The sequence below is a fragment of the Podarcis vaucheri genome, assembly GCF_965113315.1.
Source record: "Podarcis vaucheri genome assembly, chromosome: 16".
In the NCBI taxonomy this organism is placed as follows: Eukaryota; Metazoa; Chordata; class Lepidosauria; order Squamata; family Lacertidae; genus Podarcis; species Podarcis vaucheri.
This window is the reverse complement of record NC_138754.1, coordinates 3551712-3691411: the sequence shown is the minus strand read 5'-3', so window position 1 is coordinate 3691411 and position 139700 is coordinate 3551712. Positions and strand designations below refer to the sequence as shown.

The following is a 139700-nucleotide window of genomic DNA, read 5'->3' as shown; positions in this document are numbered from 1 at the left end:
GGGTATTTTAGTTTGGGGTGGGGGAGATGTTTCGGCACGCTAATTCAGACAGGTCAATGATGCCAGAAGGCTGAAAACTCAGTGATGGTCTTTATTTTCCTTTTCTTAAAAAAAGCTTTCTCTAAACTGCACCACCTTACTCCTGTAGAGAATTTAATTCAATGCACACTACTTCACTTTATTCCCCTGCATTCCTTCTCTTAGGAATGTAATACTTTCCTTTTGCCCCCAACTCCACAATCCTTTTCTCATCCTATTAAAAAAAACAACACCCAGAGAGGTACACCCACTTTTATGTAGTCTACTTGCCTTTTACCACTCCCAGAGGGGGAGGTGCTGATTTTTGTTTTAATTTATTAGATAGGGTTTTTTCAAGCACCAAAATGAGAAAAATCTTTTGGCTTCAGCTGGAATAAAAACTCCAGAGAAAGACAGTTTTGAAGAATATCTGCTCTACCTGTAGGATCAAATTGCAATTATTCTTTCCCTAGCCTTAGGGTATTTTTGGGGGTGGGGTGGGGGTAGGGGGAGGTTTACAAAAAAGGACCATTAATCTATCTTCAGACCAAAATGTGTGTTCTTTTTTTTTTTAAAGAAAAAAAAGTTAAAATATATTAAAACCTAAATAAGACTAATAAATTTCTGTTAAAAAAAAATTATGGTGATTGGATTACCTTTGGGAAAGTTCACACAACTAAGGGTGCTTTTTAAATGGCACAACGGTGTTTTGCAAACACTTCCAGCATAAGTTAGTGGGGAAATTCTTAACGCCAACCCTGCAGGGGGGCATGTGGCCGTTTGTTTTGGGATTGCTCTGGGAAACAGTTGGGGTCCTGTCGGAGTGAACCACATTCAGTTGGATACATCCAACTTTTGTCCACCCACCCCAGTCCCATCAAACGTAAAGGTAAAGGGACTCCTGACCGTTCGGTCCAGTCGTGACCAACTCTGGGGTTGCGGCGCTCATCTCATTTTATTGGCCGAGGGAGCCGGCGTACAGCTTCCGGGTCATGTGGCCAGCAGGACTGAGCCGCTTCTGGCGAACCAGAGCTGCGAACGGAAACGCCGTTTACCTACCCGCCGGAGTGGTACCTATTTATCTACTTGCACTTTGAGGTGCTTTTGAACTGCTAGGTTGGCAGGAGAAGGGACTGAGCAACCGGAGCTCACCCCCTTGCGGAGATTCAAACCGTCGACCTTCTGATCGGCAAGTCCTAGGCTCTGTGGTTTAACCCACAGTGCCACCCGCGTCCCATTAAGCGCCCTTAATAACTTAGAAATCAAGATAGACTTCCTCTGGACCAGGAGGCTCCGTAAGAACACCAGACAAGCCCTGCAACTGGATCAGGCCGAAAGGGACCAATCGAGTCCAACACCCCGCAGCCAGCCAGATGCCCTGATGGGAAGCTCATGATCTGGACCCAAACACAGCGGCAAAACGACCCCTACATGCGATTCCCTGGAACTCGTATTGCTGCTGTTTGCATTTGTCTGTCTTCAACAGACAATGGAGTATGCCTCTGGGGTGAAGTCAAACTGCCACACTAGCAGTACCAGAGCCACCTCTCTGGGATGCAAACCTGGGCAGTGCGCTTCGGGGTCCTGGGCCGCCCAGACGACAAGGACCCCCCCCCCAATCAGCCTCGGTGATGTCCAAAAGAAAGCAGCGCAAGACATTTGACACCAGCTTGGTTGCTGGAATTGCGGGAAGGAGGCACACAAGGCGACTGTAGAGACTCCACATTTGTGTTGGGTTTAGTCCGGGGGTCAGCAAACATTTTCAGCAGGGGGCCGGTCCCCTTGTCCCTCGGACCTTGTGGGGGGCTGGACTATAAGCCGCACACCCCCGACTCTCCCCTTCTCCACAGCACCGGACAAGCCCATAGCTGTCAAACTTTTCCCTTTTCTTACAAGGAATCCGATTTGGAATAAGGGAATTTCCCTTAAAAAAAGGAAAACGTCGACAGCTATGGACAAGCCCTGGTGGCTGCTTGCCTGTGTCCTGTGAGGGGCAGGGGCTGGCAGCGGGACGATGACCGGCGTGCAAAAGGGCTCCAGAGAGGGGCTGCTTAAAATGGCGGTTGCTTGAGCGCTGCTACTGCTGGCACCAACAAAGCCCAGCCCTCTTCCTTCTCTAGGCAGGGCAGGGAGAAGCCAGGAGGAGGGAGGGAGGAGGTGCCGCTGCCAAGGGGGGGGGAGGGAAGGAACACACACGCTGCCAATCCATGCGGCGATTCATAGACCATCCGTGGGCCGGATCCAGAAGGCAACTGGGCCTGATCCGGCCTATGGGCCTTCGTTTGCCGACCCATGGTTTGGTCCTTCGCCTTTTCTTCTCCTGAACTGGGAGTATTCCGAGGCATTTTTACTGCCTCCCAGCAGTAGGGGAGGAGACCGTATCGTCCATGAATTTGTCTTAATGGTTGAAAGCCATCCACGTTCAGGGAGCCATCGCTGCATCGACCCCTGGCATCTCCAGGTGATCGCAGAATGGGAAAGGATCCAGAGGATCGACTACTCCAACCCCATGCAACGCAGGAATCCGGCCCGCAGCTGCCCCTGAGGGCGCACGGACCACTAGCCTCGAACCACACTCACCGATGCGCCAAAGAGATCATGGGTTGCAGATGCATGAAACACCACCTTTCTGTGGTTTAAACTGCGCTCTGGGAAAAGCCAGTTTTTCTTTTGAGAAACACACACAGAGAGCTCTTTCCCCTCCTTCCAGGAGTCAGATGGAAAGACCCACAGGATCCCTGGATCAGCGCCCAAGATCGTTCCCCATAAAAACCTCCATGGCTGTGCCCCACGTTATAGTTTCTTTTTTTAAAAAAATAAAAGGTTCAGAAGCAGACTGTCTTTTGAAATCGAGAGTAAACATGGTTTTATTGCTTTACGACGACGAAAGGGGGGGGGCGGCCCTCTGCAAAACTCCATACACAGAACCATGCCCTCGACAGCGCGGCGCCGAAAATGGATGAGGCCGCAAACAGAGAACGAGACGTGTGAGAAGTGGGTAAAGGGGGGGGGTCCACTGACCCAAAAGGGCTTTAAAAAATAAAACACTTTAAAAAAATTCATGAAATACGCCCCCCCCCCGCCTAAAAAAAAGGAGGGTGGGCAGCGGGAGAAAGAAACCTTACAACAAACGTCCACGGCATTCAATTGCACCGCAGCAGCACAGAAGTTCCTTGCCCTCCACGCTGCCAACTTCGTAGTTATAGTCCCAGGTAAGTTCGGTGCCGGCTCTGATCCTCCTGCGAGAAGGAGAAAAGAGTTTTGCAGTTTTGAAACAACAGCTTAGAATGGGAGACACTCTCTGGGTGAACAGCAGTGAGCCTCAGCTTCTGCTCCCCCCCCCCACCTGTAAAATGGGCATAACGGGACTCGTGAGACCATGTCGTGATCTAGAGTGCAGCTGCACTTGGCTGCTCAGAGTGGCTGGGGAAACCCACCCAGATGGGCGGGGTATAAATATTATTATTAATATGATTATTACTACTACTACTACTGTCCGCACCTCAAAAAAAGAGGAGATTCTGTAGAGGAGCAAAAAGGTTCAGAAAAGCGCTACCAAAATGATGGAAGGGAAAGAAGCAATTGCCCCATTAAAGAAATAATACATTTGGGGCTTTTTTTGGTATCAGGGGTCAGCAGACTTTTCAAGCAGGGGGCCGGTCCACTGTCCCTCAGAACTTGTGGGGGATGGACTATTTTTTTTGGGGGGGGAAGGGATGAACGAATACCTATGCCCCCCTCAAATAACCCAGAGATGCATTTTAAATACAGTGGTACCTCGGGTTAAGAACTTAATTCGTTCTGGAGGTCCGTTCTTAACTTGAAACTGTTCTTAACCTGACTTTAACCTAACTTTAGCTAATGGGGCCTCCAGCTGCCGCTGCGCTGCCGGAGGATGATTTCTGTTCTCATCATGAAGCAAAGTTCTTAACCCGAGGTACTATTTCTGGGTTAGCGGAGTCTGTAACCTAAAGCGTATGTAGCCCCTTTACAGGTACCACTGTAAAAGCACACATTCCACTCATGTAAAAACACCAGGCAGGCCACACAAATAACCCAGCGATGCATTTTAAATAAGAGAGCACATTTGACTCATGTAAAAACATGCTGATTCCCAGACCGTCCGCGGGCCGGATTGAGAAGGCGATTGGGCCGAATCCAGCCCCCGGGCCTTAGGTTGCCCACCCCTGGTATAGAGGGGGGAAAGAGGTGTCATGCTAGAATGTCAAAGTACACATGGCATGGACAGAGTGTGCACATTAAAGTTTCCATCCCCCATGACACTAGAAGCTAAAGATTGGAAGAGTAAAGGCAGACAAAAGAAAGCACCTCTTTAGTTGAACTGTGGAACTCCCTGCCACAGGAGACAGGGACGGCCCACTTTAAAAGAGGGATATCGATGGCTGCTAGCTATGCTCCGCCCTTGCAGCCAGAGGCAGGAACGCTCCTCGCTACCAACCACTGGCAAGTGGAATCCTGGGAACTGTAGTTTGTTGTGGGTGCCAAGTTGTCAAGAGGCGCACACACACACCCAGTCCTCTCCCAGAGCAGTTTAACATCTGACCCCTTGTCCAGGGAACTCTGGGAATCGTAGTTCTGGGGGAGGGATCTCCTAATCACACTCAGCACCCTGTATGAACTACGGTTCCCAGGATTCGGAGGGTGGGAGCCGTTGGGTGTTCAAAGTGGTGGAAGGGGGCTTTAAATGCCTGGTGCGGATGCGGCCCAAGGGAAGCTGGACAGAAGAGAGAGAAGCTGGTCTTTTTGGGAGAGTGCTTACTTGCTGGCGAAGAAGGCCACCCATGGGAAACGGAGGTCGTGGGTGTCCACAAAGACGTTCTGGACAAAGAGGTTAGGACTGCAGCTATGCTGGAAACAGAAACGAGCATTAGCCGAAATCAGAAAGGCAAAAGCTCTGTGCCGACTGACGTCAAGGTATTTTAGAGCTGCTTGTTATCTAGCCAAAATGATATTTAAAAGTGTGAAAGTATCATCAACAGAAGTTAACTCAGAAATGGACGCAAAATGCTGAATTTCCTTAGCAGACCACAATATGCCCCCCCCTTTTAAAAAAAGGAGTATCCTCTTCTTTTAACAAATGTTAAAACACAAAACTGGATGAAGTACCACAAATACGCCCATTTCTCAGAAGGAAAAAAAACTGACAACGCACACCCCCCCCAAAAAAACCACACCAAGTAAAACACAGATAAAATTAAGCAAGCAACAACAAGCCCCCCCAAAAAAACCCCAACATCAGTTTTTAAAAATAAAGGGGGGGACATTTGATAAGCACAGAGGGGAGGGGTCAGAATTATGCATTTAGGAACCTGAGGTGTAGGCAAATTATTTCTGACAAGATGCTGACCATTAACATTGGGAAAAAATGAGAAAACAGAAGGGGGGCTTCTTTGATCTGACCTCCCCCCCCAAAAAAATATTATTCCTAAACCTCACCAACTCTTCGTCTGTCCACAAATATCCTTTAAACATTCACCCAGTCTTTCCCTAATCTCTGATATTTCTGCCCCCCCCGTCTTCTTGAGGACATTCCGTGACATCACAGCCGCTGAGCCAATGAAAGGAAGCTCCAAAGTGACCAAGCCAAAAATCCAACCACCAGTTGCAAATCTGTCTATAATATTTATCTCCCACATCTCAAGCTTTAGGTTTTCAAGGTGTCTTACGACACATGCAGGAAATCTGTTGTTATTTAGCGTTGGGCGCTGGGAACAAATCGAGGGAGTTTATTTTAGCACAGCTATCTTTAACAATCCGTTGTTTGAGAACAGAAATGCTTATATGAAGCAGTGTTTTATGGGGGGGGAAAGACAACCTAAAAGTTGTTGCTGGCGTGCCTGCTTTAGCCATTCGCTGAGCTGCAGTGACATCACAGAAGGTCAGTGGAAATGAACTGCAGAGCGAGAAGTGCCTGTCATGGAATATCCACCAACAGTAAGACTCTACAGGGGTAGCGAGAGGTCGGCTTGGACGGAGGAAAAACACAAGAGTTGTGCGAGAAGGGGGAAAATTAATTTGGCTATTAGGTACAGAAGGGAGAATCTCACATTGAGGTAGCGGCCCAAGTTGCCTTCGAGTTTGGCGTCGATGATGTAACAGGACTCCTCTCCGTCATAGAACTGCCGCGTGTTCCTCCGGATGGGCATGTTCTCCCCGGACGCCAGGTTGGTTGACTTGATGGCAATGCCGTGGGTTGACTTCAGGGCGAAGCCGCGGGTGGATTTGACGGCCACCTGCCTTTTCACTGGTCCTGGGAAACACCCAAGGGAGTCGACAGCGTTAAAGGGAGATCAAAGAAGCCGATTTCAGACAATTAGGCGCACTGGAACAGCCTGGGCAGTTTCCTAGCCTGAGCAGGCTGGCTTTTCCTTCACCCACAATGCCCGTGTCCTTTAGAAAAGTTTCTCCCTCCTATAGCAGATAAATGGCAGGGCCTTATTTGTGCTGGCACCCCCTTAGCATTATTCACTCCCTTCTCAGATGTGGCGGAGGAAGCCAATGGTGGTGGAGCGGTTAATGCAGAAGTTTAGGATCAGAGTTTTTCTTCTCCTAGATGGGCTCCCTTCCCAGGTGGACGAGCCCCACCTGCCCCTCACGGAGGGCTTGAGACCTATCGGCTCCCCTCACCCGGTTTGGCAGCCCAGTGGAAGCCGTTTCCTGGGTTGTGGCTGCTGTCCCATGCTGGCAGCTTCTGGGAGCCACAGGTGAGCGCTGAGCACAGGGTGGGGGCCAAAGTTGGACAAACTACCCCAGAAGGAGCATGGCGTGCCCCCCAACAGTGGCCCTCCCCCTCCCCTAATGCCCCATACACACCAAACAAAAAACAACAACATGATAGAACATCACAATCACAGCATGAATCATGCAGAATACCATATGACTTGACATTTTCATCCCCAAAAAAGTTTTTGATTTGAGGTTCCACTGAAATGAGGCTGCACTTTAATGTTTCTATGTTGTATTTTAATCTTGTTTTCCAAACTGTATTTCAATCAGCTGTTTTTATATTTGGTGTTAGCTGCCCTGAGCCTGGTCTTGGCTTGGGAGGGGGGGTTATAAATATTTATTATTATTATTTTTATTATTGTTATTAGCCTGAATATAAGCCCCACTCCCCCAATTCATGGCAAAGCAGTGCCTGCCCTGTGCATAGTCAGGAAGGGAGAGAACAAGGAAGGGGAAAGGCCACCGCCAACGCAGCGTAGCTCCCCCTCCCACCCAGGAGCAGCGAGGAGTGGAGCGGATTATATTTGGGTATTTTATCTTCTTTTTCTCCCCCCCCTCCAGTTTTAAAGGTGCAGCTTATATTCGGGCCGATACGGTAATTAACAAATCATCAGCAAAACCATTACGATGTATAAAACACTGTTAACGCAGCAACAGCTAAAAAAAAAAAGCAAGCCGTATTTTGCATTCCATAAGACACACTTTTTTCCTACCAAAAAGTAAGGGGAAACGTGTGTGCGTCTTATGGAGCGAGCGCAGGCTGCGCAGCTATCGCTGAAGCCAGAACAGCAAGAGCCGCTGTGCAGCTATCGCTCTTGCTCAGCACAGCTATCTTTAACAATCCGTCGTTTGAGAACAGAAATGCTTATATGAAGAAGTGTTATTGGGGGAAAAAGACAACCTAAAAGTTGTTGCTGGCGTGCCTCCCTTAGCCATTGGCTGAGCTGTGGTGACATCACAGAAGGTCAATGGAAATGAACTGCTTCAGCGATAGCTGCGCAGCTTGCTCTGGCTTTTTCGGGAGGTGGGAGAAGGGACGGAGGGCAGCCCCTCTGTCCCTTCTCCCACCTCCCGGAAAAGCCAGCATGAGCCGCTCTCTCTTTAAAGAGCTGCGCCGAGTGAGTGAGCGTGTCTGCGGCTCTTCCTGGCTTTTCTCGTTTTCCTCCTCTAGAAACTAGGTGCGTCTTATGGAGCGACAAATACAGTGAGTTGGCTGCCTCAACAGCTGGAAGCAGCGACGCTTCTGAATCTCAGTTGCCTCAGAAGGCTCCCTTTTCTGTCCTTTTTAAAAAAAACCTTTTATTGATAAATGCAATACTCACAAACACAAACCAGAACACAAAACAAACTTATTATAGATACATACACCTCTCAACTTAAGATTACCAAAAAAGAAAACAAACATAAACTAAACATACAGACATAAATTGTGACTTCCCTCCACCTATATGCGGCTTCGATTCTTTTCTTCTTTTCGCTGTTATCAATATTATTTTTGACTATCTCATCTTGTACCCATTTCTTCTTAATTTTTTACTCTCTAAGTTTCATCTATTGCATATTGATATATTAATACCAGAACAATGTTTTTTGACGTATTCGTTCACGCTAGTCCAGTGTTTTTCAACCACTGTTCCGCGGCACACTAGTGTGCCGCGAGATGTTGCCTGGTGTGCCGTGGGAAAAATTGAAAAATTCTAAAGTTTTGTTTTTTTTTATAAAAAAGTCAAATTTTCGCCCACTAGGCGGGCGCTGGACTATGTCCACCCTATTTTCCATCCGTCCTGGGTGGGGATCAGATCGGATGGGATCGGATGAGAGCGGACAGGGGGTCCGCTCTCATCCGATTCCCCATAGAGAGCAGCGGGGCTCTGACATTTCCCTCTCCGCACACAGTGGTGGTGTGCCTCGTGATTTTTTTCATGAAACAAGTGCGCCTTTGCCCAAAAAAGTTTGAAAAACACTGCGCTAGTCCACTCATCTATCAGTTTTTGGTATGATTGGCCTCTTACCACTGCTGTTAAGTCTTGCTGATTCTATATATTCACAAAATCTTATTTGCCATTCTCTTATTGAGGGAGTTCTTTCGCCCTTCCAATATTTTGCTATAATCATTCTGGGCACAGTGGTTGCATATAAGAAACCCTTTTTTCCTAGCGGTAGGAATGTCAGTCGATGTAATTCCCAAGAGGTACGCTTCTGGGTTTTTTTTTACATGATATTTTAAGCTTTTTTTTTAAGCTCCTCTTGAATGTCACTCCAAAATTGTTGAATATACAGTGGATGCTGCAGGTTGTGAACATGATCTGAGCAAGATACACGGCCGCAACCCGCAGTGGCGCATCTGCGCACGCGCGGGTTGTGATTTGGTGCAGATGTGCAAAGCTTGATTTAGTGCTTCTGCGCATGCGCGACCGCCAAAACCCGGAAGTAACCCGTTCCGGTACTTCCGGGTTTCAGCGGTCCGCAACCTGAAAATACGCAACCTGAAGCTTCTGTAACCCGAGGTATGACTGCACACACAATCGCCTCCCCTCTCCCGAAACGCGGCTGCGCTCACCCAGCCCCGAAGAGCTCTTCTTGCCGTCTGGCCCCGGCTCCTCTTCCGACCCGGAGGAGATGGTCTGGATGTCGTCACTGTCGTTGCCCTGCGCCTGCCTCGAGGTGCCGCGCCCGTTGTCGCCATCGCTGTCCGTGCTGCTGGAGAGCATCAGCACATCCTGGCGGTGGAAGAGAGAGAGAGAGAGAGAAGTGGGAGGGAGGGAGGGAACGTCTGCAGCCGCCCCTCTCCTTGGCCAGCAAGGAATTCCGTTCCTTCCGGGCAGCTCAGTTTAAAGTGGGTATCGACAAGCTGGAACACAAACCTCTTTTGTTCTTCATATGCCCCCCACTTGCAGGGGGCTGGACTACATGACCCTTGGGATCTCTCCCCACTCGACAATTCTGAGTCTATGATTCTAACACAAAGCTTTGTGGAAGGATAACAGCCTGCCCACAGTCCTAAAAGTTCTTAAGATAATTACATCTACGGGTACCTGATGGGACTCTGTGTGCCTCCGGCTCTGAAGCAAAGCCGTCTTGCTGATTGGCCTCCGGATTCCTTCGGGGACCGGCGGGTTTGGATTGTAACCGTACAACCTGCCTGCACCGGGCACCCTGGGGGAGGACAGAGGAAGGAGTTAGCTGCTCACACAATGCTTCGCCGCAAGATGCCAGCAAGCCGCAACCGCCACGTAAATAGACAGCTGATATATGGCTGTGGTTCCAGCACTGATTTCCGCCCCCCCCCAATTTTATTTTATTTACTGTAATGCAAAAGTAATACTCAGTGTAAATAGAAATCAGTCCTCCCTCCTTTCCCTGAACCGCAGTTTAGGATTCACGTAGCATTTCTTGAACGCACAACATAGGTTATGTATAAGATACAGAATCTTCTGTTTAACACAATATTCAGTGTACTATAATGCATTATACTAGTTTTTTTCCCCTCCGCAGCATTCATTGATTCATTTTTATATAATTTAGAACAAAAACAATTGACTCCATTAATTGTTTCTTTTTCTCAAGTGTAAGAAATTAAGGCGTCCCCTTAAAACATTTTCCTTTTGCTTGGGCATTCGGTCGTTTAAACCGCACGCGGTTGTGGAGAGGAGAAAACTCTTGGCTGTTGCCGTTTTAAAATTGGGATTAACATTCTGTAAGTTTAATAGTTTGTTTTATGATAGCCATGTCGTGTTTGTACAGTTCAGAGGACTTTTAGCCAGCCTGGGCTCTGGGTCAGGAGGGGGGTAGAGTTGAAGCAATAAATGATAAAGAAAAGACCCAGTGTGGTGTAGTGGTTAAGAGTGCAGGACTAGGACCAGGGAGAGACCAGGGTTCGAATCCCCCCCCCCCGCTCAGCAATGATGCTTCCAGAGTGCGACCTTCTCAGCTTATCCTACCTCACAGGTGAAACTGGCTGAAGTGACTGGATCATGTCTGAATGTTTGTCAGATGAGAATGAAAAACAACCCTCCCCGCACCTAGAAGGCTAGCATGTCAGGGGAAAGAGGTTCCCAAAGTGCAGCCCGTGGACCACCCAGTGGTGGCCCCAAAAGCTTAGCTCAGCTGACATGCTGCATTAAGCATTCATATTGATTTCTAACTGTGTTTGCACTGCCTGCCTGAATTCTTAAGACTATATTTTACTGTATCGCAATTAGAATTCTGCAGAATGAAAATGGTAACGCAGTACAGAAAATGAACGCAACATTAGAAATACAATGAAACACAACATCTAGCACTTGCTGCAATGGGCAGAAAAGTCCCTCAGTGATATTCCATTGATATGTGGTGAACAAGGGTTTGGGGAAACCTCTGAGCTGTATCCTTTTGCCCCTGCCCTTGACATGCTAGCTTTCTGCTTGCGGGGAGTTCTTCAGCTGGTAGAAAGTTCAGAAACACTCCCGACTCTTTTCGCAAGAGAGACAGAAATCCAGGAGCCGCCAGAGCTGCTCTAAGTTACCCAAAGGAAGAGGAGAGCAGAAGAAAAGAAAAAAGAGAACTTACAACAGAGGTTTGCTGTGGTCTTCGGGTTCCTGTGGGAAAGAAGGGCGAGAAAGAGGAAACTGTAGCAAACATTTAAAGGTAAAGGGACTGTGGGGTTGCGGCGCTCATCTCGCTTTACTGGCCGAGGTCATGTGGCCAGCATGACTAAGCCGCTTCTGGCGAACCAGAGCAGCACACGAAAGCGCTGTTTACCTTCCCGCCAGAGTGGTACCTATTTATCTACTTGCACTTTGTGCTTTCGAACTGCTAGGTTGGCAGGAGGAGGGACTGAGCAACGGGAGCTCACCCCGTCGCGGGGATTCGAACCGCCGACCTTCTGATTGGCAAGTCCTAAGGCTCAGTGGTAACCCACAGTGCCACCCGCGTCCCTAGCAAACATTTAGGCAGAAATATTTAATAAGAGTTGGCCTGCATTGCAAAATATAGTCCGCTGCCCCCACCAAGCTCTGAGGGACTGTGAACCGGCCCCCTGCTGAAAAAGTTTGCTGACCCCTGAGCAAAATCCCCTGCGATGCAGAAATCATGGGTGTAGTCCACGTGTTTCCAAACCCGACAGAGAGGGCCGCCAAAAATCTATCCACAGAACACTGCAGGGGAGAGGAACCGTACCTCTTTCTTCTTCACCTCCAGCCCGAAATCGTCCCGGCCTCCCGGTGCCGCCTTCTCGCCGTCCGGGGGCTCGGCCTTTGCGGCCTTGGCCTCGCCCGCCTCGTGCGTGCGAAACGAGGAGCGGCTGTCGTTGTCCTGGAAGCCGTCCGCCATGGTGTTGGAGCTGAGCCAGGAAGCTACCTTGTTTTTGGAGGTCTCCTCGGAGAGGGGGGGCTTGCAGTGGGCGGCCTCCTCGTGGCTGGCCTGCCGGGCCAGGCCCGAGTCCTTGGAAGCCGTCTCGGAGACGCCGTTCTCCCGCTGGCCCCGCGTCTGCCGCCGGGTGGCGTAGCTTCGCCAGACTGAGCTGGTGCTGAAGTCCTCGTCTTTGCAGAAGTTGTCGTCCGAGCTCTCCTCGTTGGACTCCTCCTGCTCCTCCGAGCCCGAGTTCTCATCCTCGTCGTCTTTCAGGTTGACGCCGCTGCTGTCCGAAGAGCACTTGGCCTCGCTTTCGTAGCCCTCCTTCGAGTTCTCCACGCTCTCAATGTGGTCCAGGTTGGCAAAGTATTCGTCGCCCATCTCTAGGCCCTCCTTGTCGGCAAAGTCGTCCGTCAGGATTTTACCTGTGGGGCAGCAAGGAGAGAAACAGCAGTCGGGAGGAGAAAGAGAGAGACCCTTATTGCTCGGCTTGGAAACATAAACCTTTGCAAACTCAAGACACTCCCGTTAATTGAAATTGAAATACTATTGAAATTGAAATACTATTGAAATTGAAATACAGTGGTGCCTCGCAAGACGAAATTAATTCGTTCCGCAAGTTTTTTCTTCTTGCGAGTTTTTCGTCTTGCGAAGCACGGTTTCCCATAGGAATGCATTGAAAATCAATCAATGCGTTCCTAGGGAAACCGCCTTCAGACCAGGTCCGGGGACAGTCTGTCCCCCGACCTCTTCTGAAGGCTGGGGGGGGGCAAGGGCTTTTCTTCCCACCGCCAGCCTTCAGAAGGCTGTTCTGAAGGCTGACGGTGGGAAGAAAAGCTCTTCTCCCCACCTCCCGCCCCGCAAGCTCCGGGAACAGGAGGGCTTTGCTGCCGACCGCCAGCATTTTAAAAGCCCCCGTTGTCCCGGGGCGATTTTAAAATGCTGGCGGGCAGCAGCGAAGGATTCGCTGCCGCCCCCCAGCATTTTAAGATCGCCCGGGACAGCGGAGAAGTCTCCGCTGCCCCGGGGGCTTTTAAAATGCTGGGGGTCGGCAGCTGTCCCAGGAAGGCAGGCGGGGGGGAGCAAAGACTTTTGCCCCCCGCCGGCCTTCAGAAGAGGTCCAGGACCTCTTCTGAAGGCCGGCGGTGGGCGAAAGTCTTTGCTCCCGACCGCCAGCATTTTAAAAGAGGCCCCCGGAGATTTCCCTATGGGCTTTCTTCTTGTGAAGCAAGCCCATAGGGAAATTCGTCTTGCGGAACGACTCAAAAACGGAAAACTCTTTCGTCTTGCGAGTTTTTCGTTTTGCGAGGCATTCGTCTTGCGAGGCACCACTGTACTTTATTGTCAATTGTACAACTTGCATAAGGTCCGTATAGTTCAAGCTCTGGTTTTCCCAGTCGTGATGTATGGAAGTGAGAGCTGGACCATTAAGAAGGCTGATCGCTGAAGAATGGATGCTTTTGAATTCTGGTGCTGGAGGAGACTCTTGAGAGTCCCATGGACTTCAAGAAGATCAAACCTCTCCATTCTGAAGGAAATCAGTCCCGAGTGCTCCCTGGAAGGACAGATCCTGAAGCTGAGGCTCCAATACTTTGGCCATCTCACGAGAAGAGAAGACTCCCTAGAGAAGACCCTGATGTTGGGAAAGATGGAGGGCAGAAGGAGAAGGGGACGACAGAGAATGAGATGGTTGGATGGTGTTCTTGAAGCTACCAGCATGAGTTTGACCAAACTGCGGGAGGCAGTGGAAGACAGGAGTGCCTGGCGTGCTCTGGTCCAGGGGGTCACAAAGAGGCGGACACGACTAAACAACTAAACAACAAAACAACTTGTATACAGTGAGATTACACGAGCACACCCCACTCCGCACTCTTAGTCTTAATTCCCCTTGTTTACTGACGCACACCCACCAAACCCGAAAGTCAGTTGCCCTGTTGTTATCTTTTCCTTCAGCAGCCTAACAGCCCATGGATAGAAGCTGTTCTTTACCCTGTTGTGGCGACTAATCCTGCCTCTGTATCTTCTGCCCGAGGGCAGGAGATCAAGAAAGTGCCGGCCAGGGTGTGAATCATCCCTGAGAATTTTCCTCACTCTCCTGAGGCAACGTTCTTCCGCTATTTCATCCAGCGGATTCACAAGACAGCCCATAATATCTTGTGCTGTATTTACCACCCTCTGTAGGCACTTCCTATCAGATGATGTCAAACCAGCGTACCACACCGTGATGCAGTAGGAAAGGACACTTTCTATAGTGGACCGGTAGAAGGAGATCATCAAATGTTGATTGACATCGTTCTTTCGCAATATTCTGAGGAGATGGAGTCTCTGTTGGGCTTTCTTAACCACCTGGCTTGTATTTATTTTCCAAGTAAGGTCTTCACGGAGATAAACTCCTGGGAATTTAAAGGAAGAGACTCTCTCTACAAAGCCCTCCCCGATGTACAGCGGGCTAGCTAATTGTGAGCTTGTGAGTTCAAGATACGAAGTTTATAAAGCTGGAAATAGGAAGTTTATAAAAGTATGCACAGAATGGGGAAAGCTTTTTCCTTCCTCGCTTATGACACCAGATCACCAAACCGTCTGTCTCGCCTGATCCAAAAATTGGTTTACTTTCCAAGAGCTCCAGATCTGTCTAATAAATATCTTATTGTTCAGCTGTTAGCTGCTCCTGAACTTGTTATAGCCAGACACTGGAGAACTCTTTAATACGGGCCTTTTGGAAGCACTATTGTCACAGACACGGGGCATCATTCTTATGGATAAACTAACAGAATCTCCGTACTGGAAGAAGACACGCAGCTTCCTATACAAGGTGGTTTCATTTTATTGACTATGCTGAATTTATTTCACATGCCTGCTTCTGATGGGACACTGGAATGAGACATCTGTTTGATTTCTTCTCCTGTACGGCATCAACCTACGTCTGCATTCCAGTGTACTATTCTTTAACACTATCTCTGTACTCCAGGGAGGGGGTTGGCATTACGTTTATTGTTTCTTCAGGCCTGCTATATCTGAAAATCAGTAAAATATGAAGGGTGAGGAACACTAAAACTTCTGGACGTCCAATGAAGCTGAGTGTTGGAAGATTGGGGACAAATAAAAGAAAGGACTTCTTTTCATGCAGTACAAAGTTAAAGTATGGAACTCCCTCCCACAGGAGGCAGCAATGGCCGCCAACAATGTGGTTTGCACATTTATAAACCATGGTTTGCTTAGCCCAGGTGAGGTTTATTCGAACCATGGTTTGTTCAGCCAAAGTGTGGCTTATTTGAACCATGGTTTGTTTAGCCTAATTGAGACTCATTTGAACCATGGTTTGTTTAGCCGAAGTGTGGCTCATTTGAACCATGGTTTGTTTAGCCTAATTGTGACTCATTTGAACCATGGTTTGTTTAGCCTAATTGTGACTCATTTGAACCATGGTTTGTTTAGCCGAAGTGTGGCTCATTTGAACCATGGTTTGTTTAGCCTAATTGAGACTCATTTGAACCATGGTTTGTTTAGCCTAATTGTGACTCATTTGAACCATGCTTTGTTTAGCTGAAGTGTGGCTCATTTGAACCATGGTTTGTTTAGCCTAATTGTGACTCATTTGAACCATGGTTTGTTTAGCCGAAGTGTGGCTCATTTGAACCATGGTTTGTTTAGCCTAATTGTGACTCATTTGAACCATGGTTTGTTTAGCCGAAGTGTGGCTCATTTGAACCATGGTTTGTTTAGCCTAATTGTGACTCATTTGAACCATGGTTTGTTTAGCCGAAGTGTGGCTCATTTGAACCATGGTTTGTTTAGCCTAATTGTGACTCATTTGAACCATGCTTTGTTTAGCTGAAGTGTGGCTCATTTGAACCATGGTTTGTTTAGCCTAATTGTGACTCATTTGAACCATGGTTTGTTTAGCCGAAGTGTGGCTCATTTGAACCATGGTTTATTTAGCCTAATTGTGACTCATTCGAACCATGGTTTGTTTTCTGCCAGGGAACCACAATGTGAAGCCATAGCGTGCTGTTAGCTTGTGAGCCACAGCTTGTTTCAACCATGGTTTGGCGCTATGTCTACGTGCAGCGGCCTTGCTTAATCCCAGTTCCTTTGGCACATGAACGCTGCTCTTTAGGGCAGCTGCCCCACAGATGGAGAGGCAGAGGCCCCAGGCCCTGCGCCCCGTACCTGCGTAGATGCAGACGAAGGAGCCCCTGGCGATGTCATCCAGGCAGCGGATGCCCCAGCCCTTGTTCTGCGTCTTGAAGAGCTGCAGCCGGACTTGCAGGCCGTGTTGCACCAGGCGGTTCGTGCACATGTTCCGATTGCACTTGCAGCGCTTGTTGCACTCGTAGACGCTGGCAGAGCCCCAGGAAGAAGAGGGGAGAAGATGCAGGGAGGGTCAAGCAATGGAAAGGGTTGCTCACTGGGCCCAGAGAGTGCGCCTGCCTCAGCCATCTTACAACAAGAGAAGGCAACGTTCCCAGAGCCAGGAAGCTCCCTTGATCTCGAGCCAAGCCACTGAGGCCCCTCTAGTGCAGGGGTCAGTAACCTTTTTCAGCAGGAGGCCGGTCCACTGTCCCTCAGACATTGTGGGGGGCCGGACTATATTTTGAAGAAAAAATGAATGAATTCCTATGCCCCACAAATAACCCAGAGATGCATTTTAAATAAAAGCACCATTCTACTCGTGTAAAAACACGCTGATTCCTGGTCCGCCTGCGGGCCGGATTTAGAAGGCGATTGGGTCGGATCCGGCCCCCGGGCCTTAGGTTGCCCACCCCTGCTCTAGTGTTGACCCAACTCTGCAGGGATTCAGGCAGGGGACATTCCTGGCCCCACCTATAAGCCCTAGGGATGGGGTCTGGGACCTTCTGGTTCTCTGCAACTGAGCTACAGCCCTTCCTCTAAAAAGAAAGAAAGATTCTAGTCCTCATGCTGCTGAGTGAAAGCTGGTTTGGTGTCCAGCACTGAACGGACTTCCTCGTCAGGCCCAGAGAGTGTGCCTGCTTCACCTTTCTTGGTAACAAGGGCTGGCAATGTTCCCAGAGTCAGGAAGCTGCCTCGTACTCAAGTCAGGCCACTCGGTCCATGTAGGTCAGTACTCCTGATCTAGTCCTCTTTCGCTGGAGGTATTTAAGCAGACATCGAGCTACCGTCGGTCAGGGATGCTGGAACCACGTCCTGCGCTCATCAGCCAAGGGGGGGGGGAATAAGGAACCATCATGGGAGTACACAAGCAAGCATATAATGTCTGGCCAAAATTTGCTCCCCAGGAATTCCTTCCCCTTGTGGTTCCTGGTGCCTCCTTCTGGAACAACAAAAGACAAGTCCCCTCCATCTTTTCAGCAGACTTTCAAATCTCTGGGGATGGCTTCCCACCCTCTCCTCTTACGCTACTCCTCTCCAGGTTATAACAGACTCCTTCGCCTGCTTCTCATGCAACTAAGGTAAAGGTAAAGGTAAAGGTACCCCTGCCCGAACGGGCCAGTCTTGACAGACTGTGGGGTTTGTGCGCCCATCTCACATTTATTGGCCGGGGGCCAGCGCTGTCCGGGGACACTTCCGGGTCACGTGGCCAGCGTGACATCGCTGCTCTGGCGAGCCAGAGCCGCACACGGAACGCCGTTTACCTTCCCGCTGGTAAGCGGTACCTATTTATCTACTTGCACCCGGGGGTGCTTTCGAACTGCTAGGTGGGCAGGCGCTGGGACCGAACAGCGGGAGCGCACCCCGCCGCGGGGATTCGAACCGCCGACCTTTCGATCGGCAAGCCCTAGGCGTTGAGGCTTTAGCCCACAGCGCCACCCGCGTCCCTCATGCAACTAGGGCTTCCCAAAACCACTTGCAATCTTGGCTGCCCTCCTCTGGTCAGGCTGCAGAGCAGGGCATCAAAGGTCCGTATAGTTGAAGCTCTGGTTTTCCCAGTAGTGATGTACGGAAGTGAGAGCTGGACCATCAAGAAGGCTGATTGCCAAAGAATTGATGCTTTTGAATTCTGGTGCTGGAGGAGACTCTTGAGAGTCCCATGGACTGCAAGATCAAACCTATTCATTCTGAAGGAAATCAGCCCTGAGTGCTCCCTGGAAGGACAGATAGTGAAGCTGAGGCTCCAAGACTTTGGCCACCTGATGAGAAGAGAAGACTCCCTGGAAAAGACCCTGATGTTGGGGAAGATGGAGGGCACAAGGAGAAGGGGACAACAGAGGACGAGATGGTTGGACAGTGTTCTTGAAGCTATGAAGATGAGTTTGACCAAACTGCGGGAGGCAGTGGAAGACAGGAGGGCCTGGCGTGCTCTGGTCCAGGGGGTCACAAAGAGGCAGACACGACTAAACAACTAAACAACAAAGCAACTTGTATACAGTGAGATTACACGAGCACCCCCACTCAGCTCTCTTAGTCTTAATCCCCCTCGTTTACTGACACCCACCAAACCCAAAAGTCAGATGCCCTGTTGCTATCTATTCATTCAGCAGCCTAACAGCCCATGGATAGAAGCTGTTCTTTACCCTGTTGGTGTGACTAATCCTGCCTCTGTATCTTCTGCCCGAGGGCAGGAGATCAAGAAAGTGACGGCCAGGGTGTGAATCATCCCTGAGAATTTTCCTCACTCTCCTGAGGCAACCAGCATGAGTTTGACCAAACTGAGGGAGGCAGTGGAAGACAGGAGGGCCTGGCGTGCTCTGGTCCAGGGGGTCACAAAGAGGCGGATACGAGTAAGCAACAACAACAACAACAACACAAGCTTACCCTGTGGGGAGGCATTCTTCTAGTCTCTTGTACAGGAACCCGGCATTTGGGTTGGTCTGGCCCCCTGGGGTGCAGGCGGTCGCTTGGATCGTGAGCTGGTGGCAAGCGCATTTGGACCTGTCGAGGAGGAGGGGGGAAGTGTGGGGCTCAAGTCAGGAAACCAAACCCCCAGCTGTAAGGCCAGGGAGCGCCCCAGGGGTCTCTGCACAGCAGCCCCAGAGTGGTTTGCAATCCCACCTCCCGTCCAGCTGGAGAACACGGCCAGAACAGCTCTTTTAAGAATTGGCGCCCAAGTTCAATTCTGTTTCCCCCCCATGCTTCCATCCCTTTTCCGTTGTGTGTCGGGTCTTTAATTTAGACTGTAAGCCTGCGGGCAGAGATTGCCATCTTTTTAACAGATGGCACTTAAGTCTCCCTGGGAGCCTTTGCAGCTGAAGAGCAGGGCAGAAACTCTCCAAATTAACTGAAATAAATAAAGAAATATAGTGTAGTCACATTTGTGGATTTAAAAGGTGCTGTGAGTCACTTGAGAGACCTTCTGAGTTGCAAGCAAGAAACGAGTCCCATCATAATTATACCCCCACTGCCACCAGGTGCTACATAACAGCCGCTCTGCATTTGTTAGAAACCGATCTCCCCGACTCTTGATATCAGGCAGGCAGCTGTGCTGTAACCTTTACTGCGACAGCTAAAATTTCTGTTTAGACAGAGCCCATTCAGCCACGCAGAACAGGACTCTCCTCATCTGTGATTCTCAGCAGCTGGCAGCACCTACAGCAGCCATTCACTTGCCTTCCGTTCTTAGAATCGTAGAATTGTAGAGTTGGAAGGGACCCCAAGGGTCATCCAGCCCAACCCCCTGAAATGCAGGAATCTAGGTGGGGCTCAAACACACAACGCTGAGATTGACCTGACTGAGCTATGATGTACGTTTTGATTTTTTCTTGGTTTACTGTTGATTTTTATCTTTTGAATATTTCTAAGACTTGTTTTTAACCAACAATTTCATTATTCTATTCTCTTTCTAAACTGCTCGGGGTCTTAAAAACACACACACCGTTGAGCAGCATATAAATAAACAAATACAGCCGTACCTTGAAGCCAAATGCCTTGGCTCCTAAACAAAATTGGCTCCCGGACGATCGAAACCCAGAAGTGAGTACAGTGGTGCCCCGCAAGACGAATGCCTTGCAAGACGGAAAACTCGCTAGACAAAAGAGTTTTCCGTTTTGGAGGTGCTTCGCAAAACGAATCTCCTATGGGCTTGCTTCGCAAGACAAAAATGTCTTGCGAGTTCCTGCGGGGTTTTTTTCCTCCCCCCCTTTTTCTAAGCCGCTAAGCCGCTTATCAGCTGATCCGATAAGCCGCTAAAAGCTGCTTATAGCGCTAATCCGCTAATCCGTCAATGGGCTTGCTTCGCAAGATGAAAAAACCGCTAGACGAAGAGAATCACAGAACGGATTCTTTTCTTCTTGCGAGGCACCACTGTATTCCAGTTTCCAAACGATTTTCGGAAGCCAAACACCCGGTGCAGCTTCTGATTGGCTGTAGGATGCTCCTGCAGCCAATCAGAAGCCATGCTTTGGTTTCCAAATGGTTCTGGGAGTCGAATGGGAGTCAAGGTACCACTGTACAGGCAACAACTAGGTGCATCCAACTGGCGTGGCGCATACAGCGCCGTTCCCGGAAGTGGCCGGAAGAGGGGGGTGGATGGGATTACACATATGGGGGTCAGGAACACAACCCCCACGCAAAACAAGTCATTGCTGCAAATACCTGCAGGGCCCTCCAGCTGAAACAGGGTCCTTCCCACCCACCAGCCGGTTTTGGGGAGAAGAGGAAGCCACTCACTTATCCCGGCACCCGTCCTCGCAGTCACAGCCCACCAGGAAATCGGCGCCGGTGTTGATGTAGACCCCCTTCCCAGGGATGCGCTCCTTGCTGTACGCCACCTGGGGCGGGGCGGTGTTGTCGATCTCGTTGACGCAGGAGAGGGGGACGTCCTCCTTGCCCATGGTGATGTCGGGGATGTAGTAGAAGGGCTTGTAGGGCTGGAACTTGCGGTCCACCAGGACGTAGGGGTCCAGGCAGAACATCTCCAGGAAGAGGAAGTCGCAGTTCGTCTCGAAGAGGTAGCGCTCCACCTCCGCCATGCTGCGCAGGCACAGCCCGCACGGCGTCTTGTAGATGACGTGGAAGCCCGTCTTGCGGTTGATCCGCCGGCGGGCCGTCATGCGGCGGAAGTCGTACAGCAGCGGGACAAGGAGGGGGTTCCGGCTGCGGTGCTGGTCGGTCTGGAAGGGGCGCGTCCGGGAGAGGCAGGTGTAGTTGCAGACGTGGGGCAGGTAGAAGAGCTTCTCCACAGGGGCCCGGTAGTTGGGGTCGTTGGGCACCCGGTCCATCATGCCGTAGAACTGCGGGGTGGGGCTGGCGGAGGGCTGGGCGCCCGAGAACCTTCCGGGGAGAGAATTGGGGTGGGGTTGGGGAAAGAGGGGGGCTGGCAGTAAGCACAATGGGTGCAGCTGGTTCAGGATCCACCCACCCGCCCCCGCTTTTCAGCCGCCGTTGGCCTGCACAAAGCAGAGTTACTCATTTTGAGGCACTTCTATTCTGCTGTTTGCATTTGGATTTGATATCCAGCTTTATCACTACCCTAAGGAGTCTCAGAGTGACGCGGGTGGCGCTGTGGGTTAAACCACAGAGCCTAGGACTTGCCGATCAGAAGGTCGGCGGTTCGAATCCCCACAACAGGGTGAGCTCCCATTGCTCGGTCCCTGCTCCTGCCAAGCTAGCAGCTCGAAAGCACATCAAAGTGCAAGTAGATAAATAGGTACCACTCCAGCGGGAAGTAAACGGCATTTCCGTGCACTGCTCTGATTCGCCAGAAGCGGCTTAGTCATACTGGCCACATGACCTGGAAGCTGTACGCCGGCTCCCTCGGCCAGTAAAGAAAGATGAGTACCGCAACCCCAGAGTTGGCCATGACTGGACGTAATGGTCAGGGGTCCCATTACCTTTAAGGAGTCTCAAAGTGGCTAACAATCTCCTTTCCCTTCCTCCCCCACAACAACCACTCTGGTGAGGTGAGTGAGGCTAAGACTTCAGAGAAGTGTGACTAGCCCAAGGTCACCCAGCAGCTGCATGTAGAGGAGCGGGGATGCGAACCTGGTTCACCAGATTACGAGTCTACAGCTCTTAACTACTACACCACACTGGAGAAATTGGTGTGTTGGAGTGTCAGACTATAGTCTGGAAGACGAGGGTTCGAATCCTCACTCAACCACTACACCATACTGGCTGATGATGATGCTAAGTCAAAGTCCACATTTATGGCTTGTTTTCTCTTTGCCAGGCTCAGTCTGGCTCCTAAATGGAGTATGGAACAGGAGTAACTTACACCAACTTAACTTAAACTGGTTTCCTATACTCAGGATTGTTCTGTAAGTCTCTGTCTACCTCTGAGGATGGAGACAAGAGGGGGGTGGATTTGAGAAGATGAAAGGATGCTAACGGTATGTATGCCCATCCCACTTTTGCCTCTGGTAAGTGGATTTTGCTGGGCTTGTTTGTACAAAAAGTGTAGTTAAGTCCAGTGAAAGGCGACTATGTGGTTGTGGCCCTCATTTCGCTTTCAGGACGAGGGAGCTGACGTTTGTCCACAGACAGTTTTCTGGGTCATGTGCCCAGCAGGACTAAACTGCTACTGGTGTAACAGAACACCGTGACGGAAACCAGAGTGCACGGAAACACCGTTTACCTTCCCGCCAGAGCGGTACCTATTTATCTACTTGCGCCAGTGTGCTTTCAAACTGCTAGGTTGGCAGGAGCGGGGACAGAGCGGTGGGAGCTCACCCCGTCGTGGGGATTAATAAGGAGTAGGCTCCCAGCTTTAGACCTTCCTGTTCCCCTCGCCCTGCCCGCCCAATGCACAGAGGCTGCCAGAGTTGCCATGGAGTAGGCAGGGCCAGCAAGGGATGGCGATATGGCTATTTACGTTCCCTGCTGTGTGTGCTTTCAGAACTCTTGACACTCACCGGAACTGCTGGGTCACGCCCGTCTTGCCCACGGGAGGCGTTTCGCTCAGGATGGGGGAGGTCGGGGAGGGCGGCCCCGATCCCACCGAACCGGGACGCAAGAAGGAAGTGCTCTTCTTCGCCACCTGCTGCTTCTTGGCCTGAGCGAGCTGACTCTCGAGGCTTCTGCGCCAAAAGGAGGAGAGCCAGAGATTCAGTACAAAATTCCCAAGGTTAAGGAAGGAGGGAGAAATGGCTGGAGTACGCCGGGCAATTGCTTCTGTCCTAGGAGTCCAACTCCCATCATTCCCAGCAAGTGCGAGCAGTTGTTGTGGATGATGGGATTTGGAGTCCAGGGTTGCAGGGAAAGAGACCAGCGCTATTCGTTCCAAGGAGTGGTGGCTACGCAGGGTCTCAAGTGGAAAGACTTCTCTCATCATTTTTTACTTTAGCCTATTAGCTCATAGCTGTCAACTTACAGATTTGAAAATAAGGGGCCAGCAGCCTCGAAAAAAAGGGAGGGAGCCAAAATAAGGGATTTTCCGGGCACAAGTATGTTCGACTTCTGAGCCCCACCGAGCCAAAGGCAGAAAGCCCAGCCAGCAGCCAAACGAAGCCTCAAGCGGCGGTTCCCACTGCGCAGCAACCCGGCAAAGGGGATGCGGCAAGGAAAACCACCGTCACCTCTCCGCTGGGAAGCGCTGAGCAAAGGCGAGTCCCCAGGCAACGCGGCCGATTTGATTGGCACAAGGCACGCAAGCTCCACCCCCCAGTCGTTCTCAGACTCCTTATTGGGTGAGCAACGCAGCCAAGCAACACAGTTGGAGCCCCCCTCCTTGCTGGCCGGCAGGGAGGGAGGGAGAGGAGCTGCTTCCTTTGAAACCCAGGAAATTTAAGGGACATCATCAATAAGGGACAGCAGCAGGGCACGGCGCTGAGATAAGGGAGTTTCCCGCCAAATAAGGGACGGTTGACAGCTATGCTTTTAGCTGAACACACCAAACCCAAGACTGCCAGCCTGCAGACCTTGGAGCGATGCCACTTTGCCCGCCAGCGAATGGAGCAAGCGATAACCCTCCCAGGCTCCCCATCGGGGAGCAATCCTCAGCAACTTACTCCACGTCAATGAACTGGGGCGAAACCGGCTGGGACATCACGACAGGCATTGGTGGAGGAGGCTCCACGGGCTTGAACTGTGAGCTGGACCCCGTTAAGTCGTGCGTGTACTGGACGACCGGCCCTTTGCTCCGGACGGCCCCTGGCAGGAGAGAGAGAGAGAAGACAGAGACAGAGGCGGGCAAGTCGATTTCACACAGCTGTGTCCCAAAATGTGGGTCCCTGTTGTTATACAGTGGTGCCCCGCAAGACGAATGCCTTGCAAGACAGAAAACCCGCTAGACGAAAGAGTTTTCCGTTTTGGAGGTGCTTCGCAAAACGAATTTCCTATGGGCTTGCTTCGCAAGATGAAAATGTCTTGCGAGTTCCTGCGGGTTTTTTTCCTTCCCCCCTTTTTCTAAGCCGCTTATCAGACGATCCGATCAGCAGATAAGCCGCTAAAAGCCTCTAAAAGCCGCTAATAGCGCTAATCCGCTAATCCTTCAATGGGCTTGCTTCGCAAGACGAAAAAACCGCTAGACGAAGAGAATCACAGAACGGATTCTTTTCATCTTGCGAGGAACCACTGTATTCTTTTTTCTGGTTTGGTTGCAAATTGCTTCAGGGAAGGGATGCATGAATTTCACAAACTTAAAGGACAGCCTTGCGTTATCTCCCCCTCCTCATTCCCGACAATGAGGGTCACGGGCAATTCTCAGAATGGCGCTCAGAAAGACAGGAGGCGGCTGGCTTTACCGACGTTGGGGCGAGTCCTCATTTGCCCTCCTTGCTTTTTCTCCAGGGTGGAAGCGGTGGAGGTCTTCATGCTGAACATCGGTTCCAGGCGGGTGGATCCCCGGTAGATCCATTCACAGCGCTTGTCGTCCTGGCAGTGCGGGGAGAGCACAAAGGCACCGTGGCTCAGTTCCGTCAGGGAGGGTCAAAGGATTAATGCACACATACAAGTTTAGCACTCTTGGTCACGCTGGGCTTCTGGTGCCATACACCCTCCTGTCCTGCAGGGGGAGTGTGTCAACACACACATACACCAGAAGTCCAGTGGTACAGCAGTAATCTTTTGGTCACACTCGACTTCCTGTGCAATGTACCCTCCGGACCTATAGGGGGAAGTATGTACACAAACACCCACCCCAGTACCCATCTCTTGGTCACGCTAGGCTTTTGGTGCGCTACATTCTACTGTCCTGCAGGGGGAGTGTGTCAACACAACCCCCCCCCCAAGAAGTCCAGTGGTACAGCACTAATCTGTTGGTCACACTGGACTTCCTGTGCTATGTAGGGGGAAGTATGTACGCAAACACCCACCCCAGCACCCATCTCTTGGTCACACTGGGCTTCTGGTGCGCTACATCCTACTGTCCTGTAGGGGGAGCTTGTAAAAACACACCAAAGGCCCGGCAGTTCAGCACTTGTCTCTTGCATTCTTCTGCTGTTCACCCCCCTGTCCTGTAGGGGAGCAACGAATCTCGCGTCCTGGGAAAGACGCGGACAGGGCAGTGGACCCCAGTGGTATTCTGACACAGAGATAATCCAAAGCAGGCAAGGAAGGGTGAGCGATACCTTAGCAGATCCTACCAGGAAGAGGATTTTGACCAGGCTCCCGTCCACTTCCTCCACGCGGGACTTCCACCAGGTCCCCTCCCACTCGGTTTTGATCAGCTGGCCGCTCTTGAGCAAGACCATCGGCCGGTTCGGGTACGCCGTGACGTACTCCTCGATGAAATCCCGGCACGAGATGTCTTCTATGTCCTCCCACGACTTCTTGACTGGTGGAAGGAAAACACACGGATTGCTTTTTATTTTTTATTTTTTAAGGAAGGAATTTAAAAAATGATTTTTTTCCCGCACGGAACTCTTTTCAAAATACTTCTCTTGCCTTTCCAGCTTCATCATCCACACAAAGCAACTTATAAAGGGAGGCTCTTGCCTGGCACCATCACTGCATGTCTTTAGGTGCCAGGCAAAAAAACCTCCTTTTTCATCAGGCCTTTGGCTTTTAATTATCTATATAGCAAGGTATCCCAAACTTGGTTCCCCAGATCTTTTTGGATTCCCTTATCCCTGACCAGTGGTCCTGCAGGGAATGATGGGAGTTGTACTTCAAAAAGAGCCAGATACCCTGATCTGTGGCCTTGTTGGGTAGTTTGGATGATTTAATACCACACACACACACACACACACGGTGGTACTTCGGTTTCCGAGCATCTCAGAAGCCAAATGTTTCGGTTTTCGAATGCCGAAAACCCAGAAATAAATGCTTCTGCTACATGTCTTCCAATTTTCTCAATTGAAATTGTCGCCTGCCCTTTGTGCCTTGGTTGTCGAATGTTTCAGGAGCCAACCGTCTTCCAGAACAGATTATGTTCGACAACCGAGGTATCACTTTGTGTGTGTGTGTGTGTGTGTGTCCTATTCATATTGAAATGCTGCCCTTCAATGAGGCCAAACTAAGGTTCACAAAATGTTTAGGGGTATGCGTCCCCCCAGAAATAAAGCACTGAATGGGGTGTGGGTTTATATATATGTATGTATGTATATATGTATATGTATACTGTATGTATATGTGTGTGTGTATACAGTGGCACCTCGGGTTAAGTACTTAATTCGTTCCGGAGGTCCGTTCTTCACCTGAAACTGTTCTTAACCTGAAGCACCACTTTAGCTAATGGGGCCTCCTGCTGCTGCCACGCCACCGGAGCACGATTTCTGTTCTTATCCTGAAGCAAATTTCTTAACCTGAAGCACTATTTCTAGGTTATTGGAGTCTGTAACCTGAAGCGTATGTAACCTGAAGCGTATGTAACCCGAGGTACCACTGTGTGTGTGTGTGTGTGTGTGTGTGTGTGTATAAAATAATGCTGGTTTTAGCGTACTGTATGTGCTTGCTTTTTTGCTGAAACAGTTGGAAGGCGCTTCGAGTTGCCTAGCAAACCTTAGGGATGCAAAGCTGCTACCACCTTTCCCTTAGTGTAAATGCTGCTGTTTCAGTTGATTGCCATCTCCCTCTACACACACAGTTTTTGTAAAAAGAGAAAAGAGAAAAGCCTCACACCCTCAGAAGGCAGAAGAGACACCCGTTTAGATAAATGAACAATTGGACTGAAACAAACAAACTCACGAGGCCTGCAGATCAGGTAGAGCTCTGGCTGGACGACGTAGGAGGCGTAACCATCATCGAAGAAGATGAGGAACCTAGGGAGGAGGGAGGCAGCGCACAGTTAAGCGGCAGGACTCAATCCCAAGGATTCTAGCAAAATCTCTTTCCTTTAATGCTTTAAAAAGTTGTCTTTCTCCATTTTTCTCTTACTGGCCATTTCATTGTTTTATTCCTTTTTGCAAACCACTTCCAGGGATTTTGCTGTTGCTGCTGTTGTTTTCTTGGTTTACAGTCAAGTGATATATGCAGTTTTGGAAAGAAATAAGTGTTAGGGGAACAGGGTGCTCGCAAATCCTTCTATACCGAAAAACCACACCCCCTTACTGCTATGCAAGTTAAGACAAACCCCCTGGGAGATCTACCCCTGGCAATCCCGAGTGAACTTCTGCCCACTTCACAAGGTTAGGGTGAGTGACAGGGGTCCCTATTTGCACATTAACGCCTAGCCCGACCCTAGCTTAGCTTCTCTCTCTGTTCCTTGCGGAATCTCCCTAGGCCCCATTCTTCTATTCAAGCAATTCTGCCTGCCTGGAAATGTGTCCTTGAACTCTGTGTTACTCGCTTCTCTGGATGCAGGCTAGAAGGTGTGTGAGTGTACAGTCACACCTTGGTTTTCGAACGCCTTGTGACTCAAACGTTTTGGCTCCCGAACGCCGCAAACCTGGGAGTGTGTGTTCCGGTTTGTGAACGTTCCTTGGAACCCGAATGTCCAACACAGCTTCCGATTGGCTGCAGGAAGCTTCCTGCAGCCAATCGGAAGCCGTGCCTTGGTTTTCGAACATTTTCGGAAGTCGAGCGGATTCCGTTCAAGAACCAAGGCACAACTGTATTATAGGTATCATTTATTTCATAAATTTTTTTAGACTGCTTGACTTTAAAAATCTCAAAGTGGTTTACAAAAGAGATAAAGCAATAAAAATTTTCAGTAAGGAAAATTAACAGCAATCGTTTAAGACTGAAAACGGGTTAAAACTCGCATCAAACTTTCTAAACATCAGGCCAGGCTTGTCTGAACAAACATGTTTTTAGCAGGCGCAGAAAAGGAGCACAAGGAAAGCGCCTGCCTGCTGTCAATAGGGGGGGGAGTTCCGAAGTGTAGGAACTAGTCTACTGTGCAAAAAAGGTAAAATCGGACATACATTGCTCCGCCCACTAATGAAAATCTACATTCCACCTGACTGTAATGAAACCTGAGAGCTGTTTTTTTACGCAAAAATAAGGCAAAATAGGGGATTAAAAATCAAAGATAAAAATTCAGTTAAAAGCAGGTCGCTGAAACATTCAACAGCAAACCTTTTTAAAAAAACATAACCCAGAACTTGTACGTGTCTGGAGAGGCTGGTCTGAACGAAGATGTTTTCTGTAGTTGCCTCTGGCCCCCACAAAACTGCCCAGAAAGGAAATGTAAGCCTTGGGCTTCAAGGAAAAAGTTCTCCGCTGTTGCTAGCCTGCCTCCCGCTTTGGTCCGGCTTCTCTAAATGAATATATCGGAGGCAACGATGCGCATTCATGTGTTAACTGGCCGGGAAAGAACTGCAATGGTTTCTTGACAATGAAAAGGAAAAGGTCACCCCTCTGACCCGCCCAGACCTCATCTTGTTCTTGACGTTGGGCGTCTCGGCCACGATCCCGGCGTAGAGCCACATCTGGTTGCCGTCCTTGTACTTAGCCACCACCCGGCTCCCGACATGGAGCTTGTCGGCCGAAGGATGGTAGTCGTAGGCGATGTGGTTCCCCGAGAGAAGGCTCTTCCCTTTGTTGTCGAACTTCACCTTGTATTTCTTCCCAGGGCCTGGGAGAGGGCGAAAGGGGAGGGGCGGTGGCTGAAAAATGGGGCGACCCTGGCTCACAACTTTACGATACTATATCTTTATTGTCATTGTCCCATACAGAACAATGAAATTGAAAAAACAACATAAGACATTCAAAAACCCCTAAAAACTCTGAAACCCCCATTTTAAAATACAATATACTCCGATAGAGACTCCTTATACTGCGTTTAAAACCAAAATCGCATTTGAATAGAAACTATTTCTCAGGTGGCTAGTCCTAGTCTTTATAACCCTGTACCTTCTTTCCAGAAGGCAGAAGCTGAAAGAGATCATTTCCAGGGTGCGTACTATCCTGCGCTATCTCTGCAGCTTTCTTATGGCACCTGGAATAGTAGATTTGATCCAAGGTGGGAAGAGTGCACCCAGTTATTCTCTCCGCAGTCTTTACAACCCTGGACTGCATTGTTTTCCCCCTGACCGTGCAGCTCCCAACTTTTTTCCATTCCATCTGGTTATTACAAATAGGGGTCCATTTTTAACCTAAGCTTTTTTTTGGGGGGGGAAGAGTATTAGAAGTGATGTGGCAGTTATCAGGGGGCGCAGGATCCTTTGCTATTCAAGTAGGTAGACCCCCAGATGGCTCTCTTCCCCCCCCAAACCCCTCGCTTCTTTCCTTATTTCAAAAAAAATACACACAGCGCTCGGTTGTTTAAAAATGCAACGTCAAAGCTGTTTACAAAAACAGATGGTATGGGATTAGCAGTAAGAAAAGTTAATAGCGATAATTTAAGACTTCCAAAAAGACTAAAAACAGATTAAAACGTGCACATCAGATTTCTAAACTTCTGGGTAGGCTTGTCTAAACAAGGATGCTTGCTGAAGAGAGTAGATAAAAAGGTAAAGGTAAAGGGACCCCTGACCGTTAGGTCCAGTCGTGGCCGACTCTGGGGTTGCGGCACTCATCTCGCTTTATTGGCCAAGGGAGCTGGCATACAGCTTCCGAGTCATGTGGCCAGCAGGACTAAGCCGCTTCTGGCGAACCAGAGCAGCGCACGGAAACGCCGTTTACCTTCCCGCCGGAGTGGTACCTATTTATCTACTTGCACTTTGACATGCTTTCAAACTGCTAGGTTGGCAGGAGCAGGGACTGAGCAACGGGAGCTCACCCCGTGGCGGGGATTCGAACCGCCGACCTTCTGATCGGCAAGTCCTAGGCTCTGTGGTTTAGACCACAGTGCCACCCGAGTCCCTTAAGAGAGTAGATAGAAAGCATCAAAAGGCTGGGAGTTCCGAAGCATAGTTGCTGCCGTCCTAAAAAGATCGAGATGTTACAATTGCAGAACGGGCATCTGTGGTATCCGTAGCAGCACCTGTTCTGCCAATCCTGACAGCCAATCCTGGCAGCTGGGCAGAGCCACCCACCTGTCAATCATCTGGCTTTTTTTTTTTTTGGCCACCTCAATGGTTTTCAGAACACCCTCTCCAAATGCTGTTTCGCCCTGTGTTTTGAAGAGAGAGAAGCTTCTGCAGATCCGACAGTCAGCTGATCAGCAGCGCCCCCAAACACCGTCTCAGGCAAGCCTCACCACCACCTGCCCGCCTCACCTGTGGTTACCATATTCTTCGCTCTGTAGGACGCACCCGACCATAGGAGGCACCTTGTTTTAGAGGGGGGGGGGGACAAGAGAAAAAAAGTCTCCCCCTCTCTGCTCAGCGCCCCTTCAGCGAAGCGGCAGGAGAAACGGAGCCCCTTCCATTTCTCCTCCCGCTTGGCTGAAAGGGCGCTGCGCAGCTCTCCCTCTCTGCTAAAGCCGGGAGAGTCTTGCTCTCCCGGCTTCAACCAAAGGAACCCGAGCACTCCAGGTGGCTATCGCTGAAGCCAAGGAGCCTGCATTCGCTCCATAGGACGCACAAACATTTCCCCTTAATTTTTGGAGGGGGAAAAGTGCATCCTATAGAGCGAAAAATACGGTATATATTCCAGCTGAGATCAGGCAGGCCCACTCTCCCTGTTGAACGTTCGGTGCCTACTGAAGACCTTCCTAATATATCCCAGGAAACATTTTAACTGAATTCTGGTGTTACCAATTTCTGTTTCTGCAGCGCATCCTCGCACATCGCTTAGTGGCGAGTGCACATGAGAGGCAAGCTCTAAGTAAATAAAACAGTGCGATCCTTTGGGCAGCAGGCTGCCACACTCACCCACAGTCTGGATGGCGATCAGGGTCCCCTTGTGCCAGGTCTTTGTCCTCTTCTTCCCCAGGACGCGGTCTCCGACGGACAGGTCTCCATCGTGGGTTAGCTCGCAGCCAGGACTCACCTGCTGGGATCCTGCAACAGGCAGAGGGGGGAGGATACTTGAGAACCGTTTCCTTTAGACCCTCGTGCTCCAGATCCGTCCCTGCTGTCATCGTGGGATGCTCTGCCACGCGACCTGGAGGTCTGCTCTGCGACGGTGTGGATCAGGGTCAAAAAGCCTCTGGATTTAGTGGTACCTTGGAAGTCGAGCGGAATCTGTTCTAGAAGTCGCTTCGCCTTCCAAAACATTCAGAAACCAAAGAGCGGCTTCCAATTGGCTGCAGGAAGCTCCTGCAGCCAATCGGAAGCTGCGCCGGACGTTCGGGTTCCAAAGAACGTTCGCAAACTGGAACATTCACTTCTGGGTTTGCAGTGTTCGGGAGCCAAAACGTTCGACTCGCAAGGCGTTCGAAAACCAAGGTACGACTGTATTTGCAATTTTGCAGGTCCTCACCCAGAAGCATCTCACTCATGCTCCCAGAACTGCCGACAGAAGACTAGGGAAGTTTAAGTGATTGCTTCTTCATTCACCCCAAAATTATTATGTCTACCCTTGTCTCTGCAGCTATCCCTCTGAAATATCTCAGGCTTCAGTGCTCTCTGGAGGGGTGACCTTGCTGGCCAAAGATAAGAAAGTTGAAGGCAGATTGCAAGAGAGAGAGAGAGAGAAGTTACTGCCAGGAACTTGACAATAAACTGCTTGAGCATTTCTGGTTGTACCCCATTACTGTTTACTAAAAAAAATGCTGCTGTTTTATACCCAGATTGGCAGTTCTTCTATGCAACATTCCTCGTGAATTTGGATTCATGTCACCAATCACCAGAACCGCCCCGAGACTCCCTGGGTATAGGGCGGTATATAAATTCAATAAATATTAATAACAATAACCCTGCAGCCTACGAAGTGCCCCAGAATGAGGAGGCCTCCCCGCCCCCCAAAAAGCCAAATGATGATCTGAATCAAATCTTCTGGCCAGTACCGCATTTTTTGCCCTATAGGGCGCATCGGCCCATAGGGTGCACCTAGTTTTTTTGGCGTGGGGGAATAAAGAAAAATTGTCGTCCCCCCCCCCCCCGGTGCAGGGCTGGGGCGGGGGAAGCCCGAGCTTCCCCCGACCCCAGCCCCCAGAAGAGGCTGCTATCCTCAAGCCTTGGGAGCCCGGCGGGAAGTCCAGACGGTCTCCCCAGGCTTGCGGATATCTGCCCGAAGCCTGGGGAGCGAGAGGAGTCGGTGCACACTGACCCCTCTCGCTCTCCAGGCTTCAGCGAAAGCCTGCACTCGCCCCATAGGACGCACACACATTTCCCCTTCATTTTTGGAGGGGGAAAAGTGCGTCCTATAGGGTGAAAAATACGGTATATGCCATGGATGCAAACCAATCACAAGGTTCCCTTTAGCCACACACACACACTGGCAAGTGGACTCCAGAGGACTGACCAGGTTAACCACCCCAGTGTACACAGATAAAAATGTAGCCCTGAAAAATGTTAGCAGGGGAGCTGCAAGGCTGAAGCCAGCTCACATATTGGACCACAGATATTTTTCGCGCACAACTACCCTGAAGTACCAGGTGTGCAGCCTGGGAGTCATTCTGGACTCACAGCTCTCCATGGAGGCACAGGTTAAATCCGTGTCCAGGGCAGCTGTCTACCAGCTCCATCTGGTACGCAGGCTGAGACCCTACCTGCCCGCAGACTGCCTCGCCAGAGTGGTGCATGCTCTGGTTATCTCATGCTTGGACTACAGCCATGCGCTCTACGTGGGGCTACCTTTGAAGGTGACCCGGAAACTACAACTAATCCAGAATGCAGCAGCCAGACTGGTGACTGGGAGCGGCCGCCGAGACCATATAACACCAGTCTTGAAAGATCTACATTGGCTCCCAGTAAGTTTCCGAGCAGAATTCAAAAGTGTTGGTGCTGACCTTTAAAGCCCTAAACAGCCTCGGTCCAGTATAACTGAAGGAGCGTCTCCACCTCCATCGTTCTACCCGGACACTGAGGTCCAGCTCTGGGCCTTCTGGCGGTTCCCTCCCTGCGAGAAGCCTAGTTACAGGGAACCAGGCAGAGGGCCTTCTCGGTAGTGGCGCCCTCCCTGTGGAACGCCCTCCCACCAGATGTCAAAGAGAACAACTACCAGACTTTTAGAAGACATCTGAAGGCAGCCCTGTTTAGGGAAGCTTTTAATGTTTGATGTATCACAGTATTTTAATATTCTTTTGGAAGCCGCCCAGAGTGGCTGGGGAAACCCACCCAGATGGGCGGGGTATAAATAATAAATTATTATTATTATTATTATTATTATTATTATTATTATTACCCCTGTAGGAGTCCAGGCCGTCCTTTTTGTTCACGGCATCCATGAATTTCTGAACATCCTGCGCAGACTTCCTCATGGCAGCCATGGCTTCCCGAAGCTGCAGACAGAAGGGACAGGCATCTCTTAAGTACCTCCTTTTTAAATTTTTCCCGGGAGAACAAAACGAGCACAGGACTCGAACCCGGAACACCGAGAGGTGAGCTTCTCTCAGCCCACCATGCCATCTGGATGGTTGGCCATAGAGGGAGAACAGGAGGGCCCTTTTTGGACTAGCAGAGCTGAGGTGGATGGTGCTCTTAGGAGTCATAGAAACATGGGATTGTGGAGCTGGAAGGGGAGCCTGAGATTCATCTAGTCCAGAGCTTTCCAAACTGTGTGTCGCGACACGTTAAGTGTGTCGGCTGCAGTGTGTATGTGTGTTGCACGAACGCTCCCTGTACTTCTCCTGGGGCTGGAAAGGCTTGGTTTAACCTCCAGTTTGCTAGTAAAACTGAATTACTGTGTCGCGAAAGGATGCAAAACTGAATTACTGTGTCACAAAATGCCAACCTAAATTACTGTGTGGCGAAAGGATGCCAACCTGAATTACTGTGCCGTGAAAGGATGCCAACCTGAATTACTGTGTATTGAAAGGATGCCAACCTGAATTACTGTGTCGTGAAAGGGTGCAAAACTGAATTACTGTGTCACAAAATGCCAACCTGAATTACTGTGTCACGAAAGGGTGCAAACCTGAATTAATGTGTGGCGAAAGGGTGCAAACCTGAATTACTGTGTGGCGAAAGGGTGCAAACCTGAATTACTGTGTGGCGAAAGGGTGCACACCTGAATTACTGTGTGGCGAAAGGGTGCACACCTGAATTACTGTGTTGTGAAACGATGCCAACCTGAATTACTGTGTCACGGAATGACGCATGTCCAAAAAGTGTGCCACCAACTTGAAAAGTCTGGAAAGCTCTGATCTCGTCCAACCCCCTTGCAATGCCGGAATACACAACTGTCTCCTACACGGACCAAACTTTGCAACCTTGGCATTATCAGCATCCTGCTCTAATCAACTGAGCCAGCAATGCCCTTGAAATGTGGCATAGTTACAGACATAGCTTGCTGCTCATGTTCAAGGTGACCCCCTTCCCCAGGCAATTTCCCTACCCATCCAGCTAATTTCCCCTGCTCCCAGGCAGCCAATGGGAAAGCACCCAGTGGCAAGGAGTGAAAGCTGGTGGAAGTCAGCACAGTAAGGTCCAACCAGTCATCAGACCCAGACACCTCCCCTTTGCACATGCCTCCCCCTTGAACATAGGGGTGCTGAAACCTTCAGTTCCCAGGATTGGGGCCCCAGGCCCTGAGGGCACCTGCTGAAGCTAGGCAGGGTGCAGGAAAACATTTATCTAAAAGATCTTGATACTCAAGTGATTTCCCAACATCCAAAAAACTCACCAACTTCTGCTCCTTCGCCATTTTGTTACTTCCATCTGCTGTAATTAAAAAAAAAGTTTAATGTAAAAAAACCCCTTACTTCTAGGAAGTATCTATAAGCCTGCCACCCGTTTCAGATGAGTTATAATTAATTACAGGGTTAAGAACTTAATTCGTTCCGGAGGTCCGTTCTTAACCTGAAACTGTTCTTAACCTGAAGCACCACTTTAGCTAATGGGGCCTCCCGCTGCCACTGCTCGGTTTCTGTTCTCATCCTGAAGCAAAGTTCTTAACCCAAGGTACCATTTCTGGGTTAGCGGAGTCTGTAACCTGAAGTGTCTGTAACATTAAGTGTCTGTAACCCAAGGTACCACTGTATTGTGTGTGAGGGGGAATACGCACCCGATTTTTCTGTATGCATCCTCCACCCTCCCCATTCCATTTTCCTTTAGTGCTGTGTTATTTACATTGTAAGCCTTGGGGCAGAGGATGTCTTTTTACCAATTGCTGCAAGCTGCTCTGGGAGCCTTTTCCAGCTGAGTAGTGCACTAAAAATGCTTTGTTTATCATGCATACAGTGGTACCCCGCAAGACGAACGCCTCGCGAGACGAAAAACTCGCAAAACGAAAGGTTTTTTCGTTTTCGAGTTGCCTCGCAAGACGAATTTCCCTATGGGCTTGCTTCGCAAAACGAAGCTTGCCCCGGGGACAGCAGGTCTTCTCTTTTGAAGCAAGGGGCGGCGGGGAGAAGCGATCTTCTCCCCGCAGCCCCAGGTCCGGGGACAGCGGGAAGCGCTTCCCGCTGCCTCCCGGACCTCTTTTGAAGCAAGGCGCTGCGGGGAGATCGCTTCTCCCGGTGCTCCGAAGCCGGGCGGGGGGCAGGGGACACCTTCTGAAGGCTGGCGGGGGGCAAAAGTCTTTGTCCCCCCTGCCTGCCTTCCCAGGGGCTTTTAAATCGCCCCGGACAGCGGAGAAGTCCTCCGCTGTCCCGGTCCATTTTAAAATGCCGCCCGCCAGCATTTTAAGATCGCCCGGACAGTGGAGAAGTCCTCCGCTGTCCCGGGGTTTTTTAAAATGCTGGGGGTGGGAAGAAAAGCCCTTGTCCCCCCCCCCAGCCTTCAGAAGAGGTCTGGGGACAGACTGTCCCCGGACCTGGTCTGAAGGCGGTTTCCCTAGGAACGCATTAATTGATTTTCAATGCATTCCTATGGGAAACCGTGCATCGCAAGACGAAAAAACCGCAAGACGAAGAGACTTGCGGAACGAATTAATTTTGTCTTGCGAGGCACCACTGTATAGTGTTGGCTTCCATCGGTCTCAAGAGACAGTGGCGTGTACCTCTGCGGGAGAAGTCAAACCACTGCATTGGCAGCACCGAAGCCCCGGGGCGCAAGCCTGGGCAATGTCTCTGGAGGTCCTGGGCTGCTCAGACGACAAGCCCCCCACTCCTCAGCCTCACTGATGTGGTCCAAAGGAAAGGAAAGCAATACATTTGGCACCAGCTTGGCTGCGGGAGTTACCAGGAGGAGGTGCACAAAGCACCATCCGACTGTCTCTGGACTTGTGTAGGGTTTACACCTTAGTCTTTTCTTCTCCCAAAGATATCCCGCAAGACAGCGGAGGTTTAGGATCAGAGTTTTCCATCTCCTAGATGGGCTACCTTCCCAGGTCGGCGAGCCCCACCCAGTGGCGTAGCGTGGGGGGTGCAGGGGGGGCTGGCCGCACCAGGCGCAACATCTGGGGGTTAGGGTTAGGGGGCGCAAATTACTTGCCTTGCCCCGGGTGCTGACAACCCACGCTACGCCACTGGCCCCACCTGCCCCTCACTTCCCTATATGCATATAAGGCAATCAGAGGACATCTCAGAGCTGCATGAACCTTGGGTCCTCCAGATGCTGCCAAACTACAACTCCCATCATCCTTAGCCTTCCAAGCATAGCTAGGGCTAATGAGAGTCAGTAGTTCAGCAACAGCTGGAGGAGCAAAGATCCTCCACACCTGGTCTTTCTTGCTTGACTCCACCAGGCGCCTAACCTGAATCGACGCTCATGACGTCGTCGTCGTCATCCTCATCAGGGATCTCGATCACTTCCATGGGCTTGGATGCAGCATCCTCTTCCTCCGAGTCAGTCTCCAGGTACTCCAGGCCCAGGTTGGCATATATGTCCTTGACTAGAACTTCACATTCACCCACAGCCCTGTTGGGGGAGCAAGCAGAGAGAGAGAGAGAGAGAGAGAGAGAGAGAGAGAGAGAGGAAGAAGAAGAGTTTGGATTTGATGTCCTGCTTTATCACTACCCAAAAGAGTCTCAAAGCGGCTAACATTCTCCTTTCCCTTCCTCCCCCACAACAAACACTCTGTGAGGTGTGTGGGGCTGAGAGACTTCAGAGGAGTGTGACCGGCCCAAGGTCACCCAGCAGCCGCATGTGGAGGAGCGGAGACGCGGACCCGGTTCAGCAGATTACAAGACTACCACTCTTAACCACTACACCACACTGGAGAATTCAGTGTGTTGGAGTGTCAGACTATAGTCTGGAAGACGAGGGTTCGAATCCTCACTCAGCCATGAAGCTCACTGGGTGTGATCGGGGGGGGGGGTCACTGTCTCTCAGCCCAACCTACCTTACAGAATACATGATAAAGCTATTTTTAGCCATCTCACCCCTTGCTTTTTCCTGTAAGACCAATTCTAGCACGTGGTAGAAATGTGAACGCTTGTGGAAGAAATTTAAGAACTATCTTAAGAAACATTGCAAAATTAATGAATGTTAGAATGATGCTGGTTTAGAAATTAAGTGGATTACAGTTGTAAGGATTAAGTTAAAAGAAAAGAAAGGTTAAAAATTAGATAAATTTAAGGGTGAGGATTTGCTGAATTAAAATTTGAAATTGGAATGCAGAAAGGGGAGGTATGAGGAGGTCGGAGAAGTAAGTTATAAGAAAATAAGGGTTTGAAATTACACTTGTTTTTTTTGTCTGTGTTTGTTTGTATTGTTGTGTTTGTCTGTATAATTTGTGAAACTTTAATAAATATTTTATATTTGAAAAAAAAAAGAAATGTGCACGCTTGGCAAATCCACACCGTGATCAGCTCCTGCCCGGAAACCAATGTCCCCACTATGGAAGGACGTGTGGATCCAGAATTGGCCTCCACGGTCACTTACGGACTCATGGTAAAAACCATGTTCATGGAAGACAATCTTACTCGGCTACGAGCGATCGCCAAAGAAGACGACAACCAATTGCAGTCGTTAACAGTCGTCAACAGGTATACCACACCTATCAGCCAATCACCCATTCCCACCACCCTTCTGAGTAATACCCCTCCCCACCCTCTCCCTATATATAAGGGTCTGGTGACTTCTGTTTCAGTGCATCCGAAGAAGCGTGCATACACACGAAAGCTCATACCAATAACAAACTTAGTTGGCGTCTAAGGTGCTACTGGAAGGATTTTTTTAATTTTGTTTCGACTACAGCAGACCAAGACGGCTACCTACCTGTAACTACCTGTACAGGGTTGTTGAGGGGATTCAGTGAGATGGGGAAAAACTATGCACACCACCTCAAGGCGAGATATAAATTCAATAAACAAACAAACAAGCTATTACGGGAGAACCAGCTTTTCAAGGAAACACAGAACCTTCTCTCACAAATGTTGTAAGTTTGCAGAGGTTTTCTGACACCCCACTTTACTCCAAACCAAGATGCTCTCAAGGCGGCGTGCCACACACTTAAAACTAATATTCCAACTATGATCAAAAAGGCACCACAGAATCATAGCAGTGGAAGGGACCTGGGGATCGTCTGATCCAAAACCCTGCAATACAGGAATATGCTGCTCTCCGTTACGGAGATCAGGCCTGCAATCTTGGCGTTATCAGCCCCGTGCTCCAGCCAACTGAGGTCCAACCTGAGAGCCAGCGTGGTGTAGTGGTTAAGAGCGGTGGACTCGTAATCTGGGGAACCGGGTTCGCGTCTCCGCTCCTCCACGTGCAGCTGCTGGGTGACCTTGGGCCAGTCACACTTCTCTGAAGTCTCTCAGCCCCATTCACCCCACAGAGTGTTTGTTGTGGGGGAGGAAGGGAAAGGAGAATGTGAGCCGCTTTGAGACTCCTTCGGGGGGTGATAAAGAGGGATATCAAATCCAAACTCCTCCTCCAACAAAACAACACCCTTGCCTGAAAACTACCGTATTTTTCGCCCTATAGGACGCACTTTTCCCCCTCCAAAAATGAAGGGAAAATGTGTGTGCGTCCTATGGGGCGAATGCAGGCTTTTGCTGAAGCCTGGAGAGTGAGAGGGATTGGTGCGCACCGACTCCTCTCGCTCCCCAGGCTTCAGGAAGCTATCCGCAAGCCTGGGGAGCCCGCGGGAGTTCCCACCAGGCTCCCTAGGCTTGCGGATAGCAGCCTGCATCCCAAAACCCGGGGCGCGCAGCTGAGCCCTCCCACGGCCTGCGGAGAGCTGCCTGCATCCCAAAGCCTGGGGCACGCTGAGCTCAGCGCGCCCGGGCTTCAGACAGATATCCGCAAGCCTGGGAAGAAATCCGCAAGCCTGGGGAGACTTCCCACCGGGCTCCCTAGGGTTGCAGATAGCAGCCTGTTCTGTGGGCTGGGGTCAGGGGAAGCTCGGGCTTCCCCCACCCGAGCCTCGTGCCTGGGGGGGGGGGAATAATTTTTTTTCCTTTATTTCCCCGCAAAAAAAACTAGGTGCGCCCTATGGGGCGAAAAATACGGTAAGTTAAGAAAACATTGGCAACAGAGCAAAATACAATAGGAAACCAAAACTCAAGAAATGATGAGCATAAAATTGCGGGGGAGAAAATGGGACTCCAGCTCCCCTCAGCATGGCCCAAAGTCAGGAATGCTGGGAGCTGCAACTGAGCAACATCTGGAGGGCCAGAGGTTAGCGCCTCCTGCTTCAGAGACTGTCGTGCACAGGAGAGTCAAGTATTCACCAGCAGAAGCTTTACACAGGAAATTTTATAGCAATCGAACCAAACCTAAAATGAGGGAAAGGCTTTCCTGCCTCCGCCCCCCGCCTTGCAACTTACTTCACAGCGTTGTCCAGGAGAATGTCCACACGGGCCACTTCATCCTCCTTCTGCTTCACGCTCTCCGCCACGCCCTCCAGCTGCTTCTTCCGCTGCGCGATGCGCTCCGACTTCTCCAGCTCCTCGTCGATCAGCTGCTTGAGATCCTCCAGGGAGATCCCGAGCTCCTCCAACACCTCTCGCTGCAGCTCCATCTCTGGGGACTCTGCCATCATGGCAGAAACTGAGGTTTCCTTCAAAAGAAGGAAGCGTTCAGACGTGGGCACCCAAAACACTCTTCAGCCCTTCCCCTCCTCTTCCCTACATTGTTCCCAGAAGCATTCAGTTTAAAACACTGCCAACCATCTGAAGAGGAAAGCACGTACGTTTATATTTAATAAACTCATATAGGTTGCTTCTCAGGCAAATGGTGCCTCCTGAAGGCGTTTATGAACTATAAACCAGCCATACACAATGAAAACAAGCCAAATGGAATCCCATCGACTTATTTCAAACAGTATGTAAAGCCATCACAAACCAAATAACTATAACTCAACCTGCTGGCATCAGGCTATGTGCAGCTTCTGTGTGTGTGTGTTGTATCTCCTCTCCTGACCAATCAGGCAGTGAGAATGCCAGAAGAGCCAGGCTGCTGGACCAGGACAAAACCCCATCAAGTCCTGCATCCTATTCGCACAGAGGCCAACTTAATGCCTCTGGAAACCCAGCAAGCAGAGCCTAACGACAAGAACACGCTCCCCACTTGCAGTTCCCAACCGCTGGTATTCAGAAGCATACTGCCTCCGACAATGGAGTGAGAGCGCAGTTGCTGTAGCTAGTAGCTACGGATAACCTTATTCAGCATGAATTTGTCCCATTCACTTCTCAAGCCATCCAAGCTGGCAGTTATCACTACTTGTGTGCTTCTTCACAGCTAGGGAACAAAAAAAGTAAATCGCTTTCCACAGCATTCTCCATTGTCTGTTCAACATAGCTTGAATTTATTTATACCTGAAGGAGCGTCTCCACCCCCATCGTTCTGCCCGGACACTGAGGTCCAGCTCCAAGGGCCTTCTGGCGGTTCCCTCATTGCGAGAAGTAAGGTTACAGGGAACCAGGCAGAGGGCCTTCTCGGTAGTGGCGCCCGCCCTGTGGAACGCCCTCCCACCAGATGGCAAAGAGAACAACAACAACAAGACTTTTAGAAGACATCTGAAGGCAGCCCTGTTTAGGGAAGCTTTTAATGTTTAACAGACCATTGTATTTTAATATTTTGTTGGAAGCGGCCCAGCCAGATGGGCAGGGTATAAATAATGAATTATTATTACAGTGGTGCCTCGGGTTAAGTACTTAATTTGCTCTGGAGGTCTGTTCTTAAACCTGAAACAGTTCTTAACCTGAAGCACCACTTTAGCTCATGGGGCCTCCTGCTGCCACCGCACCGCTGGAGCACGATTTCTGTTCGCATCCTGAAGCAAAGTTCTGAACCCAAGGTACTATTTCTGGGTTAGTGGAGCCCGTAACCTGAAGCGTCTGTAACCTGAAGCGTCTGTAACCCAAGGTACCACATTATTATTATTGTTATTATTATTATTATTATTACCTCTTGTGGAAGCAAATTCCATAGTTTCTCTTTGTGAAAAAGTCCTTTCTTTTCACAGGAGATAATAATCCCCACCAACCTGGATGGATTTAAAAAAAGAGGACTGGGCAAGTTCGTGGAGGAAGAGAGGTCTATCGATGGCTACTAGCCATGACGGCTGTGCTCTACCCCCAGTCAGAGGCAGCAATGGTTCTGAATACAATTTGCGGGAAACCACTGAAAAGGAAACGGGCTTGCTGATTTCCCCCAGGCATCTGGTTGGACACTGCGAGAACAGGACGCTGGGCTAGATGGTCAAAGGCCTTCTTATGTTCTTAAAGAACTGAAGTTTAAAACCAGAAAATATTTAAAACAATTACCTACATAAAACGCTTATCCCGGAAAATATTAACGACATTAATAGACCCATGTGTCCCTCAAACACAGAGGGACGCAGGCGGCACTGTGGGTTAAACCACAGAGCCTAGGACTTGCTGATCAGAAGATCAGCAGTTCTAATCCCCACGATGGGGCGAGCTCCTGTTGCTCAGTCCCTCCTCCTGCCAACCTAGCAGCTCGAAAGCACCTCAAAGTGCAAGTAGATAAATAGGTACCACTCCGGCGGGAAGGTAAACGGTGTTTCCCTGCGCTGCTGTGGTTCGCCAGAAGTGACTTAGTCCTGCTGGCCACATGACCCGGAAGCTGCACGCCGGCTCCCTTGGCCAATAAAGCGAGATGAGCGCTGCAACCCCAGAGTCGGCCACGACTGGACCTAACGGTCAGGGGTCCCTTTACCTTTACCTATCCCTCAAGCACAGCCCCCTGTTCTCTTTAGGGGATCACATCCCTTTGGAACAGCTCACACATTTCCCCCCCACTAAGGGATCCAAGTATTCTCCACATTCAAGCTCCATGTCTCTTCCAGCTATTCACATTCTGATGCAGGAAGCTTTCCTACCTGGGAAGTTCCTCTGCTCTAAGACTAACAAAATTAAAAGACACGAAATTAAAAGACGCCTGCTTCTTGGGAGAAAAGCAATGACAAACCTAGACAGCATCCTAAAAAGCAGAGACATCACCTTGCCGACAAAGGCCTGTATAGTTAAAGCCATGGTTTTCCCAGTAGTGATGTATGGAAGTGAGAGCTGGACCATCAAGAAGGCTGATCGCCGAAAAATGGATGCTTTTGAATTCTGGTGCTGGAGGAGACTCTGGAGAGTCCCATGGACTGCAAGAAGATCAAACCTCTCCATTCTGAAGGAAATCAGCCCTGAGTGCTCCCTGGAAGGACAGATAGTGAAGCTGAGGCTCCAAGACTTTGGCCACCTCATGAGGAGAGAAGACTCCCTGGGAAAGACCCTGATGTTGGGAAAGATGGAGGGCACAAGGAGAAGGGGACGACGGAGGACGAGATGGTGGGACAGTGTTCTCGAAGCTACGAAGATGAGTTTGACCAAACTGCGGGAGGCAGTGGAAGACAGGAGTGCCTGGCGTGCTCTGGTCCAGGGGGTCACAAAGAGGCGGACACGACTAAACAACTAAACAACAAAACAACTTGTATACAGTGAGATTACACGAGTAGCCCCCACTCAGCTCTCTTAGTCTTAATTCCCCTCGTTTACTGACGCACACCCACCAAACTAGAAAGTCAGTTGCCCTGTCGCTATCTATTCATTCAGCAGCCTAACAGCCCATGGATAGAAGCCGTTCTTTACCCTGTTGGTATGACTAATCATGCTTCTATATCTTCTGCCTGAGGGCAGGAGATCAAGAAAGTGACGGCCAGGGTGTGAATCATCCCTGAGAATTTTCCTCACTCTCCTGAGGCAACCAGCATGAGTTTGACCAAACTGAGGGAGGCTGTGGAAGACAGGAGTGCCTGGCGTGCTCTGGTCCAGAGGGTCAGAAAGAGGCGGACACGACTAAACAACAAACAACAAGAGTAATGGTCCCCTGGGCTGGCCCTTTCCTCCCTCACCACCAATTCCACCTACTCTTACCCCCCCCATGCCATTTAGCCCTAAACAGATGCACCCCTATTCAACCCCTCTCTCATTCAGCTGCCCTCTTTCGCACACTAACACCCCAATACCCATGCCTCCGAAAGAGACACCCACTCCCACCCAGACGTCGACCATCCCTTCTCAAATCCGGCCTCTCCCTAACCCCCTTTGGCTTTCGTGAGCATGCCAACGTCTTTCCCCAACAACCTGCACCTCTAACAGAAGCCCCCCCCCCAAGTCAAGCCCTCTCCACAATTTGTAGCCCCCCCAAACCCCCAAGTTTAGTCTGTCCCACTCACTTTTGAAGGCATGCCCCAGTCTCACCATTCAAGACCCCCACCCCCAAATCCACCCCCCAATCTGCAGCACCCACCCAAATCCAGCCCCCTGCCCACCTTTGAAGGCTTGCACCAGTCTCACCATTCAAGACCCCCACCCCCAAATTCACCCCCTCAATCTGCAGCCCCCACCCCAAATCCTGCCCCCTGCCCACCTTTTAAGGCCTGTACCAGTCTCACCATTCAAGACCCCCACCCCCAAATTCACCCCCTCAATCTGCAGCCCCCACCCCAAATCCTGCCCCCTGCCCACCTTTTAAGGCCTGTACCAGTCTCACCATTCAAGACCCCCACCCCCACAATTCACCCCCCAATCTGCAGCACCCACCCAAATCCAGCCCCCTGCCCACCTTTGAAGGCCTGCACCAGTCTCACCATTCAAGACCCCACCCCCACAATTCACCCCCCCCAATCTGCAGCCCCCACCCCAAATCCTGCCCCCTACCAACCTTTTAAGGCTTGCACCAGTCTTCACATTCAGGGCCCCCCAATTCTGCTCCCCCCAATTCATCCCCTTCCTACTCACCCCCCCTAATAAAGTCCCTCCCCTTGCCTGACAGACAGACCCCTCCCCCCTTTCTACCCCCCCTTCCCAAAGCTCCAGCCCCCCCATACCTACCTCTCCCCTTCCCCCCCGGGGGGCCAAAGAAAAGGGGGGAATTATTTTCCTTGGAACCAACTCAGCCTCTAGGAGAGGGCACTTTAGGAAGGACCGGAAGCCCGCTCAACGTGCTTCCGGGGCGGGGCCACATCGCACAGCCCGAGGCTATTTCTTTTAGGCCACACCCACCGAGCGGCCGGCCAGCAGCTGTGCGCATGCGTCGCTGGAAGGCGGTTGCGGGGAGGAGATCGCGAGGAAGCGGCTGGGAAGCTTCTCGCGACTACGCATGCGCCTCAAGAAAGAGGTGCCCCCACCGCGGTTTGGGCTCAGCGCGCATGCGTAGCGCAGCAACAGCACTTGCATAGGGAGGAAGCCTGCTTCGGATGCTCAGTTGGGAAGCAGGAGGCGGAAATGCGCATGCGCCATAGGGGTTGCGTTTCTTTTTTCTTTTAAAGGGCCAGTGGCCTATTTTTCCCACTTCAACTCTTAACTGGGATTTCTGCAACTTTTATTTTAAAAATAAAATCCATCGACCCAATCCCGTTATGATGATGATGATGATTTAAGCGGCCCCACCCTCCTTTTCTCCAGGTATCTCAAGATGCAAAAAATGAACAGGAAAACATAAATCACCCCAGAGTCAAGAAGTGTGACTTTTTAGGTAGGAATTTAATTTTATATTAACATAATCAGGTTTGTTTTCGGTGGGTGGGTGAGGTAGATATGAATATACATGCGAGCAGTTTCACACCAAGAGGGAAGCTGTAAATCTGCAGATGAAGGGCGTTATGCAAATTGAATGAATGACCAGCAGCCAAAATAATAATTTTCTTTCAAGAGAACCAATAAATGTCCACTGAAGCTCTCCATTCATTCTGCTACACTTTTCACAGCATGCAAGTACATTTTGCACAAAAGTGGTGGTTGGAGGATGGATGGCGGCTAACAGATTGAGGTTGAATCCTGACAAGACAGAAGCACTGTTTTTGGGGGACAGGAGGCGGGCAGGTGTGGAGGACTCCCTGGTCCTGAATGGGGCAACTGTGACCGCAAGTTTACTCCAAAGGAAACAACATTTTCCAAGGATTGTGGGAACTGCAATGAGGGGCTGCCTTGGAAAACATCAGGGCACTTTTACAGCACAGTGTCGGAGGCCTTGAACTCTGCGCTCGGCATGGATTTGTATCTCAGCCTTCAACCTGCCGCCCTCGGGGTGTTTTGCAATTTTTTATTTACAACAGTACTTCAAGTCCCATCAGCCCACCCAGATAGCATGGCTGTTTTGAACCACAACTCCCAGGAAACAGGGCTGTGCTGGTGGGTGTCTGGCTTGCTATAAGGCAGCATTCCGTGTTCCCATTAAATCAGCCCTTTATTCAGAATCATGAGGACTGGAATCTTCATTTCTATTTCAGGAAGCGTCGCTCCAGGTAGAGCACTTTCTTGGCAAGCAGAAGGTCCCAAAGAATCTAGGAATCTAGATAGACTGCCTCTGGACCTGGAGGTTCCCCCAAAGGACAGAAGAAGAGCTGAATCTTGTTCTCTTAGTGGCCAACCAGGTGCCTGTGGCAAACTCACAAACAGGACCTGACCATAACAGCACCCTCTCTCCCTATTATTTCTAACTGGGATTTGTGGCTCGTAGCCTTTGATAACCTTACCATTCATGAATTTGCCCAGTCACACCAGGTTGGCAAAGGCTGCCATATGCTCTCACCACCATCCTCAAAAGGACCGAAACCGTTTCCAAACATTTTGACAAGACTTTAAAGTGGAAATCTTTCTCCCAGACCGCATGCGTATCAGAACTATTTTTCAACTGTTTATACATTTAGAATAGTTTTTTAATAGTTTCCCTCGGCCAGTAAAGCGAGATGAGCGCCACAACCCCAGAGTTGGTCACGACTGGACCTAATGGTCAGGGGTCCCTTTACCTTTTTTTACACACACAACGGCTTTTAATTGTTTTCATTTCCATGAAACCAGGAAAGTGGAACTGGTTTACTTCCTGCAGGTTCCTGGAGGACAGTTCTGGAGTGGCTCTTCCTCTCTTGCAAGTAGGTTTTACGATTGTACAGTGGTACCTCGGGTTACAAACGTAATTCATTCCGGAGGTCCATTCTTGACCCGAAACCGTTCTTAACCTGAGGTACCAATTTAGCTAATGGGGCCTCCTGCTGCTGCTGCCGCCGCGCAATTTCTGTTCTCAACCCCAGGTACTACTTCCAGGTTAGCAGAGTCTGTAACCCGAAGTATTTGTAACCTGAACTGTTTGTAACCCGAAGTACCACTGTATACTGTTTTGCAATTGTATACAGTGGCACCTCGGGTTACGTACGCTTCAGGTTACATACACTTCAGGTTACAAACTCTGCTAACCCAGAAATCATGCTTCAGGTTAAGAACTTTGCTTCAGAATGAGAACAGAAACCAGGCTCCGGCGGCGCGGCAGCAGCAGGAGGCCCCATTAGCTAAAGTGGTGCTTCAGGTTAAGAACAGTTTCAGGTTAAGAACGGACCTTTGGGACGAATTAAGTTCTTAACCTGAGGTACCACTGTATTTGATTGCAACCCATGCTGGGAATCTGTCCGTGAAACAAATCAGCCAGAGGGCAGATCCACACTGTACCTGTACATTTAAAGTACATTCAACGCACGTGTTTTAAAAAACTATGAATTCCTCCAAAGGATCCTGGGAACTGTAGTTTGTTCAGGGGGCTGGAAATTGTAGCTCTGAGAGGAGGAAGAATGGCAGTTTCCTAGAATTCTTTGGGAAAGTCGTGCTTTCAATGTCTGGCGTGGATCTGACATCAGACAATGCATTTTGTCCCGAGCTTTCCACTGCTTCATGGAACGGGAGAACTACTATGAGAATCATGGAATCAAAGGATCATAGAGTTGGAAGGAATCCGGATGGTCCAGTCCAGCAGCGGAGGAACCAAGAGTAAGGATTAATACTGTTAAGCATTTGCTTTCCTTCCACCCTCATTTTCCACCTCCACCTTGTCTCTCCCCATCATGGGCGCTGCTGCGTGCTGATGGACGCTGTCAGTCAAGCTGCTCCTCCTCCCAAGTCGAGGTGGGGATGGCAGTGTAGGGGTCCACAATGAGCTTTGCGCAGCGCACCATCATGAGCATCAGGAAGAAGCACATGAGCGAGAGGAAGCCGATGCAGATCCCCTTGTCCACATCCACGAAGGTCTCCGGCGTGGGATTCTCCATGGGGCCGGCGTGGCAGCCTGCTTCTCACCAGCCGGGCAAAAGCATGTCTGCTCACCTGTGGGGAGAGAGAAGCAGGATGGTGTGGGGCCATCTGGGTTCAGACCCCCGGCCGTACATGGGGGGGGGGATAATAGAATTGTAGAATTCCAACCCCTTGCAATGCAGGAATCTTTTGCTAACTGTGGGGCTCAAACCCATGACCCTGAAATTAAGAGTCTCTACCCACTGACGCAGGTGGCGCTGTGGGTTAAACCACAGAGCCTAGGACTTGCCAATCAGAAGGTCAGTGGTTCGAATCCCCGCGACGGGGTGAGTTCCCGTTGCTCGATCCCAGCTCCTGCCAACCTAGCAGTTTGAAAGCATGTCAAAGTGCAAGTAGATAAATAGGTACCACTCCGGCGGGAAGGTAAACAGTGTTTTCATAGAATCCTAGAGTTGGAAGAGACCACAAGGGCCATCGAGTCCAACCCCCTGCCAAGCAGGAAACACCATCAGAGCACTCCTGACATATGGTTGTCAAGCCTCTGCTTAAAGACCTCCAAAGTAGGAGACTCCACCACACTCCTTGGCAGCAAATTCCACTGTCGAACAGCTCTTACTGTCAGGAAGTTCTTCCTAATGTTTAGGTGGAATCTTCTTTCTTGTAGTTTGGATCCATTGCTCCGTGTCCGCTTCTCTGGAGCAGCAGAAAACAACCTTTCTCCCTCCTCTATGTGACATCCTTTTATATATTTGAACATGGCTATCATATCACCCCTTAACCTCCTCTTCTCCAGGCTAAACATGCCCAGCTCCCTTAGCCGTTCCTCATAAGGCATCGTTTCCAGGCCTTTGACCATTTTGGTTGCCCTCCTCTGGACACGTTCCAGTTTGTCAGTGTCCTTCTTGAACTGTGGTGCCCAGAACTGGACACAGTACTCCAGGTGAGGTCTGACCAGAGCAGAATACAGGGGCACTATTACTTCCCTTGATCTAGATGCTATACTCCTATTGACCCGGAAGCTGTACGCCGGCTCCCTCGGCCAATAAAGCGAGATGAGCGCCGCAACTCCAGAGTCGGCCACGACTGGACCTAATGGTCCGGGGTCCCTTTACCTTTGCCCACTAAGCTAGGGACGCGGGTGGCGCTGTGGTCTAAACCACAGAGCCTAGGGCTTGCCGGTTGGAAGGTCAGCGGTTCTGCTGAGCTGGGCTGTCAAGGGGTGTGGCTTGCAGAGGGGTGTGGCCTATGGAGAGTCCCAGGGGCCAAATTGAGGGGCCAGGGGCCGCATGGGCCTGAGGTTCTTGGCCGCTGGACTGAAAGGAAACAAAGCCATCTGGAACCGAAGAGTGGAGCTACCTGCAGGCTGCAGACATGAACTGGTCAGACTGGAGGAAAATTAGAGGGAAGCAAGAAGGAAATTTGTAGAGGTAGGGCACTAAGAAGAGCTTGCTGAAAGTAAGCTCGTTTATCGAACAAAAGACACTGCCGATGCAGGGGAGACAGAGAAGTGGTACCAAGTCAACCAGATTTGGCTCCTACCGTACGTTTGGAATCTGACGACACAGAGACGTCCCTCGTAAGTTGGCAAGAGATCTGCTGGTTATCCTCCGCAGCTGGTCTTAACCACTGGGCAGCTCCAGCTCCCCTCTGCTGTAGCTCAAAGGTATCATGAATACTTCATCAAGTTGGGGTGGCATCACGTTTCAAATGTTCCCGGTAATGAGAACGACATGATCCCTCACCCATTAAATTGTACCCTCAGTCACTCAGCCAGCATATCTTTCCATGTGGGGTTTCTTTTCCCGTACCTTGGTTCTCAAACTTAATCCGTTCCGGAAGTCCGTTCCAAAACCCAAGGCACGCTTTCCCATAGAAAGTAATGCAAAATGGATTAATCCGTTCCAGACTTTTAAAAACAACCCTCAAAACAGCAATTTAACATGAATTTTACCATCTAACGGGACCACTGATCCATAAAAGGAAAGCAATAAACAATGTACTGCAGTAAATCAATCAGTAGCTGAGCTGGGTTCCACATAGTCACAGAAACAAAACAAAAAGAGCCACAAAAACAAAACACAAAATAAATAGCAAAAACAGACAGACCTCAACATAACACACAAAGCGGAAGAGTGGCACTCAAAACGGAGCATGTTTGGCTTCCAAAAAAAGTTTGCAAACCAAGGCGTTTGAGAACCAAGGTACCGCTGTATGGGCGGAGGGGGCAGCTGAGGAACAGACTAGGTTCCTGCCCCACCACCCTGCTTGAGGGTCCTGCATCGCAGGGGGTTGGGCTAAATAATAATAATAATAATAATAATAATAATAATAATAATAATAATTTATTTATACCCCGCCCGGCCACTCTGGGCGGTTCCCAATCAAGTGTTAAAAACAGTACAGCATTAAATATTAAAAACTTCCCTGAACAGGGCTACCTTCAGATGTCTTCTGAATGTCAGGTAGTTGTTTATCGCTTTGACACCTGGTGGGAGGGTGTTCCATAGGGTGGGCGCCACCACCGAAAAGGCCCTCTGCCTGGTTCCCTGTAGCCTCACTTCTCGCAATGAGGGAACCGCCAGAAGGCCCTCGGCACTGGATCTCAGTGTCCAGGCTGAACGATGGGGGTGGAGATGCTCCTTCAGGTATACAGGACCGAGGCCGTTTAATTTATTATTATTTGTACCCCGCCCATCTGGCTGCGTTTCCCCAGCCACCCTGGGCAGCTTCCAACAAAGATTAAAAATACATTAAAATGACCCTTGGATTCCCGTCCAACTCTACAGTTCTATGATTCTGTCAGTATTACGAGGAGCCAGGCACAGCCTTGGAAGGTGAAGGTGTCCTTAAGATCAAGGGTGGGGAATCTTTTTTTGCAGGGCGAGGGCAGCACCCTCCTCTGACCAGCAACTTTCTGGGTGGAGCAAAAGGTGTGTATACAGAAGGCTACCTTAGCGTCACATGAAAGTCACAGGTTTCTCTCCGCTCAGGTGAGGAAGAAGCATTTCCACACTTCAAGCACACATTCTGGACAGGCCAAAAAGTGCTCCAGGAGGGTGCAGAGCAGAGCCAAAAAAGGGTTTGGCCTGCAAAGAGTCTAAGAGCAGAGAAAGCCCAGCCTTGAAGTTCCAGTTCCGTGATTCAAATGGCATAGCCTCTAAACATGTGCAGAGTGCATTCGCAGCAGGACTGAGGACTTGCTGATGCAACCAGGACTCAGAGGGCTGTTATCCTAAGCACGCTGGCTTGAGATAACCACTCCTTTGAGGTTCGCTCAGGTGTCATGCTTGTGTAGCCTTATGAGGCTTTGCCCTCGGGTGGGAAAAAGTATTGCACCGGGGAGAGGGAGATGGGAGTCAACAGACACTCAAGGAATAGTTTCAGAGAAAAAGCTTTTATTTCTACCATCCATGAACTGGTAGAAGGAGCAAGTGTGATAACTCACAAAAAGCATGCACGAGTTCACAGTCATGTGCACAGAGTTTATATTCCCCTTCTAGTTCCCTCCCCCTTTCTCCTCCTTTTCCAGGAGTCCTGCCCATGAGTTCCTCTGAGCATGAACAGAAAGCTCCCCTGTCTTGGGACTCTTTTGGACTCTTGGCACCCTTCCCAGGAAAGGGGGAATGAGAGTGGTTCAGCATGTCCAAAGATGTTGCAACTAGAGTGAGATAAGATTCAGTTCTCAGGCCTGAGTATTCTTGGCATTGACAGAGTGTATTCATTAGCTTTTTGAAGCCTTCTTGTACTGATAAAAAGTACAGTGGTGCCTCGCAAGACGAAATTAATTCGTTCTGCCAGTTTTTTTGTCATGCGAATTTTTCATTTTGCGAAGCACGGTCAAGTCGCAACTGCACCTCTTCAAGCGGTTTTAAGAAAAAGGAAACAAACTTGCAAGACGTTTTCGTCTTGCGAAGCAAGCCCATAGGGAAATTCGTCTTGCGAAGCAACTCAAAAAACGAAAAACTCTTTCGTCTTGCGAGTTTTTCGTCTTCCGAGGCACTCGTCTTGTGAGGTACCACTGTAACGGTTTGCCCTTGCCACAGCATCTTGTGAGAAAAGCAGAGAAGAGCAGAGAAAAGCTGTTTTGGATTTTTAGAAGACAAAAGGAATTTTGGACAGTTTGAGGTCTGGTTGGGGGGGGTGACTTCGGGCCTAGGTGGGGTCACCTGTCCTCACCTCCCTTCACTTGTTCCTGTGTACCAGAACTCACTGCAAAGAAAAGGACTGGCAGTAGGAGCAGGACAGATCAAAGAATGGAACCTCTGTGTGATTTCACCTACATTTTATCCAAGCTAGTGCCAACAGGTTAGACTTGGGACTTGTAGTCCAAGAACACTGGGAGGGCGGCAGCTTCCCCATTGCTGGTTAATGACGAGGCTCCGAAAATAGTTTGCACACACCATGCATTTAAAGCACACACCCCACAATCCTGAGAACCATAGTTTACCCCACAGCGCTACAGTTCCCTGCACCCTTAAGAAACTACTGCTCCCAGGGTTCTTTGGGGAAACTCCTGTGCTTTAAATGTGGATCTTCCAGCAGTTTGGACACTGAGCAGCACTTTTGTCCTCAGCCCAGCTGCAAAACTGGAGAGCTGAAGGGAGCCACACTCTGGTGTCTGCTGCTGACCAGACTACCATTGGGAGTGGTGTGGGGAGGGGGGGAGCTAGCCCCATTCTGTCCACTAGGGAAGGAGCAGCTATTTCACTGCTCACTTTCCTCCTCCTACCACAGTCCATTTTCTTTGTACGCCGGCTCCCTCAGCCAGTAAAGCAAGATGAGCGCCGCAACCCCAGAGTTGGCCGCAACTGGACCTAATGGTCAGGGGTCCCTTAACCTTTTTAAGATTGCAAGTCTCCAGGAAAGAACCCCCCCCATTATGTATAGTAAAAAAGGTAATCTCATCTCGCTTTACTGGCCGAGGGAGCTGGCATACAGCTTCCGGGTCATGTGGCCAGAAGGACTAAGCCACTTCTGGCGAACCAGAGCAGCGCACGGAAATGCCGTTTACCTTCCCGCCGGGGTGGTACCTATTTATCTACTTGCACTTTGTGCTTTCGAACTGCTAGGTTGGCAGGAGCAGCGACCGAGCAACGGGAGCTCACCCCATCATTGCGGGGATTCAAACCACCAACCTTCCGATCGGCAAGTCCTAGGTTTAACCTGCAGCGCCACCCGCGTCCCTTATATGCACAGTAGTTTGAGAGAAAAATAAGCAACTTTCTCTGTGTTAAATACTCCTATTTAATAGTACCAGCTTTAAAATAATACTTATCACATATTGGAATGAATGAATGAAAGAAACACACCCATGACGTCACACCTGGAGCCCCGACCTTTTTACAAAATTATATTAAAAGCCAAGCTGACGGCATCGTCCCCCGCCCTCCTTTTAATTTTTAAACTAAAACCAGCCCTGCCGATGGTGTCACACCAAAAAAAAAACCCTTTCCCGCTGAAGCTACGTCACTCTGTGAGGTCACCCGAGATTCCTTCCCCGCCCCGCCCCTTTAATCTACGTCACTTTGACGTCACCGCATTCCCCTTCCCGACAACGGGAGCCCCTCGGAATCAGCCTTTTATTTTCCCCAAGCCCTGCCCCTATCTATAAGCCCCGCCCTTCTCCGGCCCCGCCCCGTCAGCTGCCTTCGAGGGAGGAGAGAGAGGCGAGGCCACGCCCCTCAGGGAGGCCGCGCGCCAATGGGAGAGCCCTCTCTCCCCGCCTCCTCGGCCACGCCCCCTCGCGGGGCTCGCCCGGAGCTGGAGCGGCCGCCATCTTGGAATTGACGCTTGGCGAGAGGGGAGAACTGAGGCAGGGCCGGAGGGGCGGGGGGGGGGGGAGAGCGGCCTCCCTCTCCTCCTGTCGCCATGGCAACAGCCGCTGCTAACCAGGGTGAGTGGGGGGGAGGCAGAGGCCTGGGCGTCGGGTTGGTGGGGGGGGAAGAGCGGGAGGGGGCTCACGGTTGGGGGTTGGGGGGCTAGCGTGACTTTTGGGGGGAGGGTCTGGGTGGAGGGTGGAGGGGTGAGCTGTGGGGAGGGGGCAGGACGAGGTAGGTGGGGGGAGGGCTTGGAGTGACAGGAGGGGAGGGGGCGGAGGGATGGAAGGGGTTAATGAGGGGCTCAGGGGGAGAGGGGTTTTTTGGGGGGTCTCTTCTTTTGGGGAGGAAGGGGAATGGGGGGAGGGAGTTTTGAGTTAGGGGGCTTAGTGGGAGAGGGTTTGAGGGGGATTTGGGGGAGGGGGATGCTGGGGGTGGGGGTGGAAAGGGGAAGTAAAATAATAATAATAATAATAATAATAATAATAATAATAATAATATATTAATAAGTTATTTATACCCGCCCATCTGGCTGGGCTTCCCCAGACACTCTGGGCGGCTTCCAACAAAAGACTAAAATACAATAACTTATTAAACATTAAAATCTTCCCTAAACAGGTTGCCTTCAGTACAGGGTAAGGGGAACCTGCGGGGCTTAGAGATACAGATTTGGGGGCTTAGACTTGCAGTTTGGGATAATGGGGAGTTTATAGGATGAGGGTATCTGTGAGCAGCTAGGGGGTTATAGATTTGGGACGACTGTAGCTGAATTGTGGGGAGTGGGGGGCTACATGGAATCATGAGAGATGCGGGGAGGCTCAGACGTAGAGGTTTGGGGGAGCTGAAGCAGCCTGAAGCGAATCTGGGGGCCAGCCCTGCAGAGGGGAGTTTCTTTGGGATGGCGGAGAGTGTGGCTTGCCTGGGGGTGTGGCCAAAGGGTTCTTAATAGCAGGGGGGAGCATAGGGTTAGAAGTGGGGCAGGGGCTTGGCGTGATGGGAAAAGCGCAGGTAAGAGTGACTTGAGGATGCTGTGGCAGTTGTGGGGTGAAAGGGGAATGGAGTGGCCCAGGGCTTGGAGTGACGTAAATGAGTTGAATAATAGGGTTCCCTTGAAATAACACATCTGTCGTGAAATCAGCTTTTGGGGATGACAACCCTTTTTTTGCTGCTTTAGACTTTACCTGGGTACCCCTTTGGAAAAGGTTTCGTTGGAGTTAGGATATGGGGGGGGAGTCTTGGCTTGGGGAGGGGGCACTGCCAATGGAAACGACCCTTTTCTTTATTAAAGAATTAGTATCTGGCCTTTCTCTAAAAATGAAAAGAAAAATATTGACTGATTAAATACGCAACATAAGCAAAGGTGATGAAATTTAAGATCACATCAGGATCAAACAAATAGGAAAACACACCGTTGGCTGCATGATTTGGGGATGTGGGCAGATGACAAGGGTGACTGGGCCGCAGTGCGATTTCTGGAATGCAAGAGCGGGAACATTTTGGGAGACACAAGAAGGCGACCTATAGATTTATGCACAGTGGGGGGGGGGTTACTCTGCAAGCCAAGAAATGGCTCGGTTTAACCATTAATAATGGTGCGTTTCCTCCTCTTAGGGATGCAAAGTGGAGTAGGGCAAGTAGAAGTAGTGCGTATAAAACTACAGGTAGATTTTCCTTGAGTGTCTCTACTATATATTTCATTGACTCTGATAGATTTAAATGCATGGGACTTATAAGCAGGGGGAGGCATGAATTAATCTGAAATATTTGGGTTCTAAGAGAAGGCAGAAAACACCCAGCAGTGTTCTGCGGTGTGTTGAATGTATAACAGTGTGGTGTGGAGAAAATTGTCAGTGGCTACTAGCCACGATGGCTTGCCGTGCTGAGCCTCTGCTTTTGAAAACTGATTTCTGAAAGCGGGTTTCCCAAAAGAATAAGAACAGGATGCTGGGCTGCAATAAGAACAGGATGCTGGGCTCAATGGGCCATGGGCAGGATCCAGCAAGCTCTTGGGTGACCTGCCAGCCTCCCCTACCTCACAGCGTTGTTGTGAGGATAAGATGGGGAGTACCCAGTTGGCCACGCCTTTGGTTCAGCGTTGGATTTTTGCAGCAGCAACTTTGAAGGGGATGTCAGGTGTCTGCAGGAACTGGTCCTCAGACCCAGAAAGCTGCTTGTTTGCCACTTGCCCTAGTTGCCTGCTAACCTTTTGTTGAACCAAAGATAGCAAATATTTCCGTAAGGGCATCTGCATAAAGTTCATCAGGCAGTTTATATTACTCCAGGCAGTTTCATTTCGGCTGGCAGGTAGCGCTTGAAGTCAGGGACTGCCCCTGGTGTTGCCTGTTGAAATTGGTAGGACGTAAGGCAGGGTGGCGCTGTGGTCTAAACCACAGAGCCTAGGACTTGCCGATCGGAAGGTCGGCGGATCGATTCCCCGTGACGGGATGAGCTCCTGTTGCTCGGTCCCTGCTCCTGCCAACCTAGCAGTTCGAAAGCACACCAGTGCAAGTAGATAAATAGGTACCGCTCTGGCGGGAAGGTAAACGGCGTTTCCGTGTGCTGCTCTGGTTTCACCAGAAGCGGCCTTAGTCATGCTGGCCACATGACTCAGAAAAACTGTCTGCAGACAAACACCGGCTCCCTCGGCCAGTAAAGCGAGATGAGCTCCGCAACCCCAGAGTCGTTCACAACTGGACTTATCTGTCAGGGGTACTTTACCTTTAAGGCAGGGAGACCAGCCGTAGGTGGCGCTAGAGCGAATTCTAGTTTTGTCTCCTCCCTGTTGAGTTCTGTCTACAAGGGGCAACTCAGACCAAGGAGGAAGCTGGCAAGACAGTGGACTGGCAGCAACCAAGAAGGCAGGCAGCTGGCAGAGGTTGGTGAGGCATTGGCCCAGATGGACCAGCCGCCTCCTCAAGAGCTGGAGACGGTGGTCTCCTTGTCTCGATGGTGTGTCTTCTCTGAGAATAGACGTGTAGGATGAAGGACGTAGGCCTGCTGGACAATGGTGGTCCTCCCGGTGTTACGGAGGATGGAAGATGGGGAGTCACCAGGGCAGAAAGGAAAGGAAAGGACATCGCCTTTCAGATATTTTGGACTCTTAACTCCAATTCCCAGAGTGGTTTAGCACTCAGTCCCTCATCACAGGGAGCTCTGTGAGAGGAATGGTGGGGAGGGATGTTGCCTGACCACTCTTGGCGCTCTTAAGAGTTCCCCTCCTTGAGCGGGCTTTTGGTCTTCTGTTTTTTTCCCTTTCCCTGCCAGGAAACCTTTCATTTTCAGCAGACTCCTTCTCCACTGTCAGCTGCAGGCAGAAAATTGATTTTATTTTATTTTTTTCAATTCGTAAAAGGGTTGTAAGGAGCAGAACTTAGACTGGCGTTGCGTCATTGCTGCTCTTTTCCTGACTGCCTTTCTGTTCTGGACAGTCTCTAAAGGCTTTGTACATGAATATGATCTTATTAACTCTTCGCAAAAAAAAAAAAAAAAAAAAAAACACACCCAGAGAAGCAAGGCAGGGAGATTGAAGCCCCTAAGAGCACTTCAGATGGTTTATGGCTTGTTCTCTGAGTTTTACAGCCTTGTGGTATTAATTAGATCGGGCCTGCCTCAGAGGGAACGGAGTCCTGAGAGAAGCCTGCAGCAGGATTTTAAATTATCTTTGTGGGTATTGTTTCGTTCTTTTCCGTGAGTGCCGCGGCATAAAACATGCCATGCGCGCCATGCGCTTTTATTGCTCCAAGACTTCTTCCATCTGTGGCAGCCCAATTGAGTCAATGGTTTGTTATTTGAGGGGTAAATAAGAATATGAGAAGAGCCAGTGGCCCATCTAGTCCTGGGTCCTGTGCTCACAGTGGCCAAATGCCCCAAAGAAATTAGGAATGGAGGTAGACTGGCTCTGGACATGGAGGTTCCATAGGAACATCAGAAGAGGCCAACCAGATGCCTCGGTGGGAAGCTCAAAGGCGGGACCTGAGTACAAGAACTGCTCCCTGCTGCCTGCGGTTTCTAGCAACTGGATTTCAGTAGCATTGCTGCCACTAACTGTGGAGACAGAGCCTAGCCTTCTCCTTAATGAATTTGTCTCATTCCTCTTTTAAAACCATCCAAGTTGGTGATCACCACTGTCTCCAGTGGGAAAGAATTCCATAGTTTAACGTGGCGCTGCATTAAAAAGTACAGTGGTGCCTCGCAAGACGAAAAGAATCCGTTCTGTGATTCTCTTCGTCTAGCGGTTTTTTCGTCTTGGGAAGCAAGCCCATTGACGGATTAGCGCTATTAGCGGCTTATCTGCTGATCGGATCAGCTGATAAGCAACTTAGTGGCTTAGAAAAAGGGGGGGGGAGGGAAAAAAACCAGCAGGAACTCGCAAGACATTTTCGTCTTGCGACGCAAGCCCATAGGAGATTCGTTTTGCGAAGCACCTCCAAAACGGAAAACTCTTTCATCTAGCGAGTTTTCCATCTTGCGAGGCGTTCGTATTGCAGGGCACCACTGTACTTGCTTTTCTGTTTCCCTTTTCCCTCTGTTGGGCATCTGGGGCCAGGAGACTTTGGGGGCTTCCAGATGGGTGTTTCATATGGGACGAGTGCTCAACATGCATTCAAACTGGAGTTGTTTTGTTGTTTTGCAGGGCCCATACGGTGTCATAAAACCTTCCCCTAGATAAATAAAGTCCCTCCAAGGCAACACTCGTTGTTGTCTTTTTGTGGGAGCAAAATCCATAATTCTGCGCTGTGCGAAGAAGTCCTTCCTTATGTCTGTCCCAGATCTTTCAGTATTCGCACAACCCCAGATTGTGACTAAGTGGGAACGATGAGCGACTTTGATCCTGACATCGCCTTCTTAAAAGCCAGACACATTTCCCCTTCGAGTTGTGCATGTTTTCTCTCTGGCGTCCAGTGTGCTTTCTTCAGAGGGATGTGCCAGAAAGTCTGGTGCTTCCATCCTGCTGTGTGTGTGTGTGTGTGTGTGTGTATGTAGAAGGCTCAGCTCTGGCAATGCGTTGTTTGCCTGGCAAGCCAGCCAGTCGGCGGAGCAACCCAGAGCAGATGTCTGCTGCCCTCTTGGGATGATGATAATGATAATTATTATTATTATTATTTATTATTTGTACCCCGCCCATCTGGCTGGGTTTCCCCAGCCACTTTGGGTGGCTTCCCAAAAAATATTAAAATACTGTAATACATCAAACATCAAGGGCTGCCTTCAGATGTCTTCTAAAAGTCTGGTAGTTGTTGTTCTCTTTGACACCTGGTGGGAGGGCGTTCCACAGGGCGGGTGCCACCACCGAGAAGGCCCTGTAACTTGGCTTCTTGCAATGAGGGAATCGCCAGAAGGCCCTCGGAGCTGGACCTCAGTGTCCGGGCAGAACGATGGAGGTGAAGACGCTCCTTCAGGTCTACTGGGCCGAGGCCGTTTAGGGCTTTAAAGGAATGATGCCTCACTTCCCCTCTCGTCTTTCTCCCTCTTCTTCCAGAAATGGCATCGGATGTCCCTTTGCTGGGCTCTGCTTCAGGGACGCCTGGACCCGACGCGTGTTCTGGAGGGAGCATCGTCCAGAGAGCAAACAAGCGCAGGACGGGGTAAGGGTGGCTCCGGTGGTCACTTGGAATGAGGATGCTCGGTGGGGTGGGGGCTCCCCCCTTCCAACCCAAGGGCCTCATGTAACCTTCTGGGGGCCATGAACCTGTGTTGGGCAGGGCCAGAGGCAAAAGCAAGTGGCGTCATGGATACAACTCTCCCTTTGCTCTATCGGATTCATCCCAGCAGCCAGAAGTTTCTCTTTTTAAGAAAGCTGATTCTTGAATAGCAATTTAACAAAGAAGAAAGAGACAAAAAATGAAGAGGAGCTTTAAAATAGCAAAAACAATCCATCAGCTTACATTAAGAATGCAATAAACATCAGTACATCCATCTTAAATAGAAATATTGCTCCAAGCCAGCCAAAATAAGTATACCCACGAGACTGATGCGTGATACATGTGAAGTGTGTTCACATGTAGCCAGGGCTGGTGAGATTCTCAAGGCCATTTTGTGATAGACAGTGGATGTTCAGCCTTCCAAATTCGAAGTTTTAAGTTTCTTGGCTACCACGAAGGCTCACAAATTCCACTTTTGCTGTCCTGCCCTTTAATCTCCATGCTACAGGAATGTAGTTCAAAAGTACATTAGCATCTGCAAATATGTTCGCTGGTACAGCAAGCCCACAACCTACACACATTTAATTTGTGCGCATTCAATTTTACACACTTGGCAAAAAATAAAAATAAAAAAGTGGACGGGCATCTGAGAAAAAAGACTTGGGCAATCCCACCCACCGTTGAACCCAGTGTGCTTTGACTTTAAGTAATTTTTGGCTTCAGGCACAATCTCTGGAATGTAACCCCTGCACAAGTTGTGGGCTTACCATACAAAAATACGGGCAGCAACTTCAGACATTTCCCGTACATCCACACACGCCTCCCTCCTTCCATGCAAACAGAAGATGACATCAGAGTTCAGCAGACACATCCCAGCCAGGAAGAAACAGTTGAAGGCACGAAGCAGGACTATGAGGGGTGTGGCCTATTGGGAGAGGCGTGGCCTGCAGGAGGGTCTTGGAATCCAGATAGTGACGCCGGGAGGGCTACATTTAGGCTTCCCACCTGTTTTTAGAATTTATTGTTCTTTATTGGGAGCATTTGTACCTTGCTCTTCAGCCGAAAAGGTTCTCAGCGTGGCTTACATACTATCCATTAAAACAAGGCAGTTTCTGCCACAGCCTTACAAAAAAGCATGACACACCAGGGAAAAGGGACAGGGAGGGAAAAGGGGGAAAAATCAAACTCAGGCACCAATTCTTAAATATCTCCTCTTATAATGACCAAGTGCTGGCACAATTCAGGGGTAGGAGCAGGCGCCTGATGGAGCTGGGGCGTCGGCAAAGCTGTTGGGATGAGCCTCTTCCCATCTCTCCTGCTGAGGTAAAACCAGCTTGGTGCCTGCCCCCCCCCCCGATGTTGTTGGACTACAACTCCCATCATCCTTTATTGTTGTCCTTGCTGGCATTGGGGCTGATGGGAGCTGGAGTCCAAGAACAGGTACAGGGCCCCTCTTTTGCTGCCTCTGGGAAGAGCTTTGGGATGAGCTGAGATCAGGCCAGGTGGGAGGAGGTACAGTAAACCTTACACCTAAATTTCAACATCCTTGGAGCCCTCTTGAGTTTTAAGACTCTGCTTGGCTTTCATTTTCTTCACCTGCTATTTGACTTGGGAGTCCGAGGGGGAGGTTTGTTGCAGCTGAGATAACAGTCGTTCTTGCTCTTGCTCTCCAGGCTCGATTTTGATGACGACGGAGAAGGGAACAGCAAATTTCTCAGGTGAGACGGACTTCCAGTGGCAAGGGACTTGGGGACTTGTGCTGAGCCAAAGCGAGAGAGGCATCCGTCTTGTGAAAAGGCTCATCAGAAAATAGAAGGGAGTGGGACTTGGCTGTGCAAGAGCTGAGGTCGAATTCTGTTCTCTCTGGTATCCCTGATTGGCTGGGATGACTCATGTGTCTAGTGCAGGAAGCATCTCCTTCATTTACAGAAGGCTTTGTTTTGTCCTTAGTGATGCCAGTGCATAGCCAAGCTTGATAGGCTACGTAGTGCAGCAATATTGTCGTGTCTAGCGGAAGATCCCTGATGAGCATGGCTGCGTAGAGCTGCAACATTATAATATCTTAAGAATGATATGTTTAGGCTGGAATGTGTGTGGAGTCTGGCGACCAAGATAATCAAGGGTCTGGGAACAAAGCCTTAGGAGGGACGATTGAGGGAGTTGGGTATGTTTAGCCTGCGGAAGAGAAAACTATGGGGTGATAAGATAGCCGTCTTCACATATCTGAAGGTCTGTCAAATGTCAGATGGAGTAAAGTTATTTGCCACTTCTCCAGAGGGTGGGACCTGAAGCTCTGGGTTCAAGTTACAAGAAAGGAGATTCCAGCAAAACATCTGGAAGAACTTTCTGAGGGTAAGAGCTATCTGACAGTAGAACAGACTCCTTCAGAAGGTGTTGGGCTATCATCCATTGCAGGTTTTTAAACAGAAGTTGGATAGCTTCCTTTAGCTGTGATTCCTGCAGTGCAGATGTTTGAATTAGTCGAGCCTTGGGGTCCTGTCTAACCCCACACTTCAGTGATTCCATGATCTAGCCTGGGATCCCTGATGAACTAGGCTACGTAGTCCTGCAACACCATCTCATCCTGTATGGGATTCCTGATGTGCTACGGCTCTGAAACAGTCATTGTTCAAAAGCTTAATCTCTTCAAGCCACAATGTCGTTGTCTGTAGGAGATCCAGGCTACAGACAGACAGGTCTTCTGAGCATGTATTTCTTAGCCAGTTAGTTGGCTTCATAAAATTTATATACCACTGGGCTGTAAAAACCTCAAAGCAGTTTACAAAAAGGTGAATCAAGAAAAATTCACCACCATATTTTCTGTTTCAAAAGAAGGCAACTAAAAGAAAAGGACTGTACAAAGTGCCCACATAGACCTGAGTTGCTATATTTGCAGATAAAATATTTGCGTATAAAACATTTATATTGCAAATAAAGAACAATATTCTTCTTCCAAGAATGGTGATTTGCCAAGACTTTGAATTCTAACGATCAGGATGAAACAGTCTCCCAAGTCTCAGCAGTTGTGGCCCTGGCCGTTGTCCAAAGAGCCACAGGCCGTTCTGTGCTGTTCGAAGCTGCCCTTTTCTCATGTCTTCCTTCTCCCGATTCTTCTCCTAGGTGCGATGATGACCAGCTCCCAAACGACAAGGAGCGGTTTGCTAGGTAAGGCTTCCTCCAGCGCCTCTGCCCTGCAGGAGCCATTGAGGCCCAAGCGCTGTACCATTGGCATGTGCCACTCACCTGAGCTCCAGGTGGCCTTTCATCCATCTCTGCCCCGGCTCAAAGCATCCCATGTTCCCATGTGACCCAGCCCTCCTTCCCTCCCTCCCCCTGCGCCTTCTCCCGCCTCCCAATCCCTCCGAAAACTCTGCCTTTGAAACAGCAAAGCAAATAGCCTCTTTCTCAAAATTTGGGGTGCGGGTAGTGGTGGCTGGAGTAATTTTCAGTTTGTTTTTAAGCACGGCTAATTAGAAGAATGCAACTGCTCTTTTGCGGGGGCGGACGGGCGGACTGCAAAGCCAGGGTTTTAAAAATTATTATTACTTGTTGCTTTTTAAATGGCAAAGCTCTCAGAGCAACTTGCTCCTGGGGGGAAAGAGACAGAAGGCAGGCACTGGGTGGGGAAATGGAGGCAGGAATAAGGGGCTGGGGAGAAAGAGAAGGCAAGCACCAGGTGGTAAACTGAGGCAGGGGTGGGATGGGAAGCTGGCGGAAGCTAGGCGTAAATAACAGAGGGAGGGAGGCGCCTGATGGGAAAGTGAGACATAAATTTTAAAAATTTAAATCCTGTGGTTTGTTTGGACCTGCCACACTGTCTCAACAGGCAGGTCAAGGAGTTTGCTCATATCCGGTTGCCTGAGGTCAGGCTATTCTTTCAGTTGAATTGCCATATACCTGCAGCCATCCAGCGACTTCTTTTTAATCCCTAGGCTGCTTCGGAACGGATTGCGCAAACGTCTTAAATTGGAGGGGGGATTTTTCTTCCTGTTCCTCTTCTTCCTCTTCAAAGATAGGCATCTCTGCCTCGCTGGCGAGAGAAAATGTTGCCCACAGTGGCTTTTAACACTCTCCTGCCTTGCGCAACCCTGGTTCGAAGTGAGGCCATTTTGCTGTTTAAAGGTCAAAAGCCGATCTTCTTTCTTCTTCCTTTTTTTTAAATCTGGGGAGCTGGCCCCCACCATCTGCCTGCCGTTATCTTTGGTGCCTGTCAGATGCAGGAAATCTCTCTTAGGGGGCTGAGCGCTGTGAGTCAGCAGGAGGAGCCAGTCAGCTTGGGCTCTTTGACCAGATCCAAACCTAGCCTCAAAATGATTTCACTGATGATTCTGGCTTGATTCACCAGTTTTCAGCATGGCAAAGAAGTCCTTTGTGGTTTGCCCAGTAAGACCAGGGCATAACCTCCACCTCCTGCATCTGGCCTGGTCCAGGAAGGATGAAAACGGAAGTAGAGAACGGTGGCAATTTGCACAGATTAAACCTGTGCGGTTTCAACCTTGCTTGAAGGCCGGCCGGGTGAAATCACGCAAATTAAAAGCATGCAAGGTTCTTCCTGCATGAAAAGAGCTTTTAAGCTCCCTGACTTGCTTACTGTGCAAGGCCCTCTTGGTGTGCCAGCTGCAGAAGCGCGAGATTTCACCAAAACTCAGGCTAGCCCCACAAGATTTCGCAAGAGCAACCCAGAGCCGGCGTGCCGAGCAGGCCTTGCCTGGTAAGCAAGGCGAGAGACCGCAAAAAGCTCTTTTTGTGCCAGGTTTTCCTGGTGTGGAAAGAGCGTATAAACGCTCTGCCTTGCTTGGCAGGCCAGCCTCTCTCAACACACCAGCTCCAAAAGCCCAGGGGTGCTGGCGCAGGAATGGCTCCAAGGGTCGGAGTACACATGTTACCATGTACGCACAGAACACTTGGAACCGAACCCCCACGTAAGATGCCATTGTACCATATCATCCTTGTTACTTATTAAGGTGTATCTTCCACCCTTCGAGTTAGGCCCGTCCCCCAGTTGCACACACCATCCATCATGTTGGGATCACTCGGAGGGTTATTTACTCCCGTCTTCAAAATGGGTGCCCTCGTGCAAAGTTGCAATTCATGGGGGATTTCAACACCCATGGCAACAAGGACTTAGCTCAGGGATCAGCAAACTTTTTCAGCGAGGGGCTGGTCCACTGTCCCTCAGACCTTGTGTGGGGCCGGACTATATTTTGAAAACATATATATGAACGAATTCCTATGCGCCACAAATAACCCAGAGATGCATTTTAAATAAAAGGACACATTCTACTCATGTAAAAACACGCTGATTCCTGGACCGTCCGCGGGCAGGATTGAGAAGGCGACTGGGTCGGATCCGGCCCCTGGGCCTTAGTTTACCTACCCATGACTTAGCTACCTTACTTAGTACGGAGACAGTCTTTTCCAATGGGAAGGAGGTTCGGATGAATGAACTGAAAGGACTGTAAAAGAAAACTTTTGCTTTTGAAGTGCTTCTTCACACGGCTCAACTATGGCACTTGCTCCTACAGTTGAGGGCCGCCAACTTGGATGCCTTCAAAAGAGGATTAGACAAATTCGAGGAGGAGGAGGAGTGCTATCGATGGCTCCTAGCCACAATGGCTATTCTCTGCCTCCACCCTGGGAGCCAGCCATGCGTCTGGATAACAGTTGCAGGAAACCCCCCCCCGGGGGGGGGAGCTGCTCTGGCGCCCAACTCCTGCTGGCGGCCTTCCCACTTGGGCATCTGGTTGGCCAGGATGCTCGACCAAGTGGATCACTGGGCCTGATCCAGCAGCCAGGCTCTTCTGATCTCCCTATGTTCTTCTTCTTATTCATTTTGGTATTTATTTATTTTTATCCTGCTCCCAGAGTGGCTTACACGTTGCTTTTTAACACCTCTTCATTTTCATCTCTCCTTATCGTTTCTGTTAAATATTTTTGATTTTGTAATGTAAAAAGTATAACTTTTTTTAAAAAAAGATTTAACAATCCTTTTTTTAAAAAAAGACACAAAAATACAGGGTTGGGTTCAGGTTCTTCGTTGCAAGTTGATTACTAGCCGAGATGCAGTGGGAAGCAAAAGAAGTTACTGGCACCCAGTGCAATATCCCTGCCTCCCTTCGTAGCTGTTTGCCTGCTGGGAAAGGCTCCTCACAAGATTTCTGCTTCTCAGTTCTGGAGGATTGCTTAGATTTTGAGAAGGGGTGGAGATTTCTCTGTTTCCTCCTCCTCCTGACTTGCAAAAACCGCTCTGCTGGATTTGCATCAGTCGTTCAGGGGTGGCGGCGGAGGGGCGTTTCTTTTAAAGCTGCAACCCAGGTTTCCTTCCCCCGCCAAATCTGGCTTCAAACCCAGTTTTTTTAAGATTTGAAAGGGGGAAGTGGCGGGGCTTAAAAGGCAGCCTGGATGCTACCACTGCTGTTTTAATTGGATAATTATTTGGGGCAGGTCTGCAGCTTCAGTGGCAGAACACCTGCTTTGGCTGCAGAAGGCCCCAGCATCTCCCAAGGTAGGGAGAGGGAAATATCCTGGTCTGAGACCTGGAGAATCAGGGTGGACAATGCTTGGTATAAGGCAGCTTCCTACGTTTCTATTTTAGAACCATGAGGACTAGAATCTTAGCTCAATAGTAGAGCACCTGCTTTGCATCCAGAAGGTCCCGGGTTCAGTCCCCACTGGGGTCATCTTGGAAAGATTCGCTGCCTAAAACCCTGGAAAGCCACTGCCAGCCAGTGTGAACAGTACTGAGCTGGACAGACCAGTATGAGGAACATTCCTGGCCCTTCCTGTGGCTTACTTTCCAATATTTCCCCAGGCGATTTGGACAGCGCTGGGGAGTCTGGCATTCCTTTGGCAGCATGGATATTTCATGTGGCTCGGTGAGCTTCCTTGGATGAACACTTTTAGGCTACTTGTTTTTAACACGTCCTTTATTGTCCGACTATATTTTGTATTTTGTGACATTCGCCAGTTGCTTCAGGACTCCTTTGGAAAGAGACAGCCATTATTTTAAAAGCTAACAGGAGGCAGCGGTTGAACCAGTTCCACCACAGGTTAAGAATTAAAAGCCTCAGGATTTTTTTTTTTCCTTTTTAAGTCTTCACGCAGTGCTGCAAAACCGTAACTAATAGCCAATCTGTTTCCCTGCTGAGAACTTTCCATTCCATATTATTATTATTATTATTATTATTATTAATCATCCCACCTTTCCTTTTTGGGATTTAGGAATGGCGTTCATGAAAGCTTGCCTTTGCACTTCTCAACCCACATGGCTGTGTCTTGGTCACCAGCAAGGCGCTCTGCACGTTCTCAGAGGCCCTCTGCCTCTCATGCCTTGGCCTGTTGCAAGGGACTTACAGCTCCCCTAGGATTAGAACCAGGTCCTGGGGCTTACATTCTAGTGAGCTGCTCCAGCCTGTGGAACTGGCAGTGTTCCAGGTGCCACGTAAATATTTGCTCCACTCTTTTGGTATGGCAGCCCCCACACTTTGGAACTCTCTGCCTATTGACGCATCAGGCTGGCGCCTGTTCTTGATGCCTGGAAGAAACATTTTTGTTTAGGCAAAGCCTCTCCAAGTACATAGACTTCTGTGTGTTTTACTCTGGGTTTTAGTTTAGCACACACACACACAGGTTTTCCCCTCCGATGCTTTGTTTTATTCTTTTTGTAACATGCTTTGAGGTGAGGTTTAGTATTGTTTGTTTTACAATAATGCTCTCTGTATATATAGTGAAATAAAAATAAATAAATATATACATACATAGTGTCCTTTGTGGGGTCCTGCTGTGCCACCTGACTCGTCCTTCACTTGCTCCACACTATACTCTGGCCAGACTTTCTCCTCTTCCCTCACCTCTTGTTTTTTCTCTCTCCACCATCATCCGTGTCTCTAACACGGTTTGTAAGCCCCTCTGGGCGGAGACCAGCACCCGGCCTGCAGCTGGTTCCAGAATGCCAGCAAAGTCATGACACCTCCCCACCCACCTTCCGCTTCTTATTGCAGATAAATTGGGTCTCCTGTTACATTCCCTCCCCCCACCCTCCTTTCTTTTATTCCCCGTTACTTTAAAATACATTTTTTTCCTCCCCAGTTTTAGCTTAGCTCACCCCTTTTATTTCCAGGTCTGATGATGAGCAGAGCTCAGCGGATAAGGAAAGACTGGCCAGGTAGGAGAATGGAGATTTGGTTGTGTGTGTTTTTTATTTAAGCATGGCAAAGCAGAGCTCCTTCTCCTCCTCCTCTTTTCCTCCTCTGTGACACCCCTCCCCATCCGCCTCCTCTTAATAGTCTCCCTGCCCTCACCCACTTCCTTCCTTAAATCGAGGTCTTGAACCCAAACACGAGACTTACCTGAAAAATCAGCATGTTTGGCTCTTGCAGAAGCAGGGTGGGTTGCAAAATAAGGGCAAGGGGATCAGCAGCAGCATTCAAATGAACCCGGGTTCATTTCCCAGTTCCAGGTGGAGCTGCGAATGTTTCAGGCATGGAGAACTTCAGGTCAGTGTAGACAAGGCAGAGCTGGGCGGAACAAGGGTCTGACTTGGTAGAAACCCTTCGTTCAGAGCCATGAGGACTGGATTCTTACTTTATTTTAGGGTAAGGGCTATAGCTGGGTTTCAGATCACTTGCTTTGCATGCAGAAGGTCCCTGGTATCTCCAGGTAGGACCAGGAATGCCCTCTTAAGTCTGAAATCTTGGAACGCTGCTGCCAGTCAGTGCCGACGATACTGAGCTGAGTGGACCAGTGGTCTGACTCTGTATAAGGCAGCTTTCTTTGTTCCTGCTCTACTGGCTTATGACGAAGCCGGCCTTTGTGAGGGGGTCAGCAGCTGGCATCGCTTATGCCTCATCTGGCTGCCCGATCAACAGGGGGACTTGATGGCAGGCTGGTTTTTTAATGGGGCGACCAAAAGGACCTTGGCTGCCACTCCTTAGCCCAGTCAAAACTGGGAGGCAGTTATAGAATTGAGTTGGGAGGGACCCCGAGGGTCATCCAGTCCAACCCCCTGCAATGTAGGAATCTCAGCTAAAGCATCCAGGACAGATGGCCACCCAACCTCTGCTTAAACACCTCCAAAGGAAGGAGAGCCCACCACTTCTAGTGGGAGTCTGTTCCACTGTCGAACAGCTCTTACTGTCAGAAAGTTCTTCCTGATGTTTCGTCGGACTCTCCTTTCTTTGTAACCTGAAGCCATTGCCCTCCAGAGCAGGAGAAAACAAGCTTGTTCCTTCTTCCATGTGACAGCCCTTGAGATATTTGAAGATGCCTAGCATATCTCCTCTCAGGCTCCTCTTATCGCCACTCCAAAGCCGCCAGCCCCTTGATTGCGATGCTTGGGGTGGGTGGGTGAGAGAGACGTTTAACTTACATTAACAACAGTCCCACAGGTAGCAGCGGCAAGCACTTCTAGAATCCTTTTTATTTTTGCAGCTTAATCTTGACTTCGGTCCTTGAGGTGGCACCTCAGCGTGTTGAGACTCTCTCCCTGCACCTACCTGGAAACCTTGAAATTTATTTATTGGTATCGCGCCCTTTCAGTAGAACTTGTGGGGTTTCTGTTGGGGCATCTCTGGTTGGCCACTGTGAGAATCGGACACTGGACTAGGTGGGACCCCTTGGTCGGATCCAGCAGCCAGGCTCTTCTGGAACCTCCAGGTCCAGAGGCAGTCTATCTCGCTTCCTAGGGGCATTTGGCGGCTGTGCAGATAGGATGCTGGACAAGACAGGCCTCCACTTTTGCAAGAATCTACGGCTGGACTCTTTTCTTTTACTTCCAAACTGCCCGCAACCTAGAAGAGCAAAGTCCCACCCGATGCATTGTGTTGAAGTCTTTCTTCAGGAGTTGGGGGAAGGCTTTCAGATACAGTGGTGCCTCGCAAGATGAAAAGAATCCGTTCTGTGATTCTCTTCGTCTAGCGGTTTTTTTGTCTTGCAAAGCAAGCCCATTGACGGATTAGCGGATTAGCGCTATTAGCGGCTTTTAGCGGCTTATCTGCTGATCGGATCAGCTAATAAGCGGCTTAGCGGCTTAGAAAAAGGGGGGGGAACCAGCAGGAACTCGCAAGACATTGTCGTCTTGCGAAGCAAGCCCATAGGAAATTCGTTTTGCGAAGCACCTCCAAAATGGAAAACTCTTTCGTCTAGCGAGTTTTCCGTCTCGCGAGGCATTTGTCATGCGGGGCACCACTATAGTTTTGCTGTGGGGTAGAGTCATAGGGATGGAGCTGGCAAGGTGAAATTTCCCTCTGGGCTGGTTCAGAGGGAAAGGCCACAATCCACAATAGATCCAGCAGATAGCAAGCACAGAGGCTTGGTCCAAGTAGGATGATAATCCTGAACATAACTGAGAGCTAAAGATTTGTCATGTCCAAACTGTAGCAGAAAGCGAGTTGGAATATTGGGAGTATAGAACCCAAGGCAGGTAGAGAGAGAACGGCAACAGTTTCTGCAAGGTTGTTTTTCTGTAGCGTGTGTGTGTGTGTTTTTACAGCATTTCAGGACAACAAAGAAGGTCTAGAGAAAAGCACCTGTGTCCTCCAGGTGTTCTTGAACCCCCAACACGCATCAGCCCCTGCCAGGCTGGCCCAGCAGTCGGGGTTGATGGTGACATTGCTGGGAGTTGTAGTTCAGCAGTTACCTTGGAGAGCCACCCCATTCCCTGGGCCGAAGAAGGCTCCTGGGGCTGCAGCCGTCTCCCTCTCCCTTACGTCAGGTGTGGGGAAATCTCTGGCCCTCTGGATGATGCTGGACTACAACTCCCATCATCATCATCATCATGCCTGGCCATTGGCCGTGCTTGCTAATGGGAGCTGTAGTTCATCAACAGACTGGGAGCCATTGTGGTGCAGTGGTCCATGTTGGACTAGGGCCTTGTAGAGACCAGGGTGTGAATCCCCACTTAGCCATGAAGTAACTGTAGGCCAATCGCTGCCTCTCTCAGCCTCGCCAACCTCACAGGGTGGTTGTGAGGATAAATTGGGGAGGGAGGAGAGCCATGTACTGTGAGCTCCTTGGGGGAAAGGAGGTGGGATCTAAGTGCAATCAATCAATCAGCAATAAATAAACAGCTGGAGGGCCCAAGGTTTCACCGCACTTGGTTTGGAGGGAGGAGAAGGCTCTTGAGGATCTGAAGGATTTCTTGTCAGGTGTCAAGATTTTTGTGGGAGCCCAATTCAGCCAAAGCCAAGATCTCCCATGGTTACTCTGCGAGTCGCACTAGTGCCAGGTCCCCCAACTTCTTGTGCAGAGAAGGGATGTAGGGGGTAGCACTGGCGAGGAGTTCTGCAGCGAACTAAGTCCGCTCTGTGGAAAAGTTGCTCCCTTTCTTTGCTTCACTCGGTAGCTTTGTGTGTTTGTCCTGGGAAGCACGAGATCCCAGCCAAAGCTTACCAAAAATTAGTTCTCAAGATGGACAATTCCAAGCCTACTTTTTTTTATTAAAGAAAAAAAATACTTGTTCCGTCTTCACTCCACCATCCATCCAGTTCCATCTCCCATTCCATGCTTGCCACACATCGAACTCATTCCGTTGCCTCTAACCTGGTTTCTTTTTTCCTTGTAGGAAGCCCAGCATAATCTCTTTTTTTGGAGGGGAGGAGTGTTGGAAGGGAGGGTCCTGGCTTTCACAGACCAACCTGTGAATGTTTCCTTTAAAGTGGCCTGTTACGTCATTACCACGCCTGAAGGCCTGTTCGCACGTAACTGTGGTTTGCTTAATCACAGATTGACTAAGCAAACTGTGGTTTGCTTAATCAGAGGTTAACTATGTGTTGTCCCACGGATGATCCAACAAACCGTGGTTTGCTTCTCCAAAGCTCAGCTTGTTTCTCAGCTACTGAGATCCAGAGGCAGCCTGTCTCAATGCCTTTGGCCACCGTGAGAACAGGGTGCCAGACCACATGGGCCCCCAGTGGCCTGATCTGGCTACAGGGCTCTTCTCATGCTCTCAACCGCTGTGCGCTGTGAGCATCCCAAAGGCACCTAACTGGCTGCCCATTGCCAGAAGCAGAACCCTGCGCCCAATGGTCCTTTTGGCTCCAAGTGCAGTTGAGCTGCTTCTATGGTTGTTCCTGTTTTGAAGCGGCCAGAAGTTTCTCTTGCACCTTTCCCTCCCCTGTTGCATGTCCAGCATGAGAGTTTTGCAGCCTCTAACCACGATTCCTGGCCCCGCATCCATTCCTTTCCTCCTCCTCTCGTGCGACCGTGCGCAGGGTTGGGCGCTGGAGCCGTGTGAACTAACCGGCCTGCCTCCTTTCGCCCTCCCGCCAACCTGCAGGGAGAACCACAGCGAGATCGAGCGCCGCCGGAGGAACAAGATGACGGCCTACATCACGGAGCTGTCGGACATGGTGCCCACCTGCAGCGCCCTGGCCCGCAAGCCGGACAAGCTCACCATCCTGCGCATGGCCGTCTCGCACATGAAGTCCCTACGGGGCACCGGGAACACCTCCACTGACGGCACCTATAAGCCCTCCTTCCTCACTGACCAGGTACAGGCTGTTAGATTTCTGTTGATGCCACTGTGCAGTTTTCGGAGTCACAAGACTCTGTTTACATTCCAGACTGTTGGAAGTCCATGGGAGATGGATGTTGCTGTTACTGGTTTCCTGTTTCTTTGTCTCAGTTGGTTCACTGGCTCTCACAGAGAGAGGATGTATATTCTTTTCTGTCTGCGTAGTTAGAAATAAAACCTAGCAATGTAGCTTATATTTCTCGTCCTTCTGCTGCTTGGATGGATGAGGGAACGTGCCTGAAGCCTCATCAAAGGCTTAGGTCGTTAATTACCGTCGGAGGAACGTCCGAGGAGGAGTAGCTCGGCCGTACGGAATTCCGACACAGGAGTCCCATCCCCCTACTTAACGCGGGGGTTATGTACAGGGCCTCCGTGTGCGTAAGTAGGGAGCACCCTTTAAACGCCCTTTGTGCTGTGCTTTCTCCAACCCAGAGCAAAAATACTGGATCCAAAAATATCCATAACTAGAATTGAAGTTCTGGGGCCTCCAGGAGGCTGGAGGACGTGTAAATAAAAGTGGCAGCAGCTGCTGTTAGGCGGAGAGGCTGAGCAGCCTAAACAAACCCCTGCTGTGTCTCTGGTACCTTCGGGGCTTCCTCCGCCCTCCCTTACGTCCTCTTTGGGCTCTTCTCGTGTGCCACGAGGACTCTCCTGCTCTTTCCCACTATTTCTGGGTTTGAAGTGAATTGGATTTCCCCCCAGTGTATATTTGGCCACATGAGAGTTGATCATCCCAGACCGTTGGTCCATGATTTTCCACATAAGGCTGGGAGAGACTCGCTCTCTCAATCCCCACAGACCCCTCTGGATGTCAGTGTAGACAGCGCTTGTCTAAGTGGGGCAATCATGGGTTTGGCTTGGGGCAAAGTAGCTCCCAATGTTTGTGTTCAGAGTCATGAGGACTAGAATCTTGAGTTTATTTTTCAGGAGCCATGCCTCAGGGGTAGACCAGAGGCTTTGCATGCAAAAGGTCCCAGATCCAATTGCTGGCATCTCCAGGTCGGGATGGGAATGCCTGCTGCCAGTCAGTGTGGGCACTACTGAGCTTAATGCTCTGCCATCTCTCTCTCTCTGCAGGAGCTCAAACACTTGATTCTGGAGGCGGCCGATGGGTTCCTCTTCATCGTGTCCTGCGAGACGGGCCGGGTGGTCTACGTCTCCGACTCCGTGACGCCCGTCCTGAACCAGCCCCAGTCCCAGTGGTTCGGCAGCACCCTCTACGACCAGGTGCACCCCGACGACGTGGACAAGCTGCGGGAACAGCTCTCCACGTCGGAGAACGCCCTCACGGGTGAGCTCGGCCGTCCAGCCACCAGCATCCCAGTCGGCACATGTCCTGTAAATTCCTGCTGAAATCCTGTTAGCATTTCATAACCGTGGATGTCCCAGGATTTATGCTTTGCCCTGCTTTTTAGCGCAGGAGTGCCCCCCGTTCCGCTCAGAATGGCAACAATGCAGTCATCTCGGGGAAGCAGAACCCAATGCCACTCGCTGGAAACCGCAAGAGGGCCGAGTTGCTCTTGAACTCAAATCCTGCTTGCAAGTTTCCCACAGGCACCTGGTTTGCCACTGTGAGAACAGGATGCTGGACTCTTCAGATGTTCAGGTCCCGAGGCAGTCTGTCTAGATTCCTGGGTGGTTTGGGTCATTTGACTGTTGTGTGAATAGGATGCTGGACTAGTCTGGCCCCCTTTGGTCCTGATCCAGCAGGGCTCTTCCGAGGTTTTTGCATCGCCGAATGCACCTGCTGTTGGGGACGGGCCGAGCGCGGTGAGGGTACATTGCGGGGGGGGGGGAAGAGGGCTGGAGTCTGACTTGGGAGAGGCGGTCAATGATCTGTGGGGGCCTGTGTCAGCCAGGAGGCAAGAGTCTGTGGCAGGGGAATCTTCAGAGTTGGAGGGTGGAGCACAGAATGGGTCGGAAGAAGAGGAGGAAGAGGCAGGTCAGGCAAGTGAAGAACCACTGTCTTCCAGAACCAGGAGGGAATTGAAAAGGGAGGAGCAGGGGAAGTTTCCACGCAGGCATAATCTCCGGCTGTGTGTGCGCAGCCCATTGGGAGCAGGTACATAAACTGGAGAGGAAGTGATTGGAAGTTGCTGCAACTTCTCCATAGAGCACGAACCAGAGAATTCTAGTGCATGGTTATTGGGAGCCATAAAAGCTACTGTAAGTGTCCACATTTGAGTCAGTTCTTAACTGTCTGCCATGTGCATTCCTTTTGCTGGGGAGTGCATAAAACCCCAACAACCACCTTGAACGGTAGGTTTCTCCTGAGCAGAACTGCCCTCACATTTTTGACTGTGACAGTGACGATTTCCTTTTGCCCAGGTCGCATCCTGGACCTGAAGACGGGGACCGTCAAGAAGGAAGGGCAGCAATCCATGCGGATGTGCATGGGATCCCGGCGGTCTTTCATTTGTCGGATGAGGTAGGACAGGGCTCCTCGGTTCTGCGTACAAAACCCACATGCCGTATTTGCGTGAGCTGGGCGTAAATAAGGACCGCAAACAAGGAGAAGTGTCAGTGCCTGCTTGGGATGCAGTGCCAGAGCGTGATTTGGCAAAACATGAGCAGGCCTCAGAGCCCAGGATCACTTGAAGCTATCTTATACTGAGTCAGACCCTTGGTCCATCTAGACCAGTGCTGTCTACACTGACGGGCAGAGGCTCTCCAGGGTTTCAGGAAGGGGACATTCCCATCCCCTGTGTAGAGGATTGAAACTGGCATTGAGTATGGTTCTGGTTGTCTTACCATGTTAATGGGTATTATAGAGCTGGGAAAAGGCTTAGGGAAGGGCAAAGGATGAAAGGATCTAGAATGCTGCAGGGGCTGCAGTAACTAGCAGAATCTATGGCTTTTGAGTTTAGGAAAAAGTGAGAGGGGCAGGCTAAGAGGCCTTGGTGCGATGCAACAGTATGCTATGGTGCTTTGGAAGTGTATTGTAGCTACCGTATTTACTTGAGTCTATTGCGCCATCAAATCTAATGTGCGCCTCAATTTTCAGAACCGTGAAACCCCCAAAAAAGTATTGGCCGGCAAATGTCAATGTGCCAGCGAATCTAATGCACGCCTTAATTTTCACAGTGTAATTTGGCCAAAAAAGGTGAGCATTAGATTCAAGTAAATACGGTAATAAATTCATTGCTGAACTTTCAGAAAAGGAGAGATCGTTCAAGGCCATGTTTCTGTTAATAAAAGTGCCAAGCAACGTAGTGTATTAAGAATTTACTTCTACACCACTGGTTCATACTCAGGTTTAGGGAACAAACCTTTAAATAAAAATGCAGCCCTGAGAAAACCCAAGCAAAGCTTCCAATAGGGACCTGGTTTATGTAGAAAATCTATTGCACAAAAGGACAGCCTCACTAACCACTTGTTCAGCGAACTGCCAAATCTGTATATTAATAGTATTATTATTATTTTAAAAGCCTCCTGCTGTAAAATATAAATGGATTGGGGATATTTTGAAACGAGTGTTAATTCACACAATCGTCGCTGCTGTGTGGGTGAGGAGGAAGGAGAGAATATTATTATAAATATTCAGTTCGTCAGTTGCCTGATATATAGCAGTCTCCAGGTGACGTACAGCAAATCTAAAAACATACAGGGGTATTAAGTTCCAGGCAGGGCTGGGGTGGGGATTCCTGCTCCAGGTTTCTCCCCTTCAGCCTTGAAAGTCCCCAGAAATGGCTAGCTGTCACATTCATCAGCAACTGCATTGTTAGAGAGCCAGCGTGGTGTAGTGGTTAAGAGCGGTGGACTCGTAATCTGGGGAACCGGGTTCGCTTCCCTGCTCCTCCACAAGCAGCTGCTGGGTGACCTTGGGCCAGTCACACTTCTCTGAAGTCTCTCAGCCCCACTCACCTCACAGAGTGTTTGTTGTGGGGGAGGAAGGGAAAGGAGAATGTTAGCCACTTTGAGACTCCTGAAGGGGAGTGAAAGGTGGGATATCAAATCCAAACTCTTTTTGAATAAAAGTTTCTGGAAACCACAGGAGGGGGGAGGGCTCTTGTCCTCAATTCCTGCTTGTGGGGTTCCTAGAGGCACCTGGTCAGCCACTATGAGAACAGGACACTGGACTAGATGGGCCCCTGGCCTGAGCCAGTAGACTCTTAGCTTCATGACCAGAAGCAGCCACAGCATGGCTTTTGGGAGTGCTCCCTGGCCAGGCTGCATGGAAGCAAATCTGTGTAGTTCTGCCACAAGGAAGCAGGCAAAGGGCTGTGGGCCAGCTTGGTCCCTAAGTGAAGATACAAACGTCTTGCAGGGGGTGGGAGGAACCAGAATATTTGGGTGAAAGTGGAAGTAACTTGAGTTTGTTTCTGTCCTTCGCTCCACAGATGCGGCAATGCCACGGTGGATCCAGTCTCCATGAACCGCCTCAGCTTTATGAGAAACAGGACCCGGTAAAACTGGTTGTTCAGGGAGCCAGGGTTTGGTTGGCTGATAAGGGGTAGCGAGCAGCCCAATGTTAGCTTCATGTGGCAAAGCGGAGTAGTCAAACTCTGATCTTCCAGGTCCTGGTCTGATACTCTAACCACTATACTACCGCTGCCTCTCACATTTGTTTAATCAGTGCAGGGGGTAGAGCTGAGGTTTTTGTTGGCAGGTTCCTTTCCTGAGAGTTCTGGTGGACTCTCATCCCCGCCGCCACGGTAGGATCAGCAAATGTAACCCTGGCAACATATTTCTCTCTGTTCCCTCCTTCCAGGAATGGGTTGGGTGCTGTGAAGGATGGCGAGCCTCATTTTGTCGTGGTCCACTGCACAGGCTACATCAAAGCCTGGCCACCGGCAGGTAACCTCCCCTGAATGTCTCATTCTGGAAGACCCCCTTTTTGATGTTTCTGCTAATTCATTTATTTCCTGTTCCTTTGAAGTCCTGTTCTAAAAATAAAGTGTTATAGGGTTTTTATCAGGAGGGTGGGAAGTCTGGACGATGTTCATGGGTCCCTTCCAGGCCTGTGATCTTGTATCCAGTGGGTTTAGAGTCTAGTAAAAGAGGCCACTGAACTGCTCAGACAAGTTTCTTTGCAAGATTCCAGCTTTAGCTAGCTGCTGAAGTACTGCCATTTACATGTCCAAAGAGCGGGCTTGGTTGCCGTAGAGACCAATGGATGGATCTTTTCCCACCTTACCTGTCTGTATGTTAAGTCATCCTGGGCTGGAGAACGATAGGCCAGGGGGCGCTGTGTGTGAAAAAGAGAGAGAGAAAAGTGTGTGCGTGTGTTGGCTGATGCTGGAAGCTGGAGACACACAGGATTGTCCTGCTCTGTTCTGGATCCAAAACTACAATTTGATAATCTTGCTGGGAATTTAATGAGGAAGCAATATCTGCTGGAGTTTGAATGCTGTGAGCCCCTCCCACCCTATGCTCAGGTTGTATCTATGCATAAATAATGCCATGCATCCTAACTTGCTCAGATTTTCTTTCCCTTGTTTTCATTTTTCTTCTACATAACTGTCAATTTTCCTTTCTGAGATTCCTTCACTTCCCTCTTACCCTCATCTTTCTTTTTTTAAATTCACTAGCAGTTTTTTTTAATTACTGCATCCCTTCTTCTTCCCCTCTGACAGTTGTTTTCTCCCTCCTTTCCCATAGCAAGATACCCACTAATTTTACCCCGCGAGTGTTTCCGCACGGAGACCCCCGTTTTCAAAGGCTTCCAATTACCCCTTGGTTCAGAAGTGTTTCACACAATGCTGGTCCCGCTCTACCTCCACCAAATTTCTCCCACTCTACCGGCTACATGGGGTCGATAGCATATATTTTTTTAACCTACTAAGACCAGAAAAGACCCACCTTTGAGAAAAGCCTGTCCTGGCTCTGAGCTCAACTCCTCCTTCTTGCCACCCACAGGGGTCTCCCTCCCGGATGACGACCCAGATGCTGGGCAGGGGAGCAAGTTCTGCCTGGTGGCCATCGGCAGGCTGCAGGTGAGTTAGCCTTTCCCTCAAGCCCCAAAAGGACGCGGGAACCAGGTTGCCATCGATTGCTCAGCCTTCTTTGTACCTTATTGCAGCAGGTGTCCTTATCTGAGAGCCTCAAAAGCCGGACCACAATTGCTTTCCCATGTTGCTCCAGGGCAAGGCTGGCAGCTTGCCTGAGGCCACTTTCGTAGAATCGTTGAAAGGGCAACCCAAGGGCCATCTAGTCCAACCCTCTGCAATGCGGGAATCATGGCTAAAGAATCCCCGCGAGATGGCCAGTTTGGTGAGCGCATGGCAGAGATTAGGGCCCAGCTCTTAGGGAGAATCCGCTGCCGAAGAAGAGAAATAAGAGAAATAATCAGGGGCCTTCCGCAGAGTTTCCTGCCTCCCCTTACTTGCCAACTCGCCTTCTTACGGGGGAAAGGGCTGTCTCTCCTCCAAGCGGGAAGCCCAATCCCTCCTGCCTAGCCCCCTCTCTGTAACCGGCCCCTAACCTCTTGGCGTCTCCCTTCCCTTCCAGGTCACGAGCTCGCCCAGCTGCGTGGACATAAACACCGTGTGCCAGCCCACCGAGTTCATCTCGCGGCACAACACCGACTGCCTCTTCACCTTCGTCGACCACCGTTGCGTGGCCACTGTTGGCTACCAGCCGCAGGTGCGGGGAACTGGAGGAGGGGGTTCCCAGCAAGAGCTGGGTGCTCCTTGGCTCCCTGGGTCCAGGCCAAAAGCCCGCTTAGTCCAGCATCCTGGATAATATCATTTATATATAAGTTAAACAGTGTCGGGGCTAAAATACACCCTTGCTTAACTCCCTTTGTGATTTGTAAGTTGTCCATTTGTAGAGCAGTGCGCCTTTCATCACAATATCATTGTATAAGCATTTAATCAAGTACAGCAGTCTTTTGTCTATATTTGAGGAGTTCAGCTTCTCCCAGAGTCTTACTCGCGAAATTGAGTAGAATGCAGCTTTCAAATCAATGAAAGCTGCGTATAGCATGAGGTTTCCTGGGGACAGTCCCCGGATTTACAAATCAGTCCTCTGACAAAATCCTATCATTCCTACTGAAGTTGAAAAGTGACCCCGGACTCATTGAAAAAAACCTGGTAACCTTAGTATAGCGCACCACCTGGTTTTTGCAGGAGCCGGTCGGATGCCTCCAGGAAGGTAGGGAGGGAATGCAAGAGCCCTGCCTCACTATTACTCATAAGAACTTAAGAAGTGTTTGACGGCTGGGTCGGGCCACAGGGGGCGCTCCTAGCCTAGCATCCTGTTCTCACAGTGGCCACCCAGATGCCCCATAGGGAAGCCCACAAGGAGACCCACATGCAACAGCAACAGCTCTCCCGACTTGCTATTCCCAGCAACTGGTTTTATTCAAAGGTAACCTGCCTTCAACTGTGACATTCTGACTCTTTCTCTCTCTCTCTTTCTCTCTCTCCCCTGCCCCCCCCCCCCCCGCAAAAAAAAAATAGGAACTCTTGGGAAAGGATATTGTTGACTTCTGCCACCCGGAAGACCACCAGCTTTTGAGGGACAGCTTCCAGCAGGTAAACCAGCCACGAGTCCATGACTGGTTCAGCCTGGCATCTGCACAACAACCCAGCACACCCACCTTGGCAAAGACGTTTTGAATGCTGTCGGAGCAGGCAGGGGGAGCCTTGGGCCCTCCTGAGGTTGCTGAACTACAACTCCCATCCTGCTCCTCCCTGGCCACGCTTGCTGTCAGGGCTGGTGGGAGTCGTAGTTCAGCAAGATCCAGAGGTTGCACACATGCCTGCCTTATAGACCAATCCGTTCCCTGGTCTGGAGCACAAACTTCAGGCCATCTTTCCAAAGCCCCAGGAGGGAGGGAGGGGAAGCTGGCTTTTCACGACCTTCACAATCCTGCATTCCACCCCATAACCATCAACATCTGTGGAAAATGGAAATAAATACCTGCCAGGTGCCCTAGTGCGGGATGCAGAAACACTTTTAAAAGAGGGCAGGCAAGTTTCAGCCCCCAACACAATGTCGTCTCTTGCACTAGCCCCCTTTGCTGACATTTTTTAGAAAGCTGAAGTGTGGGGCTAAGATTGGGGAGCTCCAAAGTGGCGGAGCTTTATTTGGGGTTCTTCTGATCCTGGGTCTTAGGATAAGCACTGCCCTTTCAGGAACTGCATGTCTTGTGGGGTTTTTTTTTTGGGGGGCCTCTTTTCCACCCCTCTGCTGTGGCTGCTGCTGTTGCCGGCGTAAAACCAAAACAAACCCCCCACCCCCACCCCGTTTTTCCAGGTGGTGAAGTTAAAAGGCCAAGTTTTGTCCGTCATGTTCCGTTTCCGGTCCAAGAACCAAGAATGGCTCTGGATGAGAACTAGCTCCTTCACCTTCCAGAACCCCTACTCAGATGAGATAGAGTACATCATCTGTACCAACACCAATGTGAAGTACGTACGCGGGGACCCCCTGTGCCAACCCCACCCACCCCACTGGCAGCAGGGCCTGCTCTTTCGCTGTGTCCTCGAAAGACTTGTAGGGTGGAGGGGGCTTTGCAGTCACCCCCAACCCCAAACCCCTTAGCTTCATTCCAGCCTCTTTTTAAGTAAAATGCATTATAATAAGTTTCTGCTTCTGGGTTGTCAAATCTCCTTTGCCTTTTTTGTTGTTGTTGTTCAGTTGAACCCCAAGACCTACCAGCCAGATGCAAAATCAGGCAGGGCACATTCAATTTTAAACCCAACTTTGAAAATTCACAGCTTTCCGCAAAGAATTAGGGGAAATGTCATTTGTTAAGGGTGCTAGGAGTTGTTAGGAGGCCCCTCTATTCCCCTCCCAGAACTACAGTTCCCAGAGCTTCATGGGAAAGAGGGATAAGCGCCTCTGGGAATTGTAGCTCTGGGAAAGGAACATGGCACTTTCCCTAAACACTCTCGGCATCAACTACAGCTCCCAGGATTCCTTGGGGGGGGGGAGCCATGGCTATTTAAAGTCGCATCACCGTGCTTTAAATTTGTGGTGTGAATGTGGCCTTTGGGTACCCGATGCTAGTCCTATGCAGAGTGGACTCACTAAAATCCGTGGACAGGCTAACTTAGGTCCATAGATTTCCATATGTCTGCCCTGACTGGAACTTAGTTAGCTGCCGCCCTTAGAATTAAGGAGCAAGGAGCCTCCAATCCCATTTCTGAGTGTAGGGATTTGTTTCCAGTGCTAAGAGGTCACAGCTCTTTTGCACACACACAAAAATCTGCTAACTGTGAGTTCAGATTTCTCCATTTTAGCTGCCTAACTTGCTTTTTCTTGCTCTGGGGTCAGAAACCCTTGTTGATCTACTGCAAAATTGCCCTGAGATCTCCCCACAGTCTACTTTCTGCCCTTCCCTTGGTCTAAACCGCCTGTCTGCTCTGAGTATCCCCCTCTTTTGCTCTTGATTGGACAGGCTGCTGTGATGTCAGGGAATACGCTAGCCTTAATTGGAGCAGACCTACAGAACCTGACTACCTTGGAGAACATAACAAAACCCTGCTGGATCAGGCCAATGGCCCATGCAGCATCCTGTTCTCGCAGTGGCCAGCCATAGGCCCAGATCCGCAGCAGGAGGTTCATTAGTTTCATTGGGTCTGCTGCTGGGTAGGACTGGCATGGAACGCGACTCATAATGCCGCCCCCCCCCCCTCAGCCATCAGGACACCAGCTCTCCTCTTGGTCTGCCCCATATTGTCATGTTGGTGTCATTTCCTTGAGTGAATCCATACACTCACCATCCCCAAATCTGAAACTGGGACACATTTGCAAGACTAAGAATCATCTCCAGCTAAGTTTTACTGAGAGTAGACCCATTGAAATGAATGGAACTAAGTTATGTTGACTGATTTCAGTAGCTCTGCTTTGAGGAGCGCCAACACTGGAGACTGCTCTCAATTTTCTGCCTACTGCCCATCTTTCAGTGTATTGTTAAAATAATTTTGTGGTGTCGTGGAGGGGCGGGTGGCCTCTGAGAGAGTGTTGTGGCAGTCGGCTTGAGTAAGCTTATGCACAATCTATCTCTGCCCCTTCACTTGGGGGTGGGGAGAACCCCACACACCCATACACTCATCCATCCCATTTCCATATACCAGCTTCAGATGGGGAGCTTCAGAGAAATCAAAGCCAGATTTTGCATTTATTATGGAGTCGCTTATGTAGAACAGTGTAACGTGTTTTGTTTTTAAACTGATGACAATCTAGCTTTAAAAACAAATGTGCCTGAAATTTATCAAAATGCAGATTTAAAACCAACAGATGCGTGTAAAAAGAATTGTGTGTCGGGGTAGCGAAAAATACTTTAGCAGGCGCCAAAAACATCCTTGAGAGGAGGGAGGGGCATAAAGACCCCCTGGCTCACTGGAATGCTCTGAGGGTTGCGATTGGCTCCCTCCAATCCCTGACCTTCCCTTCCCTGATGACCCCCCAGGAACGCCAGCCAGGAGTCCCGGCCTGCCTTGGCCAGTCAGATGCAGCGGCCCCAACTGGGCCCCAACGCCAGCCTGCCTTTGGAGATGAGTCCTGCCCAGCTGGCGACGAGGTAAGTGGGGGGCTGGCTGGAGTCATCCTGGGGCCCTTTGCTCTGTGAGGGGTCTATCCCAAGGCCCCCCGGGGCATGTAGGTGTCGGAGCACCTTGTAAGCTCTGCTCAGTTCCTCTCCCTGCTTTGTGGCACTTTCCTCTGACCCACGACCGGCTCCTAACCTCTTAACAATGGCTTGCGTTTCAGGCAGCAGGCGACGCAGCCAACAGACGTCGACGTGGTCCCTGTCAGGGAGAGCTTAGCCAGTTACGACCACGCCCAGGTAAATCGACAAAGGTTCCAAGAGTTTCCAGGGGGACTCGTCCCAGCTCCCTGCCCTAAATTGAGACCTGGCAGAGGGCACACACAAACACACCCGCTGACACGGATCACTGTGTCCCTCCTTTGGCAGACCACACACTCCACTGGAAGGAACTCATGGCGCTCAACTCTGTGGAGTTGCCAGTCGCCATTGGCGACTAGAGGAGTCGTTCAATACTGGACTGCAGTGGCATGAGAGGAAGAAATGACTTTTTTTTTCATAACTCCCCTCTTCAGCCATCCTTCAGCCTGCCCCCTTTGCATGCACACAACTGAAAACATAGATTTTGTGGAGTGGCAATTCAGACAGGATTCTCCCACCCCGTCCACTCTCATTTAAGTGGCACATTGCAGGATTTATGTTAGTACACACCTAGATTCCAATCCTTGCTCAGCCGTGAAGCTTATTGGGGTGTCCAGGGGCCCAGTTGCCATCTCTCAGCCTAACCCACCTCCTGGGGTAGTTGTGAGGATAAAATTAGGGGAGGAGGAATGGAGTATGGTGCCCCAAACTCTCAGGACAGGGTGGGGGATGGAAATGGAAATAAATCCCTGGGCTAATCACTTATTTAGTTGTGTGTGCACATGTTGACACCTGCAGATTGTATCCAACCTTCATCATACTCAAGACTCTCTGCAGTTCATGGGGTTGACTGACCTTAGGCACGTTGATTCCAGAGGATCTACTCAGGAGTAGGACTGAGCTGACTGTGCAACCCTGTGTTTGCTCATCTCCTTCCAGGCTGCCGTTCAACCGGTGGCCACCACCGGCCCGGACCATGGCAAACCTCTGGAGAAAGCAGAGACCCTCTTCAGTCAGGAGCGGGACCCTCGCTTCAGTGAAATTTACAGCAGCATCAGCACAGGTGAGAGGGTTGGGGTCGAGGGGGTGGGAAATCAGAGCCGGTAATCGGTAGCCATGTCAGTCCATCCCCTGGGAGAAAAAAGAGAGAAATCTTGGGGAACGCCAAAGGTCCCAAGTTCAATCCCCAGGGGCATATCCAGGTAGGGCTGGGGACGTCCGACCTCACCTGAAACCTTGAACCCGTCAGTGTCAACAGTCCTGGGCGAGGTGGGCCCAAGCAGCCTTTTGCTATAGCTTCCTATGAGTTGGATCCAGCATTAGTCCTGCTAAGACCAGGACCCCTTGAAATGAAGGAAGGTGGTGGATTTGTTCCTTATTTAGCTGTTTAATTTATAAATCCTGCCTTCTCCCCAGGCCAGGACTCAAGGCGACTTACACAAGTTAAAGTGGCACAGAGAAAGTACAAGAAGCTAAAAGCATATTTTAAAATAGTTTGTTTAAACTAGAGTGGCCTTTGTCCATGGAGTTTTCTTGGCAGGGATACTGGAGTGGCTTGCCGGTTCCTGCTCCAGGTGGATCACATTTGGTCAAAACTCTCCACTATGACCTGTCCATCTTGGGTGGCCCTGCACGGCATAGCTCATAGCTTCTCCGAGTTATTCAGGCCCCTTCGCCATGGCAAGGCAGTGATCCATGATCACTCCCTGCTTATTTAACTTATATGCAGAATTCATCATGCAAAAGACTGGACTGGATGAATCCCAAGCTGGAATTAAGATCGCCGGAAGAAATATCAACAACCTCAGATATGCAGATGACACAACCTTGATGGCAGAAAGTGAGGAGGAATTAAAGAACCTTTTAATGAGGGTGAGAGAGGAGAGCGCAAAATATGGTCTGAAGCTCAACATCAAAAAAACAAAGATCATGGCCACTGGGCCCATCACCTCCTGGCAAATAGAAGGGGAAGAAATGGAGGCAGTGAGAGATTTTACTTTCTTGGGCTCCATGATCACTGCAGATGGTGACAGCAGTCACGAAATTAAAAGACGCCTGCTCCTTGGGAGAAAGTCGATGGCAAACCTAGACAGCATCTTAAAAAGCAGAGACATCACCTTGCCAACAAAGGTCCGTATAGTAAAAGCCATGGTTTTCCCAGTAGGGATGTATGGAAGTGAGAGCTGGACCATAAAGAAGGCTGGTCGCCAAAGAATTGATGCTTTTGAATTATGGTGCTGGAGGAGACTCTTGAGAGTCCCATGGACTGCAAGAAGATCAAACGTATCGCTTAAGGAAATCAGCCCTGAGTGCGCACTGGAAGGACAGATCGTGAAGCTGAGGCTCCAATACTTTGGCCACCTCGTGAGAAGAGAAGACTCCCTGGAAAAGACCCTGGTGTTGGGAAAGATGGAGGGCATGAGGAGAAGGGGACGACAGAGGATGAGATGGTGGGACAGTGTTCTCGAAGCTACCAGCATGAGTTTGACCAAACTGCGGGAGGCAGTGGAAGACAGGAGTGCCTGGCGTGCTCTGGTCCAGGGGGTCACGAAGAGTCGAACACGACTAAACGACTAAACAGCAACAAACTAGAGTGGAATGAAAATAGCATAAAGGCAGATTGAAATATAGATAATAAAAAGGCAATGTCAGAAGCACTTTCCTTATAAACAGTCATTCCCAAAAGCCTGTCAGAATAAATTTATCTTCTTCTGTCAGCAGGAAGGGCAAGGAGAGAGCCTGTCTCTCGGAATAAGGCCCATTAGTATCAGTAGGTCTTTGTTGGATACCGCCCAGTATCCCGTTCTTGGGTGGCCAGGTCGGGGCTAACCATGCTTCTCTCTCTCTTTCAATCAGACCAGACGAAAGCCGTCTCTTCTGGCTCTCTGCCTGCCAGCCAGTCCATCTTCTCCCAGGGAAGCAGTTTCATAGCTCCGCGTCCCACCGAGAACTTCAGGTGAGGTCTAAGGGATAGTCTCAAGACTCCTGCAATTGGCTGAGTTTCCTTTCCAGTTTAGCCCAGCCTCCGCAGTGCAGTGGTTAGAGTGAATGAGGGTTCAAATCCTCACTCAGCCACCAAGCTCACAGTCTCCCAGCTTAACCTACATCAAAGGGGGCTGTGGGGGGGACCACATAGGCCGCCTTGAGCTCCTCGGAAGAAAGGCGAGATAGAAACTGAGTGAACAAATAGAGGAATGAATGGCATGCCAGCTCTCTGCGTGCCTCTTCAGCCACACTGGCCTTTCCTCCCTTAACTCTGCCCTCTTCCTCGCCTCTGTAGGAGCAGCACGATGGTGCCCCCCGTGAACGTCATTCAGCAGCAGCTGCCCACAGCACCGCATTCAGCCTCGGCGGGTCAGATCCTGGCCCAGATCTCTCGCCACTCCAATCCTGATCAGGTCTCCGGGACCACGTGGGCTTCAGGGACGACACGCACGTCTTTCACTGCCCAGGTAGTTTTTGTCTTTTTCCTACAAACCATATATATGGGCATCCCTAGTACGAAGTGGGCTTAGCCACAGTTTTGTGTCGAATAGTCACAAGCTGCCGTGTTTGCTGGAGGAGCTGGAGCTGCGCCTGGTTTAGGAGTATAGGAAGCTTCTGCCTCATAGAATCATAGAACTGTAGAGTTGGAAGGGACCCCTGGTGGTTATCTAATCCAATCCCCTGCAATGTAGGAATCTCAACGAGATTGTACATAACCGACGGCCATCCAGCCTTTGCTTAAAAATCTCCAAGGAAGGACATTTTGTTCCTGTAAGGACATACACTCCAGCTTCCCGTAACCTACCAGTTGCTTTTTATTTATCTGCTCACTGTTTAAATTTCTTTTTCGTGCTCTTCTAGCAGGCGGCTTCCCACGCTGTTAAGACTCGGCCACCTTCCTTTGCCATGGGCACCTTCCAAGGCACCCCGTCCTCCTTCAGCCCCATGTCGACACAAGGCTCCACAGCTTCGCCAGGCGGGTCTGCCTACCCAAGCCTTGCCAGCCGCAACGCCAGCTTTGGTGAGTGTTCCCCACCGGGTTTGGAAGTGCAAGCGGTGATCCTTCTGTTGAAGTGGCAGGACTCTGTCGCCGTGCAGTTCCTCGTTCTGCAGAAGCAACGCTGTGAAATGATGGGCGTGTATGTTGAGCATAGCGGGAAGGGCCGGAGCTCAGCAGAAGAATATCTGCTTTGCTTGCAGAAAGTCCCAGGTTCAAATCCAGGCACCTTCTGCTAGGGCCGGGGAGACCATGCCTGAACGTAACAAGAGCCCACAAGGACCGCCTCTCTCCATATGAACCTACATGGACCCTGGGATCATCATCTGAGTCCCTTTTTCATGGGCCTCCTCTAAGAGAGGTCCAGAGGCTGGGAACATGACAACAGGGCCTTTTCTGTAGTGGCTCCCTGCTTGTGGAACGCTCTCCCCAGGGAGGCCCACCTGGCACCTTCCTTGCATATCTTTAGGCACCAGGCAAAAGCATTTCCCGTCAACCAAGCCTTTGGCTGATTAATATTCTACATCCTTTTAAATGTGTTTGTTGTGGAAACAATTGCACAATCAATTCTTTTTTGAAATAATTTTTATTGGTTTTACAAAATAAATCACGATTAACATTTTTCAATAAAAGAAAAGTTTCAAATAAAACAAGATTATCCCAAATCTTAGGACTCCCCTCCTCCCCTCTGTGGAGTTTCTTAATCAACTGCGTATTCAAGTTCATCCAAATTTCAGTTCTCCAATATGTCCAAAGTCTCTGTAACATTGCAAGAGTTATTCAGAGCATGCCATTAACAGCACAATAATTTCATGGTTGCCAGGAACAGTATTTTTCAGACTTCCAACAGGAATACTTTCAAATGCTTCCTGAATTTCAATAACAAGGGAGACAGGCGCACCTCACAAGGGAGGGCATCTCCTGTGAATCCACCTGGGATCTACCTTCTGTCCCACTTCTGATTGTTAGATCTCTTTCTGCAGCCCAAAGCAGGGCGTTTCCGCCCACCAACTCCTTCTAAGCCAAACCAGTCAATCTAGACCAAAGCGTGTTATCAAGGGCATGGGGAAAGAACAGTCTGTCTCCTACACTCAGTGCTAACTGCATTTTTGTTCCTTTCAAAGCTGCTGGAGAGAGCGGGCAGGCCCCAGCCCCGTTCCAGCCCCGGGCAGCGGAGGGGGTCGCCGTGTGGTCGCAGTGGCAGGGTCAGCACCACGGACAGAGTCCAAGCGAGTCGCACGCCCAGCAGCCACCACCAAACCAGTCAGAAGTCTTCCCGGTCAGTCAACCTCCCCTCTGCCACGATTCCAGTAACTATTCCTGCCCCCGTTTTATAAACAGAGGCCAAGACACCAAGGATCCTCTTGCTAGGGATCCAAACCAGGATTTAAACCTCCAGCAGCCGACACTATTTCCCCATCTTTGATTTATTTAAAAGCACTGATAACCCAAGAAGCTGCACTATACTGAGCGAGACCGTTGGTCCACCTAACTCAGTATTATCTACACAGACCGGCAGCAGCTCAAGATCCTCTCACAGCACCCTTAACAAACGACAGTCCCCGGGATTCTTTCCGGGAAACCGTAACTATTAAAGTGGTATAAGGGTGCTTTAAATGTATGATGCAGAAGCAATCTGAGTTAATACAGATAAAGGTTTTACATAGCACATTTGAGGGTGGGGTTCATTTTAGGGGGCACTGTTAAAGGTTTGCAAGTAGGAAACCCTTCTCCTGCATTCAGGAACCACTTTCTGCCCGTCCTAGAAGATACAGTGCACTGTCACCCAAGCAACGATAATTTCATTCTCATTTTCGAATTCCCTTTCATTTACAGGACATGTTGTCCATGCTAGGGGAACAAGGAGCCAGCTACAACAACGAAGAGTTTCCCGAGCTGAACATGTTCCCCCCCTTTTCGGAATAAGGATGGGAAAAGATCTGTGCAGATGGTGCAGTTTCCCCTGGCCCCCCGTGTAGCGACGCAGGGAGGGAGGAGCGTTTGTGACTCCCCCCACCCTTTCTAACTTCTGTCAAAGACTGCCAAAGTCTTCCTACTTCTGGGAAGCAGAAGCGCTGCAGGCGAGGCATCGCAGAGGGAGTCCGGCTTGTTCCCAACTTGGGTGGAGCCTCCGGCGAGGCCGCTGTTTCCCTCCTTCCCGGCAGACCTGCCGCGAACCGGTTGTGTTTTGGAGAAAGCCGCGTGTGCAGAGTCCAAAAGCAGTCGCGAGGACTTGGGGAGCCCGATGAGTGGACGATGCTCAGTGTGCGATCATCAGGGATTTTTAAAAGCTCAATGGGTGTTTGGTTTTTTAAAAAAGAAACATCCTATGCCATAACCTTTTATACATATATACATATATATATAAATATATCAAAACTGTATTCTTGTTTATACGATGTCAGGGAATGGGGGCAGAATTTGCCCCCTGAAATGATGCTTAAAGCGCTGTGTAATTCCGTCACCTGTGAACACCCGAGGCATATAGAGGAACTCGTTGCCGCGCACTCGTTTCACTAGCGTCCGCACTCGTGTGTTCAGGTCTTGCACGTTATCTCCCTCGAGCAGTGTTAATGAAATGGAGGGGTCTGCCTGCCCCCACCCCAACGGTTCACCCTGCTGGGCTAGCAACTTTCTCAAGTGCCCCCCTTTCCCAGCAGCCGCCAAGCCCCCCACCAGGGTTTGAATGCTGTGTATGTCTTTAGAGCATTGTGCTCTCCCCATAATGTATAGGGGAACTGGGATGCCAGCCGGCACTGGGAACAACAAGGAAGTTGGGGGACATTGAAGCTGGCTGCACCTGGCTAGTCAAGGAAAAAGTAGGCATGGCTTGTCCTGAAGGAAGCCTTCAGGTTCCTCTGTTCTCTGGAAACCCAGACAAGCAAGTGTGGTGTTTGCCTTCTGGGATGATGAGACTCAAAGTATCCGCCATTGAAGCTGGCCCTGTTTCCTCCCATAACCTGTGCAATTAAAAGTGGGCCTCGCTGATTAGCGGAACCCTCTTGCCTTCCTTTTTTTCTTGTAACGCTTCAGGACGGGGGACACTTCCAAGCCATAAAAAGCATCCGTAGCACAAAAGCTTTCTGTTGTTGTTGCATTGTTGAGGATTTTGGGGTTCACGTGGGGCCCCTTTGTGTCCATCCCTCTCTTAATGTGAAATGGGACAGGGCTGCAATCTTCCCCCGGCGCTCACACAATTCTGGAAACAAGCAGATTTAATCTGAGCAGGTTTCCTGTCCATCTGTTGTTCCTGGTGATGTCTTCCCCTCCCCCCTTCTTCAGTGGGGGGTAAAGAACACACATACCTGTCTCTCCCCCCCCCCCCCAATCCAGGCATCATCCTGCTCACCTGTTCTAGGGGGTGGGGAGTAAGAATTGAGATGAGACGATGGGAACCTTGTTCTGGAGATGTGTGATCGTCATCGAAATATACTTACATTTGTCATGAAGCCTGAATTCTTGGAATCTACCACTGTCTTCTTTCATAAATCTCAGTTGAAAGTGGGGTGCACCCCAGGCTTTGGATAGAGGGGAAGACTGTTCCTCTCGTGTTCCAGAAGTTATGTATACGATATTGAATAGTGTAACAATGCAGTGCTGTCTTTTCTGAGAAGGAAAAATGAAAGATCAGGATAAATTCTTTTAAAAACCCACGGCGATTCTCATTTCTATCTTGCAAAACTCAGCCATTGTTTGCCAAAGCGCAAGGATTGATCTCCCGGCGTCCCAAAAATATGGCACCAACCACTTTGCGATTTAAAAGCAACAATAACTTTTTAGTAATGACTGCAGAATTCAGCATCTGGATAATTTCTAGTTCTTTCCCCCCCTTTTTGTGTACTTTAAAAAAAATCAAGTTTCTGGCCCTCATGATGAAGAGGACCAGCTTGATGATGTCTGTGGGCCCATATCTCAGAAGCATTTTACTGTTTTTCGTGTCGGCCTTTTGTCCCTTGCCCTGGCTTAACAGAGCAATTATGCAAAATAAACGATATGCCATATGTTTTATTCATGATGTTGTGCTCAGCTTTGATGAGAAAAGAGTTTCTTTTTTCCTGAATTTCAGCAGGTGGGTTTTAAGAATACGGGAATATGGTGTTTCCCCCAGGGCCAAATTAACTTGGACCGCTGTGCCTTCTCAGGCTCATGTGCTGTGGGATAGACATTGGGATTCAGAATCTCATGAGGCTGTGCTTTAGGGTCTGCTTCCAGAGATGGGGCGTTGTGGGGGGTGTCAGCTGACCAGTACCTCAAAAACAGTGTATTCCCGACACCTTGAGGATTAGGATCTCCCCCAGCTTTCCTGGAAATGCCACAGGGGATTGGATTTGGGGCCTTCTGCGTGCAAGACAGGTGTCCTGCTGCTGAGCTGCAACCCTTCCCTGTACCCATGATGCTCCGTGACCCACAAGGCACCCTGAGTATGCATGCAATGGGGCACAGGCTGGCAGTAAGAAAGAAACCTTGGTACAGAAGGCAGCATCCGTCTCTCCTGCCCAAGAGCCTGAACATTGCCCACCTCCCCACCCCAATGCCACTTTACCCATAGTGCACTGTGCTGCAGCCCACCCCCACCACCCTTATCACTGAGCTACTTGCAAGAAAAAATAAAGTAAGATCCCAGTCCTCATGGTTCTTAATGAGACTGGACATAGGTTTCTTCTTTTTTTTCCTAGCAGACCTGTGAACTGGCAGAGACACTTCTGCAGAGCCAATGGCTCGTTTACGTAATAATCCATGGTTCATTACACTGGGTGTTTTCCCCACAACAGCCAGAAACGAGGAGCAGCTTGCCCTGTTTCCTGGTGCTCCCAGGATATATTGCTTCTATATCTGGAGGCTCTATTGTGCATAAATAGCTATCAGGAGATCTATGTAAACTCATTTAATCCTTTTTTAATAAGAACCAGTACTTCCCTCTCTCAACAGAGAAAAAAATCGGTTTGGCCACGCTACATTTAACCTCCGAAGAATCCTGGGAACTCATTTGTTAGGGGTGCTGGGAAACGCAGCTACAGTTCCCAGGATTATTTTTTTTGTGGGGGAGCCTTAAATGTATTGGGTGTAGGGCAGCCACAACCTTTCTTCTGCATGGACACAAACCACGTAGCAGCTGCCTTACACGGAGTTGGAAGGGACCCTGTGGCCATGTAGCCCACCCCCTGCAATGCAGGAACATTGGTCCCTTTCACTTAGGGATGCCTACTTTGGCTGGCTGGCTCAGGTTCTCGGGGGGTTATTTCTAAAACTGGAACTGCCAGTGATTCAATTGCGGGCTGTTCCACACGCTCAGCTGGTGCCCTCCCTCAGATCTCTGACGTGGTTATAGCCTTAACACTCACCTAGCTCAGGTAAACATGCAACGCCATGATGACAGAGCAGCTACAGCAAAAGGCCTCCCAATTCTGCTCCCAGTCCCTAGCTCAGTGTCTTAACCACTACCCCACACTGCCCCAGAGCATCCCCCCGCCTCCCCCCCCCATCTCTCAGCCTCCTGCTTCTGCCAGTTGAAGAGTTGAGATGCCTGCAACTGATGCTTCTGGCCAGGAGTTAAACTTCTCTGTCTTTTTCTTTTTACATCACTGGCTTCTGAATAGCTGCCTCTGCAAAGCCTGTATCAGAGGTTAAGCTCTGCTTCTCTCACCCCTTTTAAAGTTTCTGCCTCTGTGGTGCTGCAGGGTGGCTCTGAAGAGGCCCAGGGACCAGAATAATAATGAGGACAATTTATACATTTTCCACAATCTACTGGTGTGCAGAACAGTATATATTGATTTACTTTGGCCTGTCCCACCAGGGAGTGCTCTTGCTTCACTTTCACATTCAGGTGTGTTTACACAGAGTTCCAAGATACCCAAAGGGGTCATCTAGTCCAACCCCCTGCCATCATGGCACCTTGAATGGGGCCCAGAAGCAAACCGGCAACCGGCGCAGCTGCTTTTAAGATGGGTTATGCAAGATCTAAACGGAATCCCAGCCAGTAGTCTGGCTGTGGCATTTCGGACCAATAGACCAAATCTCTCCCCCACCGCCACCGCCAAATTCACGCATTAAGCTCCCACAGGGGCAACTTTGGCCTATCCATTACTGCCTCCCATCCTAAGCTACCTCACAGGGTTGCTGAGAGGATATAGCGCCCCCTCAAACTAGTTGGAGGAAAGGAGGGATACATGTGAGATAGTTTAGCAAACTGGTATGTGTGTGTGTGAAGAAGCAGCTCAGATTTTGTGCCTGAAGAAAACCGCTTCATGGCTTGCAGCAAAGTAGTCAGTTCCTCCTATGACCCATTTCCCATTTCTTTTCGGGGGGAGAGAACCCACCACCAGCAGCAATATAGTCATAAGTTTCCCACTTCCTCCTTCCCACCCCCTGCTTCAGCTGAAAGGGCTCCTGTGCTTTTTATAGTTGTGGTGGAACCAACAGGTGGAGCTTTTGCCCAGTAGAGCAGCTGCCTGGGTTGAATGATCTTCCTGCAGAAGGAAGTATGCTAGAGGGAAGAGGAAATGGGTCCTGCATTTGCACTAACTAAGCTCTGAAAGAGTAGCTCTGTACGTGTTCATCAGCCAACCCTTGCACATCTTTGGGAACTACGCTTCCCACTGGCTGGGGCTGACAGGAGCTGTAGTTTCACAACATCAGGAGGGTACTGGGCTGCGGATTGCATTTTAAGGAGGACTGTAAGATTTTAAAACCAGGTCCCTGCAAGAAACAGACTTAGCAGCAGCTCCAGGGCAGCAGAAAAAGACAAATCAAGAATTTCTTCATGTCTCACTTAACAAAAGAATGGCTAGTCTGTGACACTCCCAATGTGATTTTGTCATTGTTTAATGCATTTGTATATTGGCTCCCAGTTCATTTCTGAGCACAATTCAAAATGGTGGTGCTGACCTTTAAACCCTAAACAGTCTTGGCCCAGTATACCTGAAGGAGCATCTTCACCCCCATCGTCCAGCCCAGACACAGGTCCAGCTCCAAGGGCCATCTGGCAGTTCCCTCACTGTGAGAAGCAAAGTTACAGGGAACCAGGCAGAGGGCTTTCTCGGTGGTGGCACCCTCCCCAGTGGAACGCCTTCCCTTCAGATGTCAAGAGGATAGACAACTGCAGACTTTCCAGAGACATCTGAAGGCAGCCCTGTATCGGGAAGCTTTCATGCTGGAAGCCACCCAGAGTAGCTGTGTGAAAGCAGTCAGAGGGGTGGGGTATACGTAATAAGTAATATTTATTATTATTACATTATTATTATTATTATTATTATTATTATTATTATTATTATTATTATTATTCCCAGGTTGGGATCCAAGGCAGCTTACAACATTTGAGGACAAAAATACAAAGCAATAAAAACAACCTAGTTAAAAGCAGTGATTATAATGCATTATAACACGTTTAAAACTAGGTATTAAAGCACAGCCTGACCTGACAGCAGCCCAGTGATCAGCATTGCCTGCACCTCAGGCTCAATCTAGACACATCAAAGAAGCGTTTCAATTAAATGCATTGCAAACTTTGTATGAGAAATCGGGTTGGCAAAAATGGAACTCCACAGCGCCATCTGGCGTCGCAGTGTTAGAATGCATAAGCAATGAATATAAAGTGTTTCTTCTTTGCCAATGTAGCTGAGTCCCCTGTTTCCAAAGGTCTGTTTGAACAGGAAGATTTCGCTCAGCCTGCTGGCAGAAAAAGTGAGCAAGCGAGTGAGCAGGGAGCCAGCCTCAGCCTGGCCTATCTTGGGAGGGGATTCCACAATATGGAAGCAGCTGCAGAAAAGGCTCTCTCTTCTGTCATGCTTCTTATGTCGATGGGGTCAAGAGAAGGTTGTTAGACTCCAGTTCCCATCAGCGCTGGTGCTCAGGTCCTGCTTCTGGAATCCCCAATGGGGCACCTGGATGCCCACGGTGAGAACAGGAGGCCGGACTAGATGGCTACAATATTCTTCTTATGCCAACAGCGGCAGCCTCAAAGAGGCCATAGCAGTTTGGGAGCTTTTGCATGACAAAACCTGCTTCCCTGGAAGATCAAACTTATTGTGATAGAGGAAAGAAATGGCAGAACATACTAGGGACTCAGCCACATTAGTCAAAAATGTGTTATGAACATGCAACATCAGATGATGCCAGAGAACAAACAAATTTTCTATGCAGTATTTACATAGGTTCCCCCCTTTTGTTATAACAATTTAATTTCTGACATATTTATAGCGGGTTTTTCCTGTGTGTAGATCCACCCCAGGAAGTGTGGGACTGGTGCTCTGTTTGACACAACGTCATCTAACCTCCCCACAAACAAATTAGTTAAAATAGTTAACATCATCTGACATCCCTGCAGACAGATCAGGATACAGTAAATGTTTGATAAAGAGGTTGTCTGGAAGTGGCTTTATATGGTCACTGCCAGCTAGGAAGCCTTAATCCAAGGCAGCAACCATTGCTGGACCTTGGCACGTCGAATCCCACCTGTTAATTAATAATTATGCCTTGTGTAATTCTGTCTGCTCTGAAAATCAACTGCTGCCTCTGGCCTGATCTGCAAAAACAAGCAACCCCTGGGCAGCTGCCAGATGTTAGCAAGAGTCATGCATTGTGGGAAAGGGAGCCTCTTTTGCACCTGCATCTGCAGGTGGGGGCGACTGACATCTTAACTTTCCACATGGTTTCATTGTAAATGCACGCAGGTGTTATTTTCTGCTTCTGGATCGAGTCCTGCTTCTGAAAAACGTCCCCCAAAGAGATTTGGCCCAACCAACCTGGTGCTCCCAGCCGTGCTCTGCAGCCATGTTGGCCGGAGGTTATGGGAGTTGTGGTCCTCAAACATCTGGAGGGCAGCGCATTGGCAAAGGCTGGATGTAAGCTGTTTGCAGTTAGGCTCTCCTTTGAAAATCAAAACCTCTCTGGTTTGCTGTGCTGCCAGAATTGTGGTTTTCTGCAAAAAGAGCACATTCCTGACGTGAAGCTGGTGACTCAAGTCACATCTTTTCATTTAAGATCCCCTACCTCCTGGTTTTCCTTCTTTCCTACCTAAACTTTTTTTAAAAAAAGATTTAATTCAGTTTTGCATACTTAAGCTTGATTTCAGGGGCAGGAGACATTCTTTTCAGCCCACAGGGGCCAGATCCCCTGTGGGGGCCACATGCAGTGGAGGGCAGGACCAGATGCAGTGGTGGGCAGGGCTGGGAACATAAGTAGGTGGAGTCATGGATCTGACTCTTACCATGCAAGGCTATATTCAAATCATGCAAAACTCAGAGATTTCTACACCACCACCCCTCTCTCCATCTTCCATCCAGGTATGCAAGAAACAGTCTAACCATTCAAGGATGCCTTCCAGTCAAGGGAAAGCACTCATAGGATCATATACTCATGGAATTGTAGAGTTGGAAGGGCCTCCCAAAGGTCATCTAGAACCCCCTCCAATGCAGGGTCTCCAGGAGATTGAGGGTGGGGTGTGGCCTGGGGTGAGGGGTGTGGCCTCAGGAGAGTCCTGAGACCGTATGCGGCCCCCAAGCCCAAGGATCCCACCCCTATGGGGTATTCATTCATTTGTTTTCTAATTTCTGTGTATTGTGTGCTGCCCTCTCCCAAAGCATCCATGGCACCAACACAACATACGGTAAACCCCAAGCAGCCATTGTGATCAAGAAAAGCAGTCTGAATTCTGAAATCAAATTCTCATTAGCCTGGCTTCCACTTCATTTGCTTGGGAGCCAGAACATTTTGTGTTGCTAGATGTGACTCTTGCCTTCTCTGTGTCATGTGGGGCCTTACGAATCTCCAGCTGGAAATTCCCTGTTATTCATACATATACACACATGCACAGGCATTGACTTATGACAATGTTTAGCAAATCAAAGTGAGCTCAAGGTCAACTGCTCATCGCATTCCTGCTGCTGTAGGTTTTGGTGCCCTGTGCCTGCCCAACCCAGAATTTGGAAGGGATGGGGGTGGGAAATAACAAAACCAGCTCCAAATCAATTCCAAAATCTCCTTTTCAAAGCCAGGAGAAACAGCCTTGATTGAGATTCTACTCTTCTATCTCTGCAGCTCTGAACACTCTGAACAATCGAAGGCAGCTTGCAGAAATATTCGAGAAGGAAAATGCAAGATAGATCCTCACAATGCCGCTATGCTAAATGGCAGAAACTCAAATAAAGGTGTGTGGGTTGTGTCGTACGAGGCCATGATACTCTGGGGCAAGCAAGCCTTATTTCATTTCTTTATTCTTATGTTTATATCCCGTCTTTCCTCCAAGGAGCTGGAGGCAGGGTCTGTGGCTCTTTCTCCCTCTCCCCATTTCATCCTCACAACAACACTGCGAAGTAGCCTAGACTGTGAGACTGGCCCACGGTCACCCTGTAAGAGTTTTGTGGCTGAGTGGGGAGTTGAACCCTGGATTTCTCAGGTCCCCCCAGCCTAACACTCTAACTACAGCACCACACTGGCTCTGAGGGACTGCATATCAAAGATTTGTATTGGGTCAAAACAAGCCCAGACAGATGTTTTACCTCTTCCCCCTGCCCACCCACCACTCCCCAGCTGCCTGAGTATAGTTTTTTCCAAATGGTATGTTCTCAAAACAGTTTTTCCCCCAATTCCATGAAAAATGAGCACAATCCTGGGAAATGGTGTTGCTTTGATGCCTTGCTATATTTTGTTAAGAACATGAGACTAGCCTGCTGGATCAGGCCAATGTCCCATCTAGTCCAGCATTCTGTTCTCACAGTGACCAACCCAATTCTTAAAGGAAACCCACTAGTGGGACCTGAGCTTAAGTACCGTCTCCCCTCCTGTGGTTTCCAGCAACTGGTATTCAGAAGTACAGTGGTGCCCCGCAAGACGAATGCCTCGCAAGACGGAAAACTCGCTAGACGAAAGAGTTTTCCGTTTTGGAGGTGCTTCGCAAAAGAATTTCCTATGGGCTTGCTTCGCAAGACGACAATGTCTTGCAAGTTCCTGCTGGTTTTTTCTCCTCCCCCCCTCTTTCTAAGCCGCTAAGCCGCTTATCAGCTGATCCGATCAGCAGATAAGCCGCTAAAAGCCGCTAATAGCGCTAATCCGCTAATCCGTCAATGGGCTTGCTTCGCAAGACGAAAAAACCGCTAGACGAAGAGAATCACAGAACAGATTCTTTTCGTCTTGCGAGGCACCACTGTATTGCTGCCTCCAACTATGGAAGCAGAGCATAGCCATCATGACTAGCAGCCATCAGAAGTCTTCTCCTCCGTTAATTTTATCTTCTATGCTGTTTAACACCTACATGAAACCACTGAGTGGGGTTATCCAGAGTTTTGGAGCACATTGTCAGCAATATGACACTCAGCTCTGCTTGTCATTTACATCTGCAGGCGAGGCTGTGGATGTGCTGGACCAGTGTCTTGCCTTGGTGCTGGACTGGATGAGAGCCAACAAACTGGAGTTCAATTTTATTGTACTATTTTACTGTTGTTAGTTGCCCTGAGCCCGGCTTCGGCCGGGGAGGACGGGATATAAATAAAATTTATTATTATTATTACTATTATAAGACAGAGGCACTTTTGGTGGGTGACTCCCTAGACTGGATGAATGGGAGGTGGCCCGCTCTTGATGGGGTCACACTCCCTCTGAAGGAGTAGGGATGCAGCTTGGGGGTTCTTCTGGATCCACTGCTGTCACCTGAGACTCAGGCGGCCTCGGTGACAACGAGTTCCTTCCATCAGCCTGGGTTGATGGCCCAGCTGTGCCCCTATCCACTCCAGTCACCTACTAAATGTGAACCGCCTCTGAAGACGGTTCAGAAACGTCGGCTGGTACAGAATTCAGTGGCCAGGTTGTTCACTGTAGCAAGGTGGTTTGAGCATATTACAACAATCCTAGCCCGACTACACTGGTAGCCAATCAGTTTCCAGGCCCAACTCAAAATGCTGGTGTTGACCAATAAAGTCTGAAACGGCTTGGGACCGCAATAACTCTAGGTGGACCACCTCTCCCCATATGAACCTACCCAGACCCTGTGATCATCATCAGAGGCCCTCCTCCAAGAGAGATCTGGAAGGTGGAAACACAAGAACAGGCCTTTTCTACAGTGGCTCCCCTTTTGTGAAATGCTCTCCCCAGGGAGGCTCACCTGGCACCTTCATTACATATCTTTAGGCACCAGGCAGAATCATTTCACTTCAACCAGGCATTTGGCTGATTAAACATTCTATAGCTTTTAAAATGTGTTTCTGGGAGGGAGCGTTCTCGGTCTGTTTTTGTTTTTTTATGTATTTTGTATTCTCATTTTGTATTTTGTTGTTCTGAACTGCCCTGCAATCTTCAGATGAAGGGTGGTATGCACATTAATTAAACAGCAATAATAAATATATAATAATAATAATTTGTCTAATCTTCTTTAAAAGCAATCTAGGTTGGTGGCCATCATTGCCTCCTAAGTTTCACAGTTTAACTATGTGCTGCATGAAGAAGGACTTTCTACTGTTCCTTTTGCAAAATGGGGTTTGTGTTATTTGCGAAGCTCGTTTAATGTTTTGAAAGTACCTAGCAAATTTGTTACTTATTCTTTATTAGGTTACAGCTAACTAAGCTCTACTCAGAGTAGATCCATATCCCTCTCCTCTGAGCAGGAGTAGCACCGGATTGGAAACTGTTTTTCCCACCCACTTCCCGTCAGAGCTGAAGTTCCGCCTGAGCCAGCTGGAAAAGTGATGCGATCTTTGCCAAAGGATCATGTGAGGAAGTTGATCCTCTTCCCGCAACCAGGCCTCCCCACTCCCAGCCCCCCTCGTTCTCTCACCACGGGTCAGTCTGCAATCCTGAGTAAACTTTGCCTGAGACAAACAGCCCAGATTTTCCACCGCCTGGCTAGACTTCCTCAAAACCAGCTCAGCATAAAGCCAAGCAGCCCGCGGGCATTCGTCCACTCAGTTGCAATCTTTGGGTATTTTAAAAAGTAACTTCTGCCCCGCAGACCTGCCCTTGCAAGAGAACTTCGGTGGCTGAGTTTTAACTCAGGTAAGGACAGCTGTAGAAGAGAGTGGGTGACTGGTCTACCAATTTCGGTTTCTGCTTTTTTCAGTCCTCTGCATCATTTCATGATTTATTTATTTTTAAAAAATGCATTTTAGCATGTATTTCAACTGATAAACATCTTTTTGCATGCAATTTTTTGCCTAATATGCACATTGTTTGTAGGGAATTTAACATAATATATTTGGTTGCAGTTTTCACTAAGCTGCATTTTTATTCATATGAATTCTTATACTCATTTGGGAGATTGGGGTTGCATATCAGAATCGTAAAGGACTGTGAGGATTATCTAGTCCAACCTGCTGCAGTGCAGGAATATGCAGCTGTCCCTTATGGAGACGGAACCTGCAAACTGGGCATTATCCACACCATGCTCTAACCGACTGAGCATCAGAGAAATGCACTGCAAAATCTGGAGAGCGGTGAATTTTGAAGGATGGCTGTGTTTCAGTTTACGTGTTGTTTTGAGAGAAGCACAAATTATGTGGGTTTGCATTGAAACATGGGCCAAATCAAAGATGTCTTCTCCATCAACTGGACGACCCTTCTAGGGTGGGAAGTGGTTGGGGAAAACTCTATGATCCTATGATCTATGATCCCTTCATCCCTTATTAAGGCTCAAACCTTCTTAAGGCTCAAACCTCCCATCAACCCTAACCAATGTCACTGATGGTCAGCGATGGTAATCTAGACCTGCATCATCTGGAGGGCCATCACAGCTACAGCCTTGCGGTGGTTTGTCAGTCATCTAAATCAGGCATGTAATGGGGGGACCTTTGGTCCTCTGCAGATGTTGCCGAGGGACTCCCTCTCTGGCAACCTGGAGATTTGCTGCCAGCCAAGCGTCAACAGCACTGAGCTAGATAGACCCAGTGGCCCGACTCAGGATAAGACAGCTACTTCTTACGTTCCTCTTTAAATCAGCCCTTTCTTCAGAACCATGTGGACTAGAATCTTACTTTATTTTGGGGGGTGGGAGGAATAAATATCCTCTGAAAGATCCCCTTTAGAGCCCCAGTGCTATCTCTAGGAAGGGCTGTGAAAGGCTCCTGTCTGAAGCCCTGAACCTACAGGGTTCCACTGAGATTTAGCTTGCCCCAGTTTTTCGGTTTATTTTTTTTTACTCCCTACGGAGCTGAACAAAGGTAACCAGATCTTGGTTTTGCTGAAAGTGATGACGTATGGCGCTGTTTAGTGTATTAATGGGAACCAGCTGTGGCGCTGCACGTGACTCTTTTATCTTCCTAGTCCTTTCAAAGGACGGGTTTTGGGGAGAGAGAGGGGGGAAGGGGCTGTAGAAGACAGAAAAATAACTTGTTTTCAGCAGAAGTGCCGTCCAGGTAGGTTTTGGGAGGCAGCAGTCCAACGCCCCACCCGGCAGAATGAGGGGGGACCCCAAACTTACCAAGACCAGCTCAATTCTTTTTGAACTCAGCAAACTTTACCAATCTAAAGAGCTGGCCTTTCCGTCAAAGAGCTCAGGACAAGCATACGTGGTTTTACCCAGTCAACACCCCTCCTCGTGTTATACCTTACAATGACCCAGTGAGGTCAGTCAGATTGGCAGATGAGGACTGGCCAGAGGTCCCACTCTGAGCTTCCTGGGTGGCTGGCTGGGTTTGATCCTGTGCATCCTTACTCCCAAATCAGATCCAGCATCCATTAAAAGTGTGTGGCTTCCTGCAAAGGATCCTGGGAACAGATGTTTGTTCCAGGTGCTGGGGATTGCAGCACTGTGAGGGCTACACTACAGTCTGCAGGATTATTTGGGGGAAGCCATGTGCTTTAAATGGGCGGTGTGTATGTGACCTGGTACTTTCCTCCCTTCCTCATCCTTGCCCTCCTTTCTCCCGTTTTAGGATGTTGTGGACCACCTTCATACTAGCTGCCCTGTTGCCAATAGCCAAGGCTACTGATGGCTCTCCTGATGGACTGCTGGACTCTCAGTGGGAGCTCTGGAAGAAAACCCACAGGAAGGAATATAATGGCAAGGTAGGGGGACTGGGCAGCAAGGCGGGAAGGGGCATTGGCCCTAGCTGGTTCTCTCCCAAGGCAAGAGCTGCTGGCCTGTTATGAGGAAGGGCACCAGCTCAGCGGCAGAACACCTGTTTTGCATGCAGAAGGTCCCTAGTTCAATCCCTGGCATCTCTAGGTAGAGCTGGGAGAGATTCCTGGTTTGAAATCCTGGAAAGCCTCCTCAAATCTTTGCGGAACAACTCTAGTTGTTGCAAAATGGGCTGCTTTTGGTGCAGCATTGCGAGGAACAAAGATCTACCTCTCTGCTGAGACATTTCCCCACTGCTTGGATCTGCTAGCAACAATTTGTTCACGCAGAGGGACTACCTGAAATTGTGCACTTTGCACACAATAGAAACCGTTTCTGCTCCCTGCAGAACAGCAGGTGGTCAGGAGGGGTCCAGGTGAAACCTGGCTGGGGGCCGCTTCTGGACCAAGGGCCGTCCTGTACATTAAGATCTTGAACTAACCTTTTGTCTTTTTGTAACCTACAGATGGATGAGGTCTCCCGGAGGCTTGTATGGGAGAAGAACCTTAAATACATCAACACCCATAACTTGGAATTTTCTCTGGGAAGGCACACTTTTGAATTGGCTATGAACCACCTGGGAGATATGGTAGGTAGTGCTAGTGGTGGAAATTTGCTGGGGACATCTCTGCAGCGAAATAATCCAAAAGTGAAGATTGGTAACCTTTTAACTTGGGTGGGGGGATGGTGGTAACTGCCAATATTTTAGCTGACCAACCCCATGCAAAAGTCTGACTTATTTTTACATCCACTTACCTCCATTGCTAATCTGGCTTCACTTCTGTTACCCTCCACCACCTCCTTATAAATGTCTCCCTGGCCTCCAGTTTCGGAAAAGCCTAGTAACCTGGGACACATCTAGAAGTTCTTTTTACAGCACACGTATGACGATTCATGTTTATGATGACTATCCAGGCTGTGACACGTGATCCTAATTTCAATACTATTTGCACCTGCAAGCGTTTGAGGCGGTCACACTGCTTCATTTCCAATCAGTGCGTATCCCTGTAACTTCTTGCTGAAATCCTGTAACTTTTCATACCACTAATGTTCTGGTTTTGGGGTTATTTTGTACCCACACCCTTTGTTGCGTTATTAGCCTGTCTGGGCAACAACAGCATTTGGGGGTAATCCTGTTGCGTACCGCTTAAAGACTACAGAGTTAAGCAGAATATAAATAGTTGGAAAAAATGAAGAATGCAACTCACAGAGTACAAATGCATCCATCCACCTTTTGCTCACTTGCTGTTTTTCCTTCTCCAGACCACTGAAGAAGTTGTTCAGAAGATGACGGGGCTCAAAGTCCCTTCCTCACGCAAACAAACCAACGACACCCTCTACATCCCAGACTGGGAAAAGAGGGTTCCTGACGAAATGGACTACAGAAAGAAAGGCTATGTTACTCCAGTCAAGAATCAGGTGAAAATCCTCATCTCTCTTTTCTGTTTACAGCTTCTTGCTGGGTGGGCCTTAAGTCATCCCTGCATGGCTTGTGATGCTGTCTGCTCCTTCCCTTTGGTCCAAGGATCCCACTTTAGACAAAAGGAGGGCCTTCTTCACACACACACACACACACACACACACACACACACACCACTGCACAGCATAGTCAAACTCTGGAATTTGCTCCCACAAGAGGTAGTGATAGCCACTAACTCGCATGGCTTTAAAGGAGGATTAGACAAATTCACAGAGGAGAATTTTTTAGCTATTGTGTGTGGGTGGTTGTGTCTTTATGCTCCTTCAGAACCACGCTGGGCTCTTTCGGGAGGAAAGACACAAATAATAAGCACAAAATAATAATAGCTGTTATCCTGTTTGGGGAGCCATGATAATGACTCCCAAATGATAAAGATAATAAAGAAGAATTGTGTTTTGGGAGCCATGGTAATGACGATAAAGAGTAATTCTGTTTGGGGAGCAATACTAATGATAATTAAGAAGAATTGTGTTTTGAGAGCCGTGGTAATGATAATAGATGCTAATTCTGTTTTTGGGAGCCATGGACTAATCCAATCACACTGTATACCCAATGCAGAGATGCAGAAGACTTATTCACCCTGGAGCACAAGCAAGGCCAAATAGCACACCGTTTTGGGGAAAGGCTGTTTTGATCACAACCGCTTCTCGTTTTGAGTTTATTCCCCCTTCTTTCTTGGCAGGGCCAGTGTGGGTCCTGCTGGGCTTTCAGCTCCGTGGGGGCCTTGGAGGGGCAGCTCAAGAGGAAGACAGGCAAGCTGCTTAATCTCAGCCCACAGAACCTGGTGGACTGCGTCACCGACAATGATGGCTGCGGGGGCGGCTACATGACCCATGCCTTTGAATACGTGAAGGAGAACCGAGGCATTGATTCTGACGATTCCTACCCATATATTGGCCAGGTAATGGGAAACCTAAGCTCCAAACTCTACTGCTCTTCTGCACAATCTGCCATGCTCTGTATTCACCCTCTCCTGTTCATCCACCTTGCAGGATGAAAACTGTATGTATAACCCAACTGGTAAAGCTGCCAAGTGCCGTGGTTACAGGGAGATTCCCGAGGGGAACGAGAAGGCCCTGAAAAGAGCTGTTGCCCGGATAGGCCCCATCGCTGTGGGCATTGATGCCAGCCTGGCCTCCTTCCAGTTCTACAGCCGAGGTAAGAGAGGATGGACTACTGCAGCAAAATGGCAAACAAAAATGCATAGATTGGGGAAAAGTCAACATAAACGTCCATAGATTCATGGCACTTACATAGAGAAAGGCATAATATTTGGGGAAATGACATGCCAAACTGTATAAGGCAAAATATTACACAATTATTTTTAATAATTAACTGCATTTATAAGAAGCTTAAAGCGGCATCTACATGGTTCTCCCTCTCCTCATTTTACCCCCACAACAACCCTTTGGCTGAGGGGGATGCTTAACCCTGGACTTCCTTGTCCTAGTATTGTTAAGCTTTAACAATGACCCTGTGCAGTAGGTTAGGCCAGCCCAAGGTCACACCCAGGGACCACCATGTGGCCAAGTGGAAGGATTTGAACCCTGGTCTCTTCCAGGTCCTAGTCCACACCGCACTGGAGAAATGCACGGTACAATTTTGGCATTTTTTTGCAAGGTGGAGTTTTTAATTTTAAAACACATACACGCTATGCAGGAAAGATCTGCAGCAGCTGAATTTAAGATTGGAAAAAGGAGGCACTACAACTGACTAATTTGTCCACCCCATTTTGAGAATCACAGACAGAGTTTGCGATAGGCTAAACTGAGTCACACCCTGCCCCTTCTGGTTTCCTTAGGTGTGTATTACGACGAGCAATGCGATGGCGGCAACATCAACCATGCTGTCCTGGCTGTGGGCTACGGGACTCAGAAAGGCACCAAGCACTGGATTGTTAAAAACAGGTACATATCTGAAGTTTTCTAAAAGTATGTCTAAGAATGGTGGGTTTGGGGAGCTCTAATAGGTGGCTAAGAGACTTTAACTGCAAGGCTGGAAGGAGGACAAACATCCACCATCTATCAGCCAGTGGCCTGAATATCCCCTTGCCCTTTCTATATTTAGACTTGTGGTTTGTTAAGGACTTGCTGGGAATTGTAACTCTGAGAGGGGTAAACTACAGTACCCAGAATTCTTTGGGTGAAAGAATGTGCTTCAAATGTGCTTTAAAGATACAGTGTGTACAGGGCCTCAGTATAAGGCAGATTCCTATGTTTCTTCCACAGTCAGGGGCAGATGCTTGTGGGTTTCCAACAGGGATCTGGGTGACCGCTGTGAGAACAGGTTGCTGGACTAGATGGACTCCCAGTGGCTTGATCCAGCTTTTTTGATATCATAGAATAAAAAATTGGAGTTGGAAGGTACCCCAAGGTTCATTTAGTCCAACCCCTTGCAGTGCAGGAATCACAGCTAGTTCATACATCATGACAGATGGCCTCCCAACCTCTTTTTAAAAACCTCCAAGGAAGGAGAGTCCACCACCACCTTTTGTGGGAGTCTGTTCCGCTGTCAAACAGCTCTTACTGTCAGAAAGTTATTCCTGATGTGGAAGCCCTTTAGAAATTTGAAGATGGCTCTCCCGTCTCCTCTCAGCCAGTGAAATATACTCAGAGTCGCAAAGTGATTTCATGCTCTTTATTCAGCTCATAGTGGTGAGGAGGAATGAATGGAAGTCCCCTCAAAGTATCTGCTTTATATACATTATTTACACAGTGGGCTGCACATGATTGGCTAATTCTGAAATTCTACTGTAAGCCAATCAGGTTGTGGATTCACTTATATCTGGAACATGATTGGGTGGTTCCTGCCAACCAATCATACTGCTGCATTGTTCTAGGACCAATCAGACTGCTGCATTCTGAATCCTATTGTTCTAGGACCAATCAGACTGCTACAGTTTGGATCCTATTCAACTCAGTACATAACAGCCAGGCTAAACATAACCAACTCCCTCTGCCGTTCCTCATAAGATTTGGTTTCCAGACCATTGATCATCCCTCCTCCAGACATGTTCCAGCTTGCTAGGTCCAGAGGCAGTTAGTCTAGATTCCAAGGTTCTTGGGGGCCTTCGGTCGCTGTGAACACAGCTTGCTGGACTAGAGGGGCCCCCGAAAGGCGTGATCCAGCAGCCGGCTCTTTTGTACTTATGGGCAACTCCTGCACATCAAAATTGCATCTCTAGGAGGGCAACCAAAATGGTCAAAGGCCTGGAAACAATGCCTTATGAGGAACGGCTAAGGGAGCTGGGCATGTTTAGCCTGGAGAAGAGGAGGTTAAGGGGTGATATGATAGCCATGTTCAAATATATAAAAGGATGTCACATAGAGGAGGGAGAAAGGTTGTTTTCTGCTGCTCCAGAGAAGCGGACACGGAGCAATGGAGCCAAACTACAAGAAAGAAGATTCCACCTAAACATTAGGAAGACCTTCCTGACAGTAAGAGCTGTTCAACAGTGGAATTTGCTGCCAAGGAATTTGCTGCCATATGTCAGGAGTGCTCTGATGGTGTTTCCTGCTTGGCAGGGGGTTGGACTCGATGACCCTTGTGGTCTCTTCCAACTCTATGATTCTATGATTCTACACTCCTAACGTTCCTGGTCCCAGGCGATTTTGGCTTCTGAAAGTAGAGGCAGGAAATGAATAGATACCCAGAGCAGATGAAACAAAACAGAAGTGACATCTCACCTGCCTGGTTAGCTGAATTTTCTAATGTGTTGGCTGACAGAGAATGTTCGTACACGTTCTTACTCTTTCTCTTTCTTTCTTTCTCTCTCTCTCTCTCCTCCCTACAGCTGGGGGGAAGGGTGGGGCAACAAGGGCTACATCCTGATGGCCCGGAATATGGACAACGCCTGCGGGATTGCCAACCTGGCCAGCTTCCCAAAGATGTGACCAGTCCACACATGCACTATCACACCAGAAGTGGCCCTCATGTCAGCAAATGGCTGGCTTCCTGAGCTGACATTAAGGAGCACTAACAAGGGACTTCCGTGAAAGCTGTTTTGCTGCAATGATATAGGCAGTTGTCTGTGACAGCATATTAAAAAGCTTTCTTTCATTTTCATTTTTTTTAAACACAAAATGTCTCTTGGTTCTTCCTCTGCAAGAAAAATGGGAAACTTGCTAATATTAGGAACACATTCTCTCTCTAACTCAACTTCAATGCCAATACAAAATCCAGCATAGATTAATGCAGATCTTTTTATTGAGCTGATTCTTGGATCCCAGAATGAAAATTTTCCCAACGCGAAAGAGCCAGGGTCTCTACATTTGGGTATTCCTCTCTTATCCAGGCAAGTGAGAAGCGTTTTCAGAGTGTAAGGACACATCCCAGCAGGGCAACAACCTACAAGGGGAGGATGCAAAGCAGGGGCTGATGAGGGGTGTGTGACTTGGTCCTGAGGGCCAGATAGAGAGGGCTAAAGGGCCGTGTTTGCTCACTGCATCAGAGCCTGAGGTTCCACATGCCTGGTGTATGCAAGTCAGGGCATCAGAACATCCTCAAGCAGAGAAAGCAGGAAGGAACACACAGAGTAGATCGCTCAAGCAAGTGAGCCAAGCCACGTCCTCCATGAATGACCAGTCCTGGTGAGGTAGAGCCCACAGTCAGGAGGATGCAAGATCCAGCAGGTGTGCTAGGTCATATTTTGGGTATGAAGCAGCCCAGCAAGGTCCAGCAATCAAGTAAACAAAGGTGGTCAAGGACAGAACTTTAAGGGACCCAGAGAAAGCCCTAGAAGCGACTTGCTCAAAGCAAGTCTCAACAGAGTCCTTTTTATACTCCATGAATGCTTTTTGTGTGCATTATCTGCTTTGGCCAGCAGGGCTAGAGGAGTGTGAGGCCTGGAGGTGAAGAGGTGGTCCTTCAATGAAATCTTGAAGGGGGCAGCAGCCTCTCGGGGAGGGAGTGGGGGAGTGGTCTCAGGTTGACTCAGTTGCTGCCACTGGCTTTCTATGTATCTGGATCGCTGCTACAGCTACAAGTTGGGATCATAATGACAAAGAGGAATTGGGGTCCAGTCCATCTAGCATCCTATTTCCAACTCAAGTCAGCCAGGTGCCCCTGGGAAGCCCCCAAAGCAGGGCACAAAGGCACCAGCTGTCACCTGCCATCTGCCATCTGCCTGGTTTTCAGGGGTATAGTGCATCTGGACTTGGAGGTTTGATTTCAGTCTTGGCAATTGGCCATGGATTTCCATGAATTTGCTCAACCTTTTGGATTTTTGAAAAAGCCATGTGAACCAGTGGCCACCAACCAAGGTGGGGTGGGGTGATTTCCCAAAACTAGCAATACCTTGTGTCAAAGAGCTTTCTTTTGTCCTGAATTTACTAGCAATTGGCTCAGTAGCAGAGCTTCTGCTTTGCATGCAGAAGGTCCAATCCCCGGCATCTCTAGGTGGGGCCAGGGAAATGTCCCACCTGAAACCCCAGAAAGCTATTGCCAGTCACTGAAAACAACGCTGAGCTTGTGGGACAAACTGCCTGACTCAGCATAAGGCAACTTTCTCAGTTCCTATTCAAACTGGCCATTTCTTCAAAACCATGAGGTTGTTGTTTTTAAAGGAAGGGCTGTAGCTCCGTGATAGAACACCAGCTTTTCATGCAGAGTTCCATATTCAAATCCCTAGGGCTGCGCTCCTAAGTGAGATTCAAGTACCAGTCCTGAACATGAGTGGGAAACAAGCATGCCATCCTGTCCTTCGCTGCAGGGAGCAAAACCTCTAGACTTGGTCCAACTTGGCCTGGCTTTTTGAAATGTTTACTATTTATTTATTTTTTTAAAGAATTCTATACCACTACGCCATTTAAAAAGAAACCAAAGCGGTTCACAGCAATGAAACATAAAACCATAAAATAATTTTTTGTTTGTTTTTTAAAAAGAGAGAGTTAAAAACAGGCATCAATTAACCATTGTACAATGGCATATTCTTAATTTCCTGCATAGGCCTGGCAGAATAGAAAAGTTTTCAGCAGGTGTTTAAAAGTTGGCACAGAAGACACTTTGGTTTCTTCTTGTTGTCAAATGAGCCTTGCCAACTTGGGGGATGACTAACAACACTCCTGCAGATGATCTCGGCGATTGAGCTGGGATATATAAGGGTTCAGGCGGTCCCTGAGGTTTCCTGGACCTGAATTGTTCAGGCCTTTGCAAGTTAAAACAAGGACTTTGAACTGTCTGCATGGGTGCAGAAAGCATCAGTGAGCTCAGGAAGAGAAAACTGGCAGCAGCTGGGTCAAGTTTTGCTTCTCCTTTCTGGTGATTACAGGAAGGGCACCAGCTGAATTTTGTTGAGTGCAGTGACTTGGGCCGCTCTCAACTCAAGAGTCAGGCCCCAGTGCATACGTGTGGGCGAAAGAGAATCTTTCGGTGTGGCAAGTATTAAAAACCACTTCTTCCCTCAGCCCAGCTGCTTCTTGTACAGCAAAGCCAAATTCTTACAGTCTCTGGGTTTGACATGAGCCAGCTCTCTCCATGCCACACTAAAATTAAGCCAATTTATATTTTCATGGCCCACCCAATTCTAGGGACTCCTTCCTGCTTCAGGTTTTTGAGAAGGGCTAGAGATCTTTTATAAAGGCTTCTCCACATTCCAGCAAAGCCAATTGACTCCTTGCCTGACCTGATTGGCTTCTTTAGCTGTGATTCCTGCACTGCAGGGGGTTGGATTAGATGACCATTAGGGATTCCTTCCGACTCTATCATTCTGTGATTATAGGCTTGGGAAGCCTGGCTGGATCAGGCCAAAGTGGGTATATGTTACTCAGAATCCTGCTTCTCACAGTGGCTGGTCAGATGCCTCCAGAAAGCTTACAAGTGTGGCTGGATGCCAACAACCTTCTCTCACTGTCTCTCCCCAGCAACTGGCATTCAGTGGTAGGCTGCCTCTAGACCTGGAGGCTTCACATTGCCATCATGACTCACAGCTTCTGAGAGACGTCTGCATCCTAAATTTGTGCCATCTGTTTACATCACCAATATCAAACTGGAAGAAGGAAGGCCAAGGAAGAGTCATGGCTCAGTGGAAGAGCGCATGGTTTGCAAGCAAAGGTTTTGGGTTCAATCCTTCATGCCTCCAGAAAGGGCTGGGAAAACACCTCATCTGAAACCCTGGGGAGCTGCTGCCAGTCCGTGTTGACAGCACTGAGCTAGATGTGCCAAGGGTCTTATTCAGTATAAGGCAGCTTCCTCTGCTCCTAACAGATTGACTCAGGGAGGACAGATCTGTTACTGGTTACTTGTACAGTACTAGTAACTTTACTTGCTTTACTTGGATTAGGGATGGGGGAAGAATTTGGATTGGGTCACATTTATCGGTGAACTTCCTAGGTCACATTTCCCAAACTTAGTACACAAACTGAGATGCACCTGTCTTCCAAAATCTGCCCATCTCCAAATTTTGCAGTGCAGTTCTCCAGTCAAAACTGTGTGCATTAGGGGAAAGCACCTGCCTACAAATTCAAATATTAGTGGGAAATGACCAACAATGCATTGTATTATGGAAAATTGTATTTTAAAAATGTATGAATTAAGAAAAATGCTGACAGATATTAGTGAGGACTTTAAAAAACCCCCATTGCAATTGATGCACAAATAATTGTAAACTAAATTCAGTGCAGGGAAAAAGGAGAGACGCCGAGAGGAACTGAAATTGACAGATTAATCCATTTCTAATCTGGCTTGATCCAGATCATCTATCCTTCAATGTGTTTCGCAACTAGTTTAAATCTTAATAATATAGACACACATCCAGCGGGGGAAAGCAGCCCAGTTACTGGTTGTGTGAGCACAGTCTGTGAAGAGAGAGATGCAGGTGCAGAAAATAAATGCAGGGCAGCCTGTGAAGTGGGGAACAAAGCTAAACTTTCCTTGTTTCATAATCTCCTAGCAAGCCTGAAGATGTAACAAATCAATTCACAATCATCTTGCACGCTCAGATTGCTCACCATTGTAATGAAAGCAAGGCATTTCCTTTATTGGGGTGGGGAGGCTCATGTGACATTGAGCATAAGAAATCGAAAGTAGCCTTTTTATCAACAGCATGCGGGTGAAGCAGGAGCAGTGTTGTTGAAAGGTTCAGCTAGAGAAACAACATAAGAAAGGGGCTCCTGGAACAGGAAGGCTTCTTACACCCTAAAGAAGAGGTCAAGAGAGAACACCCAGCCTCAGCCTGCTGAAAGACATCCAGGTAGGTATTTATAAGGAGAGACTAGGAGAAAGAGATTTTTTTCTCTCCTTTACTGATCTCTTTCGGAGCAATTGAGGAAGTAACTTTATTTTTTCTTTTAGAAAAGGGTGTAGGTCCATAAGAGGGGAGGGCACCCTCCAAAAGGCTGAGATACACACACACAAAATACACACACACACTGGTTTAGAAATGCTTTTAAATAAGTAAAATAGGGGTAACTTTTATTAGGATCAACCAAAAAAAAAAAAAAAATTACCCATAAACTGTGGCCAGCCTTTAGGCACTGCAGAACTCTTTATTGGGCAAAATGTTATGGAAAGGGGAAGAAGGTGAGGTAGGTAACAAAAGGAAAGTTGGAAAAGGAGGCTAGAGGTTGTTGTTAATTTTATTTAGTACCTGCCCTTTGCCCTAAGGTCCTAGGGTTGCTCACAGTAATTTAAAAAACAACAATTTATAGCATATTAATATTTGAGGAATTGGGTGGGTCCTGAAATATACACATAGCCACAAGGGCTGGATATAGACTGAGCTTACAATGAAGACTGCAGGCTATGTTTCTCCCAGGTGCTGAAATACCAGATTAAGAACATAAGAATGGCATCCCAATTTCCAAGTGGTGAGAGATTCCAGGTGCTTACCCAGGGTTCACCTCACCCTGGAAGCCACCTGTCTTATCGCCATGACACCAGCAACCCCGTACTTACCAGCTTTCTGTGTCTGCCTCAGCAGGATGGAACTGTGGGCCTGTGTTTTCCTGGCATTTGCTGCTGCTGCTTCATCATCTGCATACTGGGAGAAGGACCCCACACTCAACAGGCACTGGGAGCTTTGGAAGAAAAAGTATGGCAAAACATACAAAAATGAGGTATGGGCACAAGCTGTCGGCATTGGAGCTTGGGTGTAGAAATTCCAGTACATACTGTCGTACCTTGGAAGTCAAACGCCTTGCCAGCCGAACGTTTGGGCTCCTGAATGCTGCAAACTCGGAAGTGATTGTTCCCGTTTGTGAACATTCTTTGGAACCCGAACGTCCGTCGCGGCTTCCGAATGGCTGCAGGAAGCCCACACAGAAGGCTTTGAAAGCCTTGAGACAGAGTAAAATGTGGAAATGGTTGCAAAAAGTGCCGGGTGAGCAGAAGAGTGATGAAAGGGCAAATGCAGAGGTTCAAGGGGAAAAGAACACCCTGTGATTCCAGGGGTATCAGGCCAGGTCTGCAGCAAGGCCAAGGAGTGAGACCAAGATAGTGCTAATGCAAAGGCACCCGGTCTGATAATGGAGTAGGGGAGGCAGACTTGGGGCCCTTGAGATGTTGCTAGACCCCAGTTCTCACCAGCCTCAGCTGCTAAGATCGGGGGGGGGGGAGGCACTTGAGTTCCCCATTCCTGTCCTAGAGAATACGAGCAGGCATTAAGTAGATATAACAGTTGTTTGATCAGTTAGAAAACTGAAGCAGAGGCCAATAAACGGCACATATCACAGTAATAAGTATAAGCTTCTGCAACATCCTCCACTATGGGCTGGCTGTGGGCAGAAACCAACAGGCCCAAAGGACCGATTCTGTTTGTACAGATACTAATCAACAACTCTGATGTAGTGGGATACTTAGGACTCATCCATACTTACCTTTTGCCCTGTGCTTTTTAGGCACAGGTCCACACTTTCCTATTGCCTCGTCTGTGTCTGAGCATTTCCCTCACCTGCCACTGTTTTCCCCAGGAAAACTCCATCTTTAATCCTGAATCAGAGCAAATGGTAATTTGGGCTTTCTGTGGACTGACGTTTGCTGATTCAGCACTAAGTGTAGATGTGACCTTAGTTGCAGGCATTGGGATGAGTTTGGGTTCTGTTTGTATAGATATGGCAGTATTGACCCAAACCTTACATTGTAGGGTGAAAAAAGTCTTATGTTAGTTTAAAGAATACAGTGGTGCCTCGCAAGACGAAAATAATTCGTTCCGCAAGTCTTTTCGTCTTGCGATGTTTTTCGTCTTGCGAAGCACGGTCTGTCGCAACTGCGCCTCTTCAAGCGGCTTTAAGAAAAAAGCGCAAGACGTTTTCGTCTTGCAAAGCAAGCCCATAGGGAAATTCGTCTAGCGAAGCAACGCAAAACCGAAAAACCCTTTCGTCTAGCGAGTTTTTCGTCTTGCGGGGCACCACTGTAAATACATTTTGGTATGTTTTAATTATTGATAGTTTGCCTTTTGACAACCTTAAAATGTTATCATCTTCACATAATCAAACTGAGTGATTTGTGAGAGTGCCATGTTATGCTTTGAAATGATGTAGTATTTGGTTGTTATTGGAATGATGTATCAATCAGCATTTTTGTTTTTCAGTCATGTGAGCCACTTCCAGCACATCTATATGAAAAAGTTGCATATAAATTTATAAAATAGCAATGGTAATAATAATAGATAAATTTCCCTTCATAAACAATGTGAGCTTCTGCATTTTTTTTTTTTTAAGAAAGAGGAAGGTGGTCGACGTATGACTTGGGAAAGGAATCTGCAGTTTATCATGTTGCATAACCTCGAACATTCGCTGGGGTTACATTCCTATGAACTTGGCATGAATCATCTGGGGGATATGGTTAGTAAACGAATGTTTAACATGATTGAGGGTATGTTGGTAATTCTGTCATATTAGAACAAATATGCCACTGATTGAAACCAAATAACTGGAACTGGTTGAATCAACTTCCTGCTGGGATTGAGGAAAACTACAGCAATAAAATTTTGAGAGAGGTGGAAAATTTTCATTTCATTTCTAGGGTTCCTCCTAAACATTACTTTTTAAATGTGAAAAAGGGGAGGGGAGTCCATTTCATAAGTAGATTTCAGTATTAACATTTTCATCTTACTGAAGGAGGGTGCTTTAGCTGTGTTACAGAGCTAGCACCGAGTAGTGATGGGTTGGATTTAATGAACTGCAAAATCCCTTCCAACTGTGAAATATAGTATGACAGCAAAATTCTGCATATTACTAGGGATGGAGGAGAGATGCAATTCAGTATGCATTTAAAGGTGAATCTATGAAATTCACACCTTCCGAAATAATATGCTAACTAAAACAGGTATCCTCCGAAATCTGCACTTATGCGAATGTTGTCATATAGTTCTCCAACGAAACAATGTTTACAAAATTGCATATATCAGGGGTAAAATGTACTGAGAAAGGAAGAGGTGAATGAAAATAACTCCAGAGAAATTGTTTGCAAAAATATGTACTGTAGTAAACAAAGCATATAAAAATGTGTTTATTAGGAGGAATTCGATCTAAAATGCTATTGAATTTTTATGAGGATTTTAAAAATAAATAAATCACAAATTGCTTGCAAAATGTGGAGAACTGAATTTAATATTGGAAAAATAAGAAACTAAGAGAACCAAAATTGGCATGTCCTTCCATCCCTAGCCCTTACCCACCTGAGGGAATGAACCCTTTACAGAAGAAATGTGACTGATTCTTGCTTTTTATTAAGTACATCTATGTTCCTTTAAGGGATGCAATGGCGCTGTGGGTAAAACCTCAGTGCCTAGGACTTGCCGATCGTATGGTCGGCGGTTCGAATCCCCACGGCGGGGTGAGCTCCCGTCTTTCGGTCCCAGCTCCTGCCCACCTAGCAGTTCGAAAGCACCCCTAAGTGCAAGTAGATAAATAGGTATCGCTTTATAGCGGGAAGGTAAACGGCGTTTCCGTGTGCTGCGCTGGTGCTGGCTCGCCAGAGCAGCTTCATCACGCTGGCCACATGACCCGGAAGTGTCCTCGGACAGCGCTGGCCCTCGGCCTCTTAAGTGAGATGGGCGCACAACCCTAGAGTCAGACACAACTGGCCCGTACGGGCAGGGGTACCTTTATGTTCCTTTATGCATCTTATTGAAATTCATGAAAGTTTCTATGCCATAATAAAATTGGTAGTCTTTAAGTTTCCACAAGACTTTGGTTGCTTTTGCTTCATGAAGCTATCACCTAACACAGCAACATCTCTGGAATATGTTCCTTCATGTAGACCAGTGAGGAGGTGACTGCTATGTTGACTGGGTTGAAAGTTCCTGACTCACGCATGCACAATTCAACATATTATGTGCGAAGTCTGGGAGTCCTCCCCAACACTGTAGACTGGAGGCAGAAAGGGTGTGTCACAGATGTTAAGAACCAGGTAAGAGAGCGTCTTTCGGCATTTCCAGACCATCACTGTCTTTGGGTGGGATTCAATCACAGCTCAGCAAAATCAAATTCTGCAATTAAAGCTGATTGAAAGGACTTGCACAACAACCAGCTCCCAAAAAAATCAGACTTTTTGCGATAAGGAAAGTGATTGGCAAGTGCACTGGAAAGTGTGGGGGAATGCCTGCTACAATGTTGTCTAATCTCTCCACAAACAAATGAGAACGAAGGCTCAATGAACGGCTCATCTGGAACTTAGCAATTTCTTCCTTTGAAACTGATTCTGACAGCTTCCTCTCCGTTTTAGGGTGCATGTGGTGCATGCTGGGCCTTTAGTGCTGTTGGGGCCCTGGAAGGCCAGCTAAAACTCAAGACAGGGAAACTGGTGTCTCTCAGTGCACAAAACCTTGTTGACTGCTCCAGTAAGTATGGAAACCATGGGTGCAATGGAGGCTACATGGAGGCTGCCTTCCAGTATATCATAGACAACAAAGGCATTGATTCGGAAGCTTCCTACCCATATGAAGCCAAGGTTTGTATCATTTAATTTAGATTGACTGTAAACATAAAACACTACAGAGTGCATCTGTAGATTTATTTCAGAATATATCCTGTCATGTTTGCTAGCAATGCATTAGAGACACTTGCAAATAAATTATATTTATTGTACTTACTTACAAAGACATCCCTCTTCTAAGATGATCTTTGCTTATTGTATGCGTGCATCATCTGAAACAAAGTTGTTCTTTCTTCTTCTTCAGAAACATGATTGCATTCACCTGAATATTTTTGTAAAATAAAACCAGTGCCTTAGCTGCGAAATCAGCTAAAATTATTTGACTTATTTAACTAAGATGTAGATTAGATATATCTAATATCGTTATAACAACATTAAACAGGTCAGCGTAGATCCAGCCCTGATGTCAGCAGTAGTCACTACTGCACACCTTTTAAAAACCTGCTACCCACAAGGCGGGCCCCTTTGATCTGATCCAGCTTCAGAGTTCTTCTTAAGATCTTATACTGTTAGAGAAACCCATGGAGGCCAAAGAAGCAACTTTATCTTCTTTTTCTTTCAGAATGGAACGTGCCACTACGACCCCTCTTCACGAGCTGCTACCTGCTCTAAATATGTTACTCTCCCATATGGAGATGAAGCTGCCCTGATGGATGCCGTAGCCAATGTTGGCCCTGTATCGGTTGGTATAGATGCAAGTCTAATGTCATTCTTCCTGTTTAAGCGAGGTGAGTTCTACCGTGCATCCCTGCAAATATACTCTGGACAGACTCATTGGAAATCAAGGGACACAGAGAATTCTGACGGAATAGGAGCAGAAATAGCCAGCTGTTCACTTACTTATTCGTTTCATGTCTGGAGTGGAAATCCAGCCAGTAAATACAAACAGTATTAGCTGTTGTTTTCAGTCTGTGAACAATATATACAGTAATCGATGACTCTCTCTTCTCCACCCCCCCACCCCATTTTTATTATTTTTTGTTTGCATGGAAATGAATGGCCTTCACATTTACAAGTAAAGTCACTTTTTTTGGAAGCCGAACTGCAGTGGAATCAAAACAGCACTGCATAAGATGAACATGGGTGGGCACCAAAACCAGTGCTTTCTTTTGTGCCCATCAAAACTAGCTTAAGTCCACTAATTTCAGTGGGTTTACTCTGAGTATGACTTAGTTGGATTCAACCCTCTTTGGCATGCAAAGAAGCAGACTCTTTTGCTATCCCATTGAGGTCAACCATTTTGTGCAGGCAAGTTGTTCAGACAGGGCTGGTTGTGTGTGTCTGCATGCGTGCACACACACAGATTAACGGTCTTCTGAAAGCCGCAATTTTACCTTTACTTCAAGAAATTATTCAATTGGGTGTGATCCTTGGCAATTCCTTGCTGTTCTCTCCATAGATACTTTTCAAGCTTTCCACAACCTTGACCCATTTTTAACCCCAAACAGCAATGCAGGACCCACTAAGAACAAATAAATTATGCCTTGTATTATTCTCACGTTTATTGTTGGCCTGTCTAGAACTATTCTTCCCTCTCTCTTGCTTTTGTGTACCAATCTCCTTTTCTCTCCAGTGCTGATGTGACCTACATTTAGTTGGTCCTGAACCCACCAACAATTAGGCTACATAACTTCCCAGGACATTACTCAAAACTCTCCCTTACCAAAACACCAATGCCAAACTTGGTAAGGAGTTAGGTTACTACTCTAGTATTATTACTACCTCCCCTCCTCCAATTAATATCACATTATGATTTTATCTTTGCATCTTTGATACCTGCTTCCCCCAATGTTGTTTGCAGAAGGGCTGTAGCGCAACAGTACAGCACCTGTTTTGTATGCAAAAGGTTCCAGGTGCAATCTCTGGTGTCTGCAGGTAGGACTGGGATAGACCTCTGCCTGAAGCCCTGGAGAGCTGCTGCGAGTCAGTCTAGATAATACTAAGTGGGATGGACAATGGTCTGAATTGTTATGAGGCAGCAAAGTCTGGCCATGCTATTTGGCAGAGTGATGAGGGGCCAAGGGCAACAGCAACTCCCACTATTTCCCCTAGGTTTTCTAACTTAGCCTGCTCTGTGCCCACAAGGCTAGCCTGACACTATAGTGGTAGATGTTAACAGATAACCACTGCTGAAGTAAGATTCAACTACCAACCTGATCAGATTCTGCACATGGGATTAATGGGTGCCATCTCTTCCTTCTCATTTGGCAGCCCTGAAGGCAGCTTCCTGTATCCTCTTGGTGGAATATAGCACATTTTGTTGACCCTAAACTAGGAGGACTATTTTTCAAGAGCAACTTTCATTTGCTTCAGTTTCAAAAATGTACCATACGCTCATACACACCTGAAAGTGATTCTTTATCCTTTTTATGTAGGTGTATATGATGATCCAAAGTGTTCTCAGCATATAAATCATGGAGTCGTCGTAATTGGATATGGAACAGAAGAAGGCAAAGAATATTGGCTTGTGAAGAATAGGTAAGGATACCCTTTAGGGAACCAGCTGCTAAGCCAGCATTGTATATCAGTGAGTCCACTGCCCATCCATTCTGAGACACTTTAGTCTAAAGCAGGCTTCCTCAAACTCGGCCCTGCAGATGTTTTGAGACTACAGTTCCCATCATCCCTGACCACTGGTCCTGCTAGCTAGGGATCATGGGAGGGCCGAGTTTGAGGAAGCCTGGTCTAAAGCATTATTCTTCGACCTTGGGTGCTCAGTTGTTGTCAGGACTCTGTGTTTAGCTAATGGGAGTTTTAGTCCAGCAACATTTTGGGGCCCAAGTTTGAAAAACACTGTTCTAAAGCATCTACTGTGATTGGGAAATGAAAGGGGGTTGTGTTCTGAGAATATGTTATTGTTTTATTCTATTTTGTAAACCGCTCTGTGAGTTTGGAGGCTTTTTTTAACAATTAGGAGATACAGACATTTTTATGAAAGTTTATAAAAGAGGATTAGATAAATTCATGGAGTATAAGGCTATCGGTGGCTCATCACCACAATGGCTATGCCCTGCCTCCACAGTTGGAGGCAGTATGCTTCTGAATGCCAGTTAGTTGCCTCCTGGAAACCACAGGAGGGGAAAGGGCTCATACTCAGGGTTTCCCAGAAGCACCTGGGCGGCCACTGCGAGAATAGGATGCTGGACTAGATGGGTCACTGGTCTGATCCAGGAGACTCTGGTGTTTTTATGTGGAATCGCCCAGTAGCGTAACGAGGGTGGTGTGTCTGGTGTCCCGACACAGCACTGGAAGCACCCGTAACATGAAATATTAAGGCTACATGATAATTATTGTTAGTTCCTTATTGAGCATCGTAAGACCCTTGAAAAGCCCCTTGTTCACAATGAAAGTGTTAATTATTCTCCTAATATCTCATTCTCTGTTATTTCAACAGCTGGGGTCCAAGTTTTGGCGATGAAGGATTCATTAAAATTGCAAGGAATCATGGGAATCGCTGTGGCATTGCCAGCCAGTGCTCCTATCCACTAATCTAGAGAGGATTTCCAGCCCACAGTGGATTGTTCGTCACTGAAAGAACAGCCCATTAGGCAACTAATCTTTAGAGTTTTTAAAAAATCAAACTGCTCTGTTTTAAGAAGAGTGATTGGTCTCCAAAGGCGAGGTCTTCCTGTCAGCTCCACCTGGTAGATCTGAGACAAGCAGCCAAAATGATGATTTATCCTGGTTTATCTTGGTATTTGCTAAGCATCCCTTGGGCGCTGTGGGGCTTAATCAGTTAATAATGTAATGTCTGTAGTCCTGCTCTGAACAGCCCAAGCTTTATGTAATTGCCAGATAGTATCACTGTTACAACCTCAAGGTATGCTGGAATAAAAGCTGTGTCAGGTAAACACAGAAACAAACAGAAACCTTCTGTGGCTCCAGAAATGGCAAGCAAGCCACTTTACAATGATGGATGGGGAATCCTTTTGTCAGCCCGAGGGTCACATTTCCTTCTGCATAACCATTAAAGGCCGTACTGTATGAGCACTGGCAAGAGACAAAAGTGGACAGGGCAACACATGCAAATGTTACCTTTGCACAGTAGGCTACAGTTTCTACACTTACATTTTACCATCCTCCATCCAGATAATCAAGAGGCATTTTTTCTGTTCAAAGACACATTTGCAGCCAGGCAAAAACACCCGAGGTGCCAAAAACAGGGCCAGCGCATGAGTGTGGCCTGAGGAAAGTTCTGAGGCCCAGAGAAAGGGTTATGGACTACTTCTGGAGACAATACAATAATACTAATAATTGATGATTAATTGTTTTTGATGTGGGTTAAGGCCGCTTTAGTTGGAACCATCTTGGTGGAAAAGGCAGAAATGTGGATTTATTACATAATTCTGGAGTGGGTGAATAAAATGCCAGCTCAGCAGGAAAGAGTGTGGTGGTGGTGATGATGATGATGATTTTAGTTGCCCCCGAAATGGACTTTGGACATGCCTGGATTAGGCAGAGGAAGGGAATCCCAGCGTCTTGAACTCCAAGTAGTGAACATGACCAGAGGCAAAAGTGGGTGGGACAGCACATGTAAATATTACTTTTGCACAATAGACTTAATAGTGTCTACACTTAACACCTCTCTATCCTCCATCCAGGTAAGGAAGAGGCATTATTGCTGTTCAAAGACACATTTCCAGAAGCAAAAAACACCCAAGGTGCAAAAACAGGGCCAGTGAGTGTATGTGGCCTGGGGAAAGTTTTGAGGGCCAGATAGAGAGACTTGAAGGGCCACACCCCTAGTAAAAGTTCATGAAAGAAAATTTTTGCAACCTGGAATCGGGGACGGCTCTACCATTGGGTAAAGAAACTAAAAGTGTTATGAAAGGACAACAAATTGTTGTTTATTATCCTGCATTGCAGGGGGTTGGACTAGATGGCCCTTGTGGGTCCCTTCCAACCCTACAATTCTATTATTCTTGTGGGATTTTCTGCCCCAGGTGCCAGAATATCTTGGTTGGCCTTTGGGATCATGCACCTTGACTTGGTATGGAAGGTGCCATTGGCCATTCCACATCAGGCTGCAAAATATCATGGGCTGTTACTGCCTGGAATTTTTAAGAAATGTGTGTGCATTGCAAAGGTCAAGCTATGTTTTCCAAGGACGTATATAGCTATTGCCAGCTAATGCCTTCACTTCATTCTGAACATACAACACATTTGCCAGGACATACGGTACTTTGAATTCCCAGATTTGGCCATTGCAGTGTTAAGGAATAATAAAGTACATTTGAACACCACCGAATAATCACAGCCACTCTAGACACATGGGATTCCAGGTTAAACTAACTTTTAAACAACTTTGAGCTCTAATGCCTCACAGTAAAGAAAACTGAGCACTCTCCTCTTCATTCAATATCTCTGAGGAACAGTTATTGGATAAATTTCCCTCCTCACATCTACCATATATCTCTCTACACACAAAAATACCCTTTATACTCCCCTGGTTTAGACATTAACCCTGTTCCTTCAAAAATATGTGTGAAAAGACTTTCTTTGTGGAAGGTGTGGCATGAAAGAGCCGTACTTGACTTTGCCCTGTTTTCAATGTCAGTTTAGCAGAGGAGGTAAGAAGGTAATTGAGGAAATGTTCTCTGAGGATGCGCAGAGTGCTTTTTCCATTCCCCAGTGGGAAACTGGCCAACTTGGACACACAGATACAAGGAAGGCCTTATAGGGTACTCAACCAGCACAGCCCATCTCCTATTCAACTACTCTTGGCTTTATAAAATAATGGCTGTCTATATCTATATCAGACCTAGGGTAGGGTTGTCTTGAGCAGCAATTTGATCTGTAGCTAGGGCTAAAATCATTTGAATTCCAGGCCATGAAAAATCTCACATTCTGATTTCTGTTAAAGGTGGAGAAGAAGCTGATATATATTTTTTTTCTGGTCAGTTTGCAAACTTATTAGCCATGAAGGAGGTTGAGGGCAGTCCCTCTGAGTATGTGGGCATAAAGTGTAGACATATATGTCCTTAAAAGTGTATTTTCCCTTGTCTAAGAGGGGGCTGCAGCGCCTTTCCACCGAAAAAAATATTCTGTGTGCTTTTAAAACCATGCCTGGCATGAAATTTAAAAAAGGCTCCGCTTTTCCTGTCATGAAGATGTTAACTGGTTGGGGAAAGCTTCACCCAGAGAATTTCTGCCTGCCAGACAATGATAGAAAGGCATAGAGCTGGGGGTGGGGAGGAAAAGGTGATATTTCTTTTTAAGTGAGACATGGTTTCAAAGAACAATGCCATTTTATACTTAACACCCCACTTCTGTTAAGGAACTATTTTAAAACAATAAGGGGTTGTAGCCAGCTTAAAGTTCTACTCAGAGTAGAGCCATTGAAATTGATGGAAGCAAGTTAGGTCTATTAACTTCAATGGGCCTGCTCTGAAAAGAACTAGCATTGAATGGAACCCAGTAACAATTATTTTTTTGATTTTATGAGATTTATGTCGCTTGATTGTAAAAACGAATGAACCTCAAACCATAAGACAAAGACAGAATAAAAAAATTCCTTCCAGTAGCACCTTAAAGACCAACTAAGTTAGTTCTTGGTATGAGCTTTCGTGTGCATGCACACTTCTTCAGATACATTCATAAGACAAAGAATAAGACAATGAAAGTTTCAGGGTGTTTTTTTTTAAAAAAACAACCTATTTAAAAACTTCCAAAAATAGTTAAGATCTATGATAAGGTAAAAACCACCAGATTACTATAGTGATTGGTGGCGATTTGCTTCTGATAGCGTTAAAAGTTACCATAAGATGGGGACCATTTTGGTGGAAAAAAACAGAAGTGTGGCTTTATGAAGTAACTCTGGAGAGGGTAAATAAAATGTCAGCTAAGGAAGGAAAGAATTATTGTTGTTTACAGTGTACGCCCTTCAGTCTGAATAGCGACTGAGCTGGGTCGCCTGAGGTGTAAAAAAGGCGGGAAAGTTCAGGCGGCGGAGCGGGAAGGGCGGCCGTCCGTTAAACCGTCGACGTCGGAGGAGCGAAAAAAGGCGGGAAGGCGGGAGGCGCGCGCGCGAGGAGCCTAAAAACCCCCCGCTTTTTGCTGAGAGGAAAAAAGGATTTTGAAAAGCGCGCGGGGATCGCCGTGAAATAGTTAAAAATAAAACAAAATACTGCAGTCTGTATACATATGATGTAAGGGCGTCTGTTTTAAATAAATTAATATCCCTGAATGATTTTCATTTAATGTAATGAGAGGTCGTCTGCTTATAACTTGTTTTTATTATTAATAATAATAATAATAATAATAAATTTTAATATAAATAAAGTAATATATTTATATTACTGCTTGCTAGCCGCCCTGAGCCCGGCCTTGCTGGGGAGGGCGGGGTATAAATAAAAATTACTACTATTATTATTATTATAAGCACGGCCATCCTAAATCGCCCCCACCCCCCACGGCAAAAAAGCCCCATCGTGCGCTACGTGGCTTGGCTGTTTTTAATCGCCTCAAGTCAGACGCGGTCTCTCGGGAGCGCTTCTCCACCTGAACTTTCCCCCGTTTTATATATTACACTCCATCTCTATCGTAAACCTCAGGGCTGCTGCTGCCAACTTCCCAGTTGACTTTTAATGCCCAGAGATTGGTAGATAATACGCGGCGGGAGACGAGCCTTCCCTCATCCTACACTTTTCTTCCAGATCTAATTTGCTCCCCTCGTCCCTACCGAGCTCCAGTGTTGTTTTTCCTCCCTCAGCGGAGCTGGAGGGGATGAGGGAACAATTTCAATCGGGAAAACTGTGGCTCGCTTGATATTTTGTTGGACTACAACTCCCATCACCCCTCGCCTTTGGCCAGGCTTGCTAGGGATGATGGGAGTTGTAGTTCATCAACATCTGGGGCCGGGCGCAGCTGCTCCCCACACTAAATCAAGTAAATAAATTTCAAAACCCTAAACTAACTGAACAATTGCAGCACAGGGAGCTTTGTTCTCTCCCCACCCAACATAAATCCTGGCTAGGCCCATGGCAGGGAGCAAAGGTTCCACATTCCTGGTGTAAGAGATAATAAGAATGCCCAGATGGAAAAGAGGAGCCATGTTCCTTTTTCCAGGTAGCTAGGGGGGGGGGGGTGGAGTTTCTAGCCATAGCTGTCAACCTTCCATTTTTATTTTTTATTTTTTTGCGGGAAATTCCCTTATTCCAGCGCTGCTATCCTGGATTGTTAGATATCCCTTAGACCAGTGTTTTTCAACCACTGTTCCGCGGCACACTAGTGTGCCGCGAGATGTTGCCTGGTGTGCCGTGGGAAAAATTAAAAAATTCGAAAGATTTTTTTTTTTTAAGTCAAATTTTCGTTTGGGGCGCCGTCCCCGGAGGGAGGCGGGCGGTGAGAGGCGGGGCGGCGGCGGCGATTCTTGGCTTTTTGGCGGTTGGCACAGAAGGAAGGCAAGGGGGAGGGGAAAAATTGAAACTTACACTTTCGTGCGTCCCTCCCGGCGTGACGCTGCGCGCTGACGTCACGGGGCTGTAACGTGTCCCACGTAGGCGGTGGTGTGCCTCGAGATTTTTTTCATGAAACAAGTGTGCCTTTGCCCAAAAAAGGTTGGGAAACACTGCCTTAGACTGTCCCCAGGACAGATGAGGCTGCTGATCCCTTATTTTCAAATCTGAAAGTTGACAGCTATGGTTCTAGCTGGGGTTTTTTGTCCTAGGTGCAGCTTCCAGAAGGGCACCAATGAGGCCCCCAGCCTGTGTGCATGTGCAGTGGCGTAGCGTGGGTTGTCAGCACCCGGGGCAAGGCAAGTAATTTGCGCCCCCAACCCGTGGATTTGCGCCCCCTAACCCGTGGATTTGTGCCCCCTAACCCGTGGATTTGCGCCCCTAACCCTAACCCCCAGATGTTGCGCCAGGTGCGGCCGGCCCCCCCTGCACCCCCCACGCTACGCCACTGTGCATGTGTACGTAAATCATAGCTGTCAACGTTTCCGTTTTTTAAAGGGAAATTCCCTTCTTCCAAATAGGATTCCTCGCAAGAAAAGGGGATAGTTGACAGCTATGATGTAAATGTGTGGGTTGTGTGTGCCAAACTTTGACCCGGGTGAAATAAAGCCTAGCTTTGCCCCTGCCGATGGCAGGTGGTGGGGCCAGAGGCCAACTTGCAGCGGATCTGACTCTTACCTTTGAGCAGTAGAGCAGTTTCTGCACACACACAAAAGACAAGAGTGTTCCTGCGCAGACCCACACATTTCTCCTTCCTTGGACGTTTTTAAGCAGAGGTTGGGTGGCCGTCTGTCATGGAGACTTTAGCTGAGATTCCTGCATTGCAGCGGGACTGGATGACCCTCGGGGTCCCTTCCTACTCTACAATTCTATGATTCTCTATTTATTTATTTCATAAAATTTATATACTGTACTGCTGAATTGTTCAATGAAAAGCCTCGGTGATTTTATCGTTCACCCAGGCAAGCAAGAGACATGCACGGTCGTTGCAGGTCAAAAACACATTTCAGCCAGGCCAAGAGCACTCTGGGTTGTATCCAACTCAGTTCTACTCAGAGTAGACGGAAATGAATACATTGAAGCTAGCCATGGTCATTAATTTCAACGGACTCTACTCTGAGTCGAGAGCTGGTTACTACCCTCAAGGAGCGGGCAGGGCAGGACAGAAGAGGTATGGTCCCGGCTGGGGGAAAAATGCAACCAATAAAATATAGTCTAAAACTATTAAAACTCTCCATCTGTGATATTAGAGGCAACATAAAGTATTTTAATAACAAATACGTATTAAATAATGTATTCATTTTAAACCAAGTGGGGCATTTGATAAAAAGAGAGTCTACTCCCAGGAGGAACAAATCTTTTTACATGATCAATCATAAGCTAAATTTAGAAACTGGAATTTCTCACCAAAACACTGTATATACTAACACAACATTTTTTATCAACAGGTGACTGAGAAAGAACAGGAAATATGGCAACTGCTCAGAAGCAAAGAACCTCTCTGGTATAGTTCCATTTCAAAAATTTAATTTCTCTTACCCTTTAATAAGTTTTCCCCCCCAGTAATTATATGTTTATGGTAACCATTGTGTTTAGATCAACTCAGTATGATGCACAGAAGGTTGCAGTGAGTTAGGCACTTGTATACGGTATTTATTTACCAAAGAATGTGTAGAGCTATTCTGAATCCATGCTCTTCTTAATTCTTTCTTCTTTACCTTTTAGAGTGCAATAATATTTCCCAACAAAATATCAACTGAGCAGCAATCTCTAGTATTAGTGAAAAGACTGCTGGCAATAGCTGTATCCTGCATTACCTACCTAAGAGGAATATTTCCAGAAAGTGCATATGGAACAAGATATATTGATGGTAATGGCTTTTCCAAAAAGAACAAACTTTCTCTGTAGTTCCAGTTACAGATAGGTAGCCGTGTTGGTCTGCCATAGTCAAAATAAAAAAAAATCCTTCCAGTAGCACCTTAAAGACCAACTAAGTTAGTTCTTGGTATGAGCTTTCGTGTGCATGCACACTTCTTCAGATACTGGTATCTGAAGGTATCTGAAGGTATCTGAAGAAGTGTGCATGCACACGAAAGCTCATACCAAGAACTAACTTAGTTGGTCTTTAAGGTGCTACTGGAAGGAATTTTTTTATTTTTTCTCTGTAGTGTAGCTGATAAACACACCAGACTGTGATCTTCAGAAGTTACTACATAGTGATACCCCAGAAAAAGTACCTGAGCTTTAAGCTATTATTATGTATTTACTTATAAACATTTGTGACCTGCTTTCCAGCAGAACATCCCAAAACAGGGTGCAATCCCCAAAAACAAGAAAACTATGCAATCAGTATAGGACCATCCTTAAAATATGCAAAAACATGTAATCAAATAATGATTTGAAAGTGCAGGCTTATTGTTGCAAACTGCTGTTGAGTGATTCTCCCTTTCCATTCTGTGCTTGTGTAAAGAACAGAAAAAGTTGTCAATAATAGCGTCATCAATGTTGCAATTAAGATTTATCAAATGTATTTTGATTGTATTTTAAGACCTCTGTGTGAAAATACTGCGGGAGGATAAAACCTGCCCTGGCTCCAGTCAGCTGGTGAAATGGTAGGTTTTTTTGTGGTTTCCACTTTGCAAATAATTAGAGAATAGGTCCTTACCGCAGGGAGCTTACAGTCTGTAATTCAACATGAGAAAACATATGAAGGGAAATGGAGGAAGGTTTGAACAAGGGTGCAATAGGTGACATATATGTACTTAGATTTGGTACTATGTGCTGCCCCCATCCACACTATACCAGTATTCAAAACTCCTGTTGTTCTAGGTGCATTGTGCGACAGGGAATTTAATTAGTGTGAGCAGTTTCTGAGCTCTGGGCGCAGTACTGTGCCTAAGATTTCATATTAAAACGGCAGAGTGGAAGGAAAGGAGGACCTTTTCCTCCCCACTTCCAGCCACTCTCTGAAGACTGGAGATGAGACCCTCTTAAGAATATTAGGGGTGTGGGCAGGAGAAGGACTAGACCATATGAAAAATGAACATAATATTTTAGCTGCAGTTCATTTCCAGCGCTGTATTCTCATTATTAAAAAAAAAACCCATGCCTAGACTTTCCCTTGTTGCACCCATAACCTAGATTTAAGGTGCCATATAGCTCCTAGCTTTCTTATCTCAGTTTCTAACGCTGCACTATATATTTAAAGCAGTATCATACCACTTTAGACAGTCATAGCTTCACCCAAAATATCCTTAGAACAGTAGTTAATTAAGGGTGCTGAGAATTGTTAGGAGACTCCCCATCCCGCCATAACCCTCACAGAGATTCTTAGAGTTCCCTGGCCTGGAAAGAGGGATTGATATTTAAACCACTCTGGAAATTGTAGCTCTGTGAGGCGAACATTTCACTGGACTCTTTGAAAGAATCAATGACTGTTTAAAATGGTATGATACTGCTTTAAATGTATAGTACAGATGAGGGAATGGAAAGGCTAGAATTTAAATGAAGTAAGAGAGGTGGCATGATGGTGGCATTCCGGGAAACAGTTCCAGGCTTCAGAAGGACTAAGAGAAGAACAAAAATGTCATTTGAGAGAGCAGAAGAACTTCAGACATTTCAGAGTGATAGAGCTGGAGATTAAAAGGTTATACTGTAGGTGGGGATTTTTCTGGGGAGAAGAGTGGAATGATAAAGGGACTTGTGCAGGATTCAGGAGTGGAGAGGAAGGCATTTCAGAGATTTAAGGGACAGTGGTGGCCAAAGCAGATTTTGGCTTCAGGGTGCTGGCTAGAGATGAAAGGTGTGTGTGTGTGTGGTTGAGGATTTCACTCAGTGTAAATAGGAATCCAATTTCTGTCTTTGTCAGGCCCATAAAATAATGGTAAGCATTTAATGAATAAAAGCAGGATTGAAAAATTGCACAATAGATACAGATGAATGGGATTAAGAAACCCAAAATGCATGTATTTGTGTGAAACAGTAGCATTTTATGATTTTTACAGGATGCTGGGATGCTATGATGCACTGCAGAAAAAATATGTAAGTTAAATATGTTTTTATCTTTAATGAGTAACTGTGCATTCACAGATTCATCTTAGCAATTTTCATTATAGTAAACACACTATAATGCTTTTAATTTCTGATTTATTTTCTTTATTGTTTTGGGTAAATAGCTCAGATTAATCGTCTTAGCGGTAAGTTTAATATATATTTATACACGTCCACATTTGAAAATTAATTAATAGTTCATATGCTGTATTGTATTTGCTATTGTCCTGATTATGTTGTTTATCTTTTAAATACAGGTCTACACCAACCAGGAAGATCCTCAGGTAAGTTTATGATATTGCATTCATAAGTGCACATTTTATATTGCAGATATTTTGTCCTGGATCAATACATACTTTTTGTGAAGAGACATCCTGAAAGAGACACATGTCGACAAACGTGGATTGTAAGATCATTCAGTGCATCTGACAGTGACCACTATGAAAGATCAAAGGACACCTCTAATAGAAATCATTAAACAGCCATTTGAAGGCAATGGTTTCTGAAGTTTACTGTATTTGGACGATTTTCTCACCATCTCTACATTCCAACACCACCTCCTTTTTCAAACACTAATCTGCAACCAGCTTTATAAAAGTGGTGGATTCAGATTGGGAATACATTGTTTGGGGGGAAACCAGCGGCTGCAGTCCTCGTCTTATTCATCCCCTTGGCTAAAGGGGTAGGGTGGGGAAGAAACTTCAGGAGAGCCAATCACTTCTTGTCGAGTTTGACTCTTCCTTTCTTTGGGAACAAGAGAGAAGTGTATCAAGTGTATATTGCTGAGGTGGGGAACCTGTGGCAGTCCAGGTGTTGCTGGACTGCAACTCACATCATCACAGATGATTTTCCAGGCTGGCTGAGGCTGATGGGAGCTGGGAGTCCAACAGCATCTGGAGAACCGCAAGTTCTCTTCCCCAGGCATATCCCTTGCCACAGATAAGGATAAAAAAATCCAGCCACTAGGTGTCACTCTTCCTCTATTTGATGTGATAATTAGAATAATATTAAAGAAGATGAATTCTACATATTAAATGTTGCAGCCCAGACTTTATGACAATCTTTTCTCTTATTATTTGCTTCTGCTGACCCTAATTCCATTAGAAAAGTGTGCATTGTTTTTTTAAAAAGAATATCCAAATGACCACAAAGGAAAGCTGGTAATGAAAAAGGGATTAAAACTGGATTGCAGTACTTAGGCCAGCATCAAATCAAACTCCATGATGAAGGACATTCCATTTTTTAATACTGATGTTGTTTAAAGAAAGTGGATCTTTCTTCCATGAAAGTGAATGGTGCAGAGAAGCCTTGAAACAAATTGCTGGTTTGGCTTGTGAATTGACAGTTTGGGTGGCCTGGAAGCTATCATTAACATCCACTCTGGATGAAGTCTATTTAAAAGAGTCAAACCCAGCCTTTCTGTCATCAAAGGCTCTAAAAGAGATTTCAGTCCAATGAGTGGTATCCAGCTAGGCTGAAACTGACATACATAAGTTAGTCATGTTGATTAATTTCAGTGGGTCTAGGACCAACACCAGATGCAACCCATTGCGTTCAGTACTGCAGTTAAGTATCCATATTGCTTGTTCACTTTAGATACAATGAGTTTAAAAGTATTAACTATCAGTATACATTACTACTGAGAGCCAAAGTGCTTAGATTCAGATTGTGGAGACCTGGATTCAACTCCCCACTCAGCCATGAAACTCACTTCAGGACCTGTCACTCTTGGTTCTGCGTAACGTACCTCACTGGGTTGTTATGACAATAAAACAGGGGAAAGAGAGCCCATGTCCTCCACCCTCAGCTTACTGGAGGACATTCAAAGGCGGAGGATTTGTTAGACTTGGTGCTGCATTCTACTTGCTGTTTCCAATTTTAGGCACTTGATACGTAACTACTATGTTTTGTGTTTAGACTGTTACAGAGTGCTACCAATTTAAGTTCAAATACAGCGATCAAGGACCATCTATGGATTTCACAAGGTATTCTCTCCTCTCCTACCCCACTGTTTTCATCAGGCAGTTATACAAGACATTTCTCTGCCAGGCTGTTCTTGCAAGCTGAGAAAAGCCAACATGTATTCTTTGATTCTAGAAACTGGATGTTAGTATGTCCCTGTGTTCACCAAAGAGAAGGCATTTAATTGCTGCAGAACAAATGCTCAATAACAATCAGCCTTCAGTTGGTTTCTAGTCACATTTATTAGAAAGGCTCAGGAAATATTATCAAATAGCAAATATGCAGTTTTATCGGTTCCCAATTTCTCCTGTACCTAATGGATTTGACTTCCAGAATATAGATACAGTACTCTAAACAATTGTCTTCAGCATTTTCAGCCCATGACCTACCTTTAACCCAAACATGCATTTTAAAATTTCTTAAATACTTCACCATGTGTTTGTATGTGGGGAGTGTAATGCTACCACTGTTATCTAGTTTAGATCAGGCTCAGAGTCAATAGTGGGTCCTGACTGCTTTAAACCATGGTGGGCTGGGGCATGTTGCTTAGACAGATCAGGAGAGCGGAGGATGGGAAGAAGGAAAGTAAAGCCACTCTTTGTGGGTAAGCGCTAGGGATGTAAGAAGGCTCCTGTTTCCATTTCCGGTATTGCTAATATAGAGGCACCAGCTGCCCTTGCTTTCAAATAATGGATGGTTTTGTTTTTTTATAGTAAAAACAATGGAAGTAATTCCAACAACACGTGCACAAATACTAAGAAAGCTAGTATCCTGATGCTACGAAAGATTTATGTCCTGATGCAGAACCTGGGTCCTCTGCCTGGTGATGTCTGTCTGACGATGAAGCTGTTCTATTATGATGAAGGTACCATTTCAAATGTTAATTCTGTTCAACATCAATATGTCAGAATAATTGCTGACGAAACAAATGTTTCCCATTATGGAATATCACCAACTTTCCTTTTTAGTTACACCTCCTGATTACCACCCTCCGGGATTCAAAGAGGGTCATTGTGAAGCAGTGGCATTCGAGGGGGAGCCAATGTACCTAAGTGTTGGTGAGGTCCCAACCCCTTTTCATACGATGAAAGTTAAAGTGACGACGGAAAAAGATCGAATGGAGTGCATCGATGCAGACTTATTAAGGCAAGGGAAGGCATTGACTTCCACAAAGCTACAGCATCTTGATAAAATGGATGTAAGGGTTTGAAATTTATTTTTATAGTTTTGTAATGATGTATGGAATTATTATTATTTGAAATTTTGACAGCATTTGCATTGCCTATCCTTAACAAAATGCTTTTACAGGTACATTTCAGCTTTGTTCTTGTTTGTGTTCTTTACACAGGAAGATTTTGCAGAAAACACAATGAGGGAGCAGCAAAACACACACAGGGTTCCTCATACTAAAGGTACACAGAGCATATGTTATTTAGGAGTGTTTTGCTTTCATATTGGTACACGGTGATGTGTTCTCCATGGCAACACCTTTTCTGCACACCTCTTTAATTTTATGAAACTGTGCATGACACTCTGCTCAGAATTTGGGTTAGAAGATAGGAACACAGGAAGCTGCTAAATACCAAGTCAGACCATTGGTCCATCTAGCTCAGTATTGCCTACACCGACTGCCAATGACTTTTCAGGGTTTCAGGCAAGAGGTCATTCCCAGCTCTTCTTGGAGATGCCAGAGATTGAACCTGGACATAGATGCTCTACCACTGAGCTACAACCCTTGCTTTTAGAACATAGGAAGCTGCCTTAGACTAAGTCACATTCATTAGTTCATCTAGCTTAGTACTGTCTACACCAATGGGCAGTGGCTCCGCAGGATTTCAGGCAGAAGTTGTTCCCATGCTTACCTGGAGATGCCAAAGATTGGGACCTTCTGCATACAATATGTGTGCTCTACCACTAGCGATGTCCTTTCCCCCAAGAATGAACCTTCCCACATGTTTAGACTATTTTCACATCCTGAACTTGCAATGACAGCAGGGGAGGAAGGACCACATTCCTCACAGTTAATATCTTCAGCAGTTTTTGTCTCCTTAGCAACTGCCTGCACCTTCTGGAGGAGGCCTGCCTCTCACTCAGAGAAGACTAGAGCCTTGTCAATGTATCTCTCAATCCTCTTTTAAGAACATTCTACTTATGTACAGAAATATAAACTCTTTGTTTATTCAGTGTTCTGAGAATTTGTACAATTTTCTTCCGATACCATTCCCAGAACTTAATTTAGTGTGTGAAGAAGATGAAGACATGAGGATAGAAGATAGCCAAACTTTCTCCATCAATAGTTCTCAGGTATAAAGCTGCCTTTTTATTCTGTACCAATGTTTGGTTCTCATTTAGTTTTTTGGATTTACTTTTTTGTGGCTGGATAAATGTTTACTAGATTTAACAAGTGCAACACAATCTGACAATTAGCGGAAGAGTTCCTGCAAAATGTATGTAGATATTGTTTGTATGGGTGTATATTTGGCAAAATCACATACAAAACTGTGTAGATATGTTTGTCCTCAATCCAAGAGCCCAAACCAAAGCTGTTCTCTTTTAAAAAGCTGTTCTCTTTGTTTGTTTAACTGTTTTTAGGTGGAACATTTAATTAATAAGACATCAGAACTTGAAGTAGCTGAAGGAAAGACCCGAAGTGGAAGGAAGTTTAAAGGCAACACAGTTAGTGTCATTTTTAAAATAATTAACGAACTATTCTGTTGCATGATCTGAATGAGATAAAAAATTTAAGGGATGCATAACTTAGATTTTTTCAGTACAAATCCTGTTCTTTAAGGCTTAGCTCAGTTTTCAGGTTACCTCAATTTTGCTACTGTTGTGCAAGTTGCAGTCAGGCAGTGGCGTAGCGTGGGAGGTGCAGGGGGGGGCGGGCCGCACTGGGCGCAACATCTGGGGGTTAGGGTTAGGGGGCGCAAATCCACGGGTTAGGGGGTGCGAATCCATGGGTTAGGGGACGCAAATTACTTGCCTTGCCCCGGGTGCTGACAACCCACGCTACACCACTGCAGTCAGGATGATTATTAATTCTATTATTTTTGATAATGTATTCATTTATTTCCATAGCATTCCCTCCCCCAATAGTACTCCAAATGCATTGTCTTAGTTATCCTCCCAGCAAGCTTGTGATTTTCGTAAGGCCACGTGATAAGCTGCACAGCTGAACCTGGATGCGCAGCATCACAGCCCAATTTCTTCTCACAGTTTCATACTAAGCTCTTTGAAAATATTTGATTTAGGCTCCAGTGCCAATGCCATGCCATTGCCGTATTCACGTCCAGCATGTTTGGGCACTAACTAAGGGCTCCTTCAGATGCTCTATTTATTGAGCATTTATTCTGATTTGTTTGCAGGGAGATTATATACCTCTTCCCATCAAATGATCATTCATTCCACACTTTTTTCGTGCATTTCCTCATCACGTTCCTTACCACAAAGGGTCTGCTGTCTTTTTAAAATGGATTTGTTGCTCCAGAGTGCTTTAAATCAACTTAAATTCCTGCATAAAGCTAAATTCCTGATATGCCATTGAATTCATCCCACAAAATAATAACAGTCTGGAGGTAACCTAAACATTTATTATAAATAGTAGTAGCACCAGTAGGGCAGCATATTCATTAGTTTATTTTCAACAATAAAATACCAGAGCTTAGCCTTTGTGAAAGTTAGACAAAGCTATTGTTGTCCATAGCAAGATTTCGAGGGAGGTAATGTTAAAAATGTAAGAAGCTGAGTTTTGTACAAGCTGCAGGACTAGATTACTACATGTTTTTGATAGTTTGTGCTTCTAAGGAGGCCTCGGACTCTGAAACCTAGGAAGAAAGTTGCATGAAACCATACAACCCAGAAGGTCCTGCTTTTGAGCTGAAAAAGTTTTGTAAAAAGTTCAGCTCATCTCTTTTACAGACACTGTGAGGGACCATCCCCACTCTCTGTCCATCAAACTAAGGTTGTTTCTACCCTCACTCCTCTCCTAGTTTCGCTCTGTTCAGTACAGAAACATACCTTCGTAGGCATCTGCCAGTTGCTTTACTGACATTTTCACCTTATAGACATTGTGGGGGAAGATTCCACCAGAATCAGCATCTTAGGAAATGCCCTTCAGATGTACAGCGGTGAAAGTAAATCATAATGTTGTCATGACCAAGCTAAGACTTGCCCTTACTGTCGCCACTCTTAAAGAGTCCTTCATTAATTTTTTAACACACGTTGAGGAAGAGTAACAGCCTACGGATGCACAGCACGCTTCTTAATAGCCATCTGCAGACCTCTCTCCTGGAGCTAACGGTTCTTCTGTCTCTGTCAAGGGTGACAAGGGAGGCAGCAACAAAATTCAGTTAGCAGCAAAGTGTCCCAGAGAAACTCAGAAGAGAAGAAACGTAGAATCGGGCAAGCCAGTAAGTTCTTTCCATGCATTATGAGGAAAGTAACAAGAGTTCTTGCTGTGGGTGCCCCCATCTCCAGTCTTTATGAATCCAACATTTCTATGCAAAACCAGAAGCCTTGGTTTGTCACTGTTTTTTGTTTAGGGGCAATTACAATATTGGAAAATTAGGTGATTTTATAGGGCTGTCGTCCACTGTGTTTTCACTCATGTCAGTCCTGTTGATTTGAGTGAGACCTGCTGTGCAACCTTGCCCTAGGCATGTTTACTTGGTGAAGTCCCACTGTGCTTCATTGGGTTCAAACGGTGCCTAGGACTGTGGCCTTAAGTGGACGAAATGATGCCTTCAATTGCAGCCATTACAGTGAACAAATGAGGCTGCACAGAACAAAATGTGGTTTGTGGAGGTGGGATGTGTTTCTTCTGGATTCTCCCTCCCAGCTGGAGCCTCTGAAGGTGCAGATGGTGCTGGCTGTCACCCAGTCTGCATCTTCAGAGCTTCCATTTCACTGGCAGGGAGGCTGTTCCCAAAGTGAGAAAGAGGCAAATAACCCAGGGATGCCCAAACAATTGCTGAGAGACAGACAGTTTAAAATATATGTCTCTTCAATACAACTTGTGCAATGAGGACCCTCAACAACCACTTATGTTGTAAGACAGCTCCAGAAACCAGTATGGTGACATCCTTTTCCTACACACAAGTTTTTGCTTTTTCTGGACTTGCTGTTTTTGGCTCTGCTAGTTAAAGTTTGGTTGGAGCTAAGGTATTCTGGCAGGTGGTGAGTTCTATGGCCTACTTTTTCATAACCTGTTTACCCTGAGATCTAGACAATGGTGAGTATTACCTGCTGTTAGGGATGGGCAAGTCTGACAGTTTTGGTTCCCCTCAATTCCCCTCATTTTTTCCAGCCTTCAGTTGATTTCTCCACATTTCTACATCTCCAAAGACTGAATGGAGAGATGGTCGCCTGGAGCCTGCACTACCTGGTCTTTGCTCTGCCCCCCCAGCCGGCAGCCGATTGGATAGCCGGGGAGGGGGTGGAGCAACAGCCAGCAACTAAAGGGGGTGTCACCCTGGCACGGGAAGCCCATGCCAAGTCGCAAACCCCACCCACTGCTTGGAAGAGTGAGCGTTAATTGTGAAATTCTTTTTTAAAGTCCTCATAAAAATTTATCTGCATTTCAGTGCCAATTTCTTCTAATATACACATTTGGGTGGCGCCTAGGAATTGCCGATCGGAAGGTCGGTGGTTCGAATCCCCATGACGGGGTGAGCTCCCATTGCTTAGTCCCAGCTCCTGCCAACCTAGCAGTTCGAAAGCACATAAAAGTGCAAGTAGATAAATAGGTACCACTCCGGCAGGAAGGTAAACAGCGTTTCCATGTGCTGCTCTGGTTTCGCCAGAAGCAGCTTAGTCATGCTGGCCACATGACCCGAAAAAACTATCTGTGGACAAATGTCGGCTCCCTCGGCCAGTAAAGCAAGATGAGCACCGCAACCCCAGAGTCGTCCGCGACTGGACTTAACTGTCAGGGGTCCTTTACCTTTTTATACACATTTGCAGAATATACACATTTTTGCAAAGCAATTTTTCCTAACATAATGCTCTTTTGTATGTTCTTTTTGACTAATTTGTGCACTTTTATGCACTTTGTCCCAGTATTCCTATTTTTGTGTATACTGGGGCAAAGTGCACAAAAGTGCACACATTTTTGTGTATACTGGGGAATATCTGTGCATAATATGTGCACTTTGCCACAGCGTACACATTTTTTGTACACAATACTTGTCTGGAGAACAGCACTGCAAAATCCAGAAAAGGTGGGGAAAATGTCAGGCTGGATGGATGCAAGGCAGGGTTCAGCCTGTGCTCTGGGGAACATGGAGCTCTGAGCTTCCTCCAGCAAGGAGAACAAGCTGAAACTGAGACCTTATACAGTGGTACCTCTGGTTACGTACTTAATTCGTTTAACTGCTCAGTTAAAGTGGGTAGTTCCTATTTGATCAGATAGATTTGAAATTCCCATTTGATCAATGACATATCACAGATGCATGGTTTATAGGGCAATTGTAGCAAACCCTTCACTGAAAAACCAGCAGAGAGGACACAAAGTTATTTGTTCTCTGTAACTCAGCATTATTGGGCTCTACCTGACAATATTTAGGTGCATTAGAGTAAGACACTATGTTGATTTTAATGGTTCTGCTCTGAGTTTGACTAAATAATACTTCATTGTCTTTTTAAAAAAGGTTTATCATCTTGAGTTCTTTTCTGGTGAAGACTCAGTTCCCAAACGGAGAAAAATCAGTGAACCAAAAGAGCGGATTTAGATATTGGCTTTTAAATGTTTATTATTTCCCGTTTCCCCCCTCCCTAGAATGTTTTTCTCATTATACCCAGTATTTTGATGTTTTAGAGGGGGTATAGTTTAACCTGTTAAAGCCATCCAACATTTTTCAGTGCTTTTATTTGCAGTTAAGAGTACAGGCTTTTAATTCAGGTAAATGTAAAATCTAGTCTTGTAAAATTTCACTTGTCAATGTGGATAGAGAGCTGCTGCTTTATCTGAGGCCTGATTTAAATGTAATATTGGGCGTGCAAGAAAATATACCCATGTGGCATTTCATGTAGTCAGGCTCACATTAAATTTGGGGCTCTGAGCTGTTACCTGTACAGTGTGCCCAGGCAATGAATCTCAAGTGTGCTTAATGTTGCATGCACAGGCGAAATGAGACCCAACAGCAGTTTAAATTGGGCCAGAGGGAAATGTCCTTAAGAACAAACTATGATAAATTGATTCCAAATGGAAAACTTTCAGGCAGTATTATTACTGCCATGTGAATTAAAAGAAGGAAAAAGCTAAAAGTTTGTAACTATACCTCCTAGATTTTGGGACTGCAACTCCCATCAGTCCCAGGGCTGATAGGAGTTGTAGTCCAAAAAATGGGGGGGACGGTACACCAGCTTGGGGAAGGATGTTGTAACCAGTAGCCTCATCCACAGAAAAAGTTAATCACATCTAAGTACTGTGGAATGAGATCTCACAAAATTGACTTAAGCCCCATGGATTCCAACAGTTCTTAGGCACATCTTACTTTCTCTGGAGCTAGCAATTAACTTTTAAAACATTTGTTACTTTGTTTTCTGTTACTAGAAGTGTTATAAAAAATGTAGAGAAAATGTTTAAAAATTTTATGCTATATAATTCTTGAAACATAATGGAAGTATGACTCGAGAACATATTGATTTCTGATTAAATGTTTATAGAGGTCTGCAGTGCATGTGCTTTGTTTTAGACCTTCCAATTTTATAGCCACAATAAAATATTTACAACTTGAACAAGCTGCCTCTTTTCAGAATGTTTGTTTTAAATGTTGATTACTGCCTCATCACTGGGTGCTCCCAATCTTTCTGTGATTGCCATGTTCCTTTTGAGAATACTGTAAAGAAATAACGGATATTTTCGCAATAACTCTTTGGAACCTTACTCCACATGAAGCAAAATTACTGTATTTTTCGCTCTATAAGATGCACCAGACCACAAGACGCACCTAGTTTTTGGAGGAGGAAAACAAGAGAAAAAATATTCTGAATCTCAGTAGCCAAAACAGCAAGAGGGATTGTTGTGCAGTGAAAGCAGCAATCCCTCTTGCTGTTCTGGCTTCTGGGATAGCTGCGCGGCCTGCATTCGCTCCATAAGACGCACACACATTTCCCCTTACTTTTTAGGAGGCAAAAAGTGAGTCTTATAGAGCAAAAAATACGGTATATGGCATCCAAAGCAGTGGCATCTAGTGCCACAGTCATCTTTCAATAATTTATTCTCTGGATGCCACAAACCTCATACAAAATGATTCATTGGTTATTTGGGTGGGGGCACCATGGTTGACAGACAGCATCCTCAAAAATAACATCAGGAGTCCTGGTTGGTTGGTTTTTATTGGGTTTTGATATTGTTTCTTGGATTTTATATTGGTTAGCCAATGTGGATGGAAATGCAGGATATGCATTTGCTTAAATAAGTGGGAAGGAGGGGCTTCCCTTCAGCTTCCAGGACTGGCTCAACCTGATAAGCAGGGCAAAGACTTCTGGCCTTGTACGGTCTGCCATTTTGAATGCCACGGTGGAGGAGGAAAGGGGTAGAAGTTCAGTTTGGTTCACATTTTACTGTGAACATACCTAACACTTTCTAAAATAATAGCTGCGTTTTGGCTCACTTACCTTCTGAAATTCCCACTCCTAATTTTGCAATGCAGTTCTGCATCTATGCACAAAAATGTGTATATTAGTGAAAATAACCTAGAAAAATCTGCAGTTGGAAAAATTGCTTCCAAAGATGTGCATTTTGGAAAGCTGCATACAAAACAGTTGGGAGAAATGCAAACTAAAATGTTGGCATATCTTAAGGGGCTTCTTTTAAAAACACACACAAGCTGAAGGAGAAATATGGATAACTAAATTTAGGATTGGGAAAAATGAGAAACTGAAATACTGTAGATTGAAATTGTTTAGTCAATGAATCAAAGCTGGAAGGAGACTTCTAGGCATCCAGTCTCTCCTGCTCAGTGCACAAAATCCAGATAGCTGTCCAGCATCTGTTTCCTCCAGCAAGGGAAAGCCCAATCTCTGCAAGTTGTAGCAAAATTTCAGGGGGTTCCAGGCACTCAGCCATTGTTGCATTTCCGTTGGGAAAATCGAGGCACAGCGGAGGCTAGTGTCTTGTAAGAAATATGGTTTATTTTACACATCTTTACACCTGGAGTCTACGATGAGTTGCAGAATATTCCAATAGTGTCTCTCATTGTACCTCAAAGCTTTGGCAAGCATGGGTCAAATGCAGCAGTCAGTCTTGCTCCCCCACCGTCTCTCGGTGCAGCCTCCTCCAGCCAGTTGCTGCATGGAGTTCTGGCCCCTCCTTTCCAAAAGCTGCTGCTCAAAACCTCATTTTAAAATACACTTTTTTTCCCTGGCAACCTTCCCTTTGTCTGCTGCTGAATGTCTTACCTGTTGTTAGGGTAATGACTGTTCTATGTTTATTAATGGCTGCACACAGCCAGGCTGGTCTGGCTCCCCAGCATAGGCCAAGTACAGGAATTTCCATGTTTGGCACAGTTTAATCAAACCATCATTAATTCTAACTTTTGCTAATTCTACCAGAATCTATAACAGTATAAAAGGAGAATTCCTGGATGCCAAGATCCAAGTTTGGGTCAAGTGCTCTTTGG

The 139700-nt window shown here is 47.8% G+C and overlaps 6 protein-coding genes and 1 long non-coding RNA gene across 19 annotated transcripts in view; 5 read left to right on the top strand and 2 right to left on the bottom strand.

Moving 5' to 3' along the window:
- The window catches only part of CERS2 (ceramide synthase 2), a 56745-nt gene extending 56156 nt beyond the window's left edge, over nt 1-589 (top strand). For all 3 annotated transcript variants that reach the window (XM_082202344.1, XM_082202345.1, XM_082202342.1), the window contains exon 11: nt 1-589. This exon is cut by the window's left edge and continues 1547 nt beyond it. The gene's annotated coding sequence lies outside the window, so the exon portion shown is untranslated.
- Nucleotides 590-2855: 2266 nt separating this feature from the next.
- On the bottom strand, nt 2856-44644 carry SETDB1 (SET domain bifurcated histone lysine methyltransferase 1). Of its 5 annotated transcripts, none has more exons than XM_082202063.1 (22): nt 44504-44644; nt 39983-40205; nt 36961-37124; nt 34948-34985; nt 33508-33604; nt 31092-31220; nt 28708-28909; nt 27079-27152; nt 25521-25726; nt 24696-24825; nt 23961-24102; nt 22866-23030; nt 20683-21285; nt 18832-18948; nt 16267-16436; nt 11923-12521; nt 11314-11342; nt 9801-9921; nt 9326-9485; nt 6087-6289; nt 4799-4887; nt 2856-3257 (listed from the first exon to the last, which is right to left on the bottom strand). In XM_082202063.1, exons 2-22 carry the CDS (start codon nt 40195-40197, stop codon nt 3140-3142), a joined length of 3771 nt encoding a protein of 1256 aa, XP_082058189.1. In that variant the 5' UTR covers nt 40198-40205; nt 44504-44644; the 3' UTR covers nt 2856-3139. The 5 variants fall into 5 exon arrangements, with proteins under 5 accessions (XP_082058189.1, XP_082058192.1, XP_082058191.1 ...); XM_082202066.1 differs by having other exon boundaries at nt 25536-25726; XM_082202065.1 differs by having other exon boundaries at nt 34948-34982.
- An 8777-nt stretch (nt 44645-53421) lies between these two features.
- ARNT (aryl hydrocarbon receptor nuclear translocator) lies at nt 53422-90224 on the top strand. 3 transcript variants are annotated; one of them, XM_082202145.1, is made up of 22 exons: nt 53422-53582; nt 58985-59090; nt 60821-60865; nt 62268-62312; nt 67267-67311; nt 71422-71635; nt 72736-72949; nt 73987-74086; nt 75999-76064; nt 76370-76455; nt 77518-77594; nt 78109-78243; nt 79062-79136; nt 79861-80012; nt 82019-82129; nt 82318-82393; nt 83174-83297; nt 85091-85190; nt 85515-85686; nt 86084-86240; nt 87341-87495; nt 88053-90224. In XM_082202145.1, exons 1-22 carry the CDS (start codon nt 53558-53560, stop codon nt 88140-88142), a joined length of 2370 nt encoding a protein of 789 aa, XP_082058271.1. In that variant the 5' UTR covers nt 53422-53557; the 3' UTR covers nt 88143-90224. The 3 variants fall into 3 exon arrangements, with proteins under 3 accessions (XP_082058271.1, XP_082058270.1, XP_082058272.1); XM_082202144.1 differs by having other exon boundaries at nt 53423-53582; nt 86081-86240; XM_082202146.1 differs by lacking the exon at nt 67267-67311 and having other exon boundaries at nt 53423-53582; nt 86081-86240.
- On the bottom strand, nt 89686-118550 carry LOC309520705. Of its 3 annotated transcripts, XR_014214314.1 has the most exons (8): nt 118315-118550; nt 117954-118193; nt 115767-115871; nt 111629-111750; nt 102465-102635; nt 94958-95133; nt 93631-93676; nt 89689-89822 (listed from the first exon to the last, which is right to left on the bottom strand). It is a non-coding gene; the product is annotated as an uncharacterized lncRNA (long non-coding RNA). The 3 variants fall into 3 exon arrangements; XR_014214315.1 differs by lacking the exons at nt 93631-93676; nt 118315-118550 and having other exon boundaries at nt 89686-89822; nt 117954-118056; XR_014214316.1 differs by lacking the exons at nt 89689-89822; nt 93631-93676; nt 94958-95133; nt 102465-102635; nt 118315-118550 and adding exons at nt 103805-103912; nt 110683-110869 and having other exon boundaries at nt 117954-118056.
- On the top strand, nt 99011-106819 carry CTSK (cathepsin K). 2 transcript variants are annotated; one of them, XM_082202465.1, is made up of 8 exons: nt 99011-99197; nt 101072-101204; nt 101723-101845; nt 102520-102675; nt 103419-103637; nt 103729-103894; nt 104538-104643; nt 106530-106819. In XM_082202465.1, exons 2-8 carry the CDS (start codon nt 101073-101075, stop codon nt 106627-106629), a joined length of 1002 nt encoding a protein of 333 aa, XP_082058591.1. In that variant the 5' UTR covers nt 99011-99197; nt 101072; the 3' UTR covers nt 106630-106819. The 2 variants fall into 2 exon arrangements, with proteins under 2 accessions (XP_082058591.1, XP_082058592.1); XM_082202466.1 differs by lacking the exon at nt 99011-99197 and adding an exon at nt 99958-100552.
- Nucleotides 110782-119478, top strand: CTSS (cathepsin S). 2 transcript variants are annotated; one of them, XM_082202467.1, is made up of 8 exons: nt 110782-110924; nt 111651-111789; nt 113392-113514; nt 114935-115084; nt 115400-115624; nt 116172-116337; nt 117985-118087; nt 119004-119478. In XM_082202467.1, the coding sequence occupies exons 2-8, from the start codon at nt 111655-111657 to the stop codon at nt 119101-119103; spliced, it is 1002 nt and encodes a 333-aa protein (XP_082058593.1). In that variant the 5' UTR covers nt 110782-110924; nt 111651-111654; the 3' UTR covers nt 119104-119478. The 2 variants fall into 2 exon arrangements, with proteins under 2 accessions (XP_082058593.1, XP_082058594.1); XM_082202468.1 differs by having other exon boundaries at nt 110783-110924; nt 111654-111789.
- Nucleotides 119479-125507: 6029 nt separating this feature from the next.
- On the top strand, nt 125508-137817 carry HORMAD1 (HORMA domain containing 1). Its single transcript, XM_082202691.1, has 14 exons — nt 125508-125569; nt 125791-125935; nt 126614-126677; nt 128070-128106; nt 128241-128261; nt 128373-128399; nt 130033-130100; nt 130791-130942; nt 131046-131281; nt 131426-131489; nt 132305-132381; nt 132670-132753; nt 134397-134486; nt 136725-137817. Exons 1-14 carry the CDS (start codon nt 125537-125539, stop codon nt 136803-136805), a joined length of 1179 nt encoding a protein of 392 aa, XP_082058817.1. The 5' UTR covers nt 125508-125536; the 3' UTR covers nt 136806-137817.
- The last annotated feature ends 1883 nt before the right edge of the window (nt 137818-139700 follow it).

What these genes read in the sequence shown, in the direction of transcription:
- SETDB1 (XM_082202063.1), bottom strand. Translation starts at nt 40,197, where the DNA reads ATGATGGCAGAGTCCCCAGAGATGGAGCTGCAGCGAGAGGTGTTGGAG. An exon ending in CGGCCTGGACTCCTACAGGG is followed by an intron (nt 31,221 to 33,507) that starts GTAATAATAATA and finishes TGCCTGTTGCAG; the next exon opens with GATCCCAGCAGGTGAGTCCT. An exon ending in ACTTGGGCCGCTACCTCAAT is followed by an intron (nt 4,888 to 6,086) that starts GTGAGATTCTCC and finishes TTCTGTTTCCAG; the next exon opens with CATAGCTGCAGTCCTAACCT.
- ARNT (XM_082202144.1), top strand. Translation starts at nt 53,558, where the DNA reads ATGGCAACAGCCGCTGCTAACCAGG. An exon ending in GGGAACAGCAAATTTCTCAG is followed by an intron (nt 60,866 to 62,267) that starts GTGAGACGGACT and finishes TTCTTCTCCTAG; the next exon opens with GTGCGATGATGACCAGCTCC. An exon ending in GACAAGGAGCGGTTTGCTAG is followed by an intron (nt 62,313 to 67,266) that starts GTAAGGCTTCCT and finishes TTTTATTTCCAG; the next exon opens with GTCTGATGATGAGCAGAGCT.
- CTSK (XM_082202465.1), top strand. Translation starts at nt 101,073, where the DNA reads ATGTTGTGGACCACCTTCATACTAGCTGCCCTGTTGCCAATAGCCAAG. An exon ending in TGAACCACCTGGGAGATATG is followed by an intron (nt 101,846 to 102,519) that starts GTAGGTAGTGCT and finishes TTCCTTCTCCAG; the next exon opens with ACCACTGAAGAAGTTGTTCA. An exon ending in CACTGGATTGTTAAAAACAG is followed by an intron (nt 104,644 to 106,529) that starts GTACATATCTGA and finishes TCCTCCCTACAG; the next exon opens with CTGGGGGGAAGGGTGGGGCA.
- CTSS (XM_082202467.1), top strand. Translation starts at nt 111,655, where the DNA reads ATGGAACTGTGGGCCTGTGTTTTCCTGGCATTTGCTGCTGCTGCTTCA. An exon ending in TCACAGATGTTAAGAACCAG is followed by an intron (nt 115,085 to 115,399) that starts GTAAGAGAGCGT and finishes TCTCCGTTTTAG; the next exon opens with GGTGCATGTGGTGCATGCTG. An exon ending in TATTGGCTTGTGAAGAATAG is followed by an intron (nt 118,088 to 119,003) that starts GTAAGGATACCC and finishes TTATTTCAACAG; the next exon opens with CTGGGGTCCAAGTTTTGGCG.
- HORMAD1 (XM_082202691.1), top strand. Translation starts at nt 125,537, where the DNA reads ATGGCAACTGCTCAGAAGCAAAGAACCTCTCTG. An exon ending in TCAGATTAATCGTCTTAGCG is followed by an intron (nt 128,262 to 128,372) that starts GTAAGTTTAATA and finishes TTTTAAATACAG; the next exon opens with GTCTACACCAACCAGGAAGA. An exon ending in CCATCTATGGATTTCACAAG is followed by an intron (nt 130,101 to 130,790) that starts GTATTCTCTCCT and finishes GTTTTTTTATAG; the next exon opens with TAAAAACAATGGAAGTAATT.